The sequence below is a fragment of the Tachysurus vachellii genome, chromosome 8 (assembly GCF_030014155.1).
Source record: "Tachysurus vachellii isolate PV-2020 chromosome 8, HZAU_Pvac_v1, whole genome shotgun sequence".
In the NCBI taxonomy this organism is placed as follows: Eukaryota; Metazoa; Chordata; class Actinopteri; order Siluriformes; family Bagridae; genus Tachysurus; species Tachysurus vachellii.
The window spans coordinates 19329781-19470818 of record NC_083467.1 but is presented as its reverse complement, the minus strand read 5'-3'; the positions used below and the strand labels follow the sequence as shown (position 1 = coordinate 19470818).

Genomic DNA, 141038 nt, shown 5'->3' with positions numbered 1-141038 from the left:
CAGTGTTGTATAAAGTACTAGAAAGCAATACTTGAGTAAAAGTACAAGTATCGTACTAGAAAAAGACTTTGGTAGAAGTGAAAGTTACCTTTTAGAATATTACTCAAGTAAAAGTCTTAAAGTATCTGATATTTACTGTACTTAAGTATCAAAAGTAATTTTCTGATATTTAATGTACTTAAGTATTTGAAGTAAAAGTAAAAAGTAAAATTTCAGTGATTTTCGGTAGGCATAAGATCAGGGGCGGTTCTAGGATTTCATCTTTATGGGGGTTTAGCCCTCAGTGAGAATTTAAAACAAGAAGAGTTTTATATTATATATTATATGACTACATTGTAAGCCAAAAGTTATGGTATTATTAAATGGCAAAAGTGGACACCAAAATTTTATGCATGATGTAATGATGCCAGTCTTGAATCAGATCAGTTCATGTATGTGTGCATTCTCTACAAACAGTGTGTCCAATGAATGCAGTCATTAATAAAAAATATTCACAAGACAAAGACCAAATCATTAAATGTTATTTTTATTTAGTATTCAATGGATTGTTTGCATTAATATTTTGTTTGTGCTATCAACTCTGGTAATAAGAATAGTGAAATTTCACTGCTTTTGGTTGCCGTATTTGCGGCTTACTGCCGATTAACGTTACAGATAAACGCCTCCAGCTCTGATTGCGTGTGCACGCGCGTGCTCTGATTGCCTGTGCTTCTCTGTAGAGCGTGCAGACGTGCGTAATGCAATCTGGGAGCAGTGATTCGCCAAAACCTCCCTTATTGCAGTCGCATACATTTCTTCTGATTTTATTTTGTAGTAACGAGTAACGAAGATGCTTAGTGGAAATATAGCGGAGTAAAAATATACATTTTATCTAGGAAATGTAGTGGAGTAAAAGTGAAAGAAGACATAAATTTAAATAGCAAAGTAAAGTACAGATACGTGAAATTTCTACTTAAGTACAGTAACGAAGTATTTGTACTCCGTTACATTACAACACTGTTTGAGTATTAGTACTTGTCTCAACTGCAGAATTGCCTAAAATATTAGTTGAATATGAAATACAATAATTGAAATTCCTTCAGCCTCTGAATATCTGATATACTTTCCAGAGAGAGGACATCATTAAACTGATCAAAGAGATCTGTGGTAAGTAACAGAAATTGGAAATTCTTAATGAAGAATGTCTTTGCATTATCTTACCAAATTATGTGCTTTGTACACATTACTCCTACATCTAGGTTGTGGCATTAAATGTAAAGAGAGGCCTATGGAGCTGGTATTTGTAATTGACAGCTCTGAAAGTGTCGGGCCTGAAAACTTTGAAATCATAAAAGACTTTGTAATAGCACTAGTGGACCGCATCACAGTAGGCCGAAATGCCACACGCGTCGGCCTCGTCCTATACAGCCTGGATGTCCATCTGGAGTTCAACCTGGCACGCTACATGACCAAGCAGGATGTCAAGCAGGCTATCAGAAAGATGCCTTACATGGGAGAGGGAACCTACACTGGCACTGCAATTCGCAAGGCTACTCAAGAGGCTTTTTACAGCGCTCGCAAAGGAGTCAGCAAAGTGGCCATCGTCATCACTGATGGACAGGCAGATAAGAGAGAGCCTGTGAAGCTGGACATGGCAGTGCGGGAGGCCCATGCTGCCAACATTGAAATGTATGCTCTTGGGATCGTTAACACATCAGACCCTACGCAGGCTGAGTTTCTCAGGGAGCTTAACCTCATAGCTTCAGACCCAGACAGCGAGCACATGTACCTCATTGATGACTTTAACACCTTGACTGGTGAGTCTGTGTGGCAGTATATAAAATCTGTGGATAAACAATTTTGTTATTTTCAAACATATGGCTTTTTAAAGAAACATAAAGATTTTTCACTGACAAAAATTTCCCAAAAATAGAACTCTGATTTTCAGTACTAACTCCAAATGTACTAATCAACTCAGTTTTAAATGACTAACAAGATATAAAAAAAAAAACAATTAATAGGTAGTACAAAACATGCAGTTATCATTTTGACTTGAGTAATATTGTGTCTTCTCTGCAGCTTTGGAATCTAAGCTCGTAAGTCAGTTTTGTGAGGATGAGAATGGAGCACTTATCTACAATCGCATCACCAATGGTGGCAACGGACACAATGGATACAGGCATAATGGCTATGATAACCACAATAATGTCTTAAATGGGAATAATGGCTATGGAAGTCATCATGTAGAAGAATTTGACAAGAGGGTTAATGTTCTGAGTGCAACCTACTCTGAACGAACCAACCCTGCTCCTTTTAGTGCTAAGGTTTGTAGACTGTCTAAAAAGAGAAACTTTCCTTAATTAAATACAACAATATGAAATAAACTGAAAGACAGAAAACTAAAAAAATTAACATGATTTTTGTTCAATTTTTACTTGGTTTTTTGACCATAACAGACCATAATAATCTTTGGATTTAAAGGAGATTCTCTAATTTGTGTTTTTTTTTCATCTCCAGATTAATGTAGACTTAAAGAGTCATGTTCAAGGTGGCCACAAAGTAATTGATGCCCAAACTGAGGTTGCACCTGTACAGCCTGTGCATGAGGACAGCAAATCATCTTACACCAACACCATATCTTCATCACTGCCATCATCATCATCATCATCATCATCATCTTCTTCATCATCAACATCAACATCGTCCTCTTCTTCCTCATCAGGATCTGTTATATCTACTTCAGTGAGCGTAAAGCCCCAGCCTCGTCCTGTTGTAGACGCAGGTAATAATCACAACTAAATTACATCATATAGCACATTTTTGTTAGAATATATATATATTTATATTTTTTATAGAATATAATTATTATATTATTTATAGAATATAATACAAACTAAGACCCCCAGTTGTTTTTCCATACCCATTAAGATTGTTGTGTTCACACCAACCTAACTGCACTGTGGGTGGGAAATGAAGCATTCAAACAGACAAAATATGCATATAGCATTGAACACCCCAAGAACATTTATGCTTACTTTCCCTGTAACTGATCTGTGATATTTTGTGTTCAGCTCCTTTGGATCTTCGTTGCACCCTTGTCCTGAGCCAGGGGACCTGCCGAGACTACATCATCCGCTGGTACTACGACAAACAGGCAAACGCTTGTGCTCAGTTCTGGTATGGAGGATGTGAAGGCAATGAGAACCGTTTTGATACTGAGGATGACTGCAAGAAGACATGTGTTCTTACAAGTATAGGTAATTACACCAAACTACTACATAATCAAAACTAGGCACATTTGCTAAACATGTTAATTGACCCACATTTCCTCTTTTTTTTCCACAGCAGGTTAAGCTGGATCTCAGAACTGACATTTTTACACTTAAAAAAATGGACTAGTGTTGCTTTTTTTTACTGTTCACCATCTGCCCTGAAACATTATACTTCTTTCACCAGGTTCCGAAAATATGTTTAACGAAAGTTTAAGAAAGAGAAAATAGGTTAAAAAAAGATTACTGTGATTATGTGCTCTGTTCTAGTACAGTGCTTATGAAGTAAATCTGCCTGTTCTCTTTCCCTATAAAGCACAAATAACTCATTTCCTGATATACCTCAATTTTTAAATCCAGCTTCCGTTTATTTACCCTATAGGGTTTCTGCACTGTTTCATTAATATTTTTCAGTTGTAGAACTGTATGTCTACATTTTGTCATATGCAGTATATATAAATATTAAATATATTATCATATGCAAAGTTACCTTTTAGACTTTGTCATGCAGAATGGTTAAGTTGCTATGATTTTATAGAAAACTAGGCTTTGCATTCTTTACTTGATATGATAGGATCAATATGATGGATAAAGCAATTTTTTTTAAAGCTTTTTTAAATACAAGTGCTGTTAACTGTAAAATTTTAACTGTGATTAATGTTAGAAACTGATACACTGTGAGTACAACATGTATGACTGACGCTTTTGTACTTTTTTAATAAATGTAAATGTTTTCAATAATGGTGTTAGAATGTGTGACTTTGTTTAGCTCAAAGGTTATGCAGTTTTCTGTAAGTTGTTTATGCGTGCCTTGACAAGACCTACAGTATATACAGTACACTCAACAGTCATTTTATTAGAAAAATTTGTACCCCTGCTTATTCATACAATTGTCGTCAGTCCATCATATGGCAGTAGTGCGATGAGTAAAATCATGCAAATACAGGGCAAGAACTTCAGTTAATAACCACATGAAACAAGAAAATAGAGAAAATATGCAATCTTAGTGGCTTTGACTGTGGTATGGTTGTTAGTGCCAGACAGCCTTGTTTGAGTATTTCAGAAAATGCTGATCTCCTGAGATTTTCAAACAAAACAGTGTCTAGAGTTCACACAGAGATGTAGAGAGTTTACACAGTACAATGGAGAGAACAACATCAAGCGAGAGGAAGTTATGTGGATGGAAACACCTTTTTGATTAGAGAGGTCAGACTGGTTTATCCTGACAGAAAGGCTATTGTAATTTGATGTAACTTAACCAAGGTGAAAGAAAGCATCTCAGAACACACAGCACATTGAACTGTGTTATGGATGTGCTACAGCAGCAGAAAAGTACATCAGGTTCCATTCAGTCAGCTTATTACAAACACGATTCCAAACAAGTTGGGACACTGTACAAATTGTGAATAAAAAGTAATGCAATAATTTACAAATCTCATGAACTTATATTTTATTCACAATAGAATATAGATAACATATCAAATGTTGAAAGTGAGACATTTTGAAATGTCATGGAAAATATTGGCTAATTTTGGATTTCATGAGAGCTACACTTTCCAAAAACGTTGGGACAGGTAGCAATAAGAGGCCGGAAAAGTTAAATGTACATATAAGGAACAGCTGGAGGACCAATTTGCAAATTATTAGGTCAATTGGCAACATGATTGGGTATAAAAAGAGCCTCTCAGAGTGGCAGTGTCTCTCAGAGGTCAAGATGGGCAGAGGATCACCAATTCCCCCAATGCTGCGGTGAAAACTAGTGGAGCATTATCAGAAAGGAGTTTCTCAGAGAAAAATTGCAAAGAGTTTGAAGTTATCATCATCTACAGTGCATAATATCATCCAAAGATTCAGAGGATCTGGAACAATCTCTGTGCGTAAGGGTCAAGGCCGCAAAACCATACTGGATGCCCGTGATCTTCGGGCCCTTAGACGGCACTGCATCATATACAGGAATGCTAATGTAATGGAAATCATGACATGGGCTCAGGAATACTTCCAGAACACAATCCACTGTGCCATTCACCGTTGCCAGCTAAAACTCTATAGGTCAAAAAAGAAGTCATATCTAAACATGACCCAGAAGCGCAGCCGTTTCCTCTGGGCCAAGGCTCGTTTAAAATAGGCTGTGGCAAAATGGAAAACTGTTCTATGGTCAGATGAATCAAAATTTGAAGTTCTTTTTGGAAAATTGGGACGCCATGTCATCCGGACTAACGAGGACAAGGACAACCCAAGATCTCATCAGCGCTCAGTTCAGAAGCCTGCATCTCTGATGGTATGGGTTTGCATGAGTGCATGTGGCATGGGCAGCTTACACATCTGGAAAAGCACCATCAATGCTGAAAGGTATATCCAAGTTCTAGAACAACATATGCTCCCATCCAGATGTCGTCTCTTTCAGGGAAGACCTTGCATTTTCCAACATGACAATGCCAGACCACATACTGCATCAATTACATCATGGCTGCGTAGAAGAAGGGGTCGGTACTGAAATGGCCAGCCTGCAGTCTAGATCTTTCACCCATAGAAAACATTTGGCGCATCATAAAGAGGAAGATGCGATAAAGACAACCTAAGACAGTTGAGCAACTAGAAGCTTGTATTAGACAAGAATGGGACAACATTCCTATTCCTAAACTTGAGCAAACTTGTCTCCTCAGTCCCCAGACGTTTACAGACTGTTATAAAAAGTAGACGGGATGCCACACAGTGGAAAACATGGCCTTGTCCCAACTTTTTTGAGATGTGTTGATGCCATGAAATTTAAAATCGACTTATTTTTCCCTGAAAATTATACATTGTCTCAGTTTAAATGTTTGATATGTCATCTATGTTGTATTCGGAATAAAATAAAAAATTTGAAACTTCCACATTATTGCATTCTGTTTTTATTCACAGTCTTATTTATTTATGTACAGTGTCCCAACTTTTTTGGAATCGGGTTTGTAGTTAGGTGTTAGGTGTGAGGGTGAAGTTGAATTAAGAAGAATTAAGTCCAGCTCTACACCCTGTCATCATAGCAACCTCTAACTTATACACACTCAGCACAGAAACGGCACGTATCACGTCATATACCAAAGCTCGTTTCCTGGTGTGTGTGTGTGTGTTAGTCAGTTTACATGTTACTATATTATACAGAAGCATTCACAAGTTTTGCATGTTAATTCCTATCTCTAATTAGAAGGACATTACAGAATCCTAAATGTCTTAAAACAATGATTGTTTTTGGATTTTGTAAAAGCAAAAGTACTTATATATACAGCAATCAAACGCTAATTGTCTTTCACTATCACCTTATTCTCCTTTAATGTCTTTCGACGCTTTACCGACGGATTGACCCGTCCTACTTGCCGTATGACGTTCTGTGCAACGTTACCACGGTGATGCAGAGACGCTGATCTTTAAATCCTCTTATTCGCAAGCTACAGTAGCGACAGTCAGCAGTTGAAATCTCGGTTACAGACCTGCATTCGTTAGCTTTGTGTACAGCGTGTTTAAGGGCCGAACATGGCAGGAGTGTTGGATGCACTCTGGGAGGACAGAGATGTTCGCTTCGACATCACACCACAGTAAGCTAACAGACAATCATTAGCGTTAGCCCATTAGCAACGTTAGCGTTAGCCCATTAGCAACGCTAGCGTATAAAGCTAACTACAGCGAAAGTGCATTCAATTAAAATCAGCAACATCACCAGAGTATGTTATAAACATTACTATAGATAGTGATTTTTGTATCAGACTACAATTTAAAGCTCAGTCTTTAACACACTAGCTAGGTTTGCCTAATACTGAGTTTGAATGGTATTTGAATGGCTTCTCAATCTGTTTACATCAGAGACTCGTTTAACTAAACCGTAAATATCACAGACCCAGAATAATTTAATGAACACAGTCATATAATAATTATTATTAACGTTGTTGATAGTATTACTATTACTACTACTACTACTACCAATAATAATAATAATAATAATAATAATAATAATAATAACCTAAATATTTCCAATAATATTCTGAACATTCCTCAAAACAATAGTGCTTTTTTTTTTTAATTCCTCGACCAACAAGACACACAAGTTCAAGCTGTTATTATTCTGTAGCCCCACTTGTTTCTGTTATTGAGCTTTGGGTTAAACCTGTTCAATTCAATTGACCAGTCAAACAGGATAACTCCAACCATAAATAGAACTGAATGGATAATTTTGGGGTGTGATTTCTACCACTGTACTCAATTTAAAAGCAAATATGCAAAAGAAATAAGCGATCACAGATCCATAATATATAATAATCAGTGGTTAAAAAAAATGCCAGTTGTTTATTTTGTTAAGTTATTCTGCAATATTATTTTGCTTGATTTCAGACAGATGAAAACCAGGCCTGGTGAGGTACTCATCGACTGCCTGGATTCAATCGAAGACACTAAAGGAAATAACGGCGATAGAGGTGCTTATCTCATATATACAGTATCTTTTATATAATGCATAAAGGCAGATCAGTGGTGCAGAACAATATGACCATTACGAATAAAGTTGAAAAACATAAGTTTTCATGAGGAGACACTGACTATCTTTTTGTTCACTATATTGCAAAAGGAAGACTCCTGGTGACCAATTTAAGAATCATCTGGCATTCTGTTGCCTTGCCTAGGGTTAACTTGTGTAAGTGTTATCTATTATAAATGTGTAATATAAACAAAGCCTATCCATTTCCATAAGAATTGCTAAGTGTATAGCCTTCTTTTAACTAATCTACAGCTGTGGGATACAATTCTGTCATAAACATCACTACAAGAACAGCAAATTCAGTAAGAATATTTTAATTCTTGTTTACATTGTTGATCTGTCAGCCTGGGTTTAGACTTCATAGTGTGTTGTGTATGACCTGAAGTCTATAACTGTTGCAGAAACTGAGGGGGCAGACTGAAGCTCTTTACATCTTGACTAAATCAAATAACACAAGATTTGAGTTTATCTTCACTAATGTCATTCCTGGAAGTCCAAGACTCTTCACTTCTGTCATTGCTGTACACAGGTATGGAGTCACACATTTTACTTACACCCTTAGTTAATCAGCTATGACTTATTCAAGCATCTCACCCAGATATTTTAATCCTTTTAGGATATTTAATGAATAAATCACAACGTGGTGTGGTATGGTGCTACCCCAGTACTACTACCAAGAGCAATGACCTTAAGTGATTTATTCCATGATAGAGCTAGCAGGTTTGCTTCACACCTCTGGGTTTACAGATTGATTTAAGTCTCTGGAGTAGAACATGTTCTCACTGTGCTTTGGAGGTTTCCTGTGTGTACTCCTGTTTTCTCCGCAATACAAAGACATGCTTTGTAGGCTGATTGGCATCTCTAAATTGTCTGAATGGGTGTGTGTGGCTCCCTGTCCAGGTTCACCCCCCACCCCCTGTGCCCATGGGACATGGTCTCATGGGCACAGCAGTAAAGACTCATGGGAAAGGCGTCAGATTCCCATGACCATGTGTAGGATATAAGCCGTTACTCCCTCACTAACTTATCTGTTTTGTCTTGAATTGAGTACAAAAAATAGACCAAAAATACAAGATTCTCCTTCTAAAAATGCTAACCACACAAACCTGAAAACAAAGAAAATAACAGTATAGAAATTACAGTGTGTTGCAGATGGAACTGTGAGAGCTAATGTTATAGAATATTAATCAACATCTTCTGACCAATAATCAGATTTGAGAACTCAACAGCAATGTGTTTAATGCCATTTAAGTAAATATATAAATTGATAATTTTTTCAGAGCTTATGAGACCTCTAAAATGTACCGGGATCTCAAATTAAGAGCAGCTTTGATACAGAATAAGCAGCTGAGATTACTACCACGTGAACAAGTGTATGATAAAATCAATGGAGTTTGGAATTTATCCAGCGATCAGGTACAGTTACAGTTTATATTGAAAAATAGGATTGGATTTTTTTTTTTCATAAAATCTGATGATTGATTGATGATTAGTTTGCTTTGTGTTTCAGGGTAACCTGGGCACTTTCTTCATTACTAATGTGAGGATAGTGTGGCACGCAAACATGAACGAAAGTTTCAATGTCAGCATTCCTTACTTGCAAATAGTAAGTATTTAGTCTAGTAATCAGTAATGGCTGTTAAAATGCTTTCGTTAGAATAGATTTGATTGTTGCTCTTGCCCATCTTTTGTGAAGCGCTCAATAAGGATTAGAGACTCTAAGTTTGGACTTGCGCTCGTGATCGAGAGCTCTCAGCAGGTGGGTCTGATTATAAACAGCAATTCAGATGTATAAAAATAGTTGAATTTCTTTCTGAAATACAGGCTGCTCTTTCAGACAGGTGGATATGTACTGGGTTTTAAGATCGATCCACTGGACAAACTACAGGATGCAGTGAAGGAAATGAATTCTCTTCACAAAGTCTATTCTGCAAACCCAATCTTTGGTGTGGAATATGAGATGGAGGAAAAGGTAAATATAAAAAGATTTCTGGGTGGAAAAAGTGATGTTAGGTTCTAAATATTGCTATATTGTCTTTTCACAAATGTATCTTCATGTTCGATGTGAACACAGCCACAGCCGCTGGAGGAGCTAACAGTAGAGCAGCTTCCTGATGATGTAGAGATCGAACCAGATGAACAGACTGATGCTTTTACAGTGAGTATATTACAATAATACTAAAATACATCATAACGTCAGCAGAGGTGATAACAGGTAATAAGTCTTAATACGACAACTGTAATCTAGCTCTCACTAAATAAACTTTATCATGGTAGTTTATGGAAGACGTTACTCTGTTTCAAAAGGGTCAAATTATTTAAAGTATAGAAAACAACCAAGGAGATGGTTGAAGATAATATAATGGATTAAGAACTGCTCAACACATTATTATAACCTGAAAGGGTATCGGTGAACCCTGCTCTCTCTCTCTCTCTCTCTCTCTCTCTGTATATGTATATATATATATATATATATATATATATATATATATATATATATATATATATATATATATATATATACTTCACTCAAATATTAAAGTTAAAAATGCAATAAAAAAAAACCTCTGTTCCTCATACTAAAGATCTTTAAAGCACTGACTAACAGTTTAGTTATGAGTTTCAAGCTGTACTTCTTTTTCAAGACTATATATCAGAATGAGTAGCTGCTCTTTTATCACCTCTGATGATTAGCAGGGGGCTTTCTCTCTCACACACTGAAAATAACACCAGGCTTAAGCAGGTATCAGGATGACACATCATCACTCACTGTTGTTGCTTGGTTTCAAACCTGTTTAGACTGAAGTGCATTTTTCATACGCATGTATTACAGAACTTTTTTTTTCCTTATTACAGGCATACTTTGCTGATGGCAACAAGGTACCTACCTGTCATGACTTCCTTGATCACTCTTTAACTCATCTTGATCTGTGAAATGTTTGTGTAATTTGATATGAATTTTTCTTTTAAAGCAACAAGATAGAGAGCCGGTGTTCTCCGAGGAGCTTGGTTTAGCGGTGGAGAAATTAAAAGATGGCTTCACGCTGCAAGGACTTTGGGAGGTCATGGGTTGAATAGATGAAATTGTACTAACTGGATCAGTGTAAATTGTTAACCATGAGTGCATTCAAAGGCTGAAAGGAAAAGTTTTATGGTTTAAATTCTTATTGTTCATTTACAGTAATTTGTATCTAGGTGTTTTTATTTATTTCCAGACTTAATTTATATATTTTGTATATAATATGAAAATATATAGTATATTATCAGTTTATGGTAGAAATAAATGGGTGAGATATTTGTATGCTGTCACATTTTGTCAAAAAGAAGTGATATTTCTGCTACTAGGGTGTAATAAACAGACCAGAGCAACACCTTGAATTGAGTGTATTTTTAGGTAGAGTTAATGCATGTTAGCCAGAATTCCTTGCTGAAGTGTTATGTGGCCTGTTATTTTAAACAATAGGCATCATAAAGTTATTTTAAAATGTGTCAGTATTGCTAAGGATTTTAGCAAACAGCTCAGTAGCAGAGATTAACAGTTCCAACAGCTGCTCTTTGCTGACCTGTACAATGGGGAAGGTCAGCTCGTAGGAAACGCATTCACTATGTAAATAGAAACCTGGACACAGAAAAGGCATCTGAATGAGTCAGCACCAGGAAAAGCTGATGGAGAAACTTGTGCCATTAATCATCATTTGAGATCATTACACATAAATAAGGTTACCAAAAAAAATAAAAAATGCTCAAAACTCACGATTAACATAATATGACATATACAGATTTAGGTTAACAATAGATGAAAAGTTGACAAATGTACTTCCTCACATGAGAATGCCAGTAGCCCAGACATAATTGCTTTGCTCACAGTTCACAGTTGTTTCTTTCCGTCTTCGACAGCTGACAAATGTGACCGTTTTTCTAATCTGGCCAACCTGAATTCTTTCTGTCTGTGAAGGGAGCTAAATATAGAGAGGCAGATTTAAACCGCATCAGCTTCTGTCTTTGCTCTGCGTCAACACCTCCTATTACTACCAAGATAGCGAGAGAAGTGGAAGCATTGCAATCCCAACATCCTCCCTGATCTACACACAGTCAGTAGAGATGGAACCGACAAGCATGAAAGAGGACCTGAAGCTCTATCAGAGCACCCTGCTCCAGGACGGTCTGAAAGACCTTCTGAACGAGAACAAGTTTGTTGACTGCATTCTAAAAGTAGGGGACAGAAGTTTGCCATGTCACAAACTCATCATGGCAGCATGTAGCCCTTACTTTAGAGATATTTACTTCTCTGAAGACGGCAAAGAGAAGAGCAGCACAGGCAAGGAGGTAGTTCTGGAAAATGTGGATCCATCAATAATGGACATGATCGTGAATTATCTCTATTCTGCAGAAATAGATATTACAGATGAGAACGTGCAAGATGTTCTCACAGTAGCCAACCGTTTTCAGATTCCGTCCGTGTTCACGGTGTGTGTAAACTTCTTGCAGAAGCAACTCTCTCTAGGAAACTGTCTGGCAATCTTCCGACTGGGGCTCTTGTTAAATTGTCCAAGGCTGGCCATGGCAGCAAGAGACTACATCGCTGAACGATTCGAGATTCTTTACAAGGAGCAAGATTTTCTGGAGTTCAACCCTCCTGAACTGTTTGCCATCATAGGAAGTGATTCCCTCCATGTGGAGAAAGAGGAGTTGGTGTTTGAGCTGCTAATGAAGTGGATCAGGAAGGACAAAGAGAACCGTGCAAAGCATTTAGGTGATGCCTTTGAGCATATTCGTTTCCGACTGCTCCCGGAAAAATATTTCAAGGAAAAGGTAGAAAAAGATGATATTATCAAAGCTGATCCTGAGCTTGTGAAGAAGCTTAAGGTCATCAAAGATGCCTTTGCTGGAAAACTTCCAGGAAAGGTAGAAGGAAAAGAGGACGGAGAGAGCACAATGCCTGGATATCTGAACGACACCCGAAGGCTTGGCATGTACACCAAGGACCTTATTGTTATGATTAATGACACAGCGGCCGTGGCTTATGATCCTATTGAGAATGAATGCTCACTGGCTGCAATGGCTGAGCAGATACCTCGAAATCATGGCAGCATTGTAACAAAGAGGAATCAACTTTTTGTTGTAGGTGGATTGTTTGTGGATGAGGAAAATAAAGACTCACCGTTACAGTGCTACTGTTTTCAGGTAAATCAACGACTGAGTAATGTTATGCAGTCTGACATAAAGCAGAGTTACTATTTCCTCACTGAAGTGTATTATTTTGCTCTAACTGCACATCCCAAATTGGTTTATTCTTCTTATACAAAAGCCAATTATGCCATCGATTACAAGTCATGTTTTGTTTTGTAATCTCTCACTTGTCTTCCTTGAAGTTAATCTGATGATTTGCCAATACAAGTCACTGTGAATTAGCTGTTTCTATAGAAACCATAACTTATTGTTAGTATTATTACTGTTATTATAAATAGTTCTAAAAATCTAATTTATTAGAAGGTTAATATTCTTAACAATCAAAATGTAAATATAAGCCTGATCTTTATTACAGCTGGATCCCATTAGTGCAGACTGGATTGCTATACCTCCATTACCTTCTCCCCGATGTCTCTTTGCTCTTGGAGAATTCGAGAATCTCATATTTGCTGTTGCTGGCAAAGATTTACAGACCAATGAGTCTCTTGACTCAGTAATGTGTTATGACACTGAGTAAGTGTGACATCCATTACTTTATAGGAGCCTGGCAATTAACAAAAACTCTCATGAGTCCTGTTTGATGTTTTCCAGCAAGATGAAATGGAGCGAAACAAAAAAGCTTCCCCTGAAGCTACATGGGCACTGTGTGATCTCAGAAAATGGCCTGGTGTACTGTATAGGAGGAAAGACAGATGACAAGTAAATTGGTGTTAACACAATACTTATCATAAAATTGTGAATTTTGTGTAATCTAGTGTGTTTAATTTTTTTTTCTGTATGTACAAAATAGCAAAACCATCAGCAAAATGTTTGCCTATAATCATAAGAAGTCTGAATGGAAGGAGCTAGCTGCAATGAAAACACCACGGTCCATGTTTGGGGCAGTTGTCCATAAAGGAAAAATCATTGTGGTTGGAGGAGTCAATGAGAACAATCTCTTAGCATCGTGTGAAGCCTATGACTTGGGAACCAACAAGTAAGTGCTATTATGTAGATGTTTTATTACACAACTGCTGTGATCAACTATCATGGTCCAGATGTAGACATATTTCAGCAGACTGGTTTGATTTTCTAAGCCATCATGGTTTATGTAGCACAGCTCCACTAATGCTCTTGAGTCTGAATCAAATCCCCACACAAGACATACAAAAATACGTACTGTATTACATATAGCATTCCCAGAATAGTGGAGGCTGTTCTGGTAGCTAAAGGAGAGATAATGCCATATTAATGCCATAGAATTGCATGTCCCACAACCACATATAGGTGTGAGGGCCAGGTGTCCATACAGTATATTTTGACCTATGTTGTAGGAACCCAAAAACAGGATAATATTCACATACTAGATTGCTTTTGAATCTCAAAGGTTTTAAAGAACCGACGACAAGGCTCGTCTTGGAAGTATATCTTCCACCAATGTTAGCTTCAAAAGATATTTTATCTATTTTGATGCTGGGTAAAAATGAGGTTTTAAAAAATATGTCTTATTTGTCAAGCACTAAAAGGTAACCACTGATGCCATTCAGTCATGATAGTTGCTTACTGTACTGTAGATAGCTTTCCGTGAATGGACTTTTACACATTTTATTGGAATAACTTAATTGTACACCAGATTCCCAGTACACCAACTACATGCACATCGCTACGTACATAATCATGCTATATAAACATTTTTGCCTTGTAGGTGGGAATCCTTCCCTGAGTTTGCACAGGAGAGGAGCTCAGTAAATGTTGTGAGTATTGACGGCGAGCTTTTTGCAGTCGGGGGCTTTACCATGGTAGAGCAAGATAAAGAATGTGTTCCCTCAGAGATCACAGATATTTGGCAGTAAGTAATGACTAATAGAATCTTGTTATAAGCATTACAGCAAAGCCAGTAGCCTAATTGCTCTTTCTGCAGTATGTTTAACCTTTGGGCTACTATTTTTATGATAGGTATGAAGAGGACAAGAAGCAGTGGTCTGGAATTTTGAGAGAGATGCGTTACGCAGCTGGTGCTTCCTGCGTTTCCATGCGATTAAATGCTGTGAAAATGCCCAAACTGTAAAATTGGCCCTTTCTCTGTCAAGGGACGGTTTATGTCTAACTTGATGATTCCAGATATAATTTAGTAGTGCATTAAACAACAGTTTGAGAATTTTGGAGTTTCACAATGCTGTTAAATATATTCTTATACACAAATGATGTTTTTGTTTTTCATGTATTTGTTCAAGATTGCAAAATGAAATTTTACATTCGATAAATTACAGCAAAAATATTTATACTGCAAAATATACAGATATAAAAAAAAACACATGCGGCCTAATGGCAGTGTGATATTTCTCTGTATTCTTGTAGTTATTATAAAGAGGAAAAAAAGAGAGGCACTTGCACATGATATGCAGTCCATCGGTAGTCACACACTTCCAGATAAACATACCAGCATGGATATCCAGAGAAGAGTGTAATATTTGTATCATCGTAAAGTGTTCAGTCAGTTTAAGTAACTGAGTGCAGCTCAGTGAATAACTTCTTTCTCAAATATTCCTTCCAGGCATCAGGCGTTGAGAGCTCCATAGAATTCCATTCAAAGTGAGGAATCTGTGAACGAGAGCGGTCCATGAGTCTATCGATTTTTGTAACTAGATATAGTAAAGGAACATCTCCCTTTTTTCTCACCTGCAGAACATGATATCCTAAAATCTCCAGATGTCTCTTTCTCATCAGGACATCTCCTTTAATGTGTTGTGAGTTTTTGCAGAAGGACTTAGAATTCAGGAAGTCTACAGCAATGCTAAGAAACAAAATTCTGTAGGTCAGTGCTGTTGAATTCTCAAATCTGATTGGCCAGAAAGGGGATCACTAGGGCTGGCTGTCTACAATAATATTAAAAATTAAAATATTTAAAAAATTATAATATTAAAAACTTTTTTATATGGTGATATGTTGAAGCTTTCTCTAAGAAGTTGTTTATAAATATGAATGGAAGCCATCTCCAGTGCAGACAGTCAGGACAAGTTTATGTTTAAGTTTATGTTTTCTCTATAGCATGACAAAATGCAGAGAGAGCGGGAGAGGGAGAGAGAGTGTTAGACAGAGAGAGAGAAAGAAAGTGAGAGAGAGTGAAAGAAAGTGAGAGAGAGTGAGAGAGAGTTAGACAGAGAGTGAGAAGGAAAGCGAGAGAGAGAGTTAGACAGAGAGAGAGAAAGAAAGCAAGAGAGAGTTAGACAGAGAGAAAGAAAGCGAGAGAGATAGACTCCAATAGACTTTATAAATAGATAAATAAAAACTTGTAATGTTTGTCAGGGCAGTGGCATTAATAACGCCCAGATCATTAATTATATTCCTATAACAGCATACCTCATTATGTTCTTACTGTATTTACCCAACCAAGCATCCCAATTCCAACGTGTACATACCGCTGAGCACCTGGAGGGAGCGCTGTCCTCTCCTTCTCTGACCCGGAGTCCAAGTGCACCTTTCCATCTTTATAGATCTGCAATTCACTCAGTGTACTGTAAGGCAGCGCCTGCTGATTGGGATCCAGGATGCACTCGTAATCTGTGAAATGGATTCAAAATTGTAAAACTATTCCAACTACTCTCTGGAAAGGATATAGACGAAAATTATCCTCACCGACGGTGTAGTAGTATGGAGTCAACACTCCCACTTTGACACAGTTAATGCCTCCAAGCACTTCTCCCAGCATCTTGTGGATCTGCTGCTGGGCTAGATTAATGTAGCTGTCTGAGTGTTTCAGAAAGAAAAATTTTGTTTATTAGTCATCATGGTCACTGCAGACATACTGATGTTTCACTTGTGGTGCTCTAAAATCAGCTGCACTACAATAAGAGACGAGTATCTTTACTCACCTCTCCTATGGAGCTGCATGCAGTACTGCTCGTGGAACCAGGGCACCTGAAACTCCGGGCACTCGAGACACACGGCACGGTTCAGCTGCATCAGGCGAGAACGCACTCGCATGTTCTGAGTGCTTGAGAGTGCTGTTAATGGGAGATGTATAGGAAGTTGAGCATCAGTTAATTTTTTACATGATATACAGTATTAATAAGTGTCCTGCTTACAACTGGTCATTTCAATCATCAAGTATCTCTTACATACATTAAAGATTTCATTTCAAACAGTTTTAAATCTGATTCCTGAACTACTTAATGACTTCTGAGACACATTTAAGTCACAGGTTGAATAAATGAATGAATAAAAGTAATATTCCTAAATAAATATGTTATCAGTTTAAAAGGCTAATCTGTGATATGTCAGAAAATCTGTACTACGATGAATTTTCTTGAAAACAAGCATTTAGTAACTACACATACTCTCAAGCTGTGCATCCAGCTTGGCCAAGAAATCCACTCTGAATATTTCTCTAATCAGTGGCTCTGGGAACCGGCTGTTCAGAGCCAAGACATAAGCCAACAGTACCAACATGTGAGGGTCAAACAAACCTGGGAATATAAAACACAAGGCATTTAAGTCTACTTCTAGCTCAATTTCTAATAATCAAAATGGTTCAAGCTTTCAAAAAAGAACTCACTAATTTTTGGAGTGAAATGATGAATGCATGCATCAAACAACTTGTCCACCTTTGGAGAGTCGTAGTTAAGCACAGCAAATGGGAGCAGAGTGACATAAACTGCGGAGTAATGAATCTAAGGGATAAAAAATATTAAATATGTATCTGAATGCAGTAAATGCACTAAATATTGTTCAGATTCAGAGTTTCTAGACATAGATGAAGATGACAATACTTCAAATGTCCAGTTTAGGGAAGGCTGTACACAATGTAGCCTCAGATTTCTGCTCTTGCCTATGTGAGTTACTGTAGGCTTCCAGTCCAAGTCTGATCTCTCCCCTCAACAAAGTTTTCCACTCCAGAACTGCCAATTACTGAGGTTTTGTTCACTCCATTTTGTGCAAACATCTAGTGACCTTTCTGAACAGTCTCTAGATGCTTGCATATATACTTATTTACAGCTTTTTATTCTTAAGCCCACACCTCAATTCACCATTAAAATGTGTATATGGAACAAATTTGTATCATATTAACAGCACTTGCTTTATTTAAAATACAACTTCAGAATAAAATTATTTATCCTTAGTTTACTGAGCTTTAGATTTATAAATAAAGTAACCAGTTGATTGGACTTAGGCCTTTAAAGACTATAACTATAATCACTTTGAAACACCATTCATAGAATTAGTCACAGATATTAAATGAAAGCATTTAAAAAAATCAACGTACCTTCTGCGTGTTCTGTAAGGCTATGCTGGCAATTTGGTCCAGCAGTGGAGTCGAGCGGTAGGTGGTCCTGGTCAAAAACAGGACCAGGTCTAGCATGTTGTTCAAGGTGATCTGTTCTGCCAAACTCTGAATTACTGCGATTGTTTCCTCAAGCAGCATCTCCTCAAACCATTCCCCTGACATGAATTTAAGCTCCTCCAAGAGCAGGTCTAGCTTCTTGGCTGCATGGACTCGTTCATGTGCATGTCGGTTTAGGTTCTGCAGCAGACGCACGTACTTGCTGTGAGTGCTCTGGCTGTAGGAGGGATCATTTCGCATCCATTTGGCAACGGTCGTTGTGAGCGAACTTAGACCCATCAGGTTGCACTGAGGCAAAACGGCATCGATGCGAGATAAAACCGGCTCCTCGATACGTGCTGAGGGCAGCATGGCGAGCACACGAGTCAGCATGATCACCTCGTATATGTGCACACAGACCTGCAAGTAACTAATAAATAACACACAAATAATGGGATTCAAATAAAATACCTTTATAATGAATTAATGGTAATTATTAAAGGCCCTGAGTACTAAGTAATGGCTTGCGCCTTTCTCTACTGCACAGACAATTATCTCTGGCTTTGATCAACATTATTTAGTCTATAAACATTAGTTCGAGAGCAAACTAATAAAATACTGTGAAGAAAAATGCATCCAAGGATAAATGTCAACAAATTTAGATCAATACAATGCAAACAAATACTGTATAGTACCATACAGTACCTTTACGACTAAAAACACTCAAGAAAAATTAGGGGAAATTAAATAATAAATCGCCTCAAACAAGTTAATCAATCAAAGGATGATAATAACAAATGTTAATATTTGTCATGCCAATAAATCAACTTTTGGCCTGGGTGAGACTCACCGTAGCACTATGCTCCTCAGCCTGGAGAAGAGCTCAGGACTCTGACAGTGCAGCAGTATAAGCGCCTGGATGATCTTTGCAATCTCAACTGGCCTATACACCTCCAGATTCTTGTGCAGCACAGATGCAATTCTAAAAAAAAAATAAATAAATCAGTCATCAATAAATCAGTCATCACACACATCGATATAGGATATGCTGTATAACCATGGCCTAACCAGCTGTCTCTCAACATGATGTGTACTTGAACTCAGTGATACATTATGTACAGAGATCGCTTTTCCATAAAGCTAGGAAAAGTGAGAATGAAGGTCTTACTTATTAATGAGTTGAAAGTTTCGGCTCTGCATCTCCTCCAGTGTCTCAGTGATCACTAGAGCTTGGTTAGCACTCAGCTGATCGGCCAACAGCAGCGCTGTACTTTCCAACCTGTTACACAAATTCAGTACGAGCTAAATATCACAAGCACTAATTAAAACTAAATCCAGGGTATATTCCCTCCTTATCTGACTAAGATAAAGCAGTTACTGAAGAGCATCACATTCTGCCATTTAATGCTTTATTGTTTAATGCTTTATTGTGTTCCTGTTCTCACCTATGTTATAGCTGCAATAAACAATCAGTCCATTAAAAGCCTCTCCTACAGCCTTTCTGTTCTTTATTAGTCGTATATTATGTGAAGCATTCGCTGTACAACTCCCACTGTGAGCTGTTACTATAGAAAAACAATAATTGCTATAGTTGCAAAGCTGTTTTGAAGCAATCACAGAATCCTAAGCTGTCTTTATGGTTTTTAAGTAATTGCACTGATATTTAGGTTGTCCATAAGGGGATCATCCTCAGCATCAGCAAAACCATGAAAATTGTACTTACTTGTCATAATGAAATAACATCTATGTCATTATTATTTTTTTATTATTTCTTTTTACAGAAATGAAAGGAATCAACTTTGGCCAGCGTAAAACCAGCGTATTAAGTGTATTGTATTGTAGAGATTAACTCTGAAACAGGTCCTGGTCCGTTTTTCCTGCTTTTACCTCTCTCTGGTCGCGGGTCCTGCCAGGGGTCCCAAAGCAATAAAGAGCTTTGTAAAAGATTCTGGGTCAGTGCACGAGTGCATCAGCTCCACCAGCCTCTGAATGGCAGCCTGTCTGAAGTCCCAGTTGCTGAACGACAACGACTGATACAGCGTCACTATAATACTGAGGTTCTCCACGTCCAGATTAGGGACATTTTTCAGGAAAATGCGGCTGCACTTCTCCAGTAAGGGCCGATGGATGCACCTGATATGCCGGAGGAACTGCACTACCCTCCTAGGGTTGTTGTAATGGAACGTGTCCATCGTGTCCAGAAGAATGTCAGCTTTTACGATCAGTGCGGCCCGTAAGCGGGCTGACAGCAGTGACGACATACTGATCATAAGCGTAGTCAACACTCTGAGAAAGATAAAAGAAAGAAGATTTGATTTCTATCTGAACAAAGGACTTTGTATGGAACAGATTTTTTTTGAAGCAGAGATCATCAATACCTGGCATCTACTATTGAATCCAGTCTCTGATTCACAATCTCAGTAATGTGACCCATCAGTGGGCTGTGGTGCAGCCCCAGGTCATTTAAACAAATAGACAACTTGGACAAAGTTGTCATGGGAAATCTGGAAAATAAATAAAACAGAAAATAGATTGATATTTTAGTCAATTACAATCCACATATCTACACTGAGCAACGTATCATTTTTATATACGATTAGGCATTAAATTATATTTTTTATACCAACTGTTTCATTATTTCTTTTCAATTATTTTCTTTTGTGCATGTTATAAAATGCTTTTTGTGGGGATACTTTTGCTGGCACCAAATATAATACGGCATCATGTCTCTTAAAATACTGGATAATGTGTATTGCAAACCACTATTAAAGTGTCAATATATTTTACACACTCAATGTTCACACTACCTTTCTAATCTGTTCCACGCTTCAACCACCAGCTGCTGGATGAGAGAGTCATGTGGTTCAATCTGAAGTCTTTCAAAAGAGAAATACAGCAATGTGGATGATGAAAAGATGAACAGATGAAATCAATCACATCAGTTGTTTTATACAGATGCATATGTAACGGATGCATCACTCATGGAGTGTGAAGTGAGAAAGAGAGGAGAAGAAAATGTAACGCTTTTGCAATCTATTGGCAAAAATATCACACAATAACACAATGAGCTCTATCCTGGAGTATCACAGTACAAAAGAAGAGAGTAAAAAGAAGGTCAAAGGTCAGGTTTGATAAACTGCCTTATGTCTGTGAAGCATTAAGCGGGTATCTGTTGTTATTTCTATATGTTTAGTGTAATAGCAAAATACAAAATTCATTCATTCATTCATTCATTCATCTTCTACCGCTTATCCGAACTACCTTCGGGTCACGGGGAGCCTGTGCCTATCTCAGGCGTCATCGGGCATCAAGGCAGGATACACCCTGGACGGAATGCCAACCCATCGCAGGGCACACACACACACACTCATTCACTCATGCAATCACACACTAGGGACAATTTTCCAGAGATGCCAATCAACCTACCATGCATGTATTTGGACCAGGGGAGGAAACCGGAGTACCCGGAGGAAACCCCAGAGGCACGGGGAGAACATGCAAACTCCACACACACAAGGTGGAGGCGGGAATCGAACCCCGACCCTGGAGGTGTGAGGCGAACGTGCTAACCACTAAGCCACCGTGCCCCCAAAATACAAAATTTTGGCAAGCAAATTAACTGAAAACATTTCTATTGTGCATTACGTTCAAAAAGATATTTCTTGATATATTAATATCTTAACATACTGGATTCAATTTAACTCGTACAGTGATTTTAACGACAGAGTAGAGGATGCTGGGGATAGAGTTAGGTGGAAACAGATGATTCGCTGTGGTGACCTTTAACAGGAAAAGCTAAAAGTAGAAGAAATTACAGAGAAAATTGTGAAATATTTATATTTATCTCTAATGAGCAAACCAGAGATAACGGTGATGAGGAAAAATTGAAACGATATTAAGAAGAAACCATGAGAGGCACCAGACTCAAACAAGAAAACCATCCTCATCTGTGTGGTGCCGGATAGTGAGATTAATACAGTATAATAATCATTTGCCGTCTATAACTGTGTCCCATTTGGTCAAAATTTGCAGCTGTATAACAAGGAACTTTTGAGCTAATGAAAACTTATGGATATAAGTGCCAAAGTTGTTTCTGAATTCATTAGAGCTTTAATATTAAAGTTGATTTTGTCGATCAAGTGTTTAGTGACGCAAAGCTGTTTTGTAGCAATCACAGAATCCTATGTCATCTTTATGATTTCTAAGTAATCACATTAATATTTAGATTGTCCATATGGTCCCCCACTCAGCAGCAGCAAATACAGGATCATTTTAGTTACTTGTCATAATGAAGCAAGATCTACGTCTATATTATCGGCTCTGTGCAAAAACAATTCTCTGTTATAGGTGATGTACCTGAGTCCACCATAAAGTATGTCCACCAGCGTTGCATCGTCCATCATGCTTATCTTGTTCTCAGCAAGAACTCGAAGCGTAAGGAACTGTGGATGACCCCGGATCAGTTTGACAGTCCGCAGCATTTCTGGTCTCTCCCTCTGAAACTGCCATAGCAGGCCCACAGCAAAGCCCACATGCCCTACAGAGAGTTTTGCCTTGTTCTTGTTCACTACATCAAAAAGCTGGTCCTCTTCTGTGCAGGCACGGAGCTGCCCCAGGACATGGTCCTGACACACAATGCCATGATGAAACAGTCTGTGAGGGGGACACCGCAGGGCACAAAGCCTGAGCATGACAACAGACCAGGGGCAGGTCAGAAAGGCAACCTGCTCTTCATATTACACTCTTCAGAACTGGGTCTCCTTAAGGCCAGATGAGAAAAAGTTCACAAGGATTTCACAGGGTCTGGAATCTGGTTCTGCTGATTATGTGCCTCATGGAATTACTACTAGAAATTAGACTTCCTTTTCTGAACGTGAAGAGAATTATTATACACCATCATATATGAATGAGTATATATGAGTATATGGAAGGGTCGTCATGGTAACAGGGAAGCTTTTACTCTTAATTTGTCACATCTCATACAGGGAGAAATGATCAAATGTTAAATATGTTTAACGTTCTGTAACTATTGAACAAAAAAAAAACTGAAACACTGAAATGTGGTTCAGAAAGACATAATATGACTTCCTAATGTTACCAGTCATGTTTGACCTCACGTGGGGACTTTTTTTTTTAGCTAGCTATCTTCTAATCTCAGAATAGATGAATATAATACATGTATATGTTGTTAATTTTATTTTACACTAACCACAGTGTCAGAAGGATAACGCCAGGATATTAAAACAAGAAAACTGTCTTTAAATGTCTCCAAAGGAACCATTTTTTTCAGACCATTTGCTTACGGATTCACAGTGTGAAGAACCTCAGCAGAAACAACAGCCAGGAGTTTTTTTTGGACTTCAAAATAAAAGTCCTTTATTCGCAACAGCTTTGTATTCCATAGTTCAAAGCAAAAGGCTCCACAGAATGTAGTATATATTATCAGGTAAGCAAATAAATAAACAGCAACATTTGGTTCTTGTAACTATAGGGGGAAAAAAGTGACGATAGATAGATCTTAGACTTAAGGGGATGGATGTGTTTTTAAACATGGCTTTGCATTTATATCTGTATAATAATTATTATTTCTATCTACACAGTCTTCGATATTGTTTTATATAGATAAAATAAGACTGAACTAAACCACAAGCATCATGATGCAATAATAAACAAAGTCTAAAGACTAAACATGTTCTATTTAAGGTGTAGTTTGCATGATTAAATATTAGCCCAGAACTTAAGACACTTTAGGAAAACTCCTGAATACTTTACCTCTGGACCCAATCTGAAACTGAGCAGTTCAATTCTGCTCCTCTTCAGAAAAGATCCTTTACGTTGGATTAGTGAGGCAAGACTTGGGGATGTTTTCAACATAACTGAGATTCACCTGACAATACAGAATGAATAGTACAGAAAAGTTTATACTGCTCTTTTAAATAAAAAACCAACACACAAACATTAAATAAATACTCAGACACTGAATTCATCTGAAAGTTATGTTTATTTTCCATGAAGTCAGCAATACTGCTCACGATATCCAAGTAAATCCCAGCCGTTTATTAGACTTCTGAATGTCAGTAGTCTCATTCAGTTCCTTTATGCCCTGAGTACTACTGCGCACATAACTGGGAAGCTGAACCCCTGATAGATCCTGAACTAGATAACTCGGTCTAACACCTCCAAACACAGGACCAAGTCCTCCACCAATGCCCTTCTTTGAGGCCTTGTGCAGCAGGGAGGTGTTTCTCTGAGCCTCGCTAGCTTTCTGAATCACATCCTTGGTATACGTCTGAAATTCTTTCTCTTGCTCTGCAATGAGCTCTGCATTCCTCATCTCAAATTCCTGCTCGTGGTTTTTCATGAGCTGCTCCTGTGTGTGTTTCTCAGCCTAGACGCAAAGAAAAGTGACCAGAAATGTAGTTATGTTAAATAAAGTTTTGACGTAAACTAAGGTAAAAATCTGAATTTACTTACCATCTGATGGACATGAGTGTCTTGTAGCATTTTGGCTGCCTCTTTCATTTTCTGGGCTTTGATGTGCTGCTTTTGAAGGAAAATGATGTCTGATGCTTTCTTTGCATTAAGCATCTCAGTAGCATTCTGTTTCTCCTCTTGCTTCTTGAACTTCAGCTCTTTTTGCTAAAATTGTGTAAATGGAGAAAAAAATATATGCTTCAATACCCCCAAAATAACCAAGTAACAGAACCTTTTGAAATGTAAACCATTAAATCATTAAAAGAAAAATACTGCCTTTTTTCCTGACTGGTTTTGACTCATTAAAGTTTAACACGTTCCCAAAACTGGAGTTTACCACTGCTTCTCTGTGTTCATCAATGCTCCTCAACATGGCTGCCTTCTTCTCTTCCTTCTCACGCTGTTGTTTATCCTGCTTGGCCAGAGCTTCTGCAGCTGCCTTGGAGATCAGCTCTTCCTCATTGGTGGTTTGCTCTTGGTGATATGCTGCCAGTTTGCCAACAAGGGCTTCCCTGTGTCTCTGAACCTCTCTGTTTCAATAAATGATAATAAGCAAATATACAGTGGTACACTATACACCTGACCATCATAGTTTAAAGCATTTTTCTAGGAGGTCTGCAGCTGTATACTGCAGCATTACAATTCATTAATAAAATAAAAGATCCAAAGCTGTTCCAGAATGACAATACCTTTGTGCACAAAGTGAGCTCCATGAAGACATGATTTGCTAAGGCTGGAGTGTAAGAAACTGAGATGCCTGCACAGAGCCCTGACTTCAACAAAACTAGCAGCCATGACTGACATAAAGCATCTGATACACCAAGGGAAGGAGAGACGGTACCAAGTTGAGGTTTAAAAGCGGTATTATAACTTTAAGCGTGAAATACAAATTTTCAAAGCATCCAGATTTTGAGTACCTGAACATCTCTGCCTCTTTTTCTTTCCTTAGTTTCATCATCTTTCCTTTAGCCTTTACAAAAAGATTTTGTCTCTCTTCTTCCAACTCTTGTTTCTTAGCCTCAGCTGCTTGGGTGATTTTCTTGTTAGTAAGATGTTCCTGAATAAAGATGACAAAAAAAAAATTTGTTAGATTATTTTAGTGCAATGTAGAATTGGTTAAGATGGCAAAAATATATCATTATGCCTAAAGACACATCTCAGTATCACAATATTGACAGTATATATGCGCATTACAACAGCTGTTCTGGTTCCTGATCGGTATTCAATTACATAATATGATTAATACAATTAAGAAAAAAAAACCTTTCACTGACATGTACAAGTGATAAATTACATCTAATAAGGATGTGCTAACTTGGGGTTGGCTGGTCATGAGTGTGATATGTAGTTGCCACATGTTTCATTTTAATGATATTCATCTTATCCAACCATTTTCTTTAAAGCTTATCCTACATATGCTCACAGGGAACCTGAAGCCTATCCCAGGGGACTGGTTAACAAAGCGGGGGACACCCTGGACGAGGTGCCAACCTACTGCAGGGCACAATCACACACACATTAATTCATGCACTACAAACACTTTAAAGGTGCAATGGATGTCTTTGGACTGGGGAGAAAACCCCTGAAGTAGGAGGAGAATATGCAAATTGTGAGCACACAGGCAGAGGAGGGAATGGAACCCCCAAACCCCATAGGTTTTAGTTTGTTTGTTTTTATATTTGACCAACTCTAAATTTCAAAATTTAAAACCTAAATTTCATAAATTGACCTTTTTTTTATTGCTGCCCCCTAGTTTGAGAACTGATTACTTGATAAGTCTTCATGATGTTTCTCTTCTCCTCTTGCTTCTTCTGCTCATATGTGGTTTGTTCCTTTTTATAGAGCTCTTGGAACTGCTCAAGTTCCTCTGCCTCTTTCCTCTGTTTCATTATCTCCTCCTCTCTTGCCTGCTCATGCTTCTTAATCCTAATAAACAGGAACACTATTAGAACACATGTGCTCCTCACTGGGCAGCAAGAGGTAATGTGTTACGAACTGCGATTATCACAAAATGCAGACTCATTCTGCGTAAAAGATAGCATTTAATATTACACTTATGCTGATTTATCTGATACTTTACTGTTGTTTCAAACTCTCAGCAACAGCCAGACACTTCTGCTTCCTCTCCATTTCTTTCTGCCACTCCTGCTGTAAAGCTAGCGCATCTTTGTGTGCAATCATGGCCAAGATCTCTCTATCTACATGTTTAGAGGCAATTTCTTTTCTTTTCTTCAGATCAATCTGGGCCTCCCTCTCCTTTAGGACTTCAGACATCAACAGGGCACTCTGGGGGACAAATTAATTTAACAATAAGAAAATGAAGAAATCACATAGAATATGATGTTGCATAGAGTATATGTTGAAAAACATGATAAGAAATTCAACTAAAAATATTAATATACTAACATGAAATCTTTTCACTCTGTCAATCTGATAGTACTGCAGGGTTTTTGCTCTCTCTATTGCTTCCTTTCTTTTCAGTTCTTGAAACTTTGCTTCCTCCAAGTCCATTATCTTTTTCTCCTCCTCTTCAATGTCCTCTCTAATTTTCTTTGCCTCCAGTTTCTTTTGCCGTTGTCCCTGAAAATGCATGAACATTGCATGGATATTTTACGGAGAACATTTATTCGATCTGTGGCAATCTAGATATATGGATATACACATTACTCATACGCAGCTCATTACTGCACATATTCTGAACGTACAATAAATGGAAATTGTATTAGGTAATCCCACTTTATAGTTATACAGTTACTAACTGTAGCCTATCTGTTGCTGTATACCTGTATACCAGATGCTGTCTGCCCTGTGGTCAGAAACATGGGACCATTAACACAAATTGTGCACAAAAATCTTTTATACACCGTATGCATGAAAGACAAAACAACGTCATTGTGGCTAACAATTGGCCAATTAGTGCAGTCTTTGTGACAATCCCCAGCACTGCTACTGTGGCTGAGACACTTCTACATGCTAGGCACACTCTCAAATATCATACAGTAGGTAATATTATAGCAAAGCTAAGGATATTTGACTTACAGCAATGGTGTTAGGCCAGGTTTTGACAACTTCTTTGGAGCGCAGGTGCATGGCTTCACGTTCTCTTGCAGCTGCAATGAGACGTTCATGTTGTTTGTTCACACGATTCACACTATCCTGGATACGTCTCCATTCTGATGTGGGCAACACAGTCACTCTGCGCAGGTCTACAGGTGAATTTGGCTTAGTGTTCACCTCTGCTGAGTTAACTGTTGGAGAATAGCATGTAGGTCAAGGTGTAAACTACAGAAGGTTTTGTGAGGGCCTGACTAATTATATACACTTTTTAACAATGAAAGAGAATAAAACCAAAGGTTGGGGGTTAACATTGAATGTTCTTTTGAAGGAGACGTAAACATTTTTTCTCCATTAGTGTAAATACATATCTAAGTGACACTTTTAAATACCTACAGCAGGACATCCTTTCCCTATGTTATACACAGCAGATTAAATGGTATGAGGGATGTTAGAGTGTTAACATCTTTTTAACCCTCTAGGATATTATTGTAATTCGAATTAAACTGTGTTAATTCACTAATGAATTTCTTTGCTACAAGCTTACAAAGTTTGTATAGTTGATTGAACAGACAAATATTATGTTAGGAATTCATTCATTTAGGGAAATTTTGCGTTATATAATGCAGCTAGTAACCATACCATAATAACTATGAAGAAATAAATAGTCTTAATAAATGCCATAAATAATTAGACTGTGGTCTATTGTCACAGGTTATAGGTTAAGTTAGCAAGAGAACTAACTAATTTAACAGGTTAGCTAACTTAGCCTCGCTAGCATGTGTCTGTTCACTCACCTTTTCTAGTTGACCCTTTTCTTCGTCCGTACTGCACAACAGACGCAGAAGCTACTGACATTTTAAACGTTTATTTTAATTAAACACGTTTAAAGACAGTTCTACATGGCAGGTAACGTTTGTTTGTTTATTTCTCTTGTGCTAGGAAGAAGTTTAAACACTGCCAAGCGTTTTCTATCCAACTTTTGGTGTTACTTAGCAACAAAGTTTACAAACCACTCGGTATCCACTGGCAACCTCACGAGACCATGAATATACACGTCACGGAAAGCGCGCGCAAAGCGTGTGCACAACAAGCACAAGAGCACATAAGACATCTGAATCTAAAAATCACTAAAAACGCTTAGATTGGATCAATTTATCAACACATCATGATGGAATACCATCTATGCCCATGCAAACTGATAACCGTTATAAAAAAATTAAAATAAAGGAAAAATTGATCATAACAATAATACTGTTTATTTACACACACACACACACACACACACACAAATACACAAACACAAACAAATACAAATACACACACAATTAAACACAAATACACACACAAATACACACATACAAATACAGACACACAAATACACATACATGCACATGCACTAATATACACACAGTATTTCCTTTAATACTAAAACCTGTACACCTGCTCATTTATGCTCATTTATAAGTTTTTTCTCCTTTCAAATAATCTTGTCCAACTATTTGGCCATTTTTCTCTGCCTGTTATCAACAAAGGTTTCCACCCACAGAACTGTTTGTCACTCTCTGTTTTTTGTTTTCACATCAGTGTGAAAATCCCAGGCAATCAGCAATTTCTGTAATACTGAAACCAACTACCTGGCACCAAAGATCATGACACAGCAGTCAAACAGATCACCCTTTTTCCCTATTTAGATTTTTTCATATGGACATTAATTTAATCTCTTGAACAACATCTCTATGGATTTGTGCATTATATTGCTGCCAAATGGCTGATTGGATAACTGCACAGAAGTGGAGGTGTTCCTACTAGGTGGATGGTGACTTTCATTTTGGAACATAAATCATAGCACATATAAACTCTTCTAGCTCATATAAAATGGTTTACAAATGTAAACAAAATTCTTTTTGATAACAAAGGATGACCTAAGAAAAGTAGCACAGTGTGTAGTGGTGCCACCTCACAGCTCTTGTACCTGGTCCAAGATTTTGTACCTGGTTCTCAAGATTCACTGTGACCCAGACAAGGATAAAGCACTTACTTATGATGAACCTTTAGAACTCTTAATGGTTTAACTAATTCTTTAACTAATAACTAATGAAGACTATGATGTATATTCAAAGTGCAAAAATATATTATATAAGAAAAGATACAAGAGAATATTTTCAATTTGAGAAAAAAACATCAAAATTGAATACCTAATCATCTTTGTAATATTATTACAAATAAGGAAATTATTTATCTGTTTGGATTAACGACTGCTGCTCATTTCACATCATTCACTATGTGACAGTGAAATAAGATCTAGGTCTAGACTAATTTTAAATGTAAAGCCTATCGGAAACCATAATTAATTGTATGCTGGTGTGCTTCCTCTTATTTCAACTAGTAATTTTTTCTTCTTTTTTATTTTATTATTTTTTTTTTTTGCCTTTTTACTCTGCTGCAAATTCTCCTTTTGGTAAGTGTCTTTTGCACAATAACACAAAGTCTCAACTTGCACTAGATTATTTTTGGTAACACAGAATGCTTTAGACTGAAGGCTTTGTACAATACACAATAGGGAGCATCTTGCAGAACTAGTTTAATTAATGCAGTGTTCACATCTCAAGACTTGGCACAGCTCAAAGAAACAGAAAACAGTTTTAATAAAAACAATCTCTTGTTATGACAATCTCTGTTTCCTGATCTGTTTCTAATAAGGCCAAAATATAAAAACTGAAATTTCCAAAGCTGGTGATATACGAATAGGATAAGGGCAAAACATATAGTTCTATAAAAGTTATAAAAGAAAGTAAATATAACATTCAGAATGAGAACTGCAAATCTTTTAAGTTTACAATACATTGACACTTTGTGCACAAACCACAATACTGGCTGCTAAAATATCACTTTGCAGCTAAAAACCTTGTTTCAATGTTGTGAAACATTGTTTCACCCATGTATACACAGTGAAATGAGACAACATTTCTCCAGGACCAGGGTGCTACATAAAACAAAGACAGAGCTAAGGACTTAGTAAGTTATTCCTAGTAAGTTAGTCCTAGTCACATAAAGTGCATCTGTGCAACCTGGTGCATGCAGTGTGAGACAAAAGACACACAAGAGAATACACAAAAACAGCACCGACCAGTGTAAATATTGTATGTTCAAACAACATTATGTGTGCAGAAATACTGGAATGAACACATTAGTATTATAGCAGCAGTTACATGAGGTATTGTAAAGTATTGTGCAAAACAGCAATCGACTGAAATGTGAGTCAGCATGTGCAAAGAGCAAAAACAGTGCAAAACTGCATGTAAACAGTTTGATATGATGGTGCTGTAGACATGGATGTAAAATTGGAAAAGTGTGTATTTGGTGTGGGCCATTTCAGTCCATACAGTTGATTGTGCATGTGATATTTATGCCTTTTAATAGATCTCACAGATATTATTTTCTGGCTCACTATCTATCACGTGATCCATGGTGTAATGAACATCACCAGTCAGTCAACTTCCATGAAGATTTTTATAATTAGTATCTCTGGTCTGGCTGGTGTTTTTTGAGTTAGGGGCGTGGCTACACTCAGACAAGCTCCTCCCCATGCATCCCAGTCATCTAGACACAAAATCATTTCACACACTCACACACACATACACGTGCCCAGAAGCTCCGGTTCTGCAAGATTAGAGAAATGGCTCCGGTTGCAATCAAGCGCGTTTTAATAAGCGAAAGTGTGGATCCGTGCTGCAAGAAGATTTTGCAAGAAAATGGAATTGAAGTCACTGAAAGAACAAATATGAACAAAGATGAGCTGAAAGCACAGATTAAGGTAACTGGTGATATCTTTACATGGTTCACTTTTATTACTATGTTCAAGGTTAGATTTTATTCCATGTTTTTGTTGATTCCCAACGCCTTTTTATCCGCCATTGCAACCTCCTTCTCCACTCCACAGAGTCTGATGTAACATCAGCAACACTTACAGAGCCGCCTTGCATACAGATTCGCTCTAAACTCCTATTGCATGCGCAGTTGCATGGTTTCTTTAGCGCGTGCATTTAAAATAAAATCTCACGCAACACTTATTACATTTTGCACGGATTTATTATTGTTGTTGTTGCTGTAGATTACTTCTCTTAACAAGCTGAGTACTGCATCACCCACAGCACTGACCCTTGGCCATATGTCATAGTGAACTTTCCTCTTTATCACTATTAGGATTTTGATGGTCTGGTTGTGCGGTCAGCTACCAAAGTGAGTGCTGACGTCATCGCATCCGCCGGGAGCCTGAAGCTGATTGGACGAGCCGGAACCGGCGTGGACAACGTGGACGTGGAGGCGGCCACCAAGAAAGGCATCATTGTCATGAAGTAATGAAAGCATTAGCTGGGATTAAGACTGACATTTTAGCTGGTCGTGCCCTGACTTTCACTGTACTGAAATATGCCTCATGATAACACTAACACTCAGGTTTACTTGAGTATTTATTTCATTTGTACTGAATGTATATTAGCAGTTTTTTTTTTGAGCTGTACATAATTTGGGTATAAAACAATAAGTGAAATTATTTTTTTTTCCTTTTATAGCATTGAGTAGACAGAAATGTGACTTTTATTCATTTTATCTTTTATCACGATACATATTCATGTTATTTGAGAATAATTAGTATTATTAAAAATTAGTATGCTGCATAACCCAAAATAAGTGTATTTTTGTTATATAACAGTATAAAAAATTATTAAAATGATTAGTTTAAAAAGAAATGAGATGAAATGTGGCTCCGAATGAGCGGTTAGTATAAAAAATTATAGTACATCCAGAATAAAAAAAAAGAAATATTTGAAATACCTCCAGCAGTAGTGTCAGATCTGCTGTTATAGAAAAGTAACATAACTAATCTAACTAACATTCTCTAACAGCCAGATTGAAAACAGTGCTGTGGTATAAAATGTTATATATTTTGAGTCTGTCTGTCTATCTATCTATCTATCTATCTATCTATCTATCTATCTATGTATCTACCTACCTATCTATGTATCTATCTATCTATATATAATATGAGAGAGAGAGAGATAGATCATATTTTATTTATTTTTGAAAACTGAAGAATATTATACAGTTGTCTGTGCTTACCACTGAGAGTTTTTGCATCGTTTTGAGGCATCTAGTTGATGTTCGGGTATGTTATTATTTTTACAGCACTCCAAGTGGCAACACAATCAGTGCTGCTGAACTGACCTGTGCCCTTGTGATGAGTTTATCAAGGTAAGACCTCTTGCACAAGTAAACAGGGCTAATAATAAAAACATCAGTATCTTTTGTATTGTGGATGTGTATATATATAAAAAATGTATGTAATGTGAACCTGAAAATCCTTTTTTTTTTTGTAGAAAGGTTCCACAAGCTGCTATGTCGATGAAGGCAGGAAACTGGGATCGTAAAAAGGTGCTGGCATGAGTAATTTGCCGTGAATTGTTTAAGCTCTGTTTGAGCAATGTGGCATGTTGTTTAATTACAGACATCTTTGTGTCCTCTCTGTTCATTCAGTCATCACTAATGAGATCGGATCCGTTGGGCACATTATGCCTCAGGCTTTCAAAGCAATTTAATGAATGTCTTGTTGCTTTTGTAGTTCATGGGTGCAGAGTTGTACGGCAAAACCCTTGGTATACTTGGTCTTGGAAGGATCGGGAAAGAGGTGGCCACTAGAATGCAGTCTTTTGGAATGAAGGTATAATGAGCTCCTCCATGTCATCTTTCTGTTGGAGATTTATTTAAGGGTGTTATGCATTGTCCAAGGGCAGTGTAGTGATGTGGCATATATTTTTCTTCCTGCCAGACCATTGGTTATGATCCCATTACTCCCCCAGAGGTGTCTAAGGGCTGGGGGGTGGAGCAGATGTCTCTGGAGGCGCTGTGGCCTCAGTGTGATTATATCACCGTGCATACGCCTCTCATGCCCTCCACCACAGGTGAGAGTGTCATTAAGGTGGTAGGAGAAGCTTTGTTATAATTATAGGTATAGAAATATAATCAGATATAACAACTAAAATAGCAACCTTTATTTAGCTTACACTGACATTCATGGCATTGAGCATTATTATTCTTATAGCACTAAGAACCCAAACATGTTTTGCTTCCCCTGGTTACAGAATATATTCTAATTATTCAAAAATTATGTGAAATATAACTAAATAACTTTTGTTTCTTTTTAAAGAATTTGATTAAACATAATGATGACATGATGACTACAGACACCTAATACAGCATGTTGTATTAATTGTTGTCTGCACCTGATATTGACTTAGTTTGCAGAGGATTCTTTGCCTTTTAGTTCAACTGGTGAACATTTTAATTTATTTCGATGGAAAAAGTCTTTTTCACTACTGATATGTTCTTGGGTATTTTACATAGTAGCTTTTGATGAAATAAATAAGTTTGTTTAATGACTTTAAATAGAAAAAATGTGCTTTTCTTTTTCCTCCTCCTCTTCCGCCTCTCATTTGCTTATTAACTCTTTATCTGTCTTTCAACCTTAATTGATTGCAGGATTACTGAATGATGCCTCATTTGCTAAATGTAAGAGAGGTGTGAAGGTGGTAAACTGTGCCCGTGGAGGCATCATTGATGAAGCTGCTTTGCTAAGAGCTCTAGAGTCTGGTCAGTGTGGAGGAGCAGGTCTGGATGTGTTTGTAGAGGTGAGGCTTGACTGATTGTTGACCTAAGGAGCATTAGTACACTGATGTACTTCCCTGCTATAAGATTAAACAAAGTAACCCAAGTGTAGTCTTCCATTATATGGGCTTTAGCAATTTGTATACAACTTATTATCCTATAAATGAAATGCTACCAACTAGATAAGATGAGAAACTGCTTTTTGTAAAACTCTGCAATCTATAATGTTTTTAAAGCTTTTAACTTTATGTGGTAAAAATTTGGATTATATATTTCATGGACATTAAAGCTGATATGGAAATACAGAGAAGTGTGTTTCTGTTTTTGACAATGACTATGATCATGGTGGTGGTGATGTTGGTTTAGGAGCCTCCCAAGGACAGGGCCCTGGTGAACCACCCTAATGTGATCAGCTGCCCGCATCTGGGAGCCAGCACGATGGAGGCCCAGGCTCGCTGTGGCCAAGACATTGCACTGCAGATTGTGGACATGGTCAAAGGGACAGCATTAGTGGGAGCGGTGAGATTTTCCTAAAACAATAACACTATATTAAATTTGGAATGTGAAAATGTAAATCTTATCACATATATATTGTTAGGAAGTTTTAATAAAAACATTTTCTTTTTAATAAGTCAGATGTACATTGTATAAGTCAGATGCATACAGTATCTGTCTAACATTCTTTTAAGCCCTGTGAAAACAACAGACAATGGTTTAATACGTTTTATGTTTCCCATGATGGTTGATTATGTCCCTTTATGATAAATTCCTAGTGAACCAGGCTGAACTCAAAAGGATCTTCAAATGCAATTCTTTATATAAAGTATGGCACTATATTTACATGGCTTTAACATCATGTGTAATAGTTCCTGTTACATGCACAGGTGAATGCACAGGTTCTGGCTAGCACCTTTACCCCTGAGTCACAGCAATGGATCAGGCTTGGGGAGGCCTTGGGGAAGTTGCTGAAGGTCTGCAACTCAACTAAACAGCCCTATGACAAAGTCAACATCACTACTCAAGGTGGGCCAAGTGCACCAATGTACACCTAACATGAAACACCGGGATACAGATTACAGCTCTAAAGTACCCAAGCGGTACCATGTTCTTCCAGCAGCTGCTTATCACCCTCTAGTGTAATAAATATGTACTAAATGACCCCCCCCCCCCTTTTTTTTTAAAAAAAAAAAGGAAATTCAAAGAAAGTCTACCTCTTCCTTTAGCATATAATATTGTCTTGAAGATCAGGATCTGATCACTGTGTTTTATTATTTTTTCATTCAGGAGAATGTTTGAAGAAATCACTTGAGCTCCTGAGCTCAGCTGCTGCTGTTGGACTTTTGGCTGAAAGCTCTGAGAACGGCCTTAATCTGGTGAATGCTCTCACGCTAGCGGAAGAGACAGGAATTATAGTAAGGACTTGTTCACTACATGATCCTCCTGCCTGTCTTATTGGGAAGCAGGTCCATAAGGCTTGTAGGCTTAGGTTTTATATTGTTCTATGCAAGTGAATAAAGTGTAGTATTCTATGCTTAAAGTCTGTTTGTAAAAAAATCTAACTTGGGTATTTCAAAACGTCAGGAACAACAAGCATAGTGACAGATTTGCTTCTTTATTTTTGCCCTGAAATTTTAAACTAACACAGCTAGCAGGCAATGACCATTGATTAGGAATACGTCTAGACTAATCCGATTCATTTAAAAATGGCGTTTTTGTCTAAATGCGCTCCGTGTCCACATAAAGGTCCGTGTACCATTTTCAGTCGTTTTCAAAAAGTTTGTCATCCACAATGAAACGTCTGAAAACCCTTACGCCCCTGTACGGTGCATGTGTAAAATGTAAGATGCTTCGACGTGCGTGATTTCCACCTGCCGTTTATTTACGTATAATTACTTATTGTTTCTTTTATATAGAATAAAAACCAATCTGGAGTATGTGCAAACTGGAATTAACCTTTAACAAGGCTTTCAAAATGGAGAGTAAACAAAAAATTCTGTCCAGTGTCACCTGCCATAATGAAATGGCCACATGACTGCATCACATGACTACAATTGCATCTGCGTTTCCGAAAAGTTTTTAATTATATTCACTTTGGAGAGCGTTTTAAAAACAAAATCTCCGGTTTTTTTGACAGAAATGATGTCTCATTTCCTACTATGAGAACTTTTAATCACCCAATTTAAAAACTTTTGCCTGGCCCATACTACTAAAATGCATGCCTGCACTGTTACTATGACAGCCTGTACGAGAAAAATTGGGTTTTATTACTAATTTGCAATGCACACACACAGTCTAAAAAGAAATAAATACAAACATATATATATATATATATATATAATTTAAGTTTGTCCTAGTTGGAAGCAAGTGTGTAATTTTAGCCACATTTCCACATGAAATCTTTCAACAGATTAAAAAAGATCACATTGATGGGAATGAAGCAAAAGCCACCTGCATGTTGGAGACCTCTGTAAATGGCAGTGTTTATAAAGCCTTGGGCACGGTGCAGAACACAGTACCAGTTCTTCTGGAGATGAACGGCAGTGTATTTAGACAGCCAGTGGCTCTCTCTGGAAACCTGTTGTTTTTCAGGGCGGCAACTTCTCCTCAGCTCCTGCCTTCTGTTACTGGTAAGTCATCTGATATCAATTAAATAAATTGGGTCCTAGCTGAATTATCCAAGACTGTTAATACTGTGTAGGGTTTTTCACACTGTGCTTAACCCTGGCTCATTGTCATTCTAAACCTCACTTTTCATCCCTGGGTAGAGTAACGTTTCGTAGAATTGCTTTTTACCCATGATTATGAAACCCTGCTCCGAAGCAGGATTAGCACTGCTGTTGCGGTGTTAACTGCACATTGTAGATAGATGCTTAGCAACAGATACCCAATCAGGAATTGATATCACATACTTTGTACAGTCACAAAAACCCTGTGTGTTGTGAACATGCAGACCTGTCCTTAAATTTTATACATAATTATTAAAGATCAGCAAAGTGTCAAGCCTACCATACTTGTTGACATCGCTCCTGATCTGTCAGATTGACCTGATAACATCCTGCCCTGTGAAGATACCAGTGTGATATGAAATAAAAAGAAATTAAAGTAATTTCTGTGTCTTGGCGGATGTGCAAGTGCAAAACAAGTCATTATTTTAACTTGATGTTTTCTAGATTTTTCCAGTCATGGTTTTTGACACTGCAAATAAGAACATTTAAGAATGAGCAAGTGTTAACTATTTTAGGTGTGAAAAGCGCTTATGTTTTAAATCTAATATTAAATCAGCAATGCAAACCTTATTTTTGACTCTTTCAGGTGTGCTGGCAGCAGCAGGTGTTGAGATTGATCACTTCAGTGCCTCCAGTACCTCTGGTGGAGATCATTGGTATTGTGTGGGGGTTTCCTGTCTGCTGAAAGACTTCAGCACTCTCATGCCCCTGGTGAAAGAGGCAGCACAACTTATTGTATAAGCTCCTGCTATCTGCATGTTTGTGGGAATCTTCTGTAGCATTCCAGTGTCTTACATATCTAAGTATTTGAAAGATTTCTTCAGTCCTGGGGATACCCAACATAATTGATAGAGCTCATTACCTGCATTTTTTTTAATCAAACCTGTCCTTTGCATTTGTAACATGGTGAAATTACTATGGACAAGAACAGTTGTGTGAATCAGATGTGATTGTGGTAATATGCTGCTGAATGCTCTAGAAGGATATTAGGTTGAAAGTATATTGGAGGAATAATTTTACATTTTCTAAGATCGGGGTGGGTTTGTGTCAGGAGCAATTTCTGAAAATATGGAGGGCAGTGAATCCCTAGGACTGGAGGTAGGAAAAATTTGATTTAACACAAGCACAGCTTGCCCTTAGTACACAGGTTCCTCAACCCAGGTCCTGGACAATATTAGTGTTTTCCCTACTCTAACACACCCTTCAACTCAAGATGAATTAGTTGTGCTGGGAGCAGGAAATACACTAGAATGTGCAGGACCGTGTACTCCAGGACCATGGATTAGTACCTGTGATAGTGCAATATAGATATAATTTCATAAGCATAAACCTTAATTTTGGTTCCATGTTGTGTGTGTAAGCTACATTTGAATTTTCTAAACCATTTAATAGAACTGCTACTAACAAGCAAGCAGTGATATTTTTCTAGAAAAGCAACTAATAAACAATGGATGCATGGATGATACCTAGTTGATTCCCCAGACTGATTTCATTGATTAAAGACAAGTTATTCAACTGGTCAGTTAATTAACCGATTTGATAAATGTGTTGGAGTTGAAAAGTCACTACGCTGCTTGACTCTTTTCTCTGCAAAACAGAGGATTTTCTTAATCCTAAGCTCCCTTTTCTGTAAAGTCCTTGTGGCTCCATGACTCAGCCGTTAGCATTGCTGAGTAATAGTCTGAGATCAAGTTACCAGCTGTGATATTTTGTATTTCTCTTTGCTTTCATCTGGGTTTGTTCTGAGTTCGCTCATTTTCTCCCACCTCACAGAATCATGGCAGTAGGTGAATTGGCTACTTTAAATTGCCCCTAGCTGTAAGTGTATTAGCCAGTGCATGAGTGAGTCAAAGATTGCCAGGGTGTATTCCCACTTCCTGCCTGGGATAGGGTCAGGATTTACCAGAGTCCTGACTAGGATAAAGCGCTTAATGAAGATAAACGATTGATTTACAGTTAATTGATAGACCTGATGTGATGAGTATAAAATCACCATACTGCACGACAACATTTCATCTGACACTAAGATAGTTTTGTAATACGTTTTACTAGAATGTAAAAAAGTTTAACACTAAAAAGTCAAATAAGCTTTTTTGTTCTCATGATATGCGGATTTTGAATGATTAAAAACAATATGAAAAATAGTTTTGTGTTTATGGCATTTATTTAAAAAACGTTAGATTTTTGTAGAGCATGATCTGTTTCTATGGAAACTGCTGTTTTTTTTTTTCTTTTTCATTACAGTCCGCTGTGTGCATGAGGGACACACAATGGGATAATCCCATCAAAATTCATAATGCCAGTGTACAGGGATTAGCCAGAGCAACATTTTGTGTGCAAAATAACACAAAATTTGCTGTATATGAACTCAAATTAAATCCGATTTTGCTGTGTATGGGAGCAGAGGAATGGTGTAGGCTATAGGTTTTTTTAATACCGTTATTTAGTATGTGTTTTATTTAAGAGCAGACATTTATCTACGAGATTGTGTATAGCCATGTGACAGCCGGCTGGCCTCTCCAACTATACACAGATACCAAAATAGGAGGCTAAATGGAGGGGCCATCTGTCTTCTTCGTCAGACAGAGAGAGAGAGAGAGAGGGAGAGAGACAGAGATCCGAGGAGCTCAGTCCATGCATCACATCATGCTCTTTAAATCTCTCTTAATCTAAGAAGACAATCCGTGTCAATCTACTGGTCTACTTCAGGTAAGTTAGAATTTGTGCTCTGATACAGATTTCCTCTGTGCAGGTGTTTCTTGTCCTAAAAATATGTAGGTCAAGGTATCATGTTCTGTGTTGTAGCAGCTGAACATTTCAGAACACCTCTGTAGTCTAAACTGATTTTGGTGTTAGGGAAGAACATGAGAAATAAGGCATTTTTAATTTGTTTATGACTCGAACCAGTGTTTTTTTCTACAACTTTGATCTTATACATGTTGTGGAAACTTGTGTAATACATTTTAAAATTAATTTATGAATGCCTTTAATGTATCCCTGTAATTAACTAATCACATGTACAAATCACATGTAAAAATAATCATGAATGACAAAAATGATGAGAAAACTGAATCATCTATGAGAATTAAAACATGCATGAAATACACAAAACATGTGAATTGCAATTAACAAGTCTCTAAGGCCCATTTGGCAATTAAAAATTTACCCATGACTGGTTAACCTGTTAACATCTTTTAGATTAAATTGTTACAATGCAGCTCTCACACTATAGTTTATGGGAACACAAATTAAAACTATAATATATCTAAAATATTTAGGCATACTGTTGGAGATTTCCATATCGAATCTGCAAATTTAATATAATGTAAATAACTAAATATATGTTAACTACAAATATGAACTAAATTGGTATTTTGTGATTAGTACATGAGACTTGTTTGTCCTGATGTTGAACTGCCTACACTACTATCTTCTGCATATCTGACCCCTTTCCAACTGCAGCTATATGATATTGAGATCTTTTCACACTAAGGAGAACTGAGGATCTTGTACACAACTATTACAAAAGATGCAATAAAAAGGGCTGTAATCCTTTGAACATGGAGGAGAACGATGTTCAATGTAAAATACTTTACAATAAAAATATTATGTAGCTTCTGAAGAGTAGTACTAAATGAACAACTATCACAAATCATACACAAAAATATCATATCACAAACTTCTGAACTGGTTATTTTGTGTAAATTCTTGTGTAAATTCTGTGTCTTTTGGATTAGCTGTAAACATGTTATATGAAATTCATGGTAGCTCTCCATGAAAAACAAAATGCAATTTTTATACTCCTTATTTTTTCTTTTTAATTATTAACATTTTGCAGATTTTGTATATAAAGTCATGACCCCAACTGTACAGCTAAATATTTTGAGTGACTGCATTTACCCAGTGGCCTCTTGTCCCGTACTTTCATACACTGGTAGCTGTATTCTGTAAAATATGTCTACAAATATTCTGATAATATGTATCACAATAAACTCATTCTTTTTTCTCTGTTACTACAGTTCTAAATCATGTCGTCCAAGGATGGAGAAAGTTACACTTATGAATTTTGTGACGAAGCTCATCCATCAGAAACCCTGGGAGCTCTCTGGGAGTTCTACGCTTGTGGCCTTTTTGCAGACATCACTCTCCAATGTTGTACAGGACAGACGTTTCACTGTCACAAGGCCTTGCTTTCAGCCCGTAGCGCGTACTTTAAAGTCATGTTCACCTCGGATATGAGAGAACGCTCGAATGTCATCATCAACCTGCCTGCCATAGATGGAGAGATAATGAGCGCTTTGGTAAACTACGTTTATACATCCAAAGTGAGCATCACTCAAGCTAATGTGCAAAGCCTCCTGGAAGCAGCTGACCTCCTTCAGTTCAGCTCAGTAAAGGTGGCCTGTGAGGAGTTCCTGATACGGTTTTTGGATGTTGATAACTGCCTTGGGATGCATACTTTTGCAGAGTGTCATGTCTGTCCTGTGCTGGAGCGTGAAGCACTGAGGATTATACTTAACAGATTTGAAGAGCTAATATGTCAAGAGGAGTTTTGGGGACTTGACTTTAAAAAGGTTGTTACTATTCTGTCTGCTGAGAATGTTAACGTCTGGAAGGAGGAGACACTTTTAGAAGCAGTTGTGAAGTGGGTGACCTTTGACATAGATTCTCGTAAAGAAAACATTCTGGATCTACTGCACTGTATTCAGCCCGAGGTGGATGACGCGTATCTCACAACGGCTTTGAATGTGCACAAACAATGTAATGAGCACAAGATACGGTCTATCATCAGGCAGTCTGTAAAGCCTTGTGGAACTTATCTAATTAAGAATCTCACATCAAGAATGTACATCGTTGGCGGATATTACTGGCACCCGTTATCAGAAATTCACATATGGGACCCTATTTGCAACACGTGGGTCCAAAGGAAAGACATGCCTGACTACACAAGAGAAAGTTATAGTGTTTCACTTCTAGGCTCTAAAATCTATGTGACAGGAGGATACAGGACAGAGACAGTGGACGCACTGGATACAGTTTGGATTTACAACATTGATTCAGATGAGTGGACGGAGGGATGCGCTATGATCACTGCAAGATATTACCACTGCTCTGTGCCCTTACATGGCTGTATATACGTCATAGGTGGGTACACAGGAGGTGCCCCAACTCAGGCGACCGAATTCTATGATCCATTAAAAAAGAAATGGTTTCCTGTTGCAGATATGATACAAGGTATGAAAACTGCTAAAAAAACAAACCCAAAAGTATACAACGTTTTAAGAGTTTCTGTGTGATTTTCTTCTTATTGTAATGTCCCCTTCCACCTTTCACAAACATACCAGTAGGACAATTTGCTAGGTTAAACTTCCCCAAGGTGTCGTTGCCTGTGTGAATTTGTGTGTATGTTTCATTCACAGTGTATTCCTGCCTCATATCCAGTTTATGTCAATAATATGTCATCAAACATGACCTTAAAACTTAGAACCGAGGCCTCTTTGAGGTTACATAACGTCCACTTATAGGATTATAATTCCTGAACATTAGTGGTAGAAATACGAAAGCGTGTCATTATTTATCATTTAGCGAGTTTTTCACACAGGCCTCTCCCTCAGATAATCACAAAGGCAGTCGGTCTATAAAAAGAAGCAGAAATAAAATGATTCAGCTGTTGTGCAATTAGACTGGAAATATGTCTTTAATAAATGATTACTTGTGACAGGACTTTAAAGATTTATGGATCTGGTTTTTTGTTTACTAATTAAAGGTGTTGGAAATGCTTCTGCATGTGTGGTGCAAGACAGGATCTATGTGACCGGAGGTCATTACGGATACAGAGGGAGCTGCACGTATGAGAAAATACAAACTTACAGAGCTGACATCAATGAGTGGAGCATTACAACAATAAGTCCCCATCCAGGTAGGGTAATTACGCATATGCACTTTTTTACCCTAACCACCCCTTTTACCCTTTTTTTATATCCACTGTATATTTTATTAGAAGCACAGCATTTAAAAATGACTTCAGTTTTAGTCAGTCACATGTAAATGTATATTAATAGCCAAATCATTTTCTTCTACAATGTAATACAACACACAGCACAAAATATTCTGCATTGATATGCATTTTAAACCACAAAAAAAGTGACTTAAATGGGTTTTATTAATTTAAGTATAATTCACCTTACTACTTCATAGTCATTGTGTTTCCTATTTCAGAGTATGGACTTTGCACAGTGTCACTGAACAACAAGCTCTTCTTGGTTGGTGGTCAGAGCACCATCACAGACTGCTATGACCCTAACAGGGATGAATGGACACAAATAGCCATGATGAAGGAAAGAAGGATGGAGTGTGGAGCTGCAGTAATAAACGGGTGCATTTATGTGACAGGTGGCTATTCTTACTCCAAGGGCACTTACTTGGAGAGTATAGAGAGATACGACCCTGAACTGGACTGCTGGGAGATAGTAGGGAGCCTACCTAGTGCCACTCGCTCACACGGCTGTGTCGGTGTGTTCTGTCTATAGTTATTGCTCATGCCCTTAAACCTGTGTGCATTATATTTATATACATAATCTTATTTCCACCATGTATGATTGAAGTCATGTATTTGTAGAGTTTGTACTAATTATATACCGAAACCCTCTTGAAGGAGATAACACATGGGAATGACAATTACATTTTTTAAAAAATAAAATAGAAAAAAGTGTGATCACGTATACATTCCTACACATCTTAATATGCATACTAAGATATTAGCCTCATAAATTTTTCACAAAATCTCAATCTGTCTGTTGAATTTATTTAAAAAAAAATGCTGAAAAAAGACCTACTTTAGAAAGCATAAATTTCATGAACCTGTAACTCCTCACTCGCTTTTTTTTTTTTTTTTTTTTTTTTTACAATTTTCTTACAATATATCCAAAATAACAATTCCAAAATAAGTTTAAACCCTAGTGTGCCTAAAAGATGTCCTTTACACTGGATAAAAATAATTTGTAAATTAATAAATTAACTGACCCACTACTTTAGTACTGTGAAAAAGCAAAACCTGCGCAAACACTCACAGAGTAATGTTAAAAGTTATAGGTTTTATTTCATCAACAAACTTTTCTTAAGCTCAAGTGCGTGTATAATAATTGAGAATTTGATTATATAATGACTTTTTTTACAAGACATTTTACACACCTTTATAACCTGCTGTTCCAAATAAAATATTTAGCAAATTCACACTTGGTTTCTTTGTGTGATTATGGAATTTTATATGAACTTGTCATTATTCTTATCCAACATATAACACATACCTTCAAAAAATAAAATCCTACAAGTACCAGACAAGGTAGTAAAGAAAAGTCAGTTCCATCACTGCCATCTAGAGGGAAATCCCATAAACTACAAAAAATGGTTCTCAGAGTGCATAATGAATATCTAGATCACTGCAATAGATTGTCATCCTTTCCAAGGTGTACCTTGCCTTGTGCCCCAAGTCTCCTGGGTTTGGCCCCAGATTCCAGTGTCCCAGTAGTATAAGCGGTGTAGAAAATGGATTGTTGGATGGATATCAAGATCAGAGGAGTCTAGTCTTATCCTGAAAGGGCCGCTGTGAGAGCAAGTTTTTATACAAATCAGAAAAACAGGAGCTGCATCTAATTCCGTCTGTTTAATCGGTTGATCTTGGCGTGGCTTCTGCTTGTTTGGAATGAAAACCTGCACTTACACTGACGCTTTCTGGATATGACTGGACCCCTGATCTAAACACAGTATATGTGGAAATTTCTAAGCAAACTTACAACAATACAACAGACATAAGAACATCACCTTTTAAAATATATCCACAAACAAATAAACCAAAATCTTATTTCAGCTCAGATTTCAAGTTGGGCTAAAACGGATAAAGTCCACTTGGATGTCAACCTAAAAGATTCAAAACAAAACACATAATGTTAAATAGAGCAATGCACATACGTTATTAATGGTCATTTCAAATAACTGCAGGGCTTGTAAATATTTAAGAATTCTTACCGATTTCTTTTTATGAAACTTGTACGATGCTGGTAGATCATACCGAAGTTCTGTGAAAGAAAAGAACAGGTAATCAGAGTTATCCAAATTCCAACACCTTAATACAGTAAAATGATCCACATTACCTACATTATCACTGTATAAACTGTTACTGAAGAACTACTAAACCAATTTTACTTAAATAGTAAGTCTTTCAAGACATCACCTGCGATTACTTCCATTTTTACTTTCCAGTCACTCGCCTTCTTCTGTATGTGCTGCAGGAAAAAAGTCAAAACCCTGCTGTAAATCTCTCTATTCTCATATTTAATATCTTCAACAAGAAGAAAACCGAACCTCTTACATCTCGCGTTGAAGTCTTATGAAGAGAATAAACTGCTCCACTTGACATGGACAGGGCTGTCTTTAGGAACTGCATATCTATACCTTAAAAAAAAAAACACACACAGCTGTGTTAGGGGGTAGGTATCCCTGATTATCACTTTTCATGACTAAAAACCGACTGTATTATTATGTTAAGAACTGAAGACATTTAATGATAAGACGATTCCAGTATTGTCTTACCCTGATTGTGTTTTGTGCCAAATGGTGGGTTCATGATCACCGTGTCAAATTTCTTTTCATATAAGGATCCAATAGAACAGATGTCACACTGGACCATGTCGATGTTCGGCAGCTCAAATTCCTCCACATTTTGTTTGAAGATTTCCAGTGCATCACTGTCAATATCAAATCCTATACAGAGTCTGGTGTGTAAAAAAAAAGAATAAAAATAAAACAAAGACATTTTAAAAATCACTATAGACTATACACTATATACTAAAAAAAGCAATTGTTCCCGTGTGTGTGTTGGAAGAAGAAGAAGAAGAAGAAGAAGAAGGAGGAGGAGGAGGAGAAGAAGAAGAAGAAGAAGAAGAAGAAGAAGAAGAAGAAGAAGAAGAAGAAGAAGGAAGAAAAAAGAAGAGGAGTAATAAAGTAATTTAAGACTTTGAATCATTACATAAGATTCAGTTCATATTCTTACCCTGCATCTAAAACAGCAGCTCCTATACTGAGCACTCCACATCCACAACCCAGATCAGCAACCAGTTTATTCTCAATGTCATCAAATGTGTTGTGGATTGTGTAGAGCATGCAACCTGAAATAGAAAATATACAGTACTGAATACTTAACATGTTTTCACATCCAAGTGTGATAATTCAAGTTCTTGAACTGCTGCATGCTATAGCAATCTCTTAACAAGTTTCAGTTAGGTCTGTATCAATATTAACACCAGTTCTCAAAAAGTCTGTGATTCTCCTGAATGTAATCATAAAATCTTTTTTTAATTTTTGGAGCCTAAACCCATGCAAAAAAAGCTTTTTCCAGGCCATCACACACTTTAATTAAACCTTTTTAAAACTATATATAAACTAGATAACACAAGTTCTTTTTACTTTTAGATGTTATCTTAAGGTTATGTAAGCGATTCATCAACTGAATCATTAATAACCACAACTCCAAAAGTACCTGCTATATGTGGACCAGTGGGATACTGTTCAAGGAGGATCTTTGGTTCCTCAAATCCATCCACTTGCTGAAGGCAACTCTCCAGTTCTTTCAGTTTCATTGTTATATTAATAAAAGGTGTGCTTTCAGGAATTCGGTCATTCTTTCAGCCTGTAGGATGATTCAGAGAGACAGAAATAGGATATCAACATCAGAGTGGAAGGTTATTGGGTCAGAGCACCAGGGACTGTTGAAACTGGAAGCACATTTAAAGTACAAAAGCAGGCAACTAGTTCTAATGCAATGTTCAACTGGTTGAGATGACTTTGTTATTAAACACTACACACTGGTGATCATTACAATGTGGCTATTAGAGTTAGAAGCCTAAAGGAAAATTCAATTAAATAGTTTTTAATCTTTAGAGCAATATATTCGGATGATACACAAACAGTTTTGAAAGTTTATTTAAAAAAGGCTGTAAATAGATGTAATAACTACACTGACTATATATATTGTCTCATCATTACTTGCAGTATAGTGGGATTCTCCTTAGTAAATAAACCTGACCTCTCACTATAGTGGAACTGGAAGCATGTTTTAAGAAATAATTCTATAATACTGAATTCATGTTGTAAATATTATAATGTGATATATGAATCAATTCCAGTCACAACTTGAGTTTACAACAAACCATGGTGCACTTACACACAAAACACTTACACACAACACTTACACACAAAACACTTACACACAAAACACTTGCACACTTGCACACAAAACACTTGCACACAAAACACTCAACACTCACACAACACACAAAACACTCACACAACACACAAAACACTTAACACTTGCACACAAAACACTTAACACTTGCACACAAAACACTTGCACACAAAACACTTACACATAAAATATTTACACACAAAACACTTAACACTTACACACTTAACACAGAAACAGAGCACAATTGGTCACCAAAAAGCTTCCTGAATTTCTCAAACTAAATAAACTTTGAGTTTTATTTTTCTTAAATAATGTTATAAAAACGCTTACATTAACACAGTGAAGTGCTCAAGAACACAAGCATGTACCACCATGGCTACATAGGCAACATCATACTACTGTACTTACTGGTGTTTACTAGTCCTCAGTGAGGTTGCGCTAGCTTGCCTTCACTTCCGGCTTAGACGTACAGTGAAAAGTATCAAAATAAAAGTCCTTCGTTATTAAATAATAAAATTAGAGTCCTGACACATTTGAATTAAACCAGTGTCATTTTTTCTTGCCTTCTATGCATAAATCGGAAAAAGCAAAATGCTTTCTCTAATAAATATGGAATTGAATGATTTTACAGATACTGATTTTGCCCCACAGCATCACTACATTTGCAAATGTTATGTATATGGTACTCCTGCTCTATGAAATTGTATTTCAGAGATTAGGTTCCAGCATTTACAACATTCATACATACGCAGTTAGTTATGTATTTATTTTGGCTGTGAGTTAGCAAAAATGTTTCCAAACTGTACAATAAACCTCTAGGAAATGCTTTTTTTTATAGTGTTATTACCCACTGGTCTAAAGACTGTATACGATATGGCCAAAAGTTTGTGGACAGCAGCCCAGCACACCCATATGTGGTTAATGGATATCCCATTCCAAATTTCTCTACACTCTTCTGAGTAGGGTTTCCCCCTAGACTTTGGAGTGAGTTGTACAGATTTCCCCATTCATTCATCCACAAAAGCATTAGGGAGGTCAGGCAATATCTTGGGTGAAAAGTTTTGAGCTGGAACAGGCTTGGCACAGGGGCACAGGCCCCTTTAGTACCAGTGAAGGGAAATCTTGATGCTACTGAACCCAAAGACATCCTATATAATTGTGTGGTTCCAACTTTGTGGCAACAATTTAAGGAAGGCTTTAAATTGTTTGGCCACATAATGAATAACAAGAAAGCATAATAAAGACTTAAAATAAACACCAAATTTATTTAAAGTATTACATTCAAATTTATTTAATGTAAAAACAAAAAAGGAATTAACATACTGTTAAAGAATTTATTAGAATGAAATAAAAGCTTCCTGTCTTTATCATAACTAAATGGCAGGTTTATGGGTATACAGGATGTGGTGTTTCACAGGTAGAATAATAATGTGGTGGGTATATGTGGTGTTTCACAGGTAAAATAATAATTCACTTTAGGACGTGTTGTTTCAGGGTGAATTGATGCCTTTTCCAAACTGTTTTTTTCCTTTTAACAAAGACCCAAAGCTTTTAACACACGTGCCAGTGATTTATTTATTTATTTAAATTAAAGAATACACCATACTTTAAATCCACAATTATGTTTAATGTTAAAGTTACAATTACAACAGCTACACGCAGTCATTCCCTGACTTTTATTTGAAGTTAATAAGGTAAACAAATAGAGCTTCATAACAAGAAACCAGATCATCTGTCCTGAAGAATTTTCACTGGCAGAAAATGTTATAGAGAAAGTTATATAAAAGTATACTAGCAAAATGTTTCAGTACAGTTTCGAAAATCTTCAGCAGATAATAATGTGTGTATTTTTTCATTACTAATATATATAATAATTAGATAACACGATGCATTACAAAGAGCACATTAATATAAACCTGTGATTAACATAACAGCCAGCACTATTGTCAGAGCTGCTGTTATGGAAAATTAATCAACAATTTCAGGCCAATCAGAAAAAAGATTTTAATAAATCAGAATATCGGTAAAATCAGATGACTGAAAAAAATCTATGACAGTGGAGACAGTTATTGCTAATTATTGGTCCAATAAAGAAGATCTGTGGTATGTATCCTACATTCACATGTTGTACTCTCTTTGTCTATTACAAAGAGAAATAAATTGGGTAAAACTGGGTAATTGTGTAATGTATGTTTGTAATTCTCACTGACTCCTTTGGACTGCAGTCTTTTTCTTTCTTTGCCTCTCTCGACCCCGATCTCACTCATCACTGCTCTTGTTTTTCTGAGTGTCTGCTCATGATAGGGGCAGCAGGGACCACAAACAACATCAGAACATGTGAATGAAAAGCCGGCCAGTCCGCTCCCTCAGCTTTAACAGGCCAACAAGCCTATTTTATTTTCTATTATGTGGGTGTAGAATGGGGTGTTCTTTTAATGTATGGAATTTAAGTGCTGGGTGGAGCAGTATTTAGTAAGGAAGCGTTTTATAGTTTAAAATGGTTAAGGAGATTGAGTGCAAGTGATGGGGAGTTGTGGTCATGGCTGCTGCGGTGAGGAAACCCAAAGCCTGCCGTCTGACCAGCACCACAGTAACAGCATACTTCCCATTCTTCCTCCAAACCTCAGGCCAGCCATGCCAATTCTTCTCACTGAGGGCTCAAAGGCTCCCCTCCTCCCTCTTGGGGATGAATGGAGGCTTGAGGAGCGTATACGGTCACTGTGTGTGAACAGTCGTAACTGTGGAATGTAATTCATTGTAATGGTTTTTGGCTTTCTTGTGGTGAAGTTTATTTTTTGCCTACTTTTTTCCTCTCTGTTTACATGAATGGCTAAGAGCTGGACATATGGTATGCATTTGTCTGATTTTGCATCCTGACACACCTTCATATGCATATAATCTGTCTTATAAAGTAAGACATGAATGGTGGGATGGATGATAGATGAATTGAAATGTGCACCCATTTAAAGATTTTCTGAATGACCAACCCACAGTGCTGTCCATTGTAATATCAGTAATGCTTAATAGGGGGCAGTAGAAGTCAACTTCAAGCTGCTGGAGTAGTGGCCTTTTTGTCCACTCTCTGGACTGTATACTCTTTTCAGAGAGACTTCTCAGCCCTGAGCAGCCTGATGTTTTCCCTAGAGCATGGTGCCAGCACAGTGGCAGCCATGATGAGGAAATGATAATGGACAGTGCTCAGAGCAGCACTAGCTGTCAAACTCGCTTAGAGAAATGTCAGTGCCTTTCTTTTTATCCTTTCTGGCTGGCAGCTACTGGCTTTGACCGTATCTGCTGAAAACATGAAATGCTGTGCTTGCCTTCTTCCTCGATTGTTTCAGTGTGCTTATGTTTCTGTGGCCTGAGATTAATGCTCAGATCAGTCACAATGTAGGCCAAGTGCAGACAAATTAGCAACACAAACTTGATATTCTTTAGTGTGTTTCCAAGGTCGAGTGTGATTCTGGCACATTTACAAAAGACTACAAAAGACCTCTTGAGACATTTCCATTTTTATGATGTCACTCCAGTTTATCTGAGGTTACACTTTGGATTTCTTGCCATGTTGTTATATAAGAAGATCTGTGTTTCTGAATTAGAAAGAGAGAGAGAGATATAGAGGGAGAGTGAGATGTGTGAATGAGTGGTGGAGTCCGAGCGCCAGGGTGACGCAGGCAGCCGCAAGAGAGGGCTTATAAAATGTGAATCATCTTGCACCCTGTTTTTAGACAAACCATGAAAATGCTGGAATGAGAGGGCACTTAATTTAGCCTCCTCTTTTTTAACTTTCCTGTGGCTGGTAATTCATGCATAGCAGCAAGCAGACCGGATTTTTGGGGGAGAAAGCATTGAGAACCTTTGACCAGCCAGCCTAGCACCCAACTCTGGAGCCCATTAGTGTAGCCACCAAGCTGCCGTCCTTAATCAAGTGGCACCATGGAGGAGAGGAGATAAGAGAGTACAGATGAGATAAAAAGGAAAATGGAGCACGTAAAATTTAGGACTTCTCACTCTCCTCTCCTTACTCTCCTCTCTTCAGTCTGCTCTCTCTCCCTTCTCCTTTCTCCCTCTCTTCTCTTCAGCTTTTCTCACACTCTTCTCTTCAGACTCCTTAGCATTTCTCCTCTCCTCTCCTCTCCTCTCCTCTCCTCTCCTCTCCTCTCCTCTCCTCTCCTCTCCTCTCCTCCAGTATTTTAAGCTAATATACTATTTTCAACTTTTGTGCCCTTGAGCAAGACATTATTCTAAAAAACCTGTTGGAATTTCGCTTCGTACTGTAGGATCTCTTATTTGATTTGTGAAATCTCACTGAAACTTGTATTTTATTGAAAAATTATGTTTTGTTGTTGGAAAGTAAAGTTTTCAGAAGTTTGAAAAATTCTAAAAGATTTTCTTTAAAATTAGAAAATTACTAAAATCATATTCATATTATGAAAACACCCTTAATCTGTATTAGTCATTAATAGTTAATAATTCACAGAACAAACCTTTGCCAAAAACAGCTACAGGATTCCAGTAAGTCATTCTAGTTAGAATTTCATATTTTCATATTATGGAAACATTCTTGTAAGATTCCTGTAGGAACTGAAAAGACAAAACTATCCATTAGGACCTTCTATTAATGGAATCAGTCTGGGTTCTTATTCAGGTCTGTGTGGAAATGTGTAATCGTTGTGTGCCATGAATCATTAACCATTAATGACCAATACAGTTTAAGATGGTTTAAAGTTTTTTAAGATATTTGATATATTAGGAAAAAAATAATTTAATAAGTAAATAAAAAAGTTTTAAACAGTTCATACTGAAGTAAACAGGAACACAAATGGATCCCAAAAGGTCCTACTGGTTTCCAAAATAAGATAGAAATTCTATTTAGAATCCTGTACATGTTACTTATTATTCTCCTTTAGGATTTTTTGACAAGTTTAAGCTTTTCCTTTAATATGATGACTGCCTATTGTCACATTTGCATAACAACAAATCATAGGGTACCTTTTTTAAATACTATTCTTATTTAGCAGTTTAACTGTTTGTACTTAATCCCCATTAATTCATTATACACCCTTCCATAATGGTGAGTTACCTCCAGTAGGTCTACTTTTTAGACTTAAGATGGTTTTATAAAGTTTATAAAGGAAAAATCCAGGTTTTCAGGCTAATTTATATTACAGACAGCCAGCAAATTGCTCTCACACGTTCATTTAGGATATGCATACAAAAATTGTTATATTGAATCACTATTGCAGTAGTGTTAGCTCTTATTCAGGCAATGATATGAAGAGGTCTAGAAAGCTGTTAAATAAAGTGTTTGTGGTGCAGAATGCAAAGATTATGACAGTGTGATGGTTGTAGGTTAAAGTTCTGAGAAGACTGGCATAGACTTTGGTCTTCTTGGAAAAGAGCAACTATAATATCATTACCTCTTAGCTTTGATCTTCAAACAAGGCCGGAGTAACAAGGTCCATGAATCAGTTGTAGGTCTGTTTATAGCAACTGAATTAACTGACAATATTCATTTTTACATTTATCTCATTAGATCATGTTATTAAGAGAGCTAGATTTTGGTGAACCTATTTGAATGACTGCTTTTTCAGTCGGAATGTACCAATTATTTAATATTTAATATGTCTATACTATAGACTAATGAGGAAAAATCCCCACTCAAAAGTAGCAGGAAGATGTTAGTAGATGCTTTTCCATTCTAGAGCAACTTTATATTCTTTTCAAACTGTATGTGTTTTGTCATAACTATAATTTCTTATACTTCCATTACTTTTCTGATTTATTAGTGTTTACACCGGTAAGCATCTGTAATAGCCAAAAGCATTTTATTATTATGGTCATATGTATATGAATATGTAGATGTAGTATATATAATAAAATGAATTAAATTAAAGTACATGCAGCATGGCGACAAAACAGATAGTGTTTCAAGGTAAAGGGTTTGATCCTGAGCTCTAGTACTTGGGGCGCAGATTGGTGACTCTAAATTTCCACACTGGTAAAAAAAAAAAAAAAAAAAGTTCTCCTCACTGCAAGGGACTGGCACCTTATCCATTGTGTGTTCCCAAATTTCATATCCACTGCGACCCTGAACAGGACTAAGAATGATTTGATTTATATTTAACACTATTTCTATTCTATTTCAATTCTATTTCAGGGTATATAAAATAGTAAGGTATCAGTAGCAGTACAGCTGACAGCATTGCCACCTCACCACCCCAGCATTCCCAGTTTGATCCAGTTACTCAAAGTGCAGAGTTTTACATTTTCTTCCTGTGTCCGTGTTGATTTCTTCTTCTTTAGTTTCCTCCCACTTCCCAAACATGCCAGTATGTGGATGGCTGACTCTAAATTGCCCCTAGGTGTGAATGAATGTGTAAATTGGTGTGTGTGTTTGTTTGAGTGCTTGATGTCCAGCGATGGACTGGCATCCCATCCATGTGTATTCCTGTCCTGCCCAGTGCTCTTCTAATCCTTAACCAGGCTCCAGATGCACTGTGAGTCTGATCAGGATAAAGCAGAATAGATTAATAAAGAGAAATAAAGATTTCTGTTTACAGCTCAGGACATGCAGGCCTCACTGCAAACATACTGTCTAATTACTTTACCGAGACATCTACAGTATTTGTTTTTAAAAAGTGAGCTACACACTGTCCTGGAACTCATTCTTCCTTCGCTCCGTTCTCTTTCCAATGGGGAAGCTTGTTGACAAATTAAGATGTGTCATTTCAGTTTAAAGTGCACTGCATGGATTACAGCAAGCATTCCTTGAGCACACAGCAACACATATACACACAGCCTCAGCACATAATAAGCACTGTCCCGACTATGTGGTTTGTGTTTCCCCATGTGCAATCGTAGAGAAGCCACATGAAAAGTTCTTGGTATTAAAGGACAAGTCTTGGTTGGGAGGGATTTTGTCATGCAACAAGACTGTGTTTTTTACTTTTTTCTCAACTTTTTGGAAAAATTCAGCCACTGCTGCATTTGTCAGTCAAACCACACATTTTTCCTTCACCACTGGGTTTGTAAGTGGCAAGTGTTTTTCATTAATGGTTAATTGGTTATATATCACTTCAGTCTGTTTTTTATCAAGCACCTGACTTAAGTATGTAGATATTTATACTGATAGGAATCGAATTATTGCACATTATCGTAGTGGACATTTCATTATTAGCTTAAAGCTTAAAGACTTCTCTGTATCATATCAAGAGAATCAATATCAATGGGGACAGGGCTGACAATTGCTTAGTGATTAGTCTCTGCATTGTGAGTGGAGTTTTTATTTTCTCCCTGAGCTTCAGGGTTCTCCTTTGTATATTCCTGCTTCCTTCCCAGTCCAAAGATGTGGCTTCTCTAAATAGTTTGTAGTGTGTAAATGAGATGTGTGTGAGATTACGATCTGCAATGATTTGGCTCCCAGTCCAGGGTGTCCACTGCATGGTACCTTTAGTCTACTGGAATTGGCTACATGATCCCTGTGACCCTTTGTAGGATACACAGTACAAAAAATGGATATACAGATAGATGGATGGATGGATGGATGGATGGATGGATGGATAAAGATGTGGCCCATTTCTTAAAAATATAGTTTAGTGTATTTTGCCCAACAGTAGTTCTATGAACATTCTGGGATTTAAACTCACTACCTTCTTACCAGCTCAGACTCTTAAGACTATGTGACAATGTCTCTTATTATCTGAACACCAGGGTATCAAGACAATTGAGCGTACAGTAACAGCAGATATTGTTACAAAGCAACTTTAGATATAAAGAAAGAACCAAAACCATGGTCAAAGTGGAACCCACTTCTGGGTAACACCTGAGAGTAGGATTACAAGTCATTACAGTATACAGTTAATTTATTACATTTCAATTGTTTTAATAGTTTTGTCTTGTCATAACAGATTTTGAGTTTTGTTGACAGATTCATGATTGCAAAAAATGAGTTTAAAAAAAGTATAAAAAACCCTTTATAGCACTTTTTAGCATTTTAAATTTTGAGTTTCTTTTCTCCTCTGTTTACCCATCCATCCATCATTCCAAGTCACCATCTGCATGTCCATCAATCCATCAATTGATCTGCACCTGCTGCCTGTTTCATCAAACAGGAGAAAGAGACAGAAGTGCATGAAGACAAGAAGAATCCATTATTACAGAGAAACCCAGAATAGACATCTTTTTATTACAAGCCGGTCCAGTGGTGGTGGTGGTGGTGAGGAAATTACAGGGAGCTCTTCTCACACATAAAACGGTTGCAATGCTGAAACCAGAAACCTCAATAAAGGCTGAATTAGAAAATCTTTAGTTTTTTACTCCCCTTATTTTTTAAAAAACATTTCTTCATTTCTTTCCCCCTCTCTTCTGAGTTTTGTTTTATGTTGTGCTTCAGCAGGCTGTTTTGTGGCTTCTCTCTGAAGCCTGTGGTAGGAAAATACGCTCACTTGTGGCCAGCTGGAATGCCACTCCTGAACTTAACATCTGTTGGGAGGAAGATGTTAAAAGGGGTAGGGTTATAGCATGAAAAAAGCTGCTAATCTTATGCTCAGATTTTGCAAATTTGTGTCATGTGTTGCTTTGGAACACACAAACAGTATCCTCAAGATGCCTGTGGAAAGATGAGTTGGTCTTTAGATCTTTGAGGCTTCTTTACGGCTCCATATTTATGCAAAATGTTGAGCGGTTACTACACATCCGCTCCTCGATTGAGCATTTAATTACTTCTTAAACAGCTTGTCATCTATGTGTAGTAATATGTAACAGGTGTTGTTTGTGCTTGAATGAGCATGACAAACCACTTTATAGATATCATAGAATATTTTCTCTAATAACCTCCATGTTGTAAATGCAATATCATATCATTTCACAGAAGGAATATGTTAGAGTTGGAGTATCAAAGTACACCATCTCCAGGTAAAGAGTTCCTTTTTTGCTTCAACAGCAAATTGCATCTACCAGTTTCACCACAGTGGAGAGCCTAAGCAGTCTGGTGGTAGTTCGGGGTATTGTGGACCACTCCCTACATGCTGCTAATTGGTGTAATCACTGCAGTAATGAAGTATAGTGGTTTCTCCAAGTGTGATTACAGGTCGTCAGTTCCCAGAGGAAATGAGGGGTTGGGGAGCAGAGGAATTCTCTGTGATATGGGTGTTTTTGCTCATTTACGGGATGTGCGAGTGAGGCGTGTGCTGTTGTTTTGACGCTGTTGCTGATGGTAGCTGCTGTCAGGCATTCTGTCAGGAAGTAAACAAACTGGGTGCAGATGGCCTTTGATTTTCCCCAGCTTCCTTGTTCGAGTCTTATCTAAAAGTTTGCCACTTTCTACAGGACGTAGTGCTTTGTGCGAGTGTGTCCAGAGGAAGCGTTCTTTGCTTAAAAGTTTCTCTTTGATGTCTCAGGATATTAAATACTGATTCTCATTTGGATTTCATTTAGATATCAAGTTTGTCACACATGTTTCTACTAACATTCTTTAGGAAATTATTCAGGTTTTGCAAAGTAACATCAGATTAAAATGTATTTGTGGTTAAGGGATTGTAAATCGATTGATATATCATTACTGGATTTAAATGTGGTCACATAAAAGAGTAATAAATAATTTAGCTTTGTAATAAAAAGATGAACATAAATATCATTCACAGATATTTTCCCCTGTCTTACCACAACTAAAATTAAAGTAATAATTTACATGGCACTTATTGTTTTTTTCTTCAAGTGTACGTACATCCAACCATTTTCTGTACTGATTATCCTACACAAGATTGTGAGGAGCCTGGAGCTTATTCAAAGCAGGAGACACCAAGTATGAGGTGAAAACCATTGCAGGACACAATCTCACATGCACCCGCATACATACAGTACACACAATCAAGCATCCATTCACACACCATGGACAATTTAGAGATACCAATCAGCCAACAACAAATGTCTTTGGACTGGGTGAGGAAACCCAGTATAATCAACAAACAAATGTACATACAGTAGTATGCTTGTAGTTAACTTGGTAGTAACTTTGTTAATTGGTAGTAACTAATAAATAATTTCTATTATTATTTACATTTTGTATTTGAACTGTTGTATTAACTTCCACAGCCTAAACCTTTTTAGCAAGATCCAGATTCCTGCACAAATAATTTCTAAAATATTAGTAAATAATAAATAATAATAAAAATTAAATACAACCTTATTCCTTAAACACAAGTTTTACCCGTTGGATGTAAAATATCTTTATCAAACTAAAGCTGAAAAAAGTGTGTTAGGAGACTATAAATACAAATCAATAGTATAATGACCATCCACAACCTTCATTTGACACCACTGGTTTAGACCGTATTGGTCCATTGGGGTAATTATTTTTAAAGATAAGGTAATTGGAACCTACTGTTCCAATGAATTCAAGTGTGACTTTCAAGTGTGGTAGTAACACAGGCATTATAAAGGCACACTGTATGTTGTGTTAAAGAAGATTTATTGCTATTGTCCTCCGATTACTCAAATATGTGCTCATGTGAGAACAAGTCTCCTGACTCCATGAATGTGTATAAACTGAGAAAGTTAACTACTTACACAGGTTTATAGCTAATAATTAGGAGTTATTAGTTGTCCAGAAGATATACAGTATAAAACTGTACAAGTAATGCTTAGTAGTTGCTTTCTTAGTTGGCAATGAATGAGTCCAATATTCATCTGCAGATAAAAATTAGTTTTCTTTCATTTTTAAAATAACTACATCAATGAGTTATTTAATTTTATAGAGTTATTTAATTTTTCCTTAGGTAAAGGAGCAGATCTAGAGGGCTCATGGACATAAAACATGTGGTGAACTGGGATGTTTGGATGCTGTCATGTTATCACTCTCGCAAGTTGCTGGATGCTTTATATCCCAGGAAGCCGTCATGTCTGTGTCAACTTCTGGCTGTGCCTTTTAGTTATGCTGTCATAGCTAGTCTTGCCAAGGTCCCTACCTGCATAATGTATGTAATGTACATAATGACATAATGTACATTGTCTTAAACCATCACATAATTACAAGCATAATATTTACATAACAAGCACATAATATTTTTCTTAATCTCTCTCTCTCTCTCTCTCTCTCTCTCTCTCTCTCTCTCTCTCTCTCTCTCTCTCTCTCTCTCTCTTACTCTGTTGAGCTATACATGCCACTCCAGAGCCATCTATGAACTGCCATTGTGGCAGGATAAAATTAGTGTTAAGTCTATCATGAACTCAGAAATTATGCAGACCTATTAGTTACTCAGGAACTTGTACAATTTCACTCGACTACAGTTTCAGAAAGGACATTATTTACATTTACATTATTTACTGTACTGTCACGCAAATGAGGATGGGGTTCCTCTCTGGTTCCTCTCAAGGTTACTTACACCATCTCATGGAGTTTTTTCTTGTCACCGTTGCCTCAGGTTTCTCATTAGGGATAGATGTTAGAGTTAAATAGTAAGTTAATTTTAAACTTTACATTTTTTATTCTATATTTCTATAATCCCTTAAATCTGCTTTGAGATAATTTCCATTGTTAAATGTGCTACATGAGAAATTGAATTGAATTAATTAATATAAGATTCGAGCAAGTCTTTATAAGATGAATTTCAGTTTACCCTTTTACCATCTTTATGGCAATAAAATAACCTTTTCTGAGAAATCAGTGACTCACAGAGTAGGCGTCTATTTTAACATCCTGTAATGTGGTGTCGTTTAGTTAGCTTATTTTTCTGAGTCTCTTTTTCCTTGGGGTTTTTCTGAATCACCTTTACTACGCGAATGATAAACTTATCCTCATTCTACAGACCTTAACACAAACACCTACAGTAGCTACATTTAGGGCAGCCTATTGCACTATGGTTTTGCACACAGATGATGAAATAGGACATTCACCATCAAAGTCCACTGTGAGGTATTTATGGAGAATAATTTTCCTCCATCTGAAATGCGAAAAAAAGGAGTCTTGTTTTCAGGTTGTTTGCTATGGTTGACTTGTCCTTAGGTGAAGAAGAACGAGCTAAGTCTTCTGTGTCCTGCTTCCTAACCTCAGAGTTAACCCCAGACTCCGTCTGCCCCCACGCTGCCCGACTTAAATAGGGACAGTATGGGGCTTATGGCAGAAGCTCGGCTAGAGAGTGAGAGAGAGTGCGTGTGTGTAGAGGTGGCAAGTCAGTGATTAATGCTGTTTATGGTGATTTAATGTGTTTATGAGAACGGTAATCTGCACAGTTTGGCTGTGGGATTAATCACTTATGAGAAAGCACTGACTCAATGACAGTGTGCAGTAAAATGACCGACAACAATTGAAACTCTTCCTGAAGTTTATACTGACTTTACATCATAAGGGCATGCCAAGAAGTAGTCAGAACCACTTTACTTCAGTATTTACTGTGTGTTGCCTTCCTGACAGTGACATGACCTTTTTTTTTGTGAATCATCAATCATAGTTTGTTACTTTTACGTTTGACTAACCATGCCAGAGAAATAAGGGTGCTTGCATGAAATAAATTTTTTTTTTACAGTTTGCTTTAATAGGACTACCTTTCCTTAAACTTAAGTGTTCCTTTAAAAAAAACATCAAAGTACTAATACTTTGATGTGAATTGAGTTTGTGTACTTTACCCACCCGTGCAAAGAGGCAAGGTCAGTTGAAACAGTGTCGCAGCAATGCGTGACCTAGATTCCTTGCTTATGTTATCTCCAAATGTCTGGGTTTCACTGCCCACTTGCCTCTGGATGGCTGGTTTTATTTATTTTTATATTTTTTTAAATAAAATTTGTCATTGAATAAGCATTTGACTACCTATAGTTTTTGAAGCCTCACTCTAAATCACATGTATTTTATATGTAATATATATACTAAGATAGATAGATTAGATAAGATTAGATTAGATTAGATTAGATTAGATTAAGTCAATTTTTGTTTTCTTGAAATTGAGTGTTTGTCATGAGTAGGAATAGATTCCCAGCTAACACCTCTTGCTGTAAAGATCAATATTGACCTTTGTGGTAATTATAACTCCCTCAAAATTACTCAGTGGGGCATATGTCAACAGCAAGCTTTTCTAATTCAGATTACCTGATCAAGGTAAGGCAAATTTTAATTTTGTTAACTTCAATATTTATCCCTTACCACTGCATTGCTGACCTCTACACTGCCCCTGGTTTGCCCTAGAACATTATTGAGTTTTAAAATATTACTCAGCAAGTGCTACAGTTTGCATGAATGGTACTTCACTTCATGATGTTCAAAAAGTGCTTTTCATATGTGACTTCTTCCATCTAAGAATCAGTTTACTTGTAGATATGACATTATGTCATGATGAAAATACTTGTGTACAGGAGCGGCACGCACAATTCTTTCTTTTCCCTTCTGCCTTGTCAATCAATGAGAAAAAAGTAGTTAAATCTCTCTGTTAGCCATACATGTAATTACAGCTTGCCAAACTGTTACTAAATATGCTCTCACTGGGTTTCTGGTTTTGTTTTTTCCTCCCCTTTCCCCTTTTGAAGGAGTTCTAATTGGTGGAGACAGTGTGTCAGGATTAGAGGCTGGGTGTTTTAAACCCCAACACCCTCCAAAACCACATGGTCCCCCCTTCTCTGTCGTTTCTGCGCTGTACTGCAGTGTTTATGAAGACTGTACAGATCTGTGTTTACTATCGTCTGCCTTTCAGCAACACTGCACTGTTCTCATATGACACCCATGAACCCCTCTCCCCAAACAGGGCTGCAAATTTATTCTTACACACAATATAAGAAGGGATATGGGTGGACAATCTGGCTGCCCTTTATTAGACCAGACTTCTTTGTAGGCTAGAGTTACAGCTTGGTCCGGAAAAGCATTTCCCTTTAGGCTGTTTATCATACAGTAGGGGCAAGTTACACTTTAACCAATTATGATAATTAGAACAAAAGCAAAAAAAGGAGAATGTGAACATGATTGTTCACTTTTGTAGTGTACAGAATTCCACAGGTACAGAAATTGGAATTGGCATTAATGAAGCTACAAAATGATCCATGACTGATCCAGTACATCCAATACCGCTCTGTTTAAAATCTGGAAGCCCTGCCTATGACCCTTACAACAAGATCTGATCATGTTTACCACAGTAAAAACCAAAAATGACCACCATATTTGTATGTCAGCTCCCATGGTAGCACCCTCCTGCGCTGATGCTGTATAGAGCAGATCTGGAGGTGCAGGACAGGTGTATGAGTGCAATCAATCAGCTTCTATCATCACCTCGTCCTGCCAGCGATGTCGACTCTGCATCAAACCCATTGAGGGTGCTGTACTCCTGGTGCACCTCAGCCGTCTCCACTCCACACACTTCCTGTCTCAGCAGCACGGCTTAAGCAAACACAGCACACAAAAGCCCCACAGTGCCACAGCCTGCGAGCCAAACGTGCAAAACTGTTTAAGCCCCCGTCCACGCTAGTGTCAGAGTTGCTCTGTCAAGGACTCATGGGATTCAATTTCGATGAACTTCTTAAATACTAATTAAAGATTCTTCTTTGTTTTATGAACTTGAACTCATACACATAAGATCTAAACAGACATGATGTGTTGGAGGATATTACACACAATATTCCTACATAGTAAAACCCAAAGGCACACAATATATCATTACACCCTATTGTCCCTCACTATACATACTCGTAGACTATGCAGACTCGTACTTGGACCACTTTATGTTATATGAAATACAACCAAAACAAAGGCGGACTTATCTTTGGGAGTAACCTGCAGCAATTGTGTGCCCACACAATAAATACATGAAAAATAAAAAAGCATGGCCATGTATGCCCATGCCCACTGCCCAACAAGACTGAACCCCTGCTGGGAGCATGGAGCCACGTTTCTGTGTTCGAGCAGACTGAATTTCCTACGTCCACCTACCAGACTGCTTAATGCTACAATCTCAGATTAATCATTTGGCCTAGGTTCTGGCAACAGTAGAAACAATGTTCATACAGGTCAAGGAGCAGTATCTTAAAGGTCAGGGTTTGCTTTTAAATTTTGAAAGTTTTTGATATATTCTGCAGCCTTTGTCTTATGTCTACAGAATGTATTGAAATAGCACAAGCATGCAGAGTTTTAAGGTATAGAGATCACTACTAACTTGTTACTAATTTTTCATAATGGTGCTGCTGTACAGTCAGTATTCCTTTTAAGTTAAGACAACTCAGTTTCATATCAGGCAAGTACTAATTAACCTAGCTGCTTTTTCATAGGAAATAGGGGCAACACAGCATCATACTTGAGATATGTCAATTTTTGTTTGCTTTTTTCATGACTGTGTTGCAACAAGAGTTCAGTCGACCTGGAGCTGAGAAAGGATCCGGGAATAAAAGGCTAAAGGAGACCAATCTATTTACCTCCTTTTCTCTCTCTCTCTCTCTCTCTCTCTCTCTCTCTCTCTCTCTCTCTCTCTCTCTCTCTCTCCTCACCTCTCTCCTCACTTCCCTTTTATTTCTCAGGTAAAACATTTACAGACACTCAGTCAATAAATGTTCAAGCTGTTCCGTCATGTGAACTTGCGCAGGTAATGCAAAACCTGTCCATTCTGGAGTTATAGGACAGCTCAGACTAAATCTTGGGTTAAACTGCTTGGGCTCTCTCTGTTTTTTTTTCAGGAGGTTTTGGTGATTTCTGAGGTCCGAGGGATCTTTGTTTAGCCTGTCAAATAAAACCTCCAGTTTAAATAAACAAAACATTGAACTTGTCAAATAAAAACCACCAACTTGTTTGATTTTGGAACAACCATTTAGAAGGGTTGAACTTTCAGTGGTTTCACCAAGAATCTTTACATGAACGCTTCATGTGCAACCTTTTTGGGCAGGATTTTGTCAAATAAACATTTAGAAATAAAAAAACATGAAGAGAAGCCAAAAAAAATGTTGGACTTGGTTGGTCAGCAGAGCTTCCTTAATATAATAATATGTACATTGTATCTCACATCTTATTGTGTTATATACAACACAGGCATCAAATAATAGATTTGAACAGTGGTACACAGATAGATTAATATAGTTATAACACCAAGAAAACACACCTTTGAGACTGGATTGTTCCAGCACAGCTGGGCATTGAGCTGATGTGATCATTTTCCTATCACATCTGGCCTTACTGACCTTAAGTTTTCTTCTATCCTCCATCCGTGTCTCTTGTTCTCTTTCTCTCTGTCTGTCTGTTTCTCTCTCTCTCTCTCTCTCTCTCTCTCTCTCTCTCTCTCTCTCACACACACACACACACACACACACACACACTGGTCTTGCAAAGGCCATTACTTCTCTAAAAATATCAAAAACTGCAAATACAAATAATTATATAAAAGCTCACGAGTACAAATATATAAATATAAAGTACATAATGAATTTATTGATATTTGCTTTTTCAGAGCTGAGGGAGTGGCGGAGCAGTGGCGCACCAGAGTGGCCCTGGTGCTCTTTAAAGTGGTGCTCTGGGCTGTGGGAATGTACGCTTTTGGGTCGTGGCACTGAGCGATGGTGAGCAACCCTGGCTTTTGCTCACACAACATCCCTGATCGCTCCACTCGCCCGTTCAGACTACACCTTTCATTTCAAGAGCTTTCCATAACATGCCAGCCACCATATTAAGTGTCAGGATATTTCTGCCTTTCCTCTCTCTCTCTCTCTCTCTCTCTCTCTCTCTCTCTCTCTCTCTCTCTCTCTCTCTCATTGATTTTGTCCCTTTTTTGTCTTCCTGTACTTTTATTCTTTTTCTCTTAATTTACAGAAGTCTAATTTATGTCCCGGAAAGGCTGTTCTAAAGAGATAGTGTATATGATGATTAAAGCTTCGGAGACAATGGCATTATTATTTCCACTGATTAGGAAGTCAATCCAATGAATTCTGCTCTTCTGAAGTAGCGTGATTGAGCACCAGCTGTTGACACGTCAACTCCAAGATCAGAGAACAGTGTTTTGGTTATGGTGCATCTGGACGCTGGTCTCTGATTGCACTTGTCTGCTTTAAATCACTATTGATGACAAATTGGAGCTGAGGTGGGGTCTTTAGCACACGCTAGCTTGCCCCAGAAGCAGCTCCTGCTTTTTGGCGGCTGTGTGGGAGTTGCCATTATTACTTCCTTCAGATTTTAATCTTTTGTGAACATGAAGTTTGTTCAATGAGTCCACTTCAATTTCCTTCCTACTCTGGATTTCAACTTTCAATTGTGAGTACACACTGAAACCCTCCACCCATGTCTATATGTGGAAATAACGTTCAAATTACTAAAAGTAGATATCCTCCAATATACGGAAACTTTGTAAATTGTCCTGTCACCTGAGTCATTTATGAGCAGATTATTTAGGCATTACAGTATATGCTCAAAATTTAAAATGATGGCTGTCCTGTGCTTAAAGTAGTTGACTACGTGAATGAGTGATAATGTGCTTTTCATGAAACCTAAATCACTGACTATAACTCTGCTTGAATTGAAATCTATAAACCAAAGCAGTAGGGTAAATATAACCTTACTGTAAACATCCTGTTCAGTATAATCACCATAGCACAGCTCTTTGACCCGTAGCTACGCTCAACCAGGCCTTTTTTTTCTCACCTCTGCATTCTACATGAGCTGAAAGAGCTTTGGACTAATTTAAACACAACACATATCTGTAAGCTGAGGTACAAATACAGCACACACACAAATCGTGATGACAGAAAAGCTATCAGCTATAAATCAGACTGTGGTTTCTGGATGATATAACAAACTCCAGTCAGTCTGCTGCTTTTAAGAACTTTTTCTTCAAGCATTCCCCTTGATGATATGTGAGACTGCATTCATTGCAGTGCGGTATTTTTGTCCATTATGGTGCTAGGTGAGCACGTTTGTGGTGTGGCCATGTTTACCTGTGGTCAGATCTGCTATACTGCTCTGCTGTGAGCCTTCGTCTACATATAGGTGAGAAAGGGAGTGAGTGGACCTGAAAACAGATGCGGAAAAAGTTAAAATTAGAAGAAAAGGCCCTACTATTTTTCAGCGCTACAGTCATAAACAAAATACCAGTTGGAATGACCGGGGTGTTCATTCACTAATTTAATTGGTTTGCTAAATTTTGAGCCTCACATAAAACAACTGAAGCATCTGAAGAAAAAAAAAACCCAAAAAAAACCTTCGCGCATGACTTCATCATTCAGGTACAGACTCGTCTGATAAAACGTCTGCCCTCTCCATGTGTCAGTCATTTAATTCATCATATGTGCTAGGTGTTTTAACCTTTTCCAGGCTCCATGGTGGATATAACAAATGATAGAGAAGCAAGAGAATGGGTCCTGCGTGTCCATGTTGTATAGGCTTGTCTCGTGATCCTCTGCGGGATGCCGCTGTCACCCCGGCTGTGGCTAGCTGCTCTGCTGCAGGCTTCAAAGAGTGCAAGCCTGCCCACAGCCCTAATTAGAGGGTCCCTGCCTGGAGCTGGGGACAAGCTAGCGGAAAGTGTGCGCAAGTGCACACACCACGCTTCGCTAGCAGCGAGCTGACATGGGCTGGGGATGAAGGGAGGAGTAGCGACCTCATCAAATCTGTCCCATGATTCCTATGCATTTCTGTCTTATCCATAAACACACTTTTTCTCACTTCCTGTTTTATTCTCTCATCCTCTCATCCCTGTCTACTTTCCTCTATTTTCTGTGTGTACACACAGGAAATTACTTGTATAGTGTTCATGTTATAGCTTCTATTCAAGTACATGTGCGAAACAGCCCTAGACAGCTGCTGTGGAGATGGATGTGGAGAAACATGTGCCGCCCAAAACCCCAAACCCAAATGAAAAAACAATCACTATGCTTCAGTAATCACCATGACAACTCCTCATCCCTCTCTTTCCATTATCGTCTCCTTCCTTTTTCACTCCATAAGCAGACTTTGTATAGGCTGTTTATGTTAACGCTGGCCCATCATTGTTTATGTTACCTCAGGATTTAACTGTTTTAACCATATTGTCACAGCCTAGTTAAAGAAAACGGGCTGTTAGCCAGCACACAGCTGGCAGGGCCAGTGGCGGTGTAGTAAAATATAAATATAATAAGAACGTTTTTGAGCTGGTGTATCCATTCTGAGCAGTGAAACATCACCACAATGACCACAGCTGTGGCATACGTGCAGGAACGAAAAAAAAAAGGCCAGGCCTCAAGAGCCTGAGAGACGGAGCCAGCAGGAGCAAGGAGCAGGCAAAGATGTGCAATATGTACTTCAGCTCCATATTTATTGCTAGAGTCAGCATATTTGTCCTAAACACTGGGAGCATCCTCTCACATTCATAAACAACTTCGCTGACATGCTGATGATTCTTTCTGATTCAACTTTAAATTACTTTGTGGTTTCAGGATAGATGTCTAAACTTTACATCTAAATTTAACTGAATTTGTGAATGGACCGATATTTATTGTGATGCAATAACAGTTTTGAAGAATACATTTGAAATTAAATGCTGACACTACAGTACCTAACTGCTCTGCCTAATAACGGTCTTATATTTAGCCGAGAGGATTTAGGCCAGCAGAGATCAGGAAGGATTTTGGGTAACAAGGAAAAAGAAAAAAGTGAAGGTGAATCTAAAGGTATAGCAACAGAAAGAGAAAGCAAGGGGGCAGATTTCACAGGCTGCCATTGATGCATTGAGTTATTCAGGGCTCTGGACTTTGGGCCTCAATTACAGCTATTTGGCAGGAGCACTTACGCAGAGAGACGCGGCTGTGGCAAGTTTGGACCACGCTGCCCGACCCTTTGCTCTTCCCCTGGGCAGTGCTTTGTTTTTTTAGCAGGCCGCTAGCTCAGGCCGCTTTTAGCCTCTGCTTTTAGACATCTCTGGTATTATTTTTTCCTTGCTCGCTCCAACGATGGCCTCAGCCATTCAGGGAGCCCAAGTGCTTGAAGAAGGAACAAAATTATCAGTCACTGACATTATGCTTCCTGTATGCAGAAATTCTATGACATGTGTCTTGTCTCTTTGTTTTGCTCCAAGAAAACCTCTAACCTTTGCACTGATTTCAGTATGAATTAACTGATGCAGAGTGAGTCCTTGAAGTTTGTGATTAAGGCTCCTAGTATGAAGGGACAGGAAAAGAGAGAAAGTGAGGGGAGAGAGAGTGAGAGAGAGAGACAGAGAGAGAGAGAGAGAGAGAGAGAGAGAGAGAGAGAGAGAGAGAGAGAGAGAGAGAGAGTTCTCTATAAGGCTGTTGGGGACAGCAGGAAGTGGTGAGGGCAAGAAAGCAGCAACTATTACCTTGAGGAGAACGAAAGGCCGTCTGAAACACCGAATCCCACCGCAATCCACAAGAACGCCAGTCCTGCAGTATAAAAACAACTAAAAACAGAGTTGTTTACCATTTAATACCAGAAAAACACCAATGCCCTCTCTCCCTGCCTCTCTTTTTCCTCCTTCTCTTCCCATCTCCCCCTCTCCCCCATTATATCTTTTGCGGGTTAAGTCCTTGGGTAGCTCTAGTATTCATGTGACAGCCCTTCGATTACTTTACTGTCACTGATTGGCTGATGTTATGTGAAAAGCTCCCATCTCCTCCTGGTTTATCCCTCATGTCCTCTCATTTCACAATGGAAAATTAATAACTCTTGATACACCAATAGTCTGCTTCTCTTGCATGCCTGATGCTCAGTGACCATTGTAGCACTAATAGCCATTCAGGCTGTGGGCTCTTCCTCTTGAGGCTACAAGGGAATTTTGATTGCATATAAACACATCAGAAGTATCTGAAGTACAATCAGCAGTCAAGTTCAATAGGCAGGGTATGCACTTAAATGTATTTCACCCGAAAGAACAAGGTCACACTCCATAGGCTACACACACTCTGTAATCGGGTGTATGTGACCTACAGTTTTATCTGCCATACGATTTCATCTGTATGTTCTATATGTACATACTTGATAGAGCTGCTTTTATTTCACCCAAGTCTTTCTCCCAAAAATATTTCATGTTGCATCTTCTGCTGCCTCTTTAAGTGATATGTGATAAGAAAATGAGCATTTAAAATGAAATTAACACCACTTCCATTTATTGAAGAAACAATTTATTATAAGGGATCAGAAGTATAAAGACATCGGTGGTAGTGTGAATGAGAATTAGATCGAAGAGCTTTTTGGTTAAAGAATGAATCAGAATGAAATAGCAGACTTTCTTTTGGTGAAAGAGTGAATGAAAATGAGATAATAGTCTTTTTGATGAATGAGCAAATGAGAATGAGTTAGCAGTCTTTCTTACATTTACATTTAAATTTAAAGGATTTGGCAGATACCCTTATCCAGATGTACAATTGTGCATTGAAGTCTTTATCAATAAATATATCAATATTGGTTTACAAGTTCACAGCATTTTTTTGGTGACAGGGTGAATGAGAATGAGATAGCAATGCTTGATTTTACTCTTTACTTCTCTGTCCCGCATGAAGACAGACAGACCTAAACAGAACCAAAATATCATATTATTAAATACTCCTGTGGACCAAAATACTTTATCCACACAAATAATAAAAAATATAAATCAATGCCAGACCGCAATCGTTGGTAAAATTTGCTTTTGAAATGGGCACAAAACCACAAGCTTCTTTTTGGCAAATATTTGAGGAGCTAATTTAGAAGACGTGCGGCTGTTTTTCTTGCTCGTTTAAGAAAGAGCTAACAGAGTGCAAGTGTCACAGATCTAGCTTTTCTCAAGGCTTTCGCCACCGGCCGACCGACAGGCAGACTCATCGACAGAGGCACACAGTCCTCCATCTGTGTAAGTGGAGCATCCTCTCTCTCTTACTCTCTCTCCCTCTCAGTGCGGTAAAATAAGAGCTGCGCCTGTGAAAGCTTGTTCCTAATTATACTCTGCCCTCTCCCCCTTACCTGCTCCATCTGCAATTAGAACAGTGGAGCCCTCAGGAGAGTCGTGCCACTGTCCATCACCTGAGTACTGCCTGGCACAGACTGCAGCCCTGTGACGGAAGATAAAATTAGACGGTATTCTCAGTCTCAAAGACAGAACAATATTGCATGCAATCACTTTGGAGATTGTGGATAACTGCTAAATGCACTTTGCTACACTGAGCTGGTGGGATGTACAGTAGATTGTTAACCTGGCAAATTAGAGGTATGTTACAGAGTATGAATGCTGCTTCTATGAATTGCAAGTTGTTTGGTAAGAAATAAAAAGTAACCTAATCTGTTCCCATTTTAAAACTTTAAACACAAGGGCAGATTCATTCTTCATAGAGTAATGAGCACATAGGTGACATTAGGTAAGGGTAAATCAGCCTTATGACCCCAATTACACCCTTGCTCTAACCTCAAACCACATCTTTAAGAGGTCTATTAATCCTGTGTATGCAGACTTCGTGTAGACTTAATGAATCAATCCTACTTTGTTTAAATCGCCATAATGAATGCTGTACTTTAGCTAGTACAGTAATATAATTATGTCGCCATAAATTTCCACCCAAGAAACAATTCATGTACTACACATATTTAGCGCAACCCCTTAGTCTGATTATACCCAAACTTTGCCACCTCATGACATAGAGCACGGAGACATGGGTTATTTTAAATAATTTAATTAATTTAAATATAATTATTATAAAAGAAAATTGGATTTCGTTATTCTGATTAGTGCAATCAATATGTGTATGTGCGTTCGTGTGTGTGTATGCAGTCTGTACTGTATATCTACTCACGTGTGCGCACGCTCACCGGGTCAGTGTAGGAGGAGGAGGAGGAAACGAAGGCTGCTGTTAGTCTGAGGTTTGAGGTGACTCAGGGCCACAACACTGCGCGCCGATCCGCGCATGAAACCAAGTGCACTTCAGTAATCAATGTAGAGGTTGGAAAAACTGTGGTATAGTACACAAAGTGGGGAAACAACAGCAGTCCTGCTGCATCAGCGGCGTGTTTGCGTGCGTGTGTGCGCGCGAGTGTTTGTGTTTGTGTGTGTGTGTGTGTGGGTGTGTGTGTCAGAGCGGCCGAGTCGGCGATCCGTGGCAGAGCCGGTGTATATCGCGGGGGGGAGGAGTGGCGCAGGCGGGCAGCATAGGAGTAGGAGTGCAGGAGCGCCAGGGCGCGGTCATTACAGCTTTCTTTACTGATCACTCTTGCTCCAGAGACGACTGGACGAAGTACACCAGAAAGCAAAGACGAGCGCAGAGCATGAGGATTTCTCCTCTCAGCAACCGGCTCTCAGTCTTCACTGTGCACCCTAGCAGTCTGTCACTGCGCGCCGCTTTCCGAATCTCTCCGCTAAGTTAAATAAACGGACTTACCAGGACTCCCGTATATTCCCTAAATAAATGGACACGTTCTCATTTTCATTTCGCTGTTTATCGTCAGTGCGTATGGAGAGGCACTGTCCTCTCGGCACCACTGGATCTTGCTTTTGTTTTGACGTTTGCCCCTTGCGACGCATGACAACCTCGCCGTAGACCGCGCGTACTTTTTACGCACAGACGATGACGAGGATAAAAGGAATAAGGAATTAAAGATCCCTCAATTTATTCACCCCCTTTGGGGGATTAAGGAGCTAAAAGGGGAGTGCGGAGGAAGGGGGACAGTTTGAGTTTCACCCTTGACCCGTGGCCCCCGTAGCACTCCGTGTTTGGGGGCTTTCTTGTTTTGAGAGGGGGTAATGCGTGTTCCCGCGGTGCTGGGGCTCCTGGTCGCCTGCGCGCTGATCTGCGCCCCGGTGAGCGAAGCGTGCGGCCCGGGCAGGGGCTACGGCAAGCGGCGGCCTCCCAAGAAACTCACGCCGCTCAACTACAAACACTTCAGCCCGAACGTGGCCGAGAAGACGTTGGGTGCCAGTGGCAGACTAGAGGGCAAGATCACGAGGAACTCAGAGCGCTTCAAGGAGCTCACGCCCAACTACAACCCCGACATCATCTTCAAGGATGAGGAGAACACGGGCGCGGACCGGCTCATGACCCAGGTAAGCGATTCGATTACGGACCCATTAGGAGATGCGCTCGGCGCCGGGGATCCGGTTACACGGCGCATTTGGAGCGGCCGCGCACCTCTCCGCGTCTCTCTCTCCCTGTCTCTCTCTCTCTCCTCGCCCTTTGCTCCGCGTTTAAGGCTTTAGTAAAGCGCTGCTATCGATCGCCGCTGCTTTCATCTGGGTCACGTTAAAGGAGGATTGATCTTTCTGAACATTGCTTCTGTACAGAGAAAACCCCTGTGCTGAATTCACAGTCACAGCGTTGACTCGTGTTCATTCGCGGTGTTCATTAGGCACCATGGGCACCAGTCAAGCAGTCGAAACTAGAGCTGTCATTTTCAGTGGAACATAGGCGGCATGTCTCTGTTTTATATTTCATTAAGTACTACAGTACATTTTTTGGACTTCATACTTTTACACTGCAAATCTCCTTTACTGAGTAAACACCTGCACTGTTAACATTAGAATCTTTGCGTCTGGCTGCAATAGATAAGTTAATTTAGTTTATAGTTTAATTTGAGATTACTCACTTGAATGCTTCCCCTCAAAGGTTGTGCTCAATTAACATGCAATCAGAAAACCTTTATCTATTATTTTATATCTATTATTACTTATGTAGTTGTAGCGTTATAACAGGATGAATTAATTCATTAACACGACTTACAGGCAATATTTACAGTTGTTTATTTGTCTTTATATATAAACATAATTGAATTACATGGAATTTAATTTTCAAAGATCTACCACATGTAAAAGGAGGTTGTCACCAACAATATAGCTGAGTATCATATAACTGGTGCAGTTGCTTAAACATCACATTCATCATTATTGTCCTTGTTGCTTAAATGCATCCATGTTGATTATTTTTTAAGTGATTTTATTGAATTTTATGTAGTATACCTATGTAGGTTGGTCACCCATAAGGGCGTAACAGGTGCTTTTCCATGACATGTATTTTAGCAATAAAAACCTGTATTAACTTCACCTGCACACTAACTGATCAAAACACCTTTACACACAACATTGTAGAGCATCTTATATGCCTTATTTAGAAACCGTAAACCATCCGACATTTACGTCAAGAATAAAAAAAAGTCTTTGTGGTTTTTTTGCTTTCAGAACAAATATTGCTGAAAATAGCAGGCTGCCCTGTTTGTGTTCTGTGTGTTGGCAGTGTCTGCTTGTTTCTATAATAAAAATAAAAATATGACTAATATACAAGGAATATAAAAACTTGAAAATGTGATTAAAATGTCAAAAGCAAAAAACCTTTGGTTAGTATTTTTTAACGGACTCCTAGGTTCCTCTTTTTAAATGATGAACTAATAAATGTGTGACATTGTAAATTATGTCTTTGGGAAAAACAAACCTGCTGTTATACCTTGATGAAACCATCCTGACACTGTGGTTTCTGAGGTGTTTCTCAGGTGTTTGAGGAAGTAAAAATGTGTAACTGCTTGGCATTTGACACAAAGTATTAACCCAGAAACGAAGTACAGTTCTCTGAAGAGTAGGATAAGGAATGAAGATATGTACTTATTCACTTCAGTGGAATTTCTTATAGAGATATAATATTTCTTATAGAGATATAAATGTCTTTTTTAGGTTAGACATTTAGAGAGCATGAATAAGGATGTGCAGATGTTTCTAAAATATTTTACATAATGTTTCCGTATGAAAGTTCTGCAAATAAATCTTACGTAAACACTTTTCATTTGTTGGAGAAAGGCCATGTTCTATGTGTTTCTATGATTATAAACTTTGACCATATCTGACAGTCACCTTTGTGCTTTACTGATCACTTGTTGATTGCGTGTCAATGTATTTTGCTCTATTACTGAAAGATGCATTTTCTTCATGTTATATAGTCCCTAATTTTTTCCTTGTTAAAACCGAATATGAAGTTACTAATAGATACTGCTACTTTAATGACTGGCTGTTTTTTTTTGCACTCAGAATTTGTCTATGCACTATCCATACACTTTCATCCGGACAGAACTAGGCCAGTGCTTAGTATTAGTAATGATGAAACAGACCTGCAGTGCTCTAGTTTTCAGAAAGCTGCATTTGCCTTTTTGTGTGTATAATTTTGATGTGACATGTCTGATCTTGCAGCGTTGTAAGGACAAGCTGAATTCGCTGGCCATCTCCGTCATGAACATGTGGCCAGGTGTGAAGCTGAGGGTCACTGAGGGCTGGGATGAAGACGGGAATCATCTTGAGGAATCGCTACACTATGAAGGCAGGGCAGTGGACATCACCACTTCTGACCGTGACCGTAATAAATACGGCATGCTGGCACGGCTGGCGGTTGAGGCTGGCTTTGACTGGGTTTACTATGAGTCCAAAGCACATGTCCACTGCAGCGTGAAGTCAGGTAGGAAAAAGACTTCGCACTTAAAGACTATCAAGATTGGCAAAGGCATAAAAATATCACATTTTACTTTTGTGCAGTTCTTAGATTAGAAAAAGTTGTAGTATTGATTTAAGATAAAAAATCAATAATATTTTAGAAATGGGAAATTGTCATTCTTAATGTTAAAGCAATCAGATTTCTTAGGTGAGAGTTAAAGTAAACCCCAGTAGCACCTGTTTGTAACAAGAGTCCTAATTGCACTTATCATTTAATTACTACGCAGCTAATTGGTTAAATCTGTACTGTACAATACACAAAGTGCTAGAAAATTCTGGACTGTATGTAAAGTTGAATGAGTTTCACTCATTTTGGCTGTGAACTGGAAAGTGTTCTTTTTCATTTGCATTTACATCCATGATTTGTTAGTCATGCTAATATTACGCCTTCCAGACCAAACATACACCAAATTCAATGACAACAGTCGTCAGAAATACGTATGATTGTAGTGATAGACTCATGGGTGTGACCGGTTCAGCAGCAGTGCTCAGGTGTGTCCGGTTGTGTATTATGATGTTTTCTCATTAGTAGGTGAGGTAAGTGGGAGACTTGGATGGTAGGTGATGACCGGGTAACAGACCACATCATTAGGCCATAAACACCTCCCTATGCTCATGTCATCAGGGAATAAATTACCAACCAGGAAGGAAAGAGAGGAATTTTTCTAGTTATAACTCTTCTATTGTCTGTGTTATCAAAATCATCTTTTGTACACTGTGAGTAATGTTTGACTTAATCAGAGCTAATTCTTAACTTTGTAAGGAAGGCACTTTGTCTCCTAATTCCCCATCTACTTGTGTATTCTCGTCCCATACTTTTATTATTTGTATATTTTTGTGACACTGAAATTTCCATTATCCATTTCAGTCAGAAAAAAAGTTGCATGAATAGATTTTGACCTCTTGTTGCACTCTTTTTACACATACACACAAAACTTGACCCTATGTCCTATAACTTTTTTGTGTTAGCGCAACACTTAAGTTTGAAAAAATGTGTCAGTTTTTGGGCCCCTTTTGAGGAATGGGACTTCTGTGTGTGGACGTTTATGAAGCACTTTTGTTATCACTCTGATAGGGAGTGCAAACACAGGCAAGTCCTGTTGTCTGCGCTTGCCTTATCAAAGTCCTTTATAGGTGTGTTCTGCCTTGCAAGGAGCAGTACCACTGCATGTTTTCATATTGAACTAAAGGATTTTTGAGTAGTACAACATTAAATATTTATGATATTGGATTGGATTTATGATTTTAACTTAGATGTTTACTAAAAAAATTATCACAGCGCAGGATTTTTGTAGGATCTGTTAGATTTTATCCTTTATTTTTATATGTTGAACTGCAACATTTTGAAAAATTTACACAAAAGTATAACCTATGCTATCAAGATGAACTGTGGTGATGTGATATAGAAAAAAAATTAAAAGAAATCCTCTTACCCATTCAGTAAAGGCACACTGACCTCTAAATCTCTCCCTTTGTAGTTGTGGAAACTGAGTTTCATAATGTGTACCTTTGGGTCCTATAATGTAGGTGTGGAAAGGGCAGAGGGCAGACTGAGAGAGTGAGAGACTCAGTGAGACAGAATGTTAAAAGTAGAGCAAGTTACTAAAGTGCTTTTGAGATGATTAACCTGCTCCTTTGTTTTCCAGACGGTTATTCCGTTGTTCCTTTTCTAAGATCTCTTATCTCAGCCATGTCTTATCACCTGGCCTTGGTCCTCACCTTTCCCAAATATTTGTTTTCAGCTCTACGGAGACTTGACTCTCGTTGTCGGCTCTATAGCATCTTGCAAAGCTTGACTCAGTAACTTCTGTAAGAGGGAAGCAGAGTCTGTGTTAAAGGCTTGCGGTTATTTATTAGCTTATATTGTATTTTTATGCTGTGACTCAAGTTGAGTGAAAAGAGAAAACTCATTAGCTTTAAGAATGGCGTTTAAAATGTTTGCTTGCACACAATGTTGTTTTGCCACTGTATCTGACTTTAAATTTTATTGCTTTTTTTAACGTGTTTGCAACGAGTGAGAGAGGATCAGGGAGACAGAGACGGAGTGAAGTGTGTGCTTAAGTATCACAGCATGCTTACTGTACGTTAACAAACATTGCTTGATGGAACAGATTGCTCTTTGAGCTTAGAATAAGTTAAGAAGGGTTTTTATAGCATCCTTGAGCCACAGTGTTGCTGATTTATAGGAGTATCATACAAATTTCTAAATATGTGTCTGTCTCTTTTTATAAGAACACTCTGTGGCTGCTAAGACAGGTGGCTGTTTTCCGGGAGGAGCTCTGGTCATTCTGGAGAATGGGAGCAGGAAGGTCATGCAGGATCTGCAGCTGGGTGAACGAGTCTTGGCAGCATCGAATGATGACGGCAGTGGGCAGCTCATCTTCAGCGAGGTCATTGGCTTCCTAGACCACCAAACTTCCGCCCGCACCCTGTTTTATACGATAGAGACAGACTCTGGTGCTGCATTAAGCCTCACCGCTGCCCACCTCGTGTTTGTGGCTGAGGGGAACTGCTCGGGCCCGGCACCCAGGGGACAGCTCAGGACTGTGTTCGCCAGCGAGGTGCAGCTGGGTCAGTGTGTGGTTTCGGCTCAGGGACCGGGACTAGAAGGAAGGCTGTCCCGAGTGATTAGGGTTCAGCTACAGGAAGACATGGGGGTGTATGCACCTCTAACCCTACACGGCACTGTTGTGGTTAATGACATTGTGTCTTCCTGTTATGCTGCCGTGGATGAACACTGGCTTGCCCACGTTGCTTTCGGCCCGCTAAGGGTACTTCATCATTTGGGAGGGCCGATGGGCCACCAGGCTGAAGGGGTGCACTGGTATTCCTCACTGCTGCACTGGATCGGAACACACATACTCGACCCAAAACATTTTCACCCCTGGAGTGCGGTAGCTTCTGACAGATGAGAGGGAGAGAAATAAAATGCAAGAAAGAAATCAGACAGAGTGATAGAACTGGGGGAATGGAATAACATTTTTTTGTCCTATTAAAAAAAATGTTTCTCTTTAAAGACTTAAAGAGTGCAGTAATTCTCTGGGTGTGTTCTCACTTGGAGGACATCCCCAAAACTATTCAAAAACCCACATGTAAAAATATTCAATGCAAAACTCTTTGAAATGGGTTTCTTTTATTGCCTACACTGGAGCATACTCACAAACACACAAACACGCACACTTCTACATATATGTGCATACGTGATATTAATAACCATTCTTATACTGACTGAGGTAATGCAACAGAGGTAAGCTGTAGATACATTAGCTCAGGTAAGCAGTAGCTCAGACATAGGAACGCAGTCTTAGCCTGTCTGATACTGTAGCTGTTTTATTAGAATAAAGTGTTATATGGAGATAACACAGGCTTTGGGACAAACAATCAAATGCAGTCTAAAGGCAACTAAGAAAATCTCCCAGATCTGCTAGAATTTTCACTCCTGAGCTGTCGTACCATTCTGTAAGTTATTTGTTACGTCCTGTTTCTCTCTTACAAGTCCAAACTCTGTGTCTTAGACTTTCACTGCTCTAATGTTTCATGTTTTCCTGCTGGAAATGTTCTTTGTAACTTTATCATGTATTTAAAAGTCACATTGTACACTGTATTTCTACATATAGCATAAACAAGGGGTAAAATACACAACAATGCAACTTTAGCTATACTAATTTGGCTGTGCTGCTTACTATTTATTAACTTCACTCAGTACAGATGTGTCAGAGATCAGCCTGTTGAGCATCCCTGCTCAGTATTCTAATTCCCTATGTATGCTTTATGGAGTCATACTCACAATCTGGCGTGCTTTATTTACCTTTTTTGTGGCATTATTAACTTTTTACCAAAAAAAGATGTCAAAATTATATGTTCATAAAAATATTTAAAGATCTATTTTTCAAAATTAAACTATATGGAAATATTATTGGTGCCTTTTTTTTCCTTTCTTGTTTCTACTTGGTTATGATATGAAATACTATATATATTGCTGGAAGTTGCATTATGACTTTCATCCTGCAAACTCAACACACCATTACAGACCCACGTTATGACAAAGTGCAACATGAAACATATTTGATGCAGCATAGCTTCATCAGCAAAACACAGATGCTATAGCTGAAGCTACTGAGGTAATAAGCTTGACATCTCTACAGAAGTCACTGGGATTTTATCCACCTCCAGGCTCTGGCAGGCACAGAAAGGAAATGTACGAAGACCAGGCCAATTCAGCACCTTCCTCACAGGTTGTGGAGGTTCGTACACAGTCACCAGGCTTTGGCGGTTTTCTTGTGGTTTATTGGCTAATGATTGTATCTTCCTAGTGCTCTGATCTTGTTCAAGCCCCTTCTCAGACATGGTTCCTGGATAAAAAAAATGAGATTTGTGTTAAAGAACAGGTTTTTTGTCATTCTTAAACATTTCTAGTACTACTACTACTTCTACAAATAATAATAATAATAATAATAATAATAATAATAATAATACGAGAATTGTGAAGATCATTGATGATTTGGGGTGAAACAAGAAAGAAAGAAAGAAAGAAAGAAAGAAAGAAAGAAAGAAAGAAAGAAAGAAAGAAAGAAAAGAAAGAAAGAAAGAAAGAAAGAAAGAAAGAAAGAAAGAAATATAAGAGTGAATAGAGTATACACACTCTGTGTGTATGTATGTGTGTGTGTGTGTGTGTGTGTGTGTGTCTGAGACATTCTACCCATGTATTTCAATGGTTTAATGGATTCAATGGTTTCAATGATTTAATAACATGCATGTGTTTAGTACCTGAAACTGTGTGGTCTAGAAGAAAGGCCAAGAGGCTTACTAAAAATACAGGCAGCATCAGACAAGACTGCAAAAATATATCAAAACTGCCTACACCTAAATACAGAGAGATAAAAAAAAATTAATGCACCACCAAAATGATAACATGACCAGTGAGAAAAGAACATTTTCTTTATCCTACCAGTGTAGATAAATCCAGACTGCATTCTGAACCAGCGAGGAAGCACTAAAGACATGAACACTGTGAAGCCTGTGTTGAAAATATTGCGCCCTGAGTCGACATCTGTGTACTGGAGGTACGTTATTCCTGTTGCTGCAGCCACTGTGTATGTCACACTGAGCACAGCACCTTGAAATGACGATGTAAATCTATAAATTCAAAGGTATGATCTTTCTAGTGTTTACAGTTATGAGGAGAGTGTGACTATGTGAGAGGATGATCACCATGGATAGCCAGAGGGACTGAAGTGAGCACCTGAGTCAGATGTGGGAACAGACCCAGAACTAGCATCATCACTGCAGAGAGCTGAACTGTTGCCCGAGACCCACACTAAGAGAGAGAATGAGAAAGAGAGAGAAAGAGAGGGAGAGAGATAGAAAGAGAGAGAGAGAGAGAGAGAGAGATAGAGAGAGAGAGAAAAGGGATGAAGAGGGAAATTAAAGTGCTTGAGAGTGTATAGTATATCTCTAAGGTAGAAATTAAGCATCTTTGTACAATCAAAAGGTTTCAAATGATGAACATGGACCAGTACTTAGGACTGTAATGCACTGAGGAAGCATTGTAAAGATTTCTGTTGTACCTGGCTGAGGCTGGTCATACATGCATTAGGCACACTGCTGCAAAGCCCCACCGGTGCCCCCATCAGCCCGGCAAGCACACTGCCCAGCCCCTCTACACTCACCCCCCTGTTACACGCCTGTGCTGGAGGTGTGGGAGCTTTCAGGAGCCGGGCTGTCAACACATACACCACCTGAGAGCTGATACAAGACGACAACCCTGCTGCAATTCCAGCTGCAATACTGTCACCAGTCAGGAGGGGGAGCCCAAGACCTGCATGTAGACGTATAGGAGCCATCAATCTGTCATATTGGGAAATATTATTAAATCATTTTGGGGAAAGTATAAGCTTGTTTCCACTTAGCGGTCCTAATTTAAAGCTGTTGTAACAAATTTATACAAATTCTAACAATAAAGTCTATATTATCAGACAACCCAGAGCAACACCTGCTTAAACAAATCATCTCAGGGTAAATTTTCAAATCCTTGAATAATGTCTTCTTTATGTATCATGGTCTCCCATGTGAGAATACCTGGTAAAGGCAGGCTAAGCCATGCTGCTGTGGGATCTGGAGCATGCAGGTAGGTTGAATTTGCAGCCTCCCAGTCCTGAAATGAGGTAGTATTTAAATCATCCTTGAAAAGCAGTTCGGACACAGAGTGAGGAGTGATGTGTCCACAGTGTTGTAGAGCAGCGCACACAACCCACACCAACAGCACAGAGAGCAGCACCTACACACAAGCACACAGAGGATGTTTCTAAAACTCTAGCTTAAATGTGTTTACAGAGCACAAGTCAGCTAGAGAGCAATTCAGCTTCATTATTGGAGTAAATTAACCAATAATAATCACATTAACACTTAATATTGAGTTTCTAAGTTATATTTCACATATAAGATATTCTTCATTAACATAAGTCAATATACCTTATTTATTAAACTTATTCTTGTACTTATGATTATGATTATTATAGTTTGTTCATTTTATTTCAGTACTGTGGTTTGTAAGATTAAAAATATTTTTTTTTAAAAATTCTTGTTATTTAACTATTAAAGTTAAAATGCTTGTTTAAATGTTTCATAACTCTTAGTGATTCTCATCAATTTGTCATTAATTCACTAGCGATTGGTTCTCTACTGTGTTATCCTAAAGTCTTTATTTTGACTTTCTTATCTTTTAGACTAAATGTTTGTCATAATAACGAATATCACAATAACTCATTAAATAAAGTTCAATCTGTGTGACATTAATTAAAGCATTGAATGTACATGCAATATTTCATAACTTCTACATCCACTAAAAAGATTAGAAAAGAGAAATATTTATGAGAGAGAGAGTGAGAGAGAGAGAGAGAGAGAGAGAGAGAGAGATCATTACACATATACATTACAATACAGTGAATTTTTTCCCAGTTTGTTGAGAAATTTCCATTAGAGTGAAGAATCATCCATGATACAACACACATGTGAAGCAGAGAGGGTTAAAGACCATACACAAGAGCCCAAAAGGGGCAGCTTGGCTGTAGTTTGAACCCTGACCTTCTGATCAGTAACACAGAGCCTTAATTGTGAGCCACAGCCACAACTGAGAACTGAGAAAACTAAGAAATTGAAAAAACCGTTCTTGGTAGTGCACACAGACTTCTCTACTGTATAATTAGTGTCACAGAAACTTGATGTATGTAAAGCTGTACTCACTGAGAGCATACTGACAACAGGGTACAGCGGGAGCTTTATATGAGCAGAAACAGTCCAGCAGCGCAGGTGTTGAGACAAACACACCAGCAAAGCCACAGTCCTGAAAATAAAAGTGTGTTTGTTTGTATATGAGCTGTGCAGAGAACTCTTAATTTAACTAAATGAAATTAATTATTAATTATTTTATTATCCATCCATAAGTTACTAAGATCATCCATAAATTCCCAATAAAACAAAGTTGCTATTTTGTAGAATATTGATTTCGCATTTTAGAAACAAGGATTGAAAAAGTTTGCAAACTATCTAAGAAAGCACAAGATAAACCCTGTCATAAAGTAATGCTCACAGCAGAGCAAAGCCCCAGTGGTCTGAACAGAGCAGAGCTGCCTCTCTGTAGATAGAGAATCCCAGAATGCAACACACAGGAGTGAGGACAAGTGGACCGCATCGGGAGAGCACAGCTCCGCCCACACCACACAAACCCACTGACAACTGTACCAGGCCTGCTACTACAGCCATGCCCTGCAACTAAACACATACACACACACACACACACACACACACACACACACACACACACAGAAAGAACAGAAAAACAGAAAGATGAAAAAATTACTTTTTTAAAGCACATATGGTCATTGAATTAATGAATAAATAAAATATTTTTCAAAATTAAAAAGAGCAGTAAACTATATTATTCCTTGTCATTGAGGTGGATGTAGATACGGATCTGTTCCATATCTTGTAATTATGCACATGAAAAATGATGCAGCCTTTTTAATGCCATGTATTCAGAAGAATAATACATATTAAAATGAGAGAGCATTGTTTCATTATAATTGTAGAGTATCTTATAGCCACAGTTTCTAATGTGTTGAGCAAAATGTATAAGTACAGTTCTTTTGGTGCATGGACAGCAATATGTGTTTGCAGCTTTTCTATCAACTAAACAGTGGCAAAGTAGCTTTAAGATAAAAGCACATAATCAGTGTGTTGAGCAAATGATGCTATGATATAATGGGAAGAGGGTGGTCTGAGGGTTCAGGACCACGGACAGCGGTGCAGCACCTCTCTCAGTTGATGTGCCGGGACCTCAAACTGTTCTGATTGATCACACTGCCCCCTACAGGTTGCATGACTCCCTGCATGAAAATAAATTAATTAACCGCAGTGCACAAAGGATATATTTTCCTAATTGTATCGCTTGTCAAATAGGTATGGTATCTGGGGACTAACCTGCACGTGCACCCAGCAAGACAAGAGCTGGAACAAGGAAGTCAAGCGATGGAGCCTGAATCAATGGCAAACTGTGATGGAGAGGAGATGCAACTTTACACACAGAAGGGAGAGGGAGAGGGAGAGGGAGAGGGAGAGGGAGAGAGAGAGAGAGGGGGAGAGAGAGAGAGAGAGAGAGAGAGAGAGAGAGAGAGAGAGAGAGAGAGAGAGAGAGAGAGAGAGAATTTACCATGATCCAAAACAAGTCTGGATGAGTGTAGAAACACCAGAGTAAAAGAACACAGAGGCAGCTGTCCTTTCCTTCTCAACCTGAGGCACTAATGCCCCAACCACCAGCACACACAGAGAGGCATGGACCATAACATGCTGCAAGAGTGAGAAAGAGAGTGAGAGTGAGAGTGAGAGAGAGAGAGAGAGAGAGAGAGAGAGAGAGAGAGAGAGAGAGAGAGAGAGAGAGAGAGAGACAGAGCTACTTGCTAAAATAATTTTTAATTAACAATACTTCACAAGTGTGTGTTTGTGTATTATATGTATATACAGTATCTATACCATATAATCATTAACACAAAATAGGACAAATTGTTAGTTCAATGTCTTTATCATGGAGATAAAAGAGTAAAATAATCAAATATTAGATACAATTTTGAGACCATCGGATTTATAAAAAAGGGAAAAATTTAAGGTTGGGTCAATAAAATGTAGCTAAATAAAGCTTTTAGGACATATATTTAGCACACCTTTACCATAATATTCACAAGACAAGTAATTCCAGTAAGAATAATTATTCAAACCTAGGCTTGCATTCAGAATTTTTATGTATTTATGATTGCATATAAACACCCACTGTAATATTCAGTATATGAATTTGATTCCTGAGAATCAGGATTATAAAAAAATAATCATGCACAGTAAAATAAACCATAAAAAAATTCCACACATTTAATATTTGACTATTTTGACTGTTTTTTTTTTTTTTACTTATATTCAAGTAAAACTTGTATTCAATGCTGCTGCAGCTGTATGTAAATATGCAAAGGTATTTATAAAATAACATTTGAGGGTAGTACAAAAAGGTACAAGCAATAACCCTAAGTGGTGTACATGGTTTAAATCATATTTCGTCTGGTACACAGTTGCTGGGATATATATTGAAGCAATATCTAATTAAACAAAGTGATTCTTTGGCAATCCTTTCTGTCAAAGACAAAGTGAAATACAACACATCCTACCTGCAGGGCTAAGGCTATATTTAGCATGAGTGGAGGACGGCGGTCCACTTTAAGTGTCTTCAGTGTGTCGGCTTGGTTAAAGTCGTGCTGAGGACATGCTCCCATGCACTTACGTCTGTCTGGCTTCACCATTTCCGCTTCACAACTCTGCCCCAGGTCAGTACAGAGTAAATCCTTTTTTAGTCCTGCAGCTTTTGCTTTTAATCTCTTCAGGAGACTATATTACTGACAAGACTGTATGACTACAGAGAAAGCCCTCTCTTTCGCTCTCTCTCGCTCTCTCTGCAGTTTAAATCATATGATGACCTTTGACTCCAGGATTGTGAAAGCTGAATTGTTTGTGATAACTAACTGGATGCTTCCACTTAATCATTATCCTGTCTCAGAGTAACAATAACACTGAACTCTATTGCATAAGTATGGTAGCTTTTAGCACTGTGAGTGTTTTTTTGTTTGTTTTGCTGTAGTTAGTGTTTTACTGCTTTGTAATCAATGTCATGTTTTCTTGATTTGTCATGTTAATGTATTATTACATAAAAACCTCTATTAATTTAGCTTGAAAAATAATAAAACATCTTAAAATATGGAAATGTATTTTTTTATTTTTTTTAATCACACTAAATTGTCTTTGCTCTATTTCAAGGGCAGGAAGGCCATGATACTGCAGCCCTAGGGCACCTTTTATTATAGTTTCTGCATGACTGTGCAGAGTGATTGATGCATACACTGGCTTTAAAGACTGTAAAATGCTAGACAAGTAGTACTAAATCAACATTTGTTCACAGATATTTAAACAACAATGCATTGTCTACATCACTGCTAGTATTTTCATTTATTCAGAAATAACATTAAAGCATATCCAGTGAAAAACAATGAAAAGGACATATGCTAGTAGGATTAAATCAACATTTATTAGAGCTGACTTGACAGTGTGCTACACAGATTTAGAAGAAGAATATTCATGGCTTAGAGGCAGAAAGAGGACCTGGACAAGAAACCCACCTCAACAAGAGAACATGAATATGTCTACACACTGAACATGGAGTTAAGCATGCTTAGATCTCATTCACACAATGGTCACGTGTATACTGTAGATATGTGTACTGTAGAATATTATGTCATCAGTGAAGCACAACAAAATGTCACTGTTTACACATTTACAAATGCACTGGCACAAGAATCGAAGCACATACACTCTTATAATGAAGTACATGAGGAATAAGGGTGTTTTCTACCCCTAAGTGTTTTCTCTAATGAAATCTAATCAAATCCTATCAACTAGAACTTCATCAAGTGCTTCAGTAATTCACTTATCCTCCTTCAGTGAGATGTAATTTCATTTTTACTAAAGCATTACAAAAAAATTATAGACTACACACCAACACTTGATTGGATGAAGTTCTTTCATGCTTGTTCATTAGAAGTGTCTTAATGAAGAAAGATCAATAAGAAGCAAGAAAAACAACACTTTCTCTCAGAACACACTGCACTAGATTATCTCTTCCTCTGTGCAAATCGTGACGAGGTTAAAGTTTACATCAGATATACAGTGACACACAAGGGAAGTTACAGTTCCAAGTGAACTAACACACACAGGATGTGCATCCAGAAAGAACTCAAACACAACAAAACAGAGAGGCCTGTGGATTACTAAGCAATCCACTCCACTCTAAGAGTCCAGTCCATGGCACTTTACACATTCACCAGGATCTTTTTTACTCTAATTTTATTCGCAATGTATAAAAATAAAACTATAAACAGTGAGAAAGAGGGTTGAACAATTATAATGCATATTTCTGGTTGAATGATGCACCATAGAATTAATTAAATACAAATCACAGCAGAAACTTTCAGACACAACAAATGTGAATATCTCAATAAATCTTGTGGCAGAAGAAGTAAGTTTAGTCAATAGGTTATTGCATAATCACATATCTCAAGAAAAGGGGTCACTGGCATCTAGTGAATTACTACATATACATTTTTAAAACAATTTGCTAAAGAAATGAAGAAATGAAGCAACATTGCCTAAGAATGTCTGAGGGCCAGACTAGGCACAGTATCCTGAGGAGAATATCTGCTTCTTACTGTCTAAATTAGCTGCATATGTCAGTGGTTAGCTGCATATATTAGGAGCTTTTTATAACATGACAATAAATTTGGAGTACTTTGAGGTCTTCTAGTTAGAATCTGTACCAAATATAATGCTAAAATGTCCTAAAATAATGCTAAAGTCATCCTGCTTCTCAGATGTGATGTGATTATATCTACTCAAGGAATATCATGTAGACTTTCTCATCTGTATTATATAAAATATTACTCATAGATATTATTTACTGGCTTCATATATTCATCTTCCTGTTGTGTACTGACTTGTCAGATAAGAAATGACTTGAAAGATTAGATGGATATGTGTAATATTCTGACTGGGACATATAACATAAGCTGTGTACAATATTTCAACACATTTCAGAGAGCCTTCAATGAATTAAATACAGACCAAATACTCAATATACTGACAAAGTCTAATAACCCCTGTGTGTCAGAATCAGAATACTATATACATGAGTCCCGTGTGATGATGTGGGCTGCCTGTGTTGCCGCAATAATAATTCGCATACCTCTCTTCTCCATGAGCAGCCAGAGAAGGTGACGATGGAAAAAAGGAATCAGGAAAAGAAGAGCAAATGGCAAAAAGTCATATCCTGGCTTTCAAATTTTCCGTGTGAAGTTCTCAGGAAACACTCCTGTTTTGCCCTGATCCTTCATCTGAATCCAGTCAGACTCTTTTATTCCCATCAGCCAACCATCATCCTGCAGCAATACACACATGAACACACAGACACATACAGACAAACAAATATACACGCATACACACAAACCGACACACACACACAAACACAAATGGACACAAATCATTTGCTTTTAAAAATATTCAGATGTAATCTGATAGACACAAGGCACATTTAACTGCAGAATGGTGTAATTATTCAACAAGCACATAAAAAGATACACAGCATTACAGGCATTCATTATACATAAAATGGAGATAAAGCAGGAGTACTGACCTGTTCATCTGGGTTATCATACTTCACCACAAGCACCACATCTCCTGCCTTCATCTCCAGCTCATCTGAGTCATTGGCAGCATAATCATGCATCGCTTGTACCTGCAATGAATAAATAGAGTTTTTTTTTTAAATCAAACAGTCTGGGGATCCAAACAGCAAATCTATATAGGAATGCAAGATTGTAAGATCTGAAATTTAAACTTACTTTGTACAGGAAGTTTAGTGGCATTTCTGTGCTCTCGGTAGTCGTTACTGCTGTCTAGAAATACACAACAAATGAAGATACAATTGAAGTACATACAAATGAAGATACAATCACAGTGTCATTTAATCAAATATGGTTTTGAGGACACTCACCGATGCGGGCTGTTCTGTGTTAACTGTAGTTTCCGGTGCCTGCAAACAACAGAGAGCAAAAGAAAAGACAAGAAATGGACAGAGAGGAGAGACAGATAAAAGAGAAGGACAAACATAGAACAAAACAACAGCAAGGTAAATCTCTGTACTGAAACATATACCACCTAGTACAACCTTTACACTACAACTGCTACTGCTACTACCACCATGCCCCCAATTGCCATGCCAAGTGACATCATGCCTAACTGGTGGTGCCCGCTGCAGCATGCCTTCAGTCTGGCTTTTCATCAGCCAGTGAAGGCATGGGCACATCCTCATCTAGAATAATACCTGAGCCCCATCACTCTGCCAACCCTCAGCCTTCACCGGCTGGGACACATCATCATCCCAAGTGGGCTCTGTAGCTGGATCATGTACTGGTTGGCTGCCTTCATCATCCCAGGTAGTATAAACAGGCGGGGCAGTAAGCACAGGCTGACTACCATCATCATCCCATGACTGAGCTGCTTCAGTGTGGCTTTCAGTTTGCTGCAGGTGGGTGGGACAAGGGTGAGGGAAGGTGGAAGAGGGCAGTGGATGGGGGCATATGGCAGCCAGGTGGAACCATGGCCAGGGATCATTCACATGGAACAGTGAAGAAGAAGTGTGAAAGATGTGATCATTGCTACAACTGCAGATTTACAAAGAAAGAATTGGTCTCGGTCGACAGTATAGTGCTCTTTTGGGGAGAAATATTGAAGAGACTTGAAGAATAGATACTGAAGACAGACAAACAGAACAATAGAGACATTTACACGTATACAGTAATGCATAAGTGTACGTTAATTTAAAAGAAAAAGGAAGACAACCCTCGAAGATGGTTAAAGAAGACTGAACTTAAATGCACTCACCTCCCATGAATCCCAGTTCTTCAGAGGGGGAAAAATAAGAAAGGCAAAAAAAAAAAAAAAAAATGCTGAATTGTTTTTAAAGAAATGAAAACATTCTTAATTTTGTTGTTATTAATTTGTATTGTGATCTTTTTTGCATCACACAGTGAGACGGACCTGTGCTGAAGCAGAGGGTACAGGTGTGGTAGCTGCCTGCAGGGAGTCCAAGTCCATGTCTAAAAGATTACTAGAAACTGGTGCATCATACTATCAGATAAGGAAAAAACCCTCATTACCTCTTCATGCTTTTAAATGTACTGGGAAATTCTAGAAAGTACGTAACAAGCATGTACGGAAACAGCATGGGTATAAAATGTAATACTGACTTGTGTCGGAGACGTAACACTAATGCCAACAGCAGAAGCATCATCAAACAGATTAATAATGTTATCCTGCTTCAGATCTTTGGATGGAGTGACTTTAGGTGGTGGAGGAACAGCAGGTTTCAGCTGGTTACACACAAACAAACACAAACATTAGCAGCACATGAGAAACATATGTGTTGTGTTCTTACAAAGCAATTAACCACAAAGGTGCGAATAAACTTTTCAGGGCTCATGCCTGTACATACTGTAATATACTGTACAGGGTTCATAACTGTACATACTGTAATATAATGTACATGGTTCATGACTGAACATACACACACAGAAGCTATACTATGTATTTTAATTCAATTCAGTTTTATTTGTAAAGCTCTTTTAACAATATACATTGTCACACTTCAACTTTACAGAAATATATAAATTAAGATGAATAAATTATAAACTTAAAATCTGGCATTTTATCTCTAATGAGCAATCTAGTGGCAACAGTGGCAAGGAAAAACTCCCTGAGATGACATGAAGAAGAAACCTACAGAGGAACCAGACTGAAAAGGTAAATTTATCCTCATCTGGGTGAGAATGGATAGTGTGATTATAAATAACCAGAAAATTCATTCTAGTTTCAACATTGTCTTTTTTTGTTGATGTTATCAAGGTCAGCTAAAACTGTTTGTGGGAGTGTGTAACAAATATAAAATATTGAACAGCTGCAGTATTTGCAGTCAATTCTAATTTAATTTGAACAAAAGCCTTGGGTAAAAAAAAATCTCCAACCTTATGACTTCAACAACACTTAAAAAACAGAGGTGCTAGTAAAGGTCTCTTTTTCAACAGTGCAACATTGTGTGTACCTTAGATGGAGACTTGGGGATAGCTGGCACTGCTGGACTCAGAGTGTGATTGGTATCTTCATTTCCATCACTGGAAGAAATTTCACATTAAATTTAACTACAGGACACCACTGAGCATGTGGTGTGTCATACACTCATGCTTGTAACAGGCCAGTCCAAGCCTCACAGCTCTGTACTGCAAGCCTTACCCTTAATCCTTAATCTGGATGTCAAACTATATATTATTCATGCAAAGAGCCTGATATACACTAGCTTCTTTCATAAAAAACATTCCTCACATGCTCGGAGCGGACTGACAGAGGAAAACACATCTCTTCAAACATACACTTTGAGGATATAGAGACTAACAGGTTTTTATCTCACACAGGTGGCCAGCAAAAAGCAGCACACACAAAAAATAAACACACACACATACTGTACAAAGGTACATAACACACAGACACACAGTCACACATCTTGGAACACACACACAGACCCACACACATACACATACACACACACTGCTGGACTGCCACTGTTACCTCCTTTTGATTGTTGAGGTCTTCTCCACTCGGCTACCTGTTTTTCTGTGAGAGTGGTGGTGGTGTTCATTGATTTGTTCACTTATTAGTTCTCAGGTTTCTTTACAGAGCAGTCACAATGAGCAGATTATGACACTGAGCTGCTATCACTCTGACACTAAAGGGGCTGTAAATATGTCTAGTTAATCTGGACAATAATCTAACTGTAATAATCAATTAATAAATATGCGACTGACCTGGACAATTCCTGATTCTCCAGTTTCACCAGTCCATCATACATATTTTGGCTCAGCTGTGAGAAATAAAGTCAACATAAGTTCACACAAAACAATAAGCTACTTCTATGCATTGTACCTTCGTTTATCAATAGATGTTACCTTTCCAATTTCTCTGTGAAACTTTTCCTCGAGACCAGACACGCTCTGGAAGGTGTTTACATAGAAGCCAACACGACTAAAGGAAAGTAAAAAAACACCTCAGATCAGGCCAACTTTACTGCAACAACACTGAAACACTTCAGCATTAAATATGCAGTAAAACATAATTATAAAACATGCTGCTCAACAAAAATATTGCAGCACTGGAAATTAGCAATATGCACTATAAGGCCAATAAATTGTTGATGCCTGGCATTCACTCCTATATGTGGTTCTTCCTCAAACTGTTACCATAAAATTGGAAGCAAACAATTGTATAGGATTCCTTTGTATTCTGCAGCATTACAGTTTCAAAGCAATCCCCTTTTACACAGTGCAAGCTCCAGGAAGACATGATTTATCAAGTTTGATGTCAAAGAACTTGAGTGACATGACCTCAATCCTACTGAACACCTCTGGGATGAACTGGAATGCTCCAGGCCTTCTTGCATAACATTGCAGTGCCCGACCTCACTAATACTCTTAATACTCGAATGATGACAAATCCCAACAGCCAAGCTCCAAAATCTAGTTGAAAGCCTTCCAAGAAGAGTGGAGGGGAATTAAATCTGAAATAGGGAGCTCAAAAAACAGATATGGTGTGAGGGCCAAAGCCTCATCTTAAATGATCCACAAATTAACAGGAAAAAAGGTTTTAGAATAATCTAACACATTAGATAAATAACTTGAACTCTAAATGAACTCAGGAAAGATATTAAAATTTTGTTAACTTGTTTCTGCATGTTAAAAGTGCTGTATTTAGGTTTTAAATTCAGAGGTACTCAGATGCAGCCACCCCCCCTCAACAAACAGCTAAAACATAGTGACAGCTAGCTGAATTTACATTGGAATCGCAGCTGGTGAAAAGGATGTTGGCACAATGGTGAGATTAATGCTTCAAGCTATTATACCATCAGTGTTCAGAGGTTGGAATAACAAACATCGACTCAGCTGGCCAAACAAACAGCCGACCCGGATGTCAAGTTGTAATAAGAAGCTAATTTTAATAGGGCAATAATAAAAAAATTTAGTTTAGTTTAGTTTAATTTAGACTATTTATTTTATTCTCAAATGATCAGAGTAATTCCAGCATAATGGATGAGATATCTGCACTCACACTGGCTAACAAAATGCCTCACAGCAGAGACAAGCTTTGGATCAGTGAGTCAATTTGCATAAATTTGTCGGGTTCTGAAAGCCTTCGCTGACCAGCTAGCACCGGTGTTCACTGAGATATTCAACCTCTCACTGGAACAGTCTGTTGTCCCCTCATGCTTCAAACAGTCCACCATTGTTCCTGTCCCGAAGAAACCCCAGCCTGCCAGCCTCAACGATTACTGGCCTATAACCCTGACCTCAGTAGTGATGAAGTGCTTTGAAAGACTGGTCTGAGACTCCATCACTGCATCACTACCAGACACACTGGATCCACTACAGTTCGCGTTCCGCCAGAACCGCTCTACTGCGGATGCCTTTGCTCATCTTCTCCACACTCCACCTGGACTGCAATAAAGGGAATAATGCAAAAATGCTGTTTGTGGACCACAGTTCAGCATTCAACACCATAATTTCCTCCACGCTCTCCTCTAAGTTGGAGGTCCTGGGACTCAGACTGCCACTGTGTCAATGGATCTCCAACTTCCTGACAGACAGACACAAGCCGTACGGGTGGGCAAACACACCTCATCCACCCTCACCCTCAGCACTGGAGCTCCCCAGGGTGTGTTTTTTGAGCCCCCTGCTGTATTGACTGTACACATATGACTATGTGGCCACTTCCAACTCCACCACCATCATCGTTTGCTGACAACACCGTTGTGGTGGGCCTGATCTCCAACAACGACGAGACGGCCTACCCACAGGAGACTAAACCCTGGAGAGATGGTGCCAGCAAGACTAAGGAGTTGATAGTGGACTTCAGCACAAAGCAGGAGCGGTCATACCAACCTCTAAACATCAACGGGACCCCAGTGGAGAGAGTGGACAGTTTCTGGTACCTAGGTGTTCACATCACACAGGACCTGTCTTGGTCCTGTCACATCAACTCCCTGGTGAAGAAGGCCCGGCAGTTTCTGTACCATCTGAGACGCTCAAGGGATTTCAAACTACCCTTTCAGGTGCTAAAGACTTTCTACACCTGCACCATTGAGAGCGTCCTGATGGGTAACATCACTTCCTGGTTTGGGAACAGCACCATGCAGGACAGGCGAGCCCTCCAGAAGGTGGTGCGGTCAGCTAAACGTACCATCCACACCGAACTCCCTGACCTGCAGGACATCTACAGCACGCGGTGCCGGACCAGGGCCAGGAAGATTGTAAAGGACCTCAGCCATCCCAACAATGGACTCTATTCTTTGTTGCGTTCAGTGAAATGCTTCCACTCAGAGAGAATGAGTACAAGCTACTTCCCAAAGACCATTCGGAGCACTCGGGATCTAGTACTGGACCTCTCCCCCATCTTCACTTTTTTCTGCACAACCTTTTTTTGCACTATGACACTTTAACTCTGGACTGTCACTTTAACTCTGGACTTGCATGCCACAGTGCCACGTTATACACACTATACTGCACATAGACACTTTAAGGACAATCACGAAATCATTTTAATTTGTACTGCCAATATCCACCATATGCATTTATGTATATACATATTTTCCATGTATATTTTTCATATATTTTATAAAGTTTAGTTTATACTTTTTATTTATCTACCTCCTTTTGGTTATATTTTTATCCTTAATTCCATTCCTTTTTATGCTTGAATACCGGACAGACGTAAAAAGCATTTCACTGAACGTTGTACTCTGTATGTATGTGGATGTGACACATTTGATGTGATTTGATTTGATTTGATAAGTTCTCATTTATCCTCTTCAGGACAATGCAGAAAAATCTTTAAATAAAACTCCTGTAGTCACTAATGTTGTGACATTAAATAGACAAAACTATGAAAGAGACTATACATTTTCTATAAAGTCTGAATTTTAAAGGCCAATAAAAGCAAAAAGCATTATATGTATGACATGAAAGAGAATTTACACAAAGAAATTCTTATTAAATCATTAAGAAAAAAATGCTGTTATGGATGTGACAATTTTGCATTATAGATGTTACTTATCTAAAAGGTAATGCATATATTTAATGTATAAAAAATACAATTTGGTCCTGGAGGAAATTCAATCATCCAGTAGCAACACACAGAGAAATAAGATTATCACCACACAGTATATATAGGATCAAAGCACAGGATCAGCCATGATACAGCACCCATGGGGCAGTGAGGGTTAAGGGCACATTGGCAGTGCTGGAGCTTGAACCCCAATCTTCCAATCAACAACCACTTGGGCCACATCTTCAATATTCTAAGAGGAATGAAACCTTCTGGGACATAATGTTATTGCTAAAAATCAATGGTTACTGTTACTTTACACCATCATATTGTATAGACAGTGAATTTAAACACTTACCTGTTCCAAAGTGATGGCAGCTCCTCCTGAAGATCGATGTTGATATCTTCAAATACCTTCTGTGCCCTCTCTAACTCTTCTTCTGCCTGTACCACCGATACATCAGTTAAAACAATTAATTCAAATAATTATGAGGAAAAAGATCATCATCATTAAAGAATTACTATCATATAAATGCAGTGCTTTATTATGCAATAACATTAATAAATGTTTTATATACTAGTATGCTACTTATTTTGACTTTGACTCAGTTACACCTGAACAAAGTACCATACTGAGGAAAAGAGCGACGCAAACACAAAATAAGACACAAATGTGTCTCAGTGACTTACATTTCCAACTGCAAATACATTAAAGAAGAATGTATTTTCAGGTAGCCTTACTCGATTGCATGCATTAATGTAATGCTCATCACTCCACGTGTGATGCTTGAACATAAACAAAATTACAACGTGCAGATGAATAAATGGACACTCAGAGGGCATAGGTCATCACTGCCTGATTGATCAGCTCTTTAAATGTGTGATGGCTTACTAGTCCAAAGTAACACTTTTATAAGAGCTCACTTATTTCTGCAGAATATTGTCTATTTTCCATGGCTTTCTATGATATGACCATGTTTACAAAGATGTGTAGGGACCCCGATAGAGCCCTGATTTGATGATTCAGTTGCAAAAGTCTTTCTAAGTACATTACAGCCATTACTACAACTACAGCAACTGATCAACTAATAAGTGTAATTAATCTGTGTAATTACCTGACTCCTGGTCAGGTTGGTCTGAGCGATATTATGAGCAGATAGAATTCCTTGTGCCCATCCCGGAGTGGCCCTCTCCAACAAAGTCGCAGGCTTATTAAAACAAGACAAAAAGAAAAGAAAAAATGAGAACTGATTCTTGCAACATTCTTCCACGCAGTGTATTTGTTCAAGACACCTGTCAAAAAGTAGATCTATCCACAATTACCTTAGAAATTTTAATCCCTCCTTCCTTCTTCTTGCCCTTGTTTACTGCGGCATATGTGTGACGGGCGCTGTCGTAGTCCACCAGCTTTCTGTCACGCTTCGCTATTCGGGCCTTAAAAAGGAGTTATATTACACGAGCTCATTCAGCTATGTATGTATGCAAGAAGTCCAAAGCAAACATTCTGAATGCCTGATATTAGTTACAGCATCAGTTTCACTACCTTAATATCAGGAAATTGGCCCAAGTAAGTGTCCATGGAGATTAAAGCATGATCCACTAGTTTTTGGTGAAAATCTGTCCACAGGAGGTCTGAATCCTGCAATAATCCAAGCAGTTAAAACGTGCTACAGGTTACTTATTTTTGTTTAAATAGCACCGCTGTAATTTATACTCAAAATACTAAGTCCACATAGGTTCAGTAGCATAGTACCCCAAAGCTCAAGTAAGGTAAATGTATATTTAAAAAGAAAAAGATTAAAAAACAAATGTAACACACAAACACTGGAGCTCTGTTTGTGGAGATGAGGTTTCTCCTCCAGACAGATGGTATGCATTGATCGCTGTTGATTTTACTAAAGCCTCATGGCAGCCTACTGAAGTGTTTAAATGTAATACAGAACCAAGAAGATATGAAGCCTAAAAACCTTACATTTCTGTTGATGGAATCAAGATATCAAATATTCATCAGGATTCTAAACAATAAAGCATAAAGCAGCAATATAGCAACCAATGTATTTTTCTAGTGCATTACTATCATAAGCAAAAAAACAACACAACCAAACAAACTAGACCTTAAATTAATAAAAAAAAAAAAAAAACAGCATAAATTAAAAAAATCTTTTTATAAAAATAACAGACAGACAAATGCTGTTGGACAACAGAGTCTTCCCCACACAGTCATTCACAGTAACAATAATGACAAACGTAGAGAAAGCAGTAACCTCTACAACAGAATCCATTTCATCTTTTCCATCCCACTCTGGTTCATACATATCAACTAGGCACTCGTGCAGTCGTTTGGAGGACTCGTGCATCGCTGTTGAATAACAAAGAGAAAATCAATGGCAATGGGAAACACTGACATGAAGAATAATAACCTACAATACAAACAGGAGACCTTAAAGTAATGAAAGTACCTTTCACAGCACCCAAATAGGCTCGCAGATCTTTCTGCAGTTTGCTGCCCTCAGCCTACAAGAGGATATCAAGTAGACATGAATGTAATAGCAAATAGAATCAAAAGAAGGAGGACAAAATACAATGCTGAAAAAAACACATTTCAAGGTGAAAAGAAATTAGATTGTGTGTAGTGAGTCCTCACTAGCTGTTTGTTAAAGTTAATCACTCCTTCTTCAAATGCAAGGTCTTTGGTCTCATCTGCCTTGCCAAGTTTCTGCAGAACCTGAAAAATAACAATGCTTTATTGCTTACAGGCAACACTCAATATGAGAGGAGCAAACAAATAAAAAATAATTATAATCCATGATTGAGTAGAGGAAGCCCAACACTAATATACTGTATCTATAGTGTACATTATCTTAATTTAAGTGACAAAACGTGGTTTTGAACAGAACAAATATTACTAATCATACTATTAAGGTTATTGCATTTTGTAAAATTAAAAAATAAATAAATAAAATGGAAAAAAATTCCAAACGTCAGTCCTTGTGCCACTGTTTATGTGAGAGACTTAAATTCCTTTATTCGTTCATCTTTAGTAACTGTTTTATTACAGTGGATCTGGATTCTATCCCAAGGTCACTGGCTGTGAGGCAGGAATACATACTAGATGGGATGCCAGTCTATCACAGGGCACCATACTCACACACAGGGGCAGAATAACAAAGTCAGTCCACTGTCAAGAATGTTTTTGGGACTTGATAAGCAAGAAAATGACACATTTCTTATTGCATATACATTACAGTGAAATCCTCTTTTCATGTATCCCAAATTATTGGGAAGCTGGGGTCAGAGCCCAGGTTCAGCCATGAAACAACTACCACTAAAGCAAATATGGTTAATGGTTTTGCTCAAGGGCCTTGTGCTGTGAAACAGCAACACCACCAGCTTATTAGATTGTGAGGACAAGTGCAGGACATGTATCCATGTTTATACACTGTAAATACACTGTTAAGGTATGACCAGGGCTGTCAGTACAATTTATCCCTTTGACAGGATAACGCATTTTAGTTTCATAGGGTCCTAATGGGACACTTGCCTACTCAGGGAATCACCCCTGCATGTCTCCTTTACAGAACCCCTGCAAATGATGCCAAAATCTGCAGTGTCCAAATGAAAGTAGATTGTCATTTCCACATATTGCCACACTGCACATTTCCGCTGATCTGCGGGGAAAAAATACAGAATACCCAAACAGAGGCAGCTGGCTTGCAGGATGCTAAACACAGCTCACTGCAGTATCAGTTAAAGGGAAAGCCTCGACTCCATGGGATCTTATGTGCTTTAGTAAGGCCTGCGCCCTCGGTACACAGATCTCCCTCTGTTTTATCCTTCACTAAAAGAGAAAACAGACTTTTTTTTCTGATCGTAATGCACAGCCTTCAAATGGACCGACATTAATAATGAGATAAACACAATTCAGTCACCATGTAACAGGATAATCAGGAGACTGCAGCCAAATACCCGGGATCGATCATTCAACCTTTAACGTGTACACAAAGACAGATGAAGAATTCATCCTGTAATTTAGTGATAAACGCGTAAATAGGTTCCTTACCTTTTCTTGAGCCCTGGTTAATTTTTTCTGCACGTTACTGGCTATTTTTCCTGCAGAAACCCCTTTGCCCATCGCCATCTCAGCCATTTTGTCTCTTTTATATCTCTTTAAACGGTAGTCTAGAAAGTTCAAATGCCTATCGTATTAAGAAACAGCACACTTGTCTACAAGAATATTCGCGATTGACCTTTCGTTGGCGTTAATAATAATAATTTTAATAATGACTGTTTATTATAGGGAAACCTGCACGCGCACGCAAAATGCGCGTTACTCAGATCGACCTATGAGGAACGTCGTCTTAAAGGGACAGCGCACTGTTATATATTGTGGGCGGGGTTTCTCTTGTCGTGCATACCCCGGATATACATTTATCTATTTATCTATCTATCTATCTATCTAAATATTGAAAGATCTGTCTATCTAAACCATTGTCGTCCTTCAAATAATGTGCATATTTCAATAGTTTGGTGTACTGGATTTACAGTGCAATTTGGCTAATATAATGAATTATATTTAAGAGTACCGTTTACTACTAAACTGATAGAGAGCTGAAACAATGTGCAGCTCTGTATAATGATTAAACATTGTTGCACTTTTTGCACTTGATGTAGATTTTTATTGCCTTGTATTGGCATGCGTTGCACGTATGACAACAAATGTCAAACTTCTTATTTCAGTCTGCATCAGGAACTGCACCCAGGTTTTGGTTAGGCATCCTGTTGGTGAACGCTTATTAGGCTCTGTGGAGATGTGGTACCCTAGTGGTTGAGATGCGTGCATTTTGCGTGCGCGTGCAGGTTTCCCTAAAATAAACAGACATTATTAATATTATTATTATTATAGGGATGTGGTAGCCAAGTGGTTATGGTGTTGGACTTCTGGCCGGTAGGTCATGGTTTTGGAACCCAGGTCCACCAAGCTGCCACTGCTGGGCCCCTGAGCAAGGCCCTTAACCCTCAATTGCTCAGTTGTATAAATAAAATGTAAGTCACTCTGGATAAGGGTTTCTGTTAAATGCCAGAAATTTAAATGTAAATCTTGGACTACCAGTATTAAGGCCCTTAATCCTTAATTGCTCAGGTGTATAAATAAGACATAAAAGGTAAGACGTTCTAGACGAGGGGCGTCTGACAAATGCAGTAAATGTAAACTGTGGGGTTAATGGTTTTCATGTCCTATCATGACGTACTAATGTATTTTCACCACACGATGGAGACAAAACGCTCATCTTCAAGTTTGTTTCCTACACTATGTACTGAGGAACGAGACACCTACTGTAAGTTCTGCGTAGAAATAACTGCCTTGAAAAAAGATCTAAAACTTTTTTCCAAGCTACTTTAATACATACTGAAAATAAAGAAGTATATTTTGAGAAGCATAACGTTTATTTGGAGTAAATTTTGTACAAAATGTACATATTGTTCTTTAAATAGAGCAGGCTATGAAGGGGCTAATCATACACTGCAGTGCTGTTATGAAATAAGGATGATATCTGTTTCACAGGCTTCCCAGATGACCACCTCCTCCCTGCATGTCAACTGGATTATTAAATAAACAAGAAAAAAGTATACTGGCGTAAAACATAAGAAATTCGTTTTTCCACTGTCCTTAATAATATAATTATAATAATATATAAAATAAAAATAGACTAATATTAGACCAAAATAGAATTACAATAAAAATATTTTTAACTGTAGGTGTTGGAGAGAGGAGAATATGTAAAAATATAAAACTATACTAATAAATACAGATACTGAATGATTGATGAGTATACGATTGTCTGAATACATTTTACGCACCAGTCCCAGTTCAGGGACAGCTTTTTTCCATCCACCATCACACTACTGAACTCTACACTACACCATTAGAACACTATAGAAAATACTGTATATAACTTCTGTACAATTATACATACAATGTACATATTACATATTGTATTTTTTATACTCCTCATTCTCTACACATATTGTGCCTCACATACATCTGCATATATATATATATATATATATATATATATATATATATATATATATATATATATATATATATATATATATATATATATATATATATATACCTTATAACCTTCTACTTGTTGTTCCTTTACAACAGTGTCTGTTGTTATATATATTACATGCTGTACATATGTTTACATATATACTTATATATATATATTACATACTTTACATATTTTACATATTTATCTGCATTTGTCTATTTGCACAATTGTTACTCTTTGCACTTCTGTTAGATGCCAAACTTTCGTTGCTGTGTACCTGTACTATGCAATGACAATAAAGTCTATCTATCTATCTATCTATCTATCTATCTATCTATCTATCTATCTATCTATCTATCTATCTATTTATTTTGACTATATGACTATTAAGAATACATAAACATATAAAATAAACGAGTTAAAAGTGTTTCTAATTTTAAAAAGGTTGATCTACTTGGATAAGAAACGAATAAAAAAAATCATATAATAACAAAACTCTCAGCATCTCCACATAACGATCAGTTATTACCAACAGCTCGCACCAACCCACCCACCCCCACCCGCCCCCTGCTTTTTGTCTCCCAAATGGTTCACTCCAAACAAAGCCGTGAGCGCGTGAACGACTGAATTACACTCGAACCGCTGGATTGAACGGAAGCGGGTTCGGTTCAGTACCGGTCCCTGTGGGGAAACTGTCAAACCATATCAAGATTCAGAGCAAAAGGATATATACGTTTTTGTTGGTTTCTACAAACGCTAACGCGTCTGTTTGGTTCTACCCAGTGGTTGTGAAAGATAGGTTTGGATAAGGAGGAATTCACCTGTTATGGTTCTCCTTAATGGGAATGCTTGTTCATCTCGGCTTAAGGACTTGCTATATTAAATGAAAGACAGGTTTCCTGGACGTTGAAAATGATGCTGAGGTTTAAACTCGAATAGAGGAGGACATTTCTACTCCTGGATGAGCGCAGGAGCTGGAGGAATTGGTAAGTTGTTATTATTATTATATTTTTTTTCTCCCTCTTATTTCCCAGCATTATAACACTTAACATAAGATGCACATTAGGCTTTGATGCACTTTAATGTTTTTTTGACTGTGCTTTGCAAAAACTGAGATTTGAACTAGGATGGGTTTGTCACATAAGCTCTGGTTAACATCAGGCATTGTTGGGCAATTAAAAACACAATCAAGGGTCTTTATGGCAAATACTGTTTTTATGGCATGTATCCCACATGTACTGTTACACATTCATTCTATGGACATTTGGAGCTTTAAAAAATGCCCCATGGCACCTGAAGGCGTTGTTACTATTGTTCTTTGAGCAGCAGTGATTTGTCTCCTTTTGTTTCATCTCCTCATGCTGCTGTGTTTGGTGCGTCTGCAGCCATGAGCTCTGTTGTAATGCACTCTGGATTACAAGCACATTGTTTATTTCTTTCATAGACTTTATTAGATCATGATTGTAAATACGCGCCTGTCGTGTCATTTAAATCCTTTGTTTGAAAGCAGGTAGGATTGAACTTGAGTTGCAATAACAGCTTGTGAGGAAGTCACGTGTTCAAGCTGACAACATTACAGGGCTTTCCTCCCATTAGTAATGTTTAATTATTTCTGACTCAAATCAATCAGATCTCTGATGTGAGATGCCATCATATCATATATGATTCTGGATACTGGGTACGCTATTGACTCATTTTCCTGAAGGGTTTCATAATAATGACTCACTGAGAGAAAATGATTCCATAAAATATATTATATTTTGTCTGCATAGGAGAATCTCAGAAATACACTTTCATGAATATAGCTACAAAACTCTTGCTTGCTGCCAGGATGGGAAAGAGTTAATACTATACTGTACTATATCTGTAGTATTTATGTCACCTGCATGTGGTGTACATTTTGATTTGTTATGACAAAGTTCCTTAAGGTCCCATGATCTACCTTTCATTGTTACTTTTTTATTGTAAACACATCATATGGCTGAATAATCTAACATTTTAACTTTTACTGTCATGCAGAGATGTGGTGTGTGCCTTGCCTGTCTGGTTTTGAAAGATTTAAATCGTGTACATTTTTTTTCCTTGGACACATTTGATTTATCTTTGGTAATTGCTAGAGTTGTACTGTAGCAACAGTTTTAAGAGGTGGAGAATTAAGCTCCTCCACAAACGATGAGTTGACTTTACCAGATCATTGGCCATGGCCTTTCATCTCTTAACACATGACTTTGACATACAGTAAGCCTGATGATTATTAAGTTATTCAAATTGATTGCTCATATACCGGATCCCTCTACAAATGCATTTTCAAGGGTATTGAATCTACTTGCCTTAATAAATAGATGCAGCATTTAGTAAGAGATTTATGTTGATCAAAATGAACAGAAACACTAAAAAATTCTGTTGTTGCAATGCAACAGTGAGGTAATTGGCATCATATTTCTCAATGTTATTATGAATGTGGCATGTAAAAACATCTAAGGACTTCTATAGGTCACAGACATCTTAATCCTTCTTCAATTCTTATGGTGATATCTTGTGTTTGATTATTCAGTTTCTGAAAGCCAATTTTAAGTTATTGAAAATTGTGATATATTTTTTATTTTATTTGTATAATTTTTAAGATATCCAGGTCTCTGAAAGGTCAGTGTTCTGCTTTCAGTGCTTGAGAACTGTTTTTTTTATTCACTTGATTAGTCATGTCATTAATTCCTTAGACACCTTAGGCACATTTCAATTATTCCCAACTATGTTCTTTGTTATTTAGACTTTGAGCTTGCTACTAATGATAACTGCTGAATTAAATATAATAAATGGCCTTTCAAACAGATTTAAATTTAAACACAGTATTTTTTATTTGATGAATTGTAATTGAAACAAACCCAGAATAGAAGTGGCTGAAGTGGGTGCAGATTTTTGCACTCAGTTGTAGAACTTTCCAAAAAGTCATCAGTGTTTGCTAAATTAAATACTCCGTCCCAGTAATTAACAGTAAGACATAATTGACGACCTATTCTCACCCAAATTGCATAAAATTGAGTCAGTGGTGTGAAGGGCAGAGTGCTGTTTAATCTCTCTGTTTTCAATTCACACGTCCTCGCTAACTGCTAGATAACATGAAGTGGGTTAAAGCAGAAAAATAAAAGAGGGTTTTGATCCTGTCATCAGGAGGCTACCAGGTATGCATAGAAACAATAAGCAATCTTAATGTACATGCTACATGTTTTGCATCCATGCTTTCTGCCAGTAGATAATACAGCAGTTGCCATGGCATTAGATCTAATCTGGTAGCTTGTAATGGATTCATAGAAAAGTTCATAGGTGCTTTCTGATTTCCACTATCGTGTCATATTGGGGAAGCAAGAGACCCAATCATCAATAATTAAATAGAATCTACTTTGTCTGCACTTATTTCATGGCAAAAAAATCCAGCAAATTAAATTACATCGGTGGCGCAACTGTGCTTAAAAGATTTAAAAGCTTTTGGACTGTGTGTATTTATTGACCAGCAAATGGCCTGAGGGAACTTGGGCAGGATAATGATTATATACAGTAGGCCAAACATCATCTCGGTGATGAGATTAAAAACACATGATTTTGATTCATGTTTTGGAAATTATGGAGAGAGACAAAATTTGATGACTTTGAGTCTTGAAATTGATAGCAGGATACTTTTACATCTCATGTTTGCAAATATACAGTATGCTTGATAAAATTTTGCAGGAAATAAAATAGCGATGCATTTGTTGAGGAGGAAAATTGTTGTTGTTCAGATGTAAAATATTGTTGCTATAGCTTTTGTACAGTTCTGTAAATTTAACATAAGGGCTTTTCACACTGGCCTTAACCCCCTCAGCATCCTAAACCCTGCTTTTAACCCCGGGTAAAGAAACATTTCACACCTGTAACTTAGAAGGAGGGTTAGCACTGTTTTTGCCCAGGGTTATGAAAACCATTCTCGTAGCATGTGCAGTCTGAGAGAGTGTGGTGTTAGAATGTTACGTATATATACGTGTGTGTGTGTGTGTGCGTGTGTGTGTGTGTGTGTGTATATATATATATATATATATATATATATATATATATAAAAAATCCCCTCACTATTGCAAAAAGACAAGATGTCATTTGAACCGACCACACACTATTTATTCATTCCTGGTAGTTGACACCACAGATATGCAAATAAGAACGTTAAATCAAGGTTTAGAAATGTATAGTGTGAAATTATATGACTAGCCAAGATTAACTGTAATCTTTGTGTAAAGTATGATCATTATGAAACGAGATAATCTAGTACTCTGTTTACTCTGGGTTTACAATGACCCAGGGTTAACTGTTTCAAGTGTGAAAAGCTCTTTTGTGTATTAGTAAGGTGCTGGACCCTACAAGATGTACCAGACAAGCTTCAGTGATTTCATAAGTCTCTGGATCTGTACTGAAGGGAAAATGTTGTTTTTCAGAAAATACTTCCTCAAGTGGCGTTTTGATGATGGTGTAGTTGAGTGCTGTCTAACAGGTCCAGATATCTCCCCTAAGTGTTCAGTCAGGTTGAAATCTAGTACTTGTGAATGCCAGAGCATTTGATTTCAATCCACATCAAACAATATAGAACACACACACACAAACACACCACTTGTGCATTGCTCTTAACTGTAAATGAATGTGTTTTGCACAGCGATTGGGTGTTCTAGTAAAACTCATGCAGTGTTTCATTACCACAGCATGCCCAGAAGAAAAGGTACTTTGTGATGAGCTTAACAAGATGCAGAAGTGTGGACACCCATGCTGGCACAGTGAGGGGTGTTAACTGAGGGAAATGAGGAGAAAAAAGCTGTCTGAAATCCAGGTACTGTCTGGTTTAATGTAAGCAGTTATGTAAGATGTTGAGAGGAAAATCAGCATCTTGGGTCCTAAGCGGGACACATTACATTACGTTACATTACAGCACACCTACCTGTTTTGGATTTCATTTGAGAAGAGATTGAATAAAGAAGGCAGGAATGTTTACCTACGCCCAGTTTTATCAGTCCAAATTAAATAAATCTGATTGCAGGTTTCAGAAGGTACAGTAGGTTCTTTTTATATGTAAACGTTTCCATTCGATTCATTTATTTGTTTAAATTTGTGTTTAATGTATTTTTGTACCAAAGTAGACAGAATCAAGCATTCACATGGCCATGGTTTTCATATTTATCGGATAATTTTAGATCTACACCACACCTTTCAATCCAATTGAAATGAAGGGTTTTCAATACAATTGAACTATTAAGATGATTACTAACGAATTATATGGTTGAATGTAAACAGAAAGAGAGTCAGAGATAGGACCTAAAAGAAACAAAGGAGTAGCAAAAGAGTGCAAAGGAGGTGGAGACGGAGGGGAATGTAAATGAGACAGTAAGTCACTGTTAATCCCATTATCCCCTTTAGTGTACTCTTTCTGACCATCTATAGATCATCTGCACAGATACTCAAGCAGATAACCTCAGGTGACTGTGGTTTAAATACATCATGCTTATCCTACTTATTATAAACTGTGTTAATGTTGCATTTACGCCATATGAGTGTACAATATTTCAGTACCAATTTCTGTTATGGGTGTGGTTATATAGACTGCACGCAGAGTCTGTGTCCTTAGGTTGCATTATTCATGCTGAACATAACCACAGAGTTAAGCCTCACTCTGTGTAGAGTATTTGGCTTGCTCTGTATAGTGTTCTCACCTCTGTGTATTGTGGTAAAACCTCTAGACTGATTTGATATGTATAATTCTTATTACTGGTTGTTATAGTAATAACATTTATAAGTGAACATTCCAGATCATTTTTCTTGCAGCTATAATGAAAATTCTGGAGATAGTCTTCGTATATATATTTCACCAGTGTATATCTGCATCATATCATAAGAGATGAAAGAGAAGCAGTGTGTGCTCTTTATCCATGGATTATGTGCATGCTACTGTCTTCAGTCTCATTGGTAGTTGCTGCACTAATACAAGTTAAACTTTTCGTAATTTTGTCTGAGCCGCTAGACACATCCGCGTCTGGTGACCAACACTCTGTCAGTGGAAGCCGTCAGTTTTCATTGAAAATGAATGTTCTTTGTACACTTTATTGCTGTGAGTTGTTGAATGTGTGAATATAGCATAGGGAATAAAACATAACATGCTTCTTTAGACAGTGATCACTGGTGGGGTGGTGTGATGTGTTATTTTTCTTTGACACCATGTCATAGTGTATAGGATGGCCCTCTTTCATAGCAGTTTCTTTTTAACAGCAATTTGCCCCACACTTATAATTACCAATTTGTAAAATAGAAAAAAATGGCAAGTAAAAAATGCTCCAAAAGTTTGGAGATAGTTCTGATGTCAGTCAAAGCACAAATAATTATTATTTTGTTAAAGGAGACCTAACTTATTTTAGCTCTCAGCCTTTTCCCATACACTGTAATTTCAGTTTTCCATTTACACCCCCACCCTTCCTCCTCTGTTTTTTCTCCCATTCATGCTGCATTGCCAGGATATTGCTAGTTGACCAACTGGAATTTGGGGTTTCTTTACAGAACTGACTAAAGACAAGAAAATAACGAAGCTTGGACTAACATTTAAGGTTATCTTCATACATATGTTCTGAACGGCCCCCTTCTATTTGCATTTACCCTTGTTTGCTCTTCTGTCCATCTTTACTTTCTTCTTCGTCCAGGTTGCATGACTTCCTCTCTTCCCTCCAGCTTTCCCCATCACTATTCTCTTCTGCTCCAGTGACTCTTAGAGACTCTCCATATACCAAGGCCAAGAATAGCTCAATAGAGGCTCTGTATTAGGCTCAAGGCTGGGGAAACCACTAAACCATTTAATTTGGACACAAAGTTGGTGTCAGGGGTCATCCTGTTCTTTGTGTGTGTGTGTGTGTGTGTGTGTGTGTGTGTGTGTGTGTGTGTACATGTGTGTTCATGTAAAAAAAAGTCCTACAGCTCAACCACAATTACAGTACATTATTCACCATCCTTGTCTGCTTAAATTTACATGAGGACTCCTGGCTCATTTTATTACAAATCTGTCCACATCCCAAATCCAGTTATGTGTGATCTGCCAGAATGTAAAGAAACAATAATAATAATGATCAGCATCAACAGCAATGAAGTCATGTGATAAAAAGAGCATTGTTGCTCAAGATTGTTCATCATTGCTTATTATTGTTCATAGATAATGGCTGTTCTCTTTTATTTTTGTTTTGTTGCAAAAGCTTTAAAACTTAAATAGGATGTTTTTTCCCTTTTTATCCCATTCCCCTTCAGCTGTCTGCTGGGAGCTCAGCAAGGGGGTCAAACACAGGCCTCTCAGTCGAATTCGATGCCAAGAGCGTCATCAAACGCTCACTGTTTTCTCTCCACCAGATGCACAGCAAAGCTCAGCGTGAGCCTTTGAATTCTGTAGTAATGTAGGTATACAGAATACTTATGCACATTGAACAAGCACTCACCGGCTTCATCATGATTAGAGTGTTAATAGTGATTGCTCCTATCAACCATCAGATGTCTGATGAAACACAAACACAGACAGCATCTGGTGCAGCATTCACAGAAGTCCATTAACGATCCATGCACAGAGATCCTCATCTACAGATAGCTTTCCTTCATAGTAAACGCAGTCCTGCATAGGTAGAAGTATTCTCTAGTATCACTGCTACCAATACTGACTCTGGATTGTTCTATATACAGTACATGATAGTAGTAATACCTTAGTTTAATACAGTAGTAGTTATAGTTTTTTTTAGGTTTAATTAAAAATAGTGACAATGAAGATTACAGTTCTTTTTTTCCAGGTTAAATCATGACCTGTTGTTAAACAGCTTATATAGTCTTAAAAAATGTAAAAAAAACTGTTGATGTGTGTTTAGATGATGCAAAATGTGTAAATTAGATAATAGTGATTATTAATCACATGGTACGGTTTTCATAAATTATCAGTTCCCCCAATTTAGTGATTACCCAGTCCCTTAACTTTTCCTCAAGTTTTTTTTTTATTGTTGCAGCAAAAGGTGCTTGATTTTGCAATAAACAAATAAATGTTATAAAGAATTCGCAGTGCTGAAAATTTGCACTTTGTTTTGTTTCCCATGTTTTGATGTATCCTTTTTTTTTTTTTTTTACATTGCAGCAGAATACCTCTAAATGTCCATTTTCCTATACTGTACATGAGCTCACAGAGGTCTTGTTTGTCCCTCAGAGAGAAGAGCCGTTTCAACACACTTGAGCATCCAGCCAGAAACGTTTATGGCTAGGGTCTGAACGTGTAATATCACAATAAAAAGGTGAGCAGAGACCTAGTATCACTCTGCTGCACTGTTTATCATTTGCTTTCTATTGGTAATTGGTATATTGCAAAATATGAAGAACACAAATGTTCTATGTAACCATATTTACTTTTGATCAAATACTTCTGCACTTTGTGTGGAGTGAATGTTGAATATGAAAATTATATTAAAATTATGTCCTGTGCAGGTTTACATTTCCCCAAAACATTGCAAAAAGAAAAATTCTCACTGCTAAATCCTAGAGACTAGAAAAAGCATTGCATGCTTTCACTACAGTTTAAGGTGATTTAAAGATTGTACTGATCTTGGGAAGCTGGACTCCGTTATGGCATCCGACACAAATAGAATACCTAAAATGCCTGTAACTTTCTGGCATCATGTTTGTTTTGAAAGTATTTTTTCTAGCTTTAGGTATTTTAGACAATAAACCAAATATTTGTTGTATATGTGTATTATATATAATCCCATCCAGATATGAGCATAAATACACAAGTAATAAATAAATAAACACATGAAAAGCAGAAGGGCACAGTTTTGGATGTACAGTGGGTACAGAAAGTATTCAGACCCCATTAAATTTTTCACTCTTTGTTTTATTGCAGCCATTTGCTAAAATCAAAAAAGTTCATTTTATTTCTCATTAATGTACACTCAGCACCCCATCTTGACAGAAAAAAACAGACACGTAGAATTTTTTGCAAATTTAATAAAAAAGAAAAACTGAATTATCACATGGTCATAAGTATTCAGACCCTTTGCTGTGACACTCATATTTAACTCACATGCTGTCCATTTCTTCTGATCCTCCTTGCGATGGTTCTACGCCTTCACTGGATTGCAGGTTTCTAAAATTAAGCTGTGTTTAATTAAACTGATTGGACTTGATTAGGAAAGGCACACACCTGTCTATATAAGACCTTACAGCTCACAGTGCATGTCAGAGCAAATGAGAATCATGAGGTCGAAGGAACTGCCCAAGGAACTGCCCAAGGAGCTCAGAGACAGAATTGTGGCAAGGCACGGATCTGGCCAAGGTTACAAAAGAATTTCTGCAGCACTCAAGGTTCCTAAGAGCACAGTGTCCTCCATAATCCTTAAATGGAAGAAGTTTGGGACGACCAGAACTTTTCCTAGACCTGGCTGTCCAGCCAAACTGAGCAATCGTGGGAGAAGAGCCTTGGTGAGAGAGGTAAAGAAGAACCCAAAGATCACTGTGGCTGAGCTCCAGAGATGCAGTAGGCAGATGGGAGAAAGTTCCAGAAAGTCAGCTATCACTGCAGCCCTCCACCAGTCGGGGCTCTATGGCAGAGTGGCTCAACGGAAACCTCTCCTCAATGCAAGACATATGAAAACCTGCATAGAGTTTGCCAAAAAACACGTGAAGGACTCTCAGACCATGAGGAATAAGAACCTCTGGTCTGATGAGACCATGATTGAACTTTTTGGCGTTAATTCTAACCGGTATGTGTGGAGAAAACCAGGCACTGTGGGGCATCACCTGCCCAATACAACCCCAACAGTGAAACATGGTGGTGGCAGCATCATGCTATGGGGTGTTTTTCAGCTGCAGGGACAGAACGACTGGTTGCAATTGAAGGAAAGATGAATGCGGCCAAGTACAGAGACATCCTGGAAGAAAACCTTTTCCAGAGTGCTCAGGACCTCAGACTGGGCCGAAGGTTCACCTTCCAATAAGACAATTACCCTAAGCACACAGCTAAAATAACAAAGGAGCAACTCTGTGACCATTCTTGACTGGCTCAGCCAGAGCCCTGACCTAAAAACAATTGAGACCTGAAAATGGCTGAACACCAATGTTCACCATCCAAACTGGCAAAACTGGAAAGGATCTGCAAGGAAGAATGGCAGAGGATCCCCAAATCCAGGTGTAAAAAAACTTGTTGCATCGTTCTCAAGAAGTCTCCTGGCTGTACTAGCTCAAAAGGGTGCTTCTACTCAATACTGAGCAAAGGGCCTGAATACTTATGACCGTGTGATATTTCAGTTTTTCTTTTTTAATAAATTTGCAAAAAAATCTACGTCTGTCTGTTTTTTTTCTGTCAAGATGGGTTGCTGAGTGTACATTAATGAGAAATAAAATGAACTTTTTTGATTTTAGCAAATGGCTGCAATGAAACAGAGTGAAAAATTTAAAGGGGTAGGAGTACTTTCCATACCCACTGTATATCCACCTATTAGAGTGCTGATCTCATTCAGGTCAGGAGAAGGGGAAAGCCCTCCAGTGCTAATGGATTTTGGAGCAGAAGCTCTCAACAGGATTAACGGGGTTGAACAGAGCCGTGGCCCTGTCGCTCAGTCTTAACACACGCGCACACACTCTTACTGACAGAATCATACCCGCTCTCCTTTTTGTATCTCAGACATGCATGCTCACTCACTCTCAGCAACTCTAAGGCTTCACCTCAGGATCCCCCCATCATTTATCTGCTCTCCAGGCCATTGCTGCCAGGAAAACCTGTGCTGACTGCTACAGAATAAGGAGACAACGGTATATAAAGCTGCTCCTTTATCTTTGTCACTCGCCCGCCCGCCTGCCTGCCTGCAGCGTCTGCCCGAAAAACTGTAGTGAGTCACTGTTTTCTGCGAGTTCTGCAGTTCATTTTGTGTGTCAAACCTTCCTTTTGTGTCTACGTGCCTTGTTTAGGAATGAGAATGAATAGTGTTTTATGATTCTGTTTCCATGCAATACAAGACTTTATTGATGCAGAATACATTTCTATATTGTATATTATTTTTATGAGCCTGGATGCTTTCTGTGACTAGTATAATAATGACTCTGTAGTTAGTGTGAAGTGCATTAGTCTAAAATGTAGATTTCAGTGTGGTGTGCACTCAGATTTGAATAAGAACACTGACAGCAAACTCCATTAATGAACTAATGATCACATTCATATAGGATCATAAATGCATGAGAGTTTGATACAATAGCAAATCCAGTGTTTTGTGTAGTAGAGTACTCTATTCATGTAGTGAATGCCATTTTAAGTAAAATTTTTGTTTCAGTTCAAAATGCTGGCTTCACATGCTGCCAGATTTACACATAATTATAGTTTGCTTAGTGCTTTGGAATCAAGGAATGCATTTATAATTTCCAGTGGTAAAATGTGGATGTTTTTTTTTTTTTTGGAGTAACAAGGTAATAATGCTTTATCAGTAGGTGTTGTACATGCAGGTTTATATTAATGCAATGTTCAAATATGTTATTGTACATCAACAGCGAATTATACTAACAGCTAATTTCACAGGGACGCTGGAAGACTAATGACAGAACTATAAACCTACAAGGTATAGCAGAATTAAAAACTTTTGTTATGAACAGAATAAGAATCTCATTGGTATGAGGATGTTTTATGTGAGGACATGTTTATTTACATTTATGGACTCTAGTTCCAGTGCTTTTCCACAGGGAGAATTTTCATGAGGGTAGAATGTTTTCTGTCTAACATGATGAGCTGCATTGATTTATTTATTTATTTATTTATTTATTTATTTTGTCTTTTTTAATTCAAAAGTGATAAAAACGTTGGAGGCTGGTACAAAAGAAAAAAAAAAACCCACAGTGGGACATGCTGCAATAGGAATATAATCTAAATCTAAATGCTTCATGTCTGTCTTTACTTTTTTTAAAAAAAAAAATTGTAATCTTAAATGGCATTTTATTACTTTTTGCTAAGTAGTCTTTATGAATTTGCTTACCCTTTTTGCCAGGATGTCCAGAGTGCCTGCTGTACGTCCAGAGGGACATACAGTAGAAGTAATTTCAAATGCTCTCCTAATGTAGTTCATTGATGGATCAAATACATTCATAGATTATAATATGTTGTTCCTTACAAGTTCACCAAACACAGACAAATACCAGACGATATGGCACACATCTTAAAATAAATCCTCTTTCTTATAAAATGTACTTGTTCTCCTGAATTAATAAAGGCAATAAAACATTTTATCATATAGTTTAATATTTCAGATATTATTATTATTATTATTATTATTATTATTATTATTATTATTATATTTTTTTATTATCTTTATTATTTTTATTACTTTCTTTGTTTTATGTTTTTTTTTTCCTCCTGATTTTTCAATGCAGATTTTTTTTGCCATTGTTCTATGTAACATCTGCTATCATGTTAGGCCATATCCCTAGAGGCTTCCTTTCACTTCACTATACTGTATGTTCACTATATAGGGTGTAACATAATTGCCAGTGCAGCAGGCCAACACACACACGAGTAAAATGATCTCATCTTGCTCTGTACAGGGAATGAGCAGAATGAGCGGTGTCTTGAAACGGGATACTCTGCTCTTTGTTTGAGGCCTGATTGTTAGTTTTAGTGTAGACCCGTTTATAATTTATTTATTGGCAGAGAATTTGCACCTTTTTCTTGTCAGTTTTACTGTACATAAGACTGATTTGTTGTATATAAACTATACTATATATGAGCGTATTATCTCCGGTTCAGTGTGAGGTGATATGTTTCTTATTCAAGATCCAAGAGTGTATTCTATTGTTTATTCTACAGTAAAACAGTAAACAGTAAAATCAGTTACACAATACAGTGAAATTACTCTGCCAGTCCTCCAGCAAGCTCTGACATATTTAAACATGACATAAGGGAGACACAAAAACATAAATAGCAAATAGTGCAAGAGGGTGAGAGGAGGGGAAAAACAATATATATTTGCTAGGAAAAAGTGTAGGTGTGTATTGTAAATGATGTGAGACAGTGGACATGCCTGACTCCTGGGTTTATGCTGCTTTATAAGCTTAGATATCACACACAGACATGCAGTGTCTGGACTCGTTCTGCTGCAACTCCCTCTCGGTGCTCATCAGACCCCAGTGTAAAGAAATTTATGTGGCGTTTCGTGCTCAGTAGCGCGTATAGTCCTTTATCCTGTCTGACATGTAATCATGTTGCAGATGAAACTGTTCTCTTTATTGTTGTGCTGGAAAAGATCAAGTGAGGCGATTAGGTTTCATAGAGACATTACCATGCATGCCTTTGCCTTTTAGTTTCAGGGTTCTTACTAGTAATGCCTGTGAGAGTTTGGTACAAGAAACAGTCCTGTCATTAAACTCTTTGTGCTTTTAATTGCAAATGGATTTTTGCTTTGCGTGTTATAAGCACATTTTGTAACAACATGGCAATGGCATTACGTTATCTATTTTGTTTACATCCCTTGAGTGTTGGAGAGGATGGGAGGAGTGAGAACTGATCATAAAAAAAAAAAAAAAGAAGAGAAATGCAAGGTAAGCTACAGCACTGATTGGTTAAAGACCTGTTGCCATGGTGGTGGGCCATTCTCTCGTTTGCTAAGTGCAGTATAACCATAGGCATACCATAATGCTGCAGTTGTTATGACAACAGACATTGTTCTGGTTACAGGACTACTTTTGGTTTCTTTGACTCCGTCATTCTACCCTTGAGTCCTCTACTGTCTGTGTGCAGTTGAGCTTTGCTCTTAAGTATCTTAAATGGCACCGATTAATAAGTTGGAACAGAAAGTGATTATGTTTACACTAATATGCCACTTATAAACTAAACGTATAAATTGTGGTCCCAGAGCTAGATGAGCATCTAACACACAAATTTGATCCTTTTGTCTTTTCTGTGTAACATAATTGCTTTGTTGACTCATAAGTATAATGGTAGTCAACCTGACACAAAACCAGGTAAATGTAATGCTCTGTGTTTTGTTTTAATCACACAGAAAATTAGGTGGCAGTTTTCTCATTTGAAAAATATACACAACTATCACAGCTGCAGTTCACAACCGGGTTCATTGATAGAGCCACAAAGACTGAATTCTTAAAAGGGGCCGATGTTCCTTAAGCTGCTCTTCTACTTCTGTCACCAGTATGATTTCCTTAGATGTGCAGGATGTTTGATGGTTGTGCATAAATCACACTTTGAGACATGTCTTGATCCAGATCAAAGAAGGATATCTGAAGGAGTCTAATCCTACAATCTGTATTTTCTTCTCTGTCTCTTACTTCCAGGGGATTTCAAGTTGCACTTTAACAGTGCTGTCCCATAGTTAATAAAGAACAACCATTAGAGTGAACATAACTGTTCTTTTAGCTGCAGTACAGGCAACTCTGTGTTTGTGTGTATGTTTCCTTGGATTTCATAGTTTTTTTTGTGATTGTCACAAAAATAGCAAAAACTTAATTCTTTCTTTAAACTACTACCAATAAAGACACATACGTAATTGCTTTCTATGATAGTTGTAATCATGTTTGATGCACATGAACAGAAGAGGGCTTTGGCTGAATGCATGTTGTGATGTCACGTAACATGACTTCCTCAAAATCAGCAGAAATTCTTGAGTAATTTTTTTGATTTTGATTTTGCGTTCATTTCCACCAGTGCAAAAATCCTGGAGGGACTGAAAAGAACTAGCACACAAACTCATAGACACACACCACAGCAGAATCAATGTGCCAGAGCTACACAGTTAGAGCTACAAGCACATGCTACGATTGATCAATATGCCACCGCTACTAAATACATCCCATGAAACACAAACACGCTCAAGGTTGTCTGAGCTCGCTGTCTCTGGGAAAGGATGTTGTTCCATGTGACATGACTAGATCTTAAACCTTTATACATAAAGGATTAAACAGGGAAAGTTATAGGATTTAGGGCATCTTCACTAAGTGTGGAATGTTTCTTAGTTTACACAGTGCATTATTCATAACTGTTCACTTTCTTATAGTTATGACAAGCAGTAAATAATTCTGCACTCAGCTGTGGATGTTTATTCTTCTGCTTTTAGTTCTCTTTGGGAAGGAGTCTTTCTGTCAAGCATTTTCTAGTTGAGTAATCACTTTAATTAGAAGAGGTTTTGATAAAACGCTAAAGAATTGGTTTACAGATGAATAGTTTTTTGCTTTTGAAAGCTGGTACATGTCAGGAAAGATGGTGATATTGTTCACTTTGTCCTTGTGCACTGCATGAGAATTTCAGGGAAGCATAGTAGGGCTGCACAATATAATATTTCTGATATCACCATATTGGCACAGCAGTAGCCTGCAATATGCAGATGTGCACTGGACTCTAACAAACCTTGTTTTTATCAAGCTGAAAGCACTCAGACAACTTCTAGATAAGGTTTTTTGGTGTGAACCAAAAATCTAATGCTGGTTAATTTTGAAACCTAACATATCAAATCATGTACACTTTGTTTTATTAACTTGCAAGGCACGTTGCAGTTACAGTGTGTAGCAGTATAACACCAATGCTATTTTTGTCTTTGTCTTGCAGCTCTGATGCAAAAGCTGTCATGTACAGCTGTTGGACAGAAGCCTTCATCACACGGTTGTTCTCCACATGACCTATTCATCCTCTTTAGTAGTTGTTTAATCCTCAGCAGGGTTGCAGTGGATCCAAACTAACCTCTGACCATGGATGCAGATCTAGGGACAGATTTTACCCAAATTTGACCACATATTTATTAATGTATTTATTGCTGTTATTTTTAAAATGCCATTGCTACATGATCTATTATATTCCTCTCTTTTTTTCCAGGTGAATCTTCTTGAATGGGACATTCCTTTTGAATTTTTCTGACCCTACTCTTCCCTCTCTTGCCATCTCCTTCCATAAAGTCCCCCACGTGACCCTCGTGATCATCATGTCCTCTGAGGCCCAGATTCTGGCCTTTAAACTCGCCCCACCAGCTCAGGGTGGGAACGGAGACAGTCTTTTTAGCTGTGACGAGGAGATCGAGCGGCGCTATGAAGTTGTCCCTTCTGTTGTCTGCTCCATGTGCTGCCTCTTTGGCATCATTTATTGCTTCTTTGGTAGGTGACATTGCAGGTTATGTGTACAAGATGGTTGTGTTGTTTTATTTATACTCACACCAACCACAAAGTTTTATGAGTCATTTTATCTTCAGTTTTGCTGAGAAAGATGAAGTGATTTTAGTGTGTTTAGTAGGAAACCCACTAAACCCACTTACTCAGGGGGAAAAAAGCCACACACACTACACTCAGCCGGTTGTTGATGTTTTGCCACACTGCACAAAGCTGTTCACTCAGTTCACTTAATAATACTCTGAATATGATATCGATGACGGCCAGTGCTTGTTCCTGTCCATTACATAAGTTTTGATAATGATGACGGGCAGTGCTTGTTCCTGTCCATTACATAAGCTTTATCGGTTTCACTAAACTGTGAAATTTTCCTTCATCATCCTACAGTATGTTTCCACTGAGAAAGAGTGCTGGTTCTTTTTCCACTGGATGACTTGAAAGATATAGGTATAAATATTTTCTTTAAATGGGAAATTTGTGAAATATTCCTGTTTGGACAGGACAGTATAACTAAAACTTGTGTGTTCTAACAAAAAAACAACATATGATAGACACATCTATTTAATTTAAATAATCCTTCTTTAAACTTAAATTGTTACATGCTTCATTTATTGGAAACATGACATAATAAAGAATAAATTTACCAGTTCAGCGGGGTATTTTTATTTATTTATTTGTTTATGATACAGATAAACCTGTACACCATGCAGAAAAATAGACCTGATGTAATTAAAATGCCTTCACAACACTGCTTGACTGGATGAATTTCTATTAGTGTCTACATATAGATATTTGCAATTTTTGCTTTTGTATGTGTTCATAATATGATTTTTTTAATGAGTTCCAGAGTATCTTGTAATTGTTCCAGAGATGGGGGACTCGAGTCATATGACTCGACTCGAGTCGGACTTAAGTCGCAAATTTGAGACTTGAGACTTGCTTGACAAATATTAAAAAAAGACTCGACTTGACTTTGACTTGACATTCATGACTTGAGACTTGACTCTTACTTGAGTTAAATGACTCGAAATAACTTGTTTTTTGTTTTTGTTTTATCTTGTTTGTTTTTAAATCTGTTTTTAAACGCACGCAAGAGTGTAATCTAACCACGTGACGCAGCAGGCAAGCAGAGGGAGCGCGCGCACTAACTAATAAACCTTAACAGTCGTGACGAAACATGGAAGGAGCTACACCAAAAATAATTAAGTTCGGGTACCGGGATTTTGTGCGAGATGAGATGAGAAGAGAAGAACAGCAGGATGCGACCACATCGCTCACAATTGAACGACAAAGTTCTATCAAAGTAAATTTTTTTGCAAGCGCAATGTAGTGTAAATGTTTGGTCACTGTTTATGTGGAAATGTCAGCTTTTTTGCAATAGCACTTATAATTGGTCTTCAGTGTTAGGCTTTGAGTGAAAAGCGTATGGATCGTTTATGGGGATGCACATAAAAAATATAAAAATATAAAATTAAAAAAATTAATAAAAATTAAAAAAAAACCCCACCGCTCAAATTAATATAAAAATTAAAAAAATTAAAAACTTCAGAGTTGCAAGCACGGTCATATTGCATGCACACGCGCACACATTCAATTTAAATGGATAGTTCACCCAAAAATAAAAATAAAAATCTTTCATAATTTTCTCACCCTCATGATGTTACAAACCTGTACACATTTCTTTGTTTTGATGAACACGGAGGAAGATATTTTAAGGAATGTTTGTAACCAAACCCTTCAAGAGCCCCATTCACTTCCTTTTTTCCCACTATGGAAGTGAATGGGGCTCGTGAATGGTTTGGTTACAAACAGTCCTCAAAATATCTACATGTGTGTTCATCAAAACAAAGAAATTTATACAGGTTTGTAACATCATGAGGGTGAGAAAAAGATGAATTTTCTTTTTTAGGTGAACTATCCCTTTAATAAATTACACTCACTTCAATCATCTCTCTCTCTCTCTCTCTCTCTCTCTCTCTCTCTCTCCCCTCCCCCCCAATAGTTAATTCACTTCAAGGTTTGTGTGATTCAATAATTTACGTTTTTTGATTGACGTTTTTGTTGTTGTTATTCTGTTGTTAAAAAGGAAGGATCTAATTTAAGGATGTGTTCATGTCCCATTAAAAGGGAATGCCTGTTCAAAAATGCCATTTGGTTGCATAGAAACCATTGTACTTTTTTATATATACTTTTCCACGGTCTTCTGCCATGTTTGAGGCATATTGAAATTTATTTCAGCTACATTTACATCTTAGGCTTTGTAGTTTTGATTTTTATTCATTTTTAGATTTTTATTGTATTTATAACTCACCTGTATGTGGACACCTTTTAAAAATAAATGCATATAATCATTTTTGATGCAAATAAAACTCTCATAGTCCATAAATACTGTAGATTTAACTTTGTTTAATATCTACATTTAGTTAAATCATCAAACATCTGTATGACTTGCCAGTGACTTGCTTGACTCAAGCTACGACTTGACTTGACTTGACTTGACTTGACTCTCACAAAAAAATGACTCGGACTTGCTTGAGACTTGAAGGTTAAGACTTGAGACTTACTTGTGACTTGCACATGTGTGACTTACTCCCACCTCTGAATTGTTCCCCCTTCTCTCTCTCTCTCTCTCTCTCTCTCTCTCTCTCTCTCTCTCTCTCTCTCTCTCTCTCTCTCTCTCTCTCTCTCAGGCTACCGCTGTTTTAAGGCTGTAATGTTCCTGACCGGCTTGATGTTCGGCTCCATCATTATTTTCATGCTGTGCTACAAGGAGCGAGTGATGGACACTCAGCTGAGCGTGGAGGCCAGTGTGGGAATTGGGCTGGGCATCGGCACGCTGTGTGGTTTAGTTACCATGCTGGTGCGTAGTGTGGGGCTCTTCATGGTAGGCCTGCTGCTGGGCTTGCTGGTGGCACTGGCCTCATTGGTAGTGCTGGAAGAATTCTACCATCCTCGTACGGTGTGGCTGCCACTGGGTGTACTGCTAGGTTCAGGCATGCTGTTTGCTGTGCTCACTCTGCAGTGGCAGCGCTGCTTCACCACACTCTCCACGGCTGTGTTCGGCTCAGCCATTGTTACTGTCACTGTGGATTATTTTGTGGAGCTGTTTGCACTCACACGCTACATCTATGAAAGGGTGAAGGTGGCACCTCCTCAGCCTGTCTGCTGGTACACGTGGGTGGTGATGGGCGTGTGGCCTGTGCTTGCCCTGCTGGGAGTCCTTATTCAGTGGAAGGTGACTGCAGATGGATACTCACACACTGAAGGTACGGTTCACCACCTATCAGTCTGCTCTCACAGATCTTCAGTTTCTTATCTTGGGTCAAAATCAGCCATACACATCTGTTAGGAAAGTTACCAAATAAAGGGAGGGATGATTAAAAAAATGTCTCTTTCCTATGCCAATAAAAAAACTCAAAATTGTGAATAAATGTAGTGTGATTCCATGATTGTGGTGCCATTGCACTGTAAAGAAAAAATAAGTCATGTGATAAAGGTCCTAAACAACATTCTGCATAGAAAAAGTCTTCACACCCCTATTAAAATGGCAGGATTTTGTGAGATAAATAACATCAGTGTGAAATTACAACCCAAAAAAGATATTAATTCAAGATATTATAACCTGGTTGAATAAATTGAATAAGTGACTGTTATAAAACAGCCTTTTTGTAATTGTTGATGTGGCTCACACTGATCGAATTCGATCTCATGTTCAAAATAATTATCATACAGCTGACATCTATTCAGTTATTTTTATAAACCCCAAATAATATTCAGCTGTTTTTGTAGGATCTTCTTAATTTCATCCAACAAAGTTTCATCCGCAAAGAGCTTACAAAGCATGCATTGTTGAAAGGTATCGATCAGGAGAGGGGTATAAAAGAATTTCCAAAACATTAATATGGATCCATGGAAGATTATAAAAGCCATCATAAGCAAATAGAGACAATGGAGCACGTCAGTGACATCACTCTCTAAAAACCGAGAAAAGTACAAGACAAAAACTTACAAGGGAGGCTGCCAAGAGATCTACAGCAACATTAAAGGAGCTACAGGATTAAGTACTAAGTACTGATTACTCTCTGCATGTCGCAAAAATCTCTCGTATTTTTCTATGGGGTATGGTGACTTGATTGAAGCTCTTTCTTACAAAAAGCCTCCAAACTACATCAGGCCAATCCATGTGGCAAAATGTGTTACAGTCTGAAGAGATCAATTCCAAAAGGTATGTGTACAAAAGTTCATATAACCAAAATAATACCATTTTCACAGTGCAGCATGGTGGTGGTGGCATCATGGTTCTTGGCTGCTTTTCTTCAGCAAGAAATGGGGCTTTAGGGAACAGTGCACCCTACAAATAGCAGTTGATTTTAGTTGAAACCCTTTGTTTCTCCTAGTAAAGATGAATAGGAATTTTACCTTCAGCACAACAATGCATCCAAATCACAAAGTAAAGGCTTAACCAAAAGATTATCAAAGTTTTAATGGATCTAGTATGTGTTTTGCAAAAAAGATTAGGAATATAGTGGCAAGTTAATATATGTCATGCTGAGAGTCTCTTAGCCATAAAGTCTAAATGGTGTTTTAAAAAAATAAAAAAATTCTTTTGGATTTTTTTACATTTTTAAATTACTTAACATTATTTTTAAAAATACTGTATGAATCTATTTAAACTCTTATCCACGAAACATGCTTTTCCATGAGTCATTCATTACAGGTTATGAAAATATTTTTTGTCACACAACCTGAACAGATTCACCCTTATGAAATATGTGGAACACTATAACAGAAAATTACATCATCTGCATTTCCCAAAGCTAATGGAAAGGTGGAAAATAAATGATCTCATTCCATTTTGTTTAATTTTGGTGGTATTGTGATATTAATCAATAATATTATTGTGTAAATACAACATTGTTGAACAAACTATTAACTAAGAGTAAATCATCGTCAAGAATTTGTTTAAGTGAATTATTAGAAATCCTTAATGGCCTTAATGCTCTTATAATGGATGCTATTTAAACTCATTTTATCAATTCTTTGTTAAAAATTATTAAATCTCTTACTCACAGTTACCTAAGAAAACTGTGGGGGAAAAACATTGTTGTCTAAGAGGCCTGTACCACATTTTGAATGGTTAACTGTCTGATTAATTGACATAGAAAAATGACTTTTATTATTTTTATAATAACTAAAATAAGACATGGGGGCACGGTGGCTTAGTGGTTAGCACGTTCGCCTCACACCTCCAGGGTCGGGGTTCGATTCCCGCCTCCACCTTGTGTGTGTGGAGTTTGCATGTTCTCCCCGTGCCTCGGGGGTTTCCTCCCCCGGTCCAAAGACATGCATGGTAGGTTGATTGGCATCTCTGGAAAATTGTCCCTAGTGTGTGAGTGCGTGAGTGAATGAGAGTGTGTGTGCCCTGTGATGAGTTGGCACTCCGTCCAGGGTGTATCCTGCCTTGATTCCTGATGACGCCTGAGATGACCCCGTGACCTGAGGTAGTTCGGATAAGCGGTAGAAGATGAATGAATGAATGAATGAAAATAAGACATTTTTTTTTACAAGGGAATCCACAATCATGGAGTAACACTGCACATTTCTAGCATGCAGAGATAATAGCAATTATGAAGGATCGCTATTTGATTGACGTCCCTAGGGTTTTTAAATATGTTACATAACATGCACTACATTCCAGTACTGTCCATTGTGGTTAGAGGAAGAGCAGAGGACTATGATGATGCTCTATTTCTGAGTGTCCTACTTAATTATTCCCTGTGATTCTGGTCCTGTGGAGAGAAAACTTGTTCTGCTGCATTCTGTGTACAGGCTTAGCCAAAGCCACTGTTGAGCTGCATGTGTTGCCTGAGGATTTGTACAGCTGCCAAATCATTGTCCTTTTCCAACTAAAGATAGAGTTCTGTCAAGTCATACTGCATACTGTACATTAGGGCTGAATTCTGAAAAGTGGAAACCATTGAATTCAAATATAAATTTGTACTTCATTTAGAGTATTATGTGTATTTTCCACTACAGACAGAAAAAAACAGCATGTGTTCAGCATGTCTTCATATAGGACAAACCAAAGAAAATGGGAGGTTTATTTATTTTTTTTTCTTTTGTTTATATTGGTGAAGGTTGGACATTTCTAAGAATAAAGTATGTACTGAAAAAAAGCTTTTTTTTCCAGCTTTGTCCCTCATTTGGCTTTGACTAATTCCACACCACCAATCAGCTCTCTCCTATCATACGACAGCGATCAGGGAGGGCAAAGTTTAGCAAGTTTTCTCTGAGACAAGTGAAGCTAGCCAAATGATTTGATGTAAGATTTTCAGAGGAAAGCGCTTTCCTTCTTTCTTCAGCATGCATGAGCTTACGGACAACCATGACTGGCTAGTGACGGTGTGATTGACAGGATAGAGAGAATACCACCCACACAGATAACATTGTTAAGTTTGAATCCTGGACACAGATTGCTGTGTTATAGTCAGGATTCCAGCTTGAGCCTAGCCACTGAAAATGGAATACTCATAAGCTGTATTGTTTTAGGACACATAACCACATACATTTCTTCTTTTTTGTTTACATTTGTTTAGAAAGTTGTTCAAAAATGTTTATAAATGATAATAAAAATGCTTATAATTATAAAGAATTTATAAACGTATCAGATGATTTGGCTAAAAGGTTTTAGAACTATATGCTTCAGTGTGTGTGTATATATACAGTATGTAAGTGAACACGGAAATTTGTACTGACATCCTTAATAAAGGCTACAGAACCACAGCACAACATTCATTCATTCATCTTCTACCGCTTATCCGAACACAGCACAACATGTGAGACAAAATAGCATACAAAAATTCATAACATCACAACCAATAAGCAGACTGAGGGAGATTGTATACATCATGTAATATATTGAATGCAGAACGTTAATTTTAATGATATATAAAGCCCCATGGCACATGCAATACCATCAGAGGTGGCATTGTGCTGTGAGCTGCAGGATTTTGTGACCTGCGAATAAACTATATATTCCACCAGTATGCGCGTCGGCAGTGTTTCCGAGATGTTCCAAAGCAAATCGCTACAGCAACAGAGTGTTGTAGTGGGAGGATTGTGATGTGAAGCATGTGGTACAGTGAGAGTTTTTTGCTTAGTGTGTGTATTGTGTGAACCAGGATTGTTGAGTGATTAGTAAAAAACAATGATTGGAGCTTAATGTGCTGTTGGTGATCAGACAAATTAGTCTCCATCTTATGCAGAGTATTAAGTAAGGTGTCTGCAGCACTTTTTTGCGAGAAAGCAGGCGTGAAAAAATAACACACAAATTGACCTCGGAATTATAGTGTGCGTGTGTGCGAGGGGAGGACGCTTCAGCTGTGCTGGGGACGTTGCCATAGTGACAAGCTGGGGGCCCTGTGTATAGGGGGAGGAAAGAGGAACATTGATCAAGAACGGGGAGAATATGAGCATGGGGTAGGAGGGGTAGGGTGTGTGTGCGCGTGCATGCGTGTTAGAAAGAGGGAGCTCATTATGTGAATTCTCTGACAGATGGGGCCCATATCTGTCGAGGCACAACAGAGTGAGTGAAAGGACAAAAATAATCCTGCCGCCTCTATTAGTGACAAGGAACAGAATGTGAATGCTGATTTAGGCATGTGGAGAGGCAGAAAGTGTCAAAACACTCAGCAGTTTGTTTGGCATCGTGTTGGCGGATCAATGGGAGAGATATCTGACTTGTACATACAGTTTATTGTCTTTACATTTCAGCAAAATTGAAATGAATGAATGAGAAAACATCTCGTAGTGTATATGCATGATGGGTGATATGAACTGGTGTGGAAAATGAGCAAGCTGTCCTCCTCATTGAGTTTGTTTGTCACAAATCTCTCTATCTCTCTCTATCTACCTCTATCTCTATCTCTCTTTGTCTCTCTAGCCCTCTGTCTTTCTGAGCTGTCCTCTTTTTCTATAAGAACAAATGGCTTTCCTCTTACTTGATTTAAATCTTCCTCTATCACTTTCTCTCCCTCCCACTCTCTGCCCATCCCTCTCTTTCCTCCCTCTCCTTCCTCCCTCTTGTCCATAAAGTGTTCATCAGTCATCAGCAGAGGCGGCTGCAGCTGATGAAGATTCGGCAAAAAGAGGAGAGAAGAGAAAACAGGAAAAAGAAGCAGAAACAACAACAGAAACCCCAACAGCAGCAGCAGCTGCAGCATAAGCAGAAACAAAAATACCACCATCCTCCCCAGTCTAACCCTCTTTCCACCAACCCTCCTGCAAAAGTCCAGCATCAAGAACCCACATATCGCAGGAAACCCAACCCCACACGGCGCTATGATGGAGATGTTCTCTCGCCGGTAAACACTTATGCTCATTCTGTTTGATCGCTGTTTATTCCATTTCTCATTGTCCTTTTATAACCATATGTCCTTTCATACACCACATGATTATCTTAGTTCCCTCCCTCATCATAAATTATATACTTTGGCTAAAATTAGGTCTGGGGCATATGAGGGTATTATCATGATGTTGAAATGTATTGACATTATGATTTTAGGAGAGGAATTGGCATTATGGTTTCTAGATCTAACAACTGAAACATTAAATTTTTCCCCAGCGATATGATCATGTCCTCGAAAAATATCTTGATGTGTTGTAATATAATATTTCCAAACATCTATACCACTTGTAGTCCTGTTCTTATTATAAATTACCAGCTTTTTCTCTTGCCTCCTCTCATCCAGAGCTACATTCAGCATTTCCGGGACAGACACGTGGACAGACGTGGCTACTCACACGGCAGATTGATTAGCAGCTCTCATACAGTGGATATAGACTATGACTGCGGCTCTCAGGTCCCTCTGACCGCTCATACAGGACCTGCAGTGAGGGTGTGATCATGCCCCCTTGTGTTCAGTGGCGTTGTTCCAACCAGGCCTGCTCCTGTGCAGTCCTCAGTTCAGAGTCTGAACGGAGAAGAAGCGTTCATACAGTGGACCCACATGCTGTGGCTCTGCTTTGTTGTGTAATAAGTGATGCAGTGGGGAGGAATGTTTTTGTCAACAACCTTATTCATCAGGGCTCTGACTGGAAATAGTTTCTCTCTTTCTAGATTGAAATTGTGTACTACTGTGTGTGTGCGTGTGTGTGTTTGTGTGTGTGTGTGTGCGTGCCTGGCCCTCCATGGTTCCCCGGATCATTATTTGACAGTACGCTGTCCCTTGGCATGCAGAATGAGCTCATTACTTGTAACAGCCATTTTAAACAGGGGACATTATTCAGACTGAGCACTGGACCAAATGTGGCTCTGAAGCCTCCCCATCACACATAAATCATACTAGTTTCTGAACAAAACAGCATGTCTAACAGCAGACATTATAACTCTTCCTTGCAGGAGGGAAATATGCCCAGTTATGGGGATGCACTCTATTCACCGGAAGGTTGTTTACAGTACAGAAGAGGCCATAGGTACATTTTACAGGAGCAGAAAACTGTGAGCTTCGTTTGTCAGGACTAATGGCCCAATTCTGTGCACTTTTCCAAGGAAAGGATCTTACAGGTCCTTTACTGAGACATACTGCCAAGCATGTCAAGTACTTGCTGGTGTTGGATTACCTCATTCAGATGATGTTGGGTGAATAAGGCACCATTTTTCATTGTCAAAATTAAGACTGAATTTAGCTCTCATTATGTCCCATATGGCTTAGTTAAAGCTTTCATGCAGCAACTCCTATTAGACCTGTTGGGGATAAGGCATTAACAGATTACCCTAATGATGCAGGTAACACTGTGAAACTACGGGAGCTTTTGTGCAGATGATTTAAAGTGTCCTTGTCTACTGTGAAGGTTTTTCAATGTGTCCAAGGTATTGACTGAATAAGAGTGAAGATTTAAAATGGTGGTCCAGCCACATTAAACAGGGATATTATATGTTTGTGTGTATATATGTATGTATGTGTGCGTGTGTGTTTGTTTCTATGTCTAATTTTGTGGGGAGGAAAAGTGTGCATGTGTATGTATGCAGAGTACCGAAAAGGCGATCAACGTAGTATTTTGTCATTTTTGACGTTAGCATTTGTTTACATCCTGCCTATTCCTCTCATGGATGTGTAAATCGTCTTCAGTCTGGTTCGAACTCAAAACTGTAAAGAACTGAAGCAGTCATCCTCGCTCTGTTTACTGTCTTTTACTACAGCAGCATCTGTTGCTTCTGGACATTTTGTACATTTAGCTGAATGCTGAACATATTTGTACATATCCTACCAATAGTGTCATGTTTTGTGTGTTTTTCTCTGATTGATACATAATTACATCTGAATGCTGATGCAGTGTCATCATGAGTCTACTGGGTCTATTTATATTTCAACATTTTTGTTGTTTGAAAATGACAGATGGAAGGTATGAGCAGGAGAAGCCTTTGTTGCTTATTATTATTATTATTATTATTATTATTATTATTATTATTATTATTATTATTGCATGTGTTTGTACAAAATTAAGTATGATAAAGTGCTTCTGAAGACCTTTTTTCAGAAGTGTGTGTACTTATGTGTGTACTTTTTATATTTACATTTTTTGTCCTAGCTCAGCACAGTAAGCTGAATTTTTAGTTTTCACATATACGTTATAAATGCCACTGACTTCAGCCCATGCATCAGCTATAACAATGTCAAGTAGAGCTATGATGTGAAATCAATTTTTCTGCAGAAATAAAAATTGCATTTCTCAGAATTAATGTGCACAGAGGAAGATTAAAATTCAGATCAGCTTGGTGTTGCTGCTTCTTTTTAAAGGGCAGCGAATATAGGAAAATAAGATCTGTGAGATTATCAGATTTCTGCTATACAGTACATGAATGAAATTTTCTGCTCTACATAAAAAATGAAACTATTCTTCAATTGGAGTAATTCCGAGTTACATGTCTCACATCTAGGCACATCTAACAGTTCAAAATTTTTTTTTTTTAGGATTTCTGCAGGGAAATTTCTAATGTGGACCACCAAAATACCATAACTCTGGTCACTCATGTTGCCTGTCAACTCAGAAAGCTCCACCTGTTACAGTAAAATTTAGGCACTTTCAAAAAGCACCCCACCAGCATTATACCAGAAATCCCAGATCTTTTAACACAAACCCATTTCTGAAGCCCAATGCCTGTGCAGCGAAAATGCATTTTTGCTTTAAACTTTCCATCATCCCACAACCACCTCAGGGATTTCCTCAAAGCCTTCCTTTTATGTATTTGTGTGTGATGTGTGTGCTGTGCATGTTGCAGCTTTGAGGTGATCCAGACTGCTGATGAGAGAAATGCCAACCAGTTTCAGCATGATTATGAACTCTGTTGCAAGCCAGCATTCGGGATCCTGTTGCTAATGTGCCCATATTCTCTGGAGGATGTGTCTAGACTGCTAGCCTTCATAGTGAGAGAGGGCATTAGCACCTGCTCCTACTAAAATAGCATTCACAGCTGGATTTAAGGGCTTGTAGACTGATAATGAGCAAGAGAGTATCAGGGAGTGTGCATCTTCACAATTAAGGAGTGTTTTTTGCCTTTTTTTGTTGTTATTGCTTAGTCTACATTGTGTGTGTGAGAGAAAAATAGAGAGAAAGAGAGAGAGAGAGAGAACTAAATAGAGCAGTGAGGAAAGATTCTTATTTTTTGCTGGAAAAGGAATAAGGAAAGATGATTAAAAAGCAGTGAATAGGAAAGGTCACAGTGGTAGAAATTCCACAAATCCACTTTTTCTCCAGCCTACTGAGCTGACATTTGGCTGCCGAAGTGAAGGATAATGTTATTGAAAAGGAGCTGAGCAGCTAACTGTGTTGGTGTATGTGTAGAAAGAGGAGAGCTGCTCCAGCTTCAGAAATGTCATAAGGAAAAACTCTATAAATGAGAGGCACCTTAATGATGTAAGAGGCATTTTGCTGCCCCGGTTTGAGTGAAAGGTCAGTGCAAGTCAGTACGAAGTTCCTCTGACTGATCACTTTTATCCTGAATCATTTCTTGATGGGAGTGGTGTCTCAACTAGCTGAATGAATTGATGAGTATGAAAATAATGTTAATCACACTCTATGGCATTCACAGTCACACCTTAACCCTAAATAAACATTTGTGGGAGGATTTGAAGAAATTTGGAATATCTTAAGAATTATTTTCTTTGGTCTGTACAATTCCAGTGAAAATAAATGTGCTAAGGCACTGTTCTGGTGGCTTGTGGTGGTCTACAAACACTAATATGTTTGGTGTGTCTTTTGATTTGTCACCTGTCTGTATGTGTGTTATGGTTTTTAGTCTTATCTGTCCAGAAGTCACACAGTTTGCTGGTATATAATCCTGCAGCCTTTGTAAGTAAGATTGATGACCCCTGGTGTATAAGGCCATCAATAAACAGCAGTCCAATAATCCAATAAGCACCAAGGAACGATTATTATTATTATTATTATTATTATTATTATTATTATTATTAATTAATTTATTTATTTTTTCTTCCCTTTTAATAATTCTAACAAACAATAGTTTGTATTATATAACAGGTTTTTATTGTAGTTCCCCTTCCAAAAATCTGTGAATCATTAAACATCTCACAAACATTTATGTGACCATTTCATGCAATATGTCAGATGATTGTGTTTCAAGTTTCATTTTAATAAAAGCACAAAATAAATTAGCAGGCCTCATATGGTGGTATACGATAGATCATGATGCATGTGACCCACTTACTCACAAGCACACAGACACACACTTACATATAAAATTCAGAGTATTAGCAGTTGAATATTGATGTACACTTTAACAAATAACTGCTTCAGTTTCATCTTCATTCGAAATCTTTTGGCCTTTATTCACTTTCAGCTTTGTCTCCTTTATTCATCCATAGCTGCCTGTAATTGTGGGTCATAGCATCACTGTATATAGTGAGGGTCTGTGTGGCATGGAAATGTCTTGTTTTAGATTGGATTCAATTCTGTTGCTGTTTTCTTCACACTTTTCTTCTATTTTAAATGACGTCCTGCTGGTGCTGTGTGGATTCACTGACAACCTTCAAGAAGAGACAATTGGAGATCAGTCACAGATGAAATGTAAGGTGCATAAAATTAAAATTAAGCTTAATAAAATATGTGTAAGGTAAATAAAGTGCTGGAAAAAACACATTGTGGTGTAAGATGAAATAAAATGATGTGTGTTAAATTTCATTCATTCATTCATTCATCTTCTACCGCTTATCCGAACTACCTCGGGTCACGGGGAGCCTGTGCCTAACCCATCGCAGGTCACACACACACACACACACACTCTCATTCACTCACGCAATCACACACTACGGACAATTTTCCAGAGATGCCAATCAATCTACCATACATGTCTTTGGACCGGGGGAGGAAACCGGAGTACCCGGAGGAAACCCCTGAGGCACGGGGAGAACATGCAAACTCCACGCACACAAGGCGGAGGCGGGAATAGAACCCTCAACCCTGGAGGTGTGAGGCAAACGTGCTAGCCACTAAGCCACCGTGCCCCCCTTGGGTCAAATTTGTCAGATGAAAATAATAGAGAGAGTGCAATTTTTTAAAATCTGGGAAATGATTTCTTAAGTGCTTTCTGATTTCTTACTCTCCTCAGCACTATGAACAACCATTATGAGTATTGAGTGGATGTTAATGATGCTGCAGACCTACAGTGCCTCTTGCTGAGTCCAGTGACCTTTAAAGTAAAGGGGTTAGATTCTCTAAGGAAACATTAGGAGGTGCGAGAGTGGGCATGAGACAAAATGGAACTGCTGCTTAACTTACACACTGAGCGCTCATGGCACTCATTGCACTCATTGCTTCACGAGACGTTTTAGACTAGAGATGAATAGAAAAATGAGCAAGCTGATGAGTTGAAGAATGGAACAGCAATGAGGTGTTTGCATAAATGATCAAAGCTCTGAAAAGATGGCTATTGCCTTAGAGAGACATGTGTGTATGTGCTTGTGTCACCTCTCCATCACGGGTCTCTATGGTCTTGATCAGAACTGTTTTCTTGGAGTGGATCTCAGAGGATCGTGGCTGTGTGAACTGCTCCGGGCTGGTCTCTGAAACATCCACAGTCACGGTTAAATTAAATCACACCGTTAAATTAAATCACATGTTATTTACTATAGTGAAGTCGCATTTTAATGTATTTATTCTCTTCCATCACAATAGTAATAGTTGCAATGGGATAACACTTGTGATGAATTCTGTACTCATAATGTATTATGTAAGGATATATTTTAAAAGCAAGGCATTATTTATAAGTTCATATTTACACTTTATAACAATTAAACAAGGCCCTATAAGATGTCATGGATGCTACATGATATGATATAAATGCTTTTAGAATTCATTGTGAATACAGGATTGTCAGGAAGAGGAAATTTCGCTCCCCCTGGTGGAGAATGTAAGGAGTTCACATTCTTCATCTCCATATTAAGACAAATTTAAGATACATTTTTTTTCCCAGCCTGCAAATAATATGGAAAGTGATGTATATGTATATTATTTTTTTATTTTATTTTATTGTATATTGTGCACTTTAAGTCTTGCTGCTCTTGTGTTAAATCCTATTTGTCGTTGCACCAAATTTCCCAAAGGGGATTAATTAAATATTCTACTACTAATACTGCTGCTCACCTCTGAGATCACCTCTGAAGCTCAAGGAGGAATATGCCTGTGGAGGCAGAGAGATCCTGAAAAGTTGAAATGTCATATAAGAATAATGTCATATTAGGCATTTAATGAAGAGTAACACAGAAAAGCAATAAAAGAAAATTGACTTATCTGTCCTTAAAAAGTTCAAATACTATTCTAAATGGAAAAACAAGCATGCATTTCTCCTTTTCATTCTGACCCCACTTTACCTGCTCTCCTCTCCCTCCAGCAGCTTCCTATAGGTGGCAATCTCCACATCCAGGGCCATCTTGACATTAAGAAGGTCCTGGTACTCACGAAGATGGCGAGCCATGTCATCTTTCATTTTGGCAATCTCAGCCTCAAGACGAGTAATGGTGTCCTGGTAACCGCCAGCCTCGTTGCCCATCCTTTCTTCCATCTCCTTCATCTGCCTTATCAGAGATTCATTCTAGATATAGAATAGAAAAAAGAAGTAAAATTTCAAAAAACTAAAGGATAAACTATCCCAAGTCCAAGATACAAAGTGCTAGTCCTCCAAGTCTCTCAGTTTTAGCCAGTGTCTAAATACCCACCAAAATTCTAAACAAACAAAATAAAGACCTGCTAATAACTAGCCAGGTGTACTGAAGCTGAGCTCATGTTTTCATTGACATGAGCACCGGTAATTGTTCCTGCAGGCTTTATGAGGGTGGTGAGATTAAATATGTCTTACGGTGCCCTTGAGGGAATCGATCTCGCAGGTGTAGGATTGGATTTGGTGGCGGAACTCCATGCACTCCTGCTTGGCCTGTCTCAATGAATCACTGTTCTTGGACACAGCTTGGTTCAGATCTGATACCTGGAGAAGAGAGAGATAAACTGCACTCAGCAGTGTTGCAAGAGAATATCTTGTCATTCCACATTAATGTCAAACCTTTAAGTGTTAGAACAGCTACCTGTCACTGCTTAATTAATGAAGTGTTTACTGGATGGTATTGAAGCTTACTGTTTAGAAAGAAATAAAATTCTGCTTATTTTATTCAGGCTTTACTGAGTTTATATAAGATTATATTTGCTATGTAGTGTTTGTATTCATATGACAGACCTTGGACTTGTACCACTCTTCAGCTTCTGAAATGTTTTTAGCTGCGATGGCCTCATACTGGCCGCGGATATCCCTCAGAGCAGCGGTCAGGTCAGGCTTAGACATGTCCATTTGGATTTGGACCTGAGATTCCTGCATCTGGCTCTGTAGCTCACGGATCTCCTGTACATAAAAAGCCAAAAAAAACTGAAGATGTGTATACTCTCAGTACAAAAATAACTTATTGTGGGTTTTTTTTAGAGAGTTCTTATCTCCATTAAATGTTTCTACTTGGATGCCTCACTGAACAGTATGGTTCTCTATAGAATCTTGTGTTTTCTCAGGGGGATAAATACAGGACTCAGGTTCTAGATTTAACCTTTAACATTGTACCTTCCTGACATTTAGTTAGATGAGGTTACAGAATTTGAATGAAATATTCCAATGTATACAACAATCTATAATCAATAAAACCAAAAATTGATTTGTTTGAAGTCACATGTTCTTTCCACATTCTACAGCAGGTCTACTTAGAGCCCTGTCTGATAGGGAAATTCTCTGTTATTGGATGCTACATATAGAGAATACACATGAGTATAAAAGTAAAACAAGTTTTTAAAGCAAGATGAATGTAAACTTATCCTATCAAAGAGTGCTGTGAAAATAGACAACATGGGACATGACTTTTTTTTCTGTTCTGTATCACAGCTGCGTGTGAAGCTCTCTCTCGGGTTTTAATTATAGAAATACATCTGTTCTATTGCGTTACACTGCCCCCTCCCTGTCAGAGCACAGCTGACAAACACACACACACACCAGGCTAATGTTTTACCATTAAATGTCAGACAAAAAAAGAAGAGAGCATGTAAATCTCTAACCTTTGGAGATTTGGTATGTGTGTTCGTGTGGGTGGTAGGTGGTATTTTGTGCATGCTTCACTCCTTCTATATACTATGTATAAGTGATTTACATTTGGACAGAAATGGTCTGAATGGCATATATTGAACAAAAGAGAATGAGTGTGTGACTAAGTGAGTGGTCTGAAAAACACACACACCTCCTCATGGATCTTCTTAAGGAAGGCAATCTCCTCATGAAGGCTCTCGATGCGTCTCTCCAAGTCCAGCCTGGCGAGAGTGGCAGCATCGACATCCTACAAAAATGCCATGTGGATTAAGCACAGCTTCAACAAAGGTACTGAAAAATGTAAAGATTATATGTGAAGATTTTAAGAGATGAACATTAGATCTCATTATAACAGGACATGGAGACTTACAGCTCTGAAAGCAGATAGGTTATTCTCAGCCTCTTCTTTTTGGTGGATTTCCTCTTGAAGTCTGCAGAAAAACACAAATGTAAGCCAGTGACTTAAATCATGCTCACTTCTGAGGTTTAACAGAAGTTTTGACACCACAAAAGCTTTCTTTGTGGTAACAAAAAACTTTTACAAAATGTTTTATTTACATATAGCAATCTATAGAACCAATATATGTTTTACCAAGATGATTATTGTAATAATCAATACTAGAATTCACACATCTTTAGAACAACCCATTTCTCTTATATCACTCCAATTTGTCAAGGATGAATATGATATTTTTTTTAAATGCTTTGTATCTACTAAAAGTCATTCTCTCACTAGCCAATATTTCCCTGCACATTTTCCCCACATTTCCTGCCAAATCCCTTTCAACCAGCCAACTCTCCCCTATCACATTGCAGCTACCACCCAGAGGGTCCATGCAAACACATGCTTCCTCTGAGACATCATGTGAAGCCAGATAATTGTACCTTTTCAGACTGCTGCTCATGATGTGTCACAGGGTAATGTAAACTACATAGAGGAAATCTGCGCTCTTGCACGTACATAAGCTAACAGATGCCCACAATTGGTTAGTGTCACTCTGATTGACAAGAGAGTGTATAGCTGCATGTTCCCTTGGCTTCTTGCCAAGAATGGCTGTGGCATTTTCAGGGTTCAATCAGTTCTAAAGATAGAGCAAATACTTTTCTGAGCTTTCTCTTCGCTTTTTATAAAACAGTAGAAAATGCAGCTCGATACCAAGAAACTTCAAAGCACACTCTAAAATTATTTTCTTTACGTATTTTTTTCTATACATACTATATCTTTTTCTTAGTTACTATAGAAATAATAAGATATTAGAATAAACATATCAATATAAACTCATGATATGCATTGCACTGTATAAAAGTTCATCAAAACTTCCTAAATAATAAGAATAATGCATTCAATAGAACTGTATTATAAAATAAATGCACTGTATTATAAATTAAATACACAATAGACTTTCCTAATAAATACCGAATAATTCATCACACTAACAAGCTATGGTTGTAAAAATAAGGCTTTAATTTTCACTCTATTTAAGTGCAAGTTTATTTTGTGAAATATTGCCCGCCCTTTCCTGTAATAAACATACATTAGTTGCTTCCATAAAAAAGAGCAATGAACAATGCTGTTGTGTGGCCTTCATATTAAAGAGCAATACAAGGGGTCAGTGAAGATATGGCTTTTAGCTAATGTGAAATCACACAATTGCATTGGTCATTAAAACTGATGTCCCTGATGCCTTTGAAATAACTACACATAGATTTTCTAGCACGTATCTGGTTGCATGTGTGTCATTGTTGGTATGCTGATTATTTCTGATAATATTTCAATGACAGATGTGGGAGTCATGCCATGACTATCACTATGCAGTGACTGATCACTCAATTACATGCTACCCTACAGGAATCAGGATTGAACTGCAATACTGTGCCATACATATGCTTAATAACAGGTGTTATTACCTTTTTAAGTCGTACAAATGTGTATTTTAAGCTATGTTCTACCCTTTTTAGTTGTCCTCAGGGTGATGCGGAGATCCACTGTGCTTGCGCAATGCCTAGAAATAGCATCTGCTTTTACCAGCCTGCAAACGGCACCCGTGAATCATTATTGTTAATGTAGGGCAGTTATACTCTAATGCTTACAGTCCCTTGAGTGCTGCACACTCACTCTACCACACACACACACACACACCCACAGGGAGGCTGAGCGATAAGTGTATTTTAGGAGATGAAAATTCTCCACAGTGCTAGGGGGTGGGTATATCAAAGAGGATAATAATAGATTACTAATCTGGGAGCCATGATACATTACAGTGGATCCTTTTGCAGTTGGGAAAGCAACTCATGCAATGTCAAACCATTCTGCCAATATCATACACACTTCATATGTGAGAGATGCAGCAGTGGTTACTGTACACCATGGGTTAAACTGTTCCACTCATTCATGTCTCTGAGTCTCTGTACTTTTAAATCCCCTGTATGTCTACCTACCTGAACTCCTCTGTAATTTATGATCAATATTTTAACAGCTGGAATTGTGTCCAGCGCTTACTCCCTTTTGCAGTGTTTAGCCTTTACCAGCACTATAGCTTCTAATTAAATCATGTGTGAAAAAAAATACCTGCAGGCTATTATGAAATTGCTTTTTTTGCAATATTGGGTAAAAGAAAAATTGCACATTTTTGAACCTTTCCACAGGCAGTCTTTTGAAATATGATGTGGTTATTAGAAATTGGGCTCTTCTGTATTCCAGGAATCTGACCATCAAGGTCTTTGCTGATTCATTGGCAATGTTTCTGTCAAACTGTGTAACCTAGACAATACATTTACATTAACTTCAAATAGAAGTTTACTGTTATTGCCTTAATAAATATCCTTTATAAAAAAAACTCCAGAATATTGCTAGGTATAAAGTCCCACTATAAATTAAATGCTACAATAAATTGGACAATTTCTCTGCTCTAATCAGTTACACACATACAAGACTTATGGACAGAGTCTGCTTGTATACGGTCTAAACCAGACCAGGAGTATTACAAAGGTCAGGATGGTTTAGAAAATAGAAGCTTTAGCACTAGGCCTTCAAACAGCCATGTACATCGTTGAACAGCCTTGTACATTCATAAGGAAGTTCTTACAATGGAATCTCAGCATATACAGAAATATTCTAATACAAATAGGCTCAGTCCAGATGTGACTATGATCTGTTTACTCTCATTTCTTAAAAAAATTATGCCTTCCTTAAAAGAGCAGAGCGACAGAGAACCCTGGGTTAATTTATGTAATATATGGTGGGATTTCTCAATCCTTATCACAGACTTTTAATGCACTGATTTATATTATAAGTATAATACATATTCAAATATTAGGCTAATTAGGCAAACATGCAAAACTATTTGTTTACTCTTAACCCTGAACTATTTACTTTTTAACCTTTTTGAACTTAAGTAAAATATTTTAAAATGTTTTTTTCAGGTATTATTATAACTATTATAAAATAGTTATAATAATTACAATTATTATAACTATAAATGGATTATTTCTGATATTAGTATGACATAATGAAGGAAATAACATGAAGTGTAAAGATTTCTAAACAGAATTTGTTAGTTACATTAGAAAATGAACTATTAGACTATAGGCATCAGTGCAACTAGCATCATTTTATACCCATTTTATTCAAGTTATTGGTTTAAAGTTATTAAAGTCATTTAAAAAAAATATTAAATCACTGAATCACTTTGTGTCACTATTAAATCACTTTGTGTCACTGACCCCACAGTAAGCCATGATTGTTTCTCACCTGAGTTTGAGTTTCTGTAGGTCATCAGCCAGGTTGTCACGCTCCACCTCTACGCGAGCTCTCTGGTTGGTCAGAGTGTCCACCTGCCTGCGCAGCTCCCTCATCTCCTCTTCGTACATCTCAGCAATGCGTGTGGGCTCGCGTCCCCTCAAGCGCTCAATCTCTACAGACAGGGCCTGGTTCTGCTGCTCAAGGAAGCGCACCTTCTCAATGTAACTGGCAAAGCGATCATTCAGGTGCTGTAGCTCGGCCTTCTCGTTGGTGCGTGTGTGCAGGAAATCCTGGTTCATGGCATCAGCCAGGTTGAAGTCTAGCTTCTCGCCCATACCGGCATAGGCGCGGGTCACAACTCCACCACCATAGCCTCCAGAGCGGTGGCTTGAGTAAACAGGGGAAGAGGAGGAGGTCTTGGTCATCTCATAGACTCTGGAAGAAAGTCTGGAAGAGCCAGAAGAGCCACGGCCAAATAGGGAGCTGGACATGGTCGAGCCCAAGCCGGAGCCGAAGGTTCGACGGTAGGATGAGGCCGTTTCAGCAGATGAAAAGGACTTGCTCATGGTGGTAAAGCTGTAAACTGGGGTGTGTACTAGAAATAAAGTAACCAAGTTGACAGACTTGAACAGAATGAAGAGCAGAAGCCAGGAAAGCTGCTATATGTAGCCTTGGTCACATTTTATCCCCTCCCTCACATTCATCACCCTCTCCTAAGCCCACCCTGTTCACTCAGCTGTCATGGGGTTTCCAGTAGTTGGGTGGAGGAGATGCCAGTAAGCATGTGAGATAGATAGCATGAGTGAGTAAGTGATGATGATCAATGGCTAATTCACAGTTACCTGAAAGTCTAGTAAGTCTGAAGTGTACTATTCCATGCTAAATGGATGTTCAGTGAATGTCCCAGTATAAAAAATTGTAAAAATGTCCACTCTGGACATCAGTCTCCACCCAGCATTGAATCAAATATAAGATAGGACAAAAATGATACTTAAGTACATGAACTCATGAGTATAGTCTGCTGCGATTCAGGAAAACTCTACTTAAACACTTAAAACACAATTGTTTTTAGAAAACACTTTTTAACAGTGTATGACGTAAATCAAAGGATCCATCTGCCATGTGAAAGATCATCCGGCATTTCAGCATTAGTTATATTAGACCATGGCTCCAAGTTTTGTGCTACATTCACACAAACCTCAGGCCTTCCATGTGTGGTAGGTTGCCAGATATTCACACTTAATCAGGAAGCCTGTGGGCGAGAGGCTGTTCAGCAGAATGGCATGCGGCAGCCTTCGGGAAGACGGACAACAGAAGCACATATAAAATTATTCAGTGCTTTATTCACTTTGGTAGTGAGGTCTTGTCTCTCATTACAGTTTAACAAAACAGAGAATCAGATTTTACTTCTTGATACAGATAAAATGTTTCTGAGGTATATAGTGCAGTAATTCATTCATGAATAATTAACCCTAATGTGTGGCTTACTGTTTCAATGTGGCTGGAACAAACTATTGTCACTTTTACTCTTAATTTTGAGATCTTTACATTATAAATGATTGAACTGACCACAGTGAAAGCTATTTGTGAGGTCACATATACTGGTTATAAGTATTGTCATTGTTGCTTTAATATTACTCTGAATAAACCTTTAAGTAGAGCCCAAGATATCACCTGGCCAACTTCAGGTCCAATTTCTTGTCATTCTAGTTAGGCTCCTTATATCACATCGTTATTCAGCACTTTAGATGACTATACTTTGAATAAAACAGATATGAAACCCTGTAAGAGCTTTGGCATGCCCACCTCCCCCTCTTTCTGCAGTACTGTTCCCCTGGCTGAATGGTCTATGTTACTCCACAGCTGCTGCTGTCACTGCTATTAATAGGCTTTTAGTCTGAACACTGTCCCTTGAATGTTCTTTTTACGGCCCCTCAGAGAGCACGTGAGCCTGGACCTGGCCATTTTAAAACACTAACATCTTCAACTAGAGCATCTCTATTAACACTGAAGACTTCCAAATCACGGCAGACTGCAAAGTGCCGTCTAACAGATGGCACCAAATTATCCAGTTATAGAAAAGCAGGTTAAAGAACAATTTTTTTTTTTTTACCTGCAGGCTAGCAGGGGTTACATGTAGTTATTACAGTACTTCAGTCACAGGCTTATGTCCCTTTATATGTTTATAGTTAGTAAGTAATTTTACAGACAGCGATGCTATTTTGCTTTAACAGTACTATAACTATTAAAGCTGTTGTTTTCTCCAACTTCATAGTGTTTCATAGATGTTTGTACATGTTTGTGTGTTTTTGTGTATTTTTATTTTTTGGAGAGGCTGGAGTCATTATTTTGTGCCCGCTAGCACTTTAAGGTTAGCCTAAAACTTCCTGAGGGCACAGTGGCTTAGTGGTTAGCATGTATTCCTTTCAAATCTCGGTTTCCTTACAGTACTTTCGTTTGAGCCACAATCCAAAGATTTATTTTATTGCCTATGTCTAAATTCTGTAAATGGGTGTTTAAGTATGTGTGTGATTATCCCCTGCAATGGATTGGACCAGAGTCTTTTGACCAGAGGTATAGGCTCCAAGATCCGATGTGTAGGATAAACACTACAGAAAATGGATGGATGGACATGAATGTTATAATTGAATAACATCCTGACTGTTGCATTTCTAAATCTGTTTGGTTCTAAATCATTTAATTTTTTTGGATGAGAATTTCTTCCCCATTTTACATTCACAGCATTTGGCAGACCCCTTATGCAGGGCAATATACATTTAGAGAATGGAACAGTTAAGGGTTAAGACCCAGCACAGGCAGAGCTGGGATTTAAACTCACAACCATCCAATCAATATCCCAACACCATAACCACTGAGCTATCACTTCCCTTCCCAGGTCTACAATGTTGCTACAAACATTTCAGTTAAAGCATTTCCAAAAGCATGTCATTTTTATGTATTATCCAACCAAAAGCATCCAACAAACAAAAAACTGTCAAGCAAAGGTTCATGAGGTTCGTTCAGAAATTTCTAGAACGTTTGTAAGTATCATCTTAAGTAGCATTTAATATACAAATGTTTTTGACATTCTGAGTGGATGTTAATAAATCCACCTTGGCCTTTTCACTGGAGAGATTTGGTTTTAGTTTCCCAGTGCTCTGCACTGGTTTGGTATTTGTTTTGTGCCTCAGGTGTCATGATAACCCAAAGGGACTCAAACAACACCTCATCTAATGTGCTGTAATTTTTGTTCAGGTTCTTGCTCTGTACCAGGGGAGCTATTAGAGAGCTGAGCAGCATGGCCTTTTTGGGGCAAGGGAACTTAGTGAAGCACTGGCATTTACACAGTGTGTCATGTTTACTTAAATAACATGAAAATTTTAGACTAATATGCAGTTGCTCTAGTACGTAGTAACTTTCTGGAGGATTCTAGCATCCCAAGTGGGTCAGCAGAATGGAAATAACTTGATGTAGCTATTTTAGAAAATGACATGGGGAAAAAACACACAGAGGAGTTCCCCTCTTTTGAGTTAAGAGACACAACATGTGTGTCTGAAATAAAATATTTGTAAGGCAAGTAAATAATGGAACACTTGGGAATCTTCTAAATCAGTAAATCATTTTCATTTATTAGTACAGCTTGTTCTTGCTGATTATTCAAATAGTCCAAAGACATCATTGTGAATGCCATTAACTGTTGTAGAAGCCTTGTTGATGTAATGTGTGGTATTGTTACTATAATCATGTTACAGATATATCCAAATCATATATATATATACACAAATCATGTCACTTTTTTTCTTGAATCATTGTAGATTATTACTTTGTAACAAAGTTTTGGATTTGTTTCTTTCAACAGACTACTTCTACATAAAAAATGAATGACAGGAATGATATATCTGTGAATGGGTGAACGTTGCTTCCATTGGGGTCACCACACATAGACCATTTCATTATGCATTGCTTATAAGTAAGCTTACTTATAAGCAATGCATAATGAAATGATCTATATCTATGACCGTAGAGTTTAATGCAATTGTACGCTGTGTGTACGTCCCTCATGTACTGCCTTAAACCCCATACAATCATGACATCATCTAACAAGAAAATAAAAACAAATTGGACAAAACATTTTTAACAACGACAACAATAATTGTGAAAAAAGTGTAGTCCCCTTTGTAGCGCTATAGAAAATCTAGAAAGTATAGTTAAATAAGTTCAGTCCTTGCTTGTGTGAAAGTTGGTGTGGTGCATTCAGGTCAGCCCTTATTGTGATCATTTACCCAAGCTCACTTGTGACACAGAAAAACCTGGGCTCTCTGCAAGAGCAATAAATATACTGGCTGAAGGGCCTCTGTTTTTATAGCAACTGTGTCATAGAAACAGGCTTGCATTTCAGCAGATGGAAATTGCACATCTACTATTTCAATCAAATATTCTTAAATTATTCCAAAAGTATTTTTAATGTCTAAAGAGCAAAAATAGTTTCGAGACAAAACAAGGTTTGGCGATCCTGATACGTGAGCTAAGGGATGTGATTTTATCAACATCTACAATTATGTTAACTAGTTAACTAGAAACCTCTAAGTAGCTGCTTTGAAGCATTTGCAGCATTCAACTCTCACATCAGCATTCAACTCTCACATCCTGAATATAAATATATTAAAGCCACTTATTTTGGTAGTGGCACAATATCAGGTTATGGCTTAAGGGAAGTGATAGAGGAAATTTACACTGGCTGGTAAATGGACTGACAGGTCAGAAATTATTTAGCCACAGGTCAGATCTCACAAGGACCTCCTGTTGCCTGGTAACCACAAATACAGGCTCTGACATGTGGGTTTCTCATGTACAAGCTGCTTTGCTCAGTAGTGACTGTGTGTCCTCTGCATGTTTATCTATGATCAATGGCTGAGAGGCTGATCATCCCCATATACAGAAATATCAGAGTTGACATAAGATAATACATGCTTCATTCTAAATAAAGGGTTGAATTTGGATATTTGTCACCTGAACAGCTGTGTGAAGCTGTAAGTAACTGACCAGAGATTGAGCAATTAGGTTGTGAAAACAAGATTCAAATTTCACTTCACTTTTCTTTTTTTATATTATTTATACTATTTTTAAAATAACTTTTGTTATTTTTTTGTAAATTAAAGTGCATGGGTTTTCCACATAATCAAGCTGAATCCCAGGCATCCAATATTTAATATTATTCCATTTTTTAAAAAAGCAACCATCAAGGGCTTGTTAAACTCCCATACATCCTATTTTCGATTTTCACTGTTGTTACTGAATCATTTATAGATGTATTAATATGCTGATGAAACTTTAATGGGGTAAACACCACTACACATAAACCTATTTGTACACAAATTCTGTTTTCTATGTAACAAGC

The 141038-nt window shown here is 38.0% G+C and overlaps 13 protein-coding genes and 1 long non-coding RNA gene across 20 annotated transcripts in view; 7 read left to right on the top strand and 7 right to left on the bottom strand.

Moving 5' to 3' along the window:
- col28a2a (collagen, type XXVIII, alpha 2a) overlaps nt 1-3989 on the top strand; it is a 19491-nt gene extending 15502 nt beyond the window's left edge. The window contains exons 31-37 of one of the 2 annotated variants that reach the window (XM_060876782.1): nt 1110-1146; nt 1239-1796; nt 2059-2303; nt 2497-2646; nt 2677-2761; nt 3051-3236; nt 3325-3989. In XM_060876782.1, the coding sequence (XP_060732765.1) occupies nt 1110-1146; nt 1239-1796; nt 2059-2303; nt 2497-2646; nt 2677-2761; nt 3051-3236; nt 3325-3332 (1269 nt within the window). In that variant the 3' untranslated portion in view covers nt 3333-3989. Of the gene's footprint in view, nt 1-1109; nt 1147-1238; nt 1797-2058; nt 2304-2496; nt 2762-3050; nt 3237-3324 lie in introns of both variants that reach the window. The other variant, XM_060876781.1, reaches the window with a different exon arrangement.
- Nucleotides 3990-6606: 2617 nt separating this feature from the next.
- On the top strand, nt 6607-11112 carry bbs5 (Bardet-Biedl syndrome 5). The gene is made up of 12 exons (XM_060876783.1): nt 6607-6820; nt 7611-7693; nt 7843-7908; nt 8005-8054; nt 8154-8281; nt 9033-9168; nt 9263-9358; nt 9449-9511; nt 9590-9724; nt 9827-9910; nt 10609-10632; nt 10725-11112. Exons 1-12 carry the CDS (start codon nt 6759-6761, stop codon nt 10824-10826), a joined length of 1029 nt encoding a protein of 342 aa, XP_060732766.1. The 5' UTR covers nt 6607-6758; the 3' UTR covers nt 10827-11112.
- A 628-nt stretch (nt 11113-11740) lies between these two features.
- Nucleotides 11741-15851, top strand: klhl41a (kelch-like family member 41a). Its single transcript, XM_060876779.1, has 6 exons — nt 11741-12936; nt 13298-13455; nt 13534-13641; nt 13733-13918; nt 14627-14770; nt 14878-15851. The coding sequence occupies exons 1-6, from the start codon at nt 11854-11856 to the stop codon at nt 14987-14989; spliced, it is 1791 nt and encodes a 596-aa protein (XP_060732762.1). The 5' UTR covers nt 11741-11853; the 3' UTR covers nt 14990-15851.
- Nucleotides 15266-23575, bottom strand: fastkd1 (FAST kinase domains 1). Its single transcript, XM_060876778.1, has 14 exons — nt 22598-23575; nt 21049-21117; nt 20620-20745; nt 20129-20527; nt 19410-19520; nt 19092-19223; nt 18185-18671; nt 17477-17591; nt 17259-17387; nt 16794-16925; nt 16558-16668; nt 16341-16482; nt 15601-15715; nt 15266-15522 (listed from the first exon to the last, which is right to left on the bottom strand). Exons 1-14 carry the CDS (start codon nt 22930-22932, stop codon nt 15421-15423), a joined length of 2505 nt encoding a protein of 834 aa, XP_060732761.1. The 5' UTR covers nt 22933-23575; the 3' UTR covers nt 15266-15420.
- A 648-nt stretch (nt 23576-24223) lies between these two features.
- cfap210 (cilia and flagella associated protein 210) lies at nt 24224-28821 on the bottom strand. Its single transcript, XM_060877362.1, has 9 exons — nt 28567-28821; nt 27755-27963; nt 27122-27295; nt 26796-27001; nt 26485-26641; nt 25633-25772; nt 25053-25245; nt 24716-24880; nt 24224-24629 (listed from the first exon to the last, which is right to left on the bottom strand). The coding sequence occupies exons 1-9, from the start codon at nt 28625-28627 to the stop codon at nt 24270-24272; spliced, it is 1665 nt and encodes a 554-aa protein (XP_060733345.1). The 5' UTR covers nt 28628-28821; the 3' UTR covers nt 24224-24269.
- A 2581-nt stretch (nt 28822-31402) lies between these two features.
- phgdh (phosphoglycerate dehydrogenase) lies at nt 31403-39302 on the top strand. The gene is made up of 12 exons (XM_060876777.1): nt 31403-31586; nt 31976-32127; nt 32957-33022; nt 33148-33202; nt 33390-33488; nt 33597-33729; nt 34307-34455; nt 34799-34951; nt 35317-35455; nt 35717-35844; nt 36840-37059; nt 37745-39302. The coding sequence occupies exons 1-12, from the start codon at nt 31449-31451 to the stop codon at nt 37897-37899; spliced, it is 1587 nt and encodes a 528-aa protein (XP_060732760.1). The 5' UTR covers nt 31403-31448; the 3' UTR covers nt 37900-39302.
- Nucleotides 39303-39761: 459 nt separating this feature from the next.
- Nucleotides 39762-44231, top strand: klhl23 (kelch-like family member 23). Its single transcript, XM_060876774.1, has 4 exons — nt 39762-39867; nt 41178-42393; nt 42926-43078; nt 43378-44231. The coding sequence occupies exons 2-4, from the start codon at nt 41187-41189 to the stop codon at nt 43686-43688; spliced, it is 1671 nt and encodes a 556-aa protein (XP_060732757.1). The 5' UTR covers nt 39762-39867; nt 41178-41186; the 3' UTR covers nt 43689-44231.
- Nucleotide 44232: 1 nt separating this feature from the next.
- mettl5 (methyltransferase 5, N6-adenosine) lies at nt 44233-47851 on the bottom strand. Of its 2 annotated transcripts, none has more exons than XM_060876776.1 (8): nt 47807-47851; nt 46694-46843; nt 46208-46322; nt 45748-45929; nt 45527-45609; nt 45389-45440; nt 45184-45233; nt 44233-45075 (listed from the first exon to the last, which is right to left on the bottom strand). In XM_060876776.1, exons 2-8 carry the CDS (start codon nt 46791-46793, stop codon nt 45034-45036), a joined length of 624 nt encoding a protein of 207 aa, XP_060732759.1. In that variant the 5' UTR covers nt 46794-46843; nt 47807-47851; the 3' UTR covers nt 44233-45033. The 2 variants fall into 2 exon arrangements, with proteins under 2 accessions (XP_060732759.1, XP_060732758.1); XM_060876775.1 differs by having other exon boundaries at nt 47729-47836.
- A 4469-nt stretch (nt 47852-52320) lies between these two features.
- On the bottom strand, nt 52321-70239 carry LOC132850314 (uncharacterized). 2 transcript variants are annotated; one of them, XR_009648968.1, is made up of 7 exons: nt 70100-70239; nt 69276-69364; nt 67657-67737; nt 67408-67474; nt 67111-67300; nt 65282-65355; nt 52321-53904 (listed from the first exon to the last, which is right to left on the bottom strand). It is a non-coding gene; the product is annotated as an uncharacterized LOC132850314 (long non-coding RNA). The 2 variants fall into 2 exon arrangements; XR_009648969.1 differs by lacking the exons at nt 67111-67300; nt 67408-67474.
- Nucleotides 70240-70437: 198 nt separating this feature from the next.
- Nucleotides 70438-77680, top strand: ihha (Indian hedgehog signaling molecule a). The gene is made up of 3 exons (XM_060876772.1): nt 70438-71343; nt 73468-73729; nt 75997-77680. Exons 1-3 carry the CDS (start codon nt 71044-71046, stop codon nt 76674-76676), a joined length of 1242 nt encoding a protein of 413 aa, XP_060732755.1. The 5' UTR covers nt 70438-71043; the 3' UTR covers nt 76677-77680.
- Nucleotides 77681-77775: 95 nt separating this feature from the next.
- slc23a3 (solute carrier family 23 member 3) lies at nt 77776-83748 on the bottom strand. 2 transcript variants are annotated; one of them, XM_060876770.1, is made up of 12 exons: nt 83472-83748; nt 82472-82608; nt 82243-82313; nt 82075-82148; nt 81353-81534; nt 81007-81106; nt 79843-80041; nt 79332-79582; nt 78976-79081; nt 78713-78880; nt 78532-78627; nt 77776-78116 (listed from the first exon to the last, which is right to left on the bottom strand). In XM_060876770.1, the coding sequence occupies exons 1-12, from the start codon at nt 83601-83603 to the stop codon at nt 77878-77880; spliced, it is 1755 nt and encodes a 584-aa protein (XP_060732753.1). In that variant the 5' UTR covers nt 83604-83748; the 3' UTR covers nt 77776-77877. The 2 variants fall into 2 exon arrangements, with proteins under 2 accessions (XP_060732753.1, XP_060732754.1); XM_060876771.1 differs by having other exon boundaries at nt 79434-79582.
- A 620-nt stretch (nt 83749-84368) lies between these two features.
- LOC132850311 (myc box-dependent-interacting protein 1) lies at nt 84369-97382 on the bottom strand. 2 transcript variants are annotated; one of them, XM_060876768.1, is made up of 20 exons: nt 97112-97382; nt 95696-95776; nt 95511-95565; nt 95316-95410; nt 94595-94690; nt 94375-94485; nt 94167-94259; nt 93410-93495; nt 89904-89979; nt 89763-89818; nt 89527-89571; nt 89006-89075; nt 88155-88277; nt 87946-88035; nt 87790-87807; nt 87230-87427; nt 86900-86938; nt 86748-86801; nt 86540-86641; nt 84369-86285 (listed from the first exon to the last, which is right to left on the bottom strand). In XM_060876768.1, exons 1-20 carry the CDS (start codon nt 97196-97198, stop codon nt 86184-86186), a joined length of 1677 nt encoding a protein of 558 aa, XP_060732751.1. In that variant the 5' UTR covers nt 97199-97382; the 3' UTR covers nt 84369-86183. The 2 variants fall into 2 exon arrangements, with proteins under 2 accessions (XP_060732751.1, XP_060732752.1); XM_060876769.1 differs by lacking the exon at nt 89527-89571.
- Nucleotides 97383-99682: 2300 nt separating this feature from the next.
- Nucleotides 99683-125673, top strand: tmem198a (transmembrane protein 198a). The gene is made up of 5 exons (XM_060876767.1): nt 99683-100096; nt 114982-115256; nt 117959-118534; nt 123363-123631; nt 124019-125673. Exons 2-5 carry the CDS (start codon nt 115088-115090, stop codon nt 124169-124171), a joined length of 1167 nt encoding a protein of 388 aa, XP_060732750.1. The 5' UTR covers nt 99683-100096; nt 114982-115087; the 3' UTR covers nt 124172-125673.
- A 2118-nt stretch (nt 125674-127791) lies between these two features.
- On the bottom strand, nt 127792-136285 carry desma (desmin a). Of its 2 annotated transcripts, XM_060876764.1 has the most exons (10): nt 135650-136285; nt 132269-132329; nt 132050-132145; nt 131014-131175; nt 130642-130767; nt 130157-130377; nt 129930-129985; nt 129255-129349; nt 129066-129119; nt 127792-128314 (listed from the first exon to the last, which is right to left on the bottom strand). In XM_060876764.1, exons 1-10 carry the CDS (start codon nt 136204-136206, stop codon nt 128273-128275), a joined length of 1470 nt encoding a protein of 489 aa, XP_060732747.1. In that variant the 5' UTR covers nt 136207-136285; the 3' UTR covers nt 127792-128272. The 2 variants fall into 2 exon arrangements, with proteins under 2 accessions (XP_060732747.1, XP_060732749.1); XM_060876766.1 differs by lacking the exon at nt 129066-129119.
- Between the last annotated feature and the right edge of the window lie 4753 nt (nt 136286-141038).

Bases quoted from the DNA above. Each gene is read 5' to 3' on its own strand.
- klhl23 (XM_060876774.1), top strand. From the start codon at position 41,187: ATGTCGTCCAAGGATGGAGAAAGTTACACTTATGAATTTTGTGACGAA. The intron at 42,394-42,925 runs GTATGAAAACTG...TACTAATTAAAG, and splicing joins TGTTGCAGATATGATACAAG to GTGTTGGAAATGCTTCTGCA. The intron at 43,079-43,377 runs GTAGGGTAATTA...TTCCTATTTCAG, and splicing joins AACAATAAGTCCCCATCCAG to AGTATGGACTTTGCACAGTG.
- bbs5 (XM_060876783.1), top strand. From the start codon at position 6,759: ATGGCAGGAGTGTTGGATGCACTCTGGGAGGACAGAGATGTTCGCTTC. The intron at 6,821-7,610 runs GTAAGCTAACAG...GCTTGATTTCAG, and splicing joins CGCTTCGACATCACACCACA to ACAGATGAAAACCAGGCCTG. The intron at 10,633-10,724 runs GTACCTACCTGT...TTTCTTTTAAAG, and splicing joins ACTTTGCTGATGGCAACAAG to CAACAAGATAGAGAGCCGGT.
- tmem198a (XM_060876767.1), top strand. From the start codon at position 115,088: ATGTCCTCTGAGGCCCAGATTCTGGCCTTTAAACTCGCCCCACCAGCT. The intron at 118,535-123,362 runs GTACGGTTCACC...TTGTCCATAAAG, and splicing joins TGGATACTCACACACTGAAG to TGTTCATCAGTCATCAGCAG. The intron at 123,632-124,018 runs GTAAACACTTAT...CCTCTCATCCAG, and splicing joins ATGGAGATGTTCTCTCGCCG to AGCTACATTCAGCATTTCCG.
- fastkd1 (XM_060876778.1), bottom strand. From the start codon at position 22,932: ATGCTCAGGCTTTGTGCCCTGCGGTGTCCCCCTCACAGACTGTTTCAT. The intron at 19,521-20,128 runs GTAAAAGCAGGA...TTTGTGTAACAG, and splicing joins GGACCCGCGACCAGAGAGAG to GTTGGAAAGTACAGCGCTGC. The intron at 18,672-19,091 runs GTGAGTCTCACC...GTTATTTATTAG, and splicing joins CTGAGGAGCATAGTGCTACG to TTACTTGCAGGTCTGTGTGC.
- phgdh (XM_060876777.1), top strand. From the start codon at position 31,449: ATGGCTCCGGTTGCAATCAAGCGCGTTTTAATAAGCGAAAGTGTGGAT. The intron at 33,730-34,306 runs GTGAGAGTGTCA...AATTGATTGCAG, and splicing joins TCTCATGCCCTCCACCACAG to GATTACTGAATGATGCCTCA. The intron at 35,456-35,716 runs GTGGGCCAAGTG...TTTTTCATTCAG, and splicing joins AGTCAACATCACTACTCAAG to GAGAATGTTTGAAGAAATCA.
- LOC132850311 (XM_060876768.1), bottom strand. From the start codon at position 97,198: ATGGCTGAGATGGCGATGGGCAAAGGGGTTTCTGCAGGAAAAATAGCC. The intron at 94,691-95,315 runs GTTACTGCTTTC...GGATTATTGCAG, and splicing joins AAATGGATTCTGTTGTAGAG to GATTCAGACCTCCTGTGGAC. The intron at 89,980-93,409 runs GTAAGTGTTTAA...ACTTTCCTTTAG, and splicing joins CTGCCATCACTTTGGAACAG to TCGTGTTGGCTTCTATGTAA.
- slc23a3 (XM_060876770.1), bottom strand. From the start codon at position 83,603: ATGGTGAAGCCAGACAGACGTAAGTGCATGGGAGCATGTCCTCAGCAC. The intron at 78,628-78,712 runs GTAGGATAAAGA...CTCTGTATTTAG, and splicing joins GTCTGGATTTATCTACACTG to GTGTAGGCAGTTTTGATATA. The intron at 78,117-78,531 runs GTACTAAACACA...TTTTTTATCCAG, and splicing joins TCTAGACCACACAGTTTCAG to GAACCATGTCTGAGAAGGGG.
- cfap210 (XM_060877362.1), bottom strand. From the start codon at position 28,627: ATGTCAGTAGCTTCTGCGTCTGTTGTGCAGTACGGACGAAGAAAAGGG. The intron at 26,642-26,795 runs GTAAAGTATCAG...CCTGTTTATTAG, and splicing joins GCTGAGAGTTTGAAACAACA to GATTAAGAAGCATGAGCAGG. The intron at 24,881-25,052 runs GTAAACTCCAGT...ACACAATTTTAG, and splicing joins ATGAACACAGAGAAGCAGTG to CAAAAAGAGCTGAAGTTCAA.
- klhl41a (XM_060876779.1), top strand. From the start codon at position 11,854: ATGGAACCGACAAGCATGAAAGAGGACCTGAAGCTCTATCAGAGCACC. The intron at 13,456-13,533 runs GTAAGTGTGACA...GATGTTTTCCAG, and splicing joins GTAATGTGTTATGACACTGA to CAAGATGAAATGGAGCGAAA. The intron at 13,919-14,626 runs GTAAGTGCTATT...TTTGCCTTGTAG, and splicing joins TATGACTTGGGAACCAACAA to GTGGGAATCCTTCCCTGAGT.
- mettl5 (XM_060876776.1), bottom strand. From the start codon at position 46,793: ATGAAACTGAAAGAACTGGAGAGTTGCCTTCAGCAAGTGGATGGATTT. The intron at 45,930-46,207 runs GTAAGAATATGA...TTTACACACCAG, and splicing joins GCTGCTGTTTTAGATGCAGG to ACTCTGTATAGGATTTGATA. The intron at 45,234-45,388 runs GTGATGTCTTGA...TTTCTTTCACAG, and splicing joins AAAAATGGAAGTAATCGCAG to AACTTCGGTATGATCTACCA.
- desma (XM_060876764.1), bottom strand. From the start codon at position 136,206: ATGAGCAAGTCCTTTTCATCTGCTGAAACGGCCTCATCCTACCGTCGA. The intron at 130,378-130,641 runs GTAAGACATATT...TTCTATATCTAG, and splicing joins TCGATTCCCTCAAGGGCACC to AATGAATCTCTGATAAGGCA. The intron at 128,315-129,065 runs GTAAGTTAAGCA...CTCTTCTTGAAG, and splicing joins GTGCCATGAGCGCTCAGTGT to GTTGTCAGTGAATCCACACA.
- ihha (XM_060876772.1), top strand. From the start codon at position 71,044: ATGCGTGTTCCCGCGGTGCTGGGGCTCCTGGTCGCCTGCGCGCTGATC. The intron at 71,344-73,467 runs GTAAGCGATTCG...CTGATCTTGCAG, and splicing joins CGGACCGGCTCATGACCCAG to CGTTGTAAGGACAAGCTGAA. The intron at 73,730-75,996 runs GTAGGAAAAAGA...TCTTTTTATAAG, and splicing joins CCACTGCAGCGTGAAGTCAG to AACACTCTGTGGCTGCTAAG.